This window comes from Balaenoptera acutorostrata, chromosome 7 (genome assembly GCF_949987535.1).
Source record: "Balaenoptera acutorostrata chromosome 7, mBalAcu1.1, whole genome shotgun sequence".
In the NCBI taxonomy this organism is placed as follows: Eukaryota; Metazoa; Chordata; class Mammalia; order Artiodactyla; family Balaenopteridae; genus Balaenoptera; species Balaenoptera acutorostrata.
In genome coordinates this window covers 28,700,983-28,845,161 of record NC_080070.1, presented here as the reverse complement: position 1 = coordinate 28,845,161, position 144,179 = coordinate 28,700,983, and the positions used below count along the sequence as shown (strand labels likewise).

General features: G+C 37.3%; 1 protein-coding gene across 2 annotated transcripts; it reads right to left on the bottom strand.

The window, feature by feature from the left end:
• Positions 1–66,167: 66,167 nt before the first annotated feature.
• SLC13A1 (solute carrier family 13 member 1) lies at positions 66,168–143,197 on the bottom strand. Of its 2 annotated transcripts, XM_007177227.2 has the most exons (15): positions 143,092–143,197; positions 123,279–123,407; positions 121,213–121,349; positions 118,848–119,035; positions 118,179–118,236; positions 118,052–118,100; positions 96,974–97,125; positions 86,236–86,355; positions 81,863–81,961; positions 81,320–81,421; positions 78,077–78,183; positions 75,576–75,685; positions 70,091–70,252; positions 68,449–68,586; positions 66,168–66,699 (listed from the first exon to the last, which is right to left on the bottom strand). In XM_007177227.2, exons 1-15 carry the CDS (start codon positions 143,188–143,190, stop codon positions 66,562–66,564), a joined length of 1,788 nt encoding a protein of 595 aa, XP_007177289.1. In that variant the 5' UTR covers positions 143,191–143,197; the 3' UTR covers positions 66,168–66,561. The 2 variants fall into 2 exon arrangements, with proteins under 2 accessions (XP_007177289.1, XP_057406525.1); XM_057550542.1 differs by lacking the exon at positions 143,092–143,197 and having other exon boundaries at positions 123,279–123,409.
• Between the last annotated feature and the right edge of the window lie 982 nt (positions 143,198–144,179).

Sequence of the window (144,179 nt, the reverse complement as noted above, 5' to 3'; positions counted from 1 at the left end):
GGGAGGGAATATAGGGATATATGTATACGTATAACTGATTCACTTTGTTATAAAGCAGAAACTAACACACCATTGTACAGCAATTATACTCCAATAAAGATGTTAAAAAAAAATACATACATTCCATACTTGTCTGGGAGGGTAAATCCTTAAATTCTGTAAGGCATTTTAGTAATATTCACCAAAGAGCTTCAGAATAGCTATATCCATTTGACCCCCTCAAAAGGATTGTATCATATGTGTATACAATATATATCATGTGTCACATGTGTATCGTGTGTATACGTGACATTGTATATGCACATGATATTTATCAGAAAGGAATTTAATTACATAAATGAAATAAACTTAATGCATCCTAGGGGAATTAAACATATTTTGATATATCCATAATAATATACCAACAGTATCTTTAGTAAAATCATTTTTGAAGGATTCTCAAAAATATTGAAAAGCCTTTAACTTATTTTCATAAGTGAAAAAAAGTTACACTCTATTATATACTGTATGACCCTAAAATTTCAAATTTACATATTATAATATTTACTTATAGGCATATATAAAGGAAGAATGGATATATAGCAAAAATTTTACTGTTCACATTTGAGTAATGGAGTCTGAGTAAAACTTTGTGGATGTGCATCTCTACATTTCCCAGTTTTCTAAGTTGAATCTGTATTATTGCCATGATACAAAGGAAAGTAAATATGTTCTTAGAAATTTCAGTGGTCTTGGCCCATTGGGGATAAAGAATTTTTAGAAGTAAATTTTAATTATGTAAGCATACCAATAACTTCTAAGATGATAAAGCAGGGATTGATGGATGAACTATAGCATTTTAATTGTGACCATCACAAATACCTGTCTCTGTTATTTCTCAGAAACACCTCAGACTTCTTACTTTTCTGATTACTTTTTTGCTATTATTATTATTAATTCCTTAAGCTTTCTATTTATTTAAAATTTAGAGGATTTATTTTTCCTGTGTACCTACTTAATTAAACTCCCTTTAAAATGTATTAATATTGTTATTGGTTATCTTGCTGTCAGGTTTGAGTTTATAGAATTACCATATTTCTAAAAACACATTGTTTAAAAATAAAACCATACAATTATACCACATAAAAGAAAATTTCTGTGGCAAAACCTTATGCAACCTTATTACATAAGGAGATGAATGCTCAATTAGCCAAAAAGCTTGAAGAGTAATCAAAGCAACCTATTCCTCAATTATAGCAGTTAATAAATGTTTGTGTATTTAATACTTCTTTGTTCCAAGATCTTAGAAATACAGTACAAATATATAATACTCTTCGTTACAATACCTTTGATAGCCTAATTTTAGCCGAAGACATTTCCTTTAGTCATTCCATAGGTCAGCAGCAGAAATTCAACAGTAGTCTTGCAAGTAATTTTCCCTGGAAGTAGAATGCATTCTTTTGGTGATTGTTTTGACATTCTAGTGACTTTTCAGTATTTCATATTTGCAGATCTAAGAAAGGAGAATCATTAGTCTCTTGATAATAATAGAATAGTGTCTCCTAGAGGCCATGTAGGAATCCTGTGCCGTGACCTTTGTGTTTGTAGACAAATCACTTAGTTTTCTGGGCTTCAGTTTTCTCATCCCTCAGTGGAGGGCAAGAGAAGGTGGTGGAGGCGTCACACGTGTAAGTTACTCCTCTAATGTCCTAGAGGGAAGAGAGCTGGGATTTCAACAAGATGCTCTTTCGACAATTAGGAAATGTCCAAAAAGAGATGCCGAGGCTAGAGAGGAACCAGGTAACTGTCTAATATGAGGATCTGGAGAAATTTATTTGAAGGAAATGACAACAGAAAAGAAACATTTAACGATATATGCAGAGCCATCATAGTCTACCCAGTGGGCTAGGGTAAGAGAGTCTGGAGAACATAACCAAATGCTGGCAGATTGCCCTATGTAGAGAGGGCAAATGCTATAGATGCTTTGAAGCTGAAGGGAAGAAAATATTGACTCTGTAGAAGATAGGACAGCTCAAACTAACCCTGGACCAGTCTGCCATAAACAAGATGGAATGCTCTCTGGCATTGGTATTTAAGAAGAATCCAGAGGATCTGATACGTTGTGGAAAAGATTTATGGATAGGGTGAGAGACTGTGCTGTTAGAGTTTTCTAATTTTTAGAGTTTATTTCTCAATGATCAGAACAATAGCATTTTATGAATGAAGAGATATAGACTTAGTTAAATATTATTTTATTTCATTTTTATTTTAAATGCATAGAAAGACAGTTTGGGGAGTGGAATCAGATGACTGTTTTAGTCAATGTTTGTTCTTCTTAAGTCATGACCTTGATGAAGTTATTTGAAGTTTCTAAGTTTCCTCATCTGTGGGATCTACTAGCTATCTACTTCCTAGGTCAAGTTAGAAAATATATATATATATATATATGAAAACTGCACGTGAAACCCCTTTGCATTGCTGAAACTACTGGACAATCATTGGCTTCCTGTTATTATTATTCTTTTTTTTTTTTTTTTTTATTAATTAATTTATTTATGGTTGTGTTGTGTCTTCGTTTCTGTGCGAGGGCTTTCTCTAGTTGTGGCAAGCGGGGGCCACTCTTCATCGCGGTGCGCGGGCCTCTCGGTATCGCGGCCTCTCTTGTTGCGGAGCACAGGCTCCAGACGCGCAGGCTCAGTAATTGTGGCTCACGGGCCCAGTTGCTCCGCGGCATGTGGGATCTTCCCAGTCCAGCGCTCGAACCCGTGTCCCCTGCATTGGCAGGCGGACTCTCAACCACTGCGCCACCAGGGAAGCCCCCTATTATTATTCTTAATATAACCTCTTTTATTGATCATGTTATAGGACCTTTTTCTACTCTCACAACCACTCTAAAAGGATTATTCAGCCCTATTTTATAATTTAAAAATGAGATTAGATGCAGGTTAAATTATTAGTTATATCTAAACCCAGAATAGGATGCAGACTTTCTTCCCAGCATAAAAATGAATATGCTCTTCTCAAGTAAAGGAGACATTTCTATGAGCTTTTTCATTTCAACTAACTGTGCTTGAAATTGGTGTTCAAGGTTACTGGTGTCTGATGTGTAATTTGATCCGCAAATGGGTGAAAGCTGAAAAATGACAGAAGTAATGGGGCTGAAACTAAGGGGTAATTCACAGGGGAAAAGGAGAGAGTATTTGTAAATTGTAGAAGATATGTGGGCTCCTGAGTAATCCTGACTGAGTTCAACCACTTGATGAGCGCTTATAGGGTGGGGGGTCACTTAATTTGTCATAGATTTTATCAGACTTTAAGCTGTCTCTCGAAAGGTCATATTTTCAATTTCCCCTATGGGTGAAGGAAAAATTGCCTTTCATCAACTTCAGACATTTTTCTCTTCACTTTTTGTGAAGGACTGAATGTTCGAGAATGAATGTAAAAGACATATTCTATATTTCCTGGCTGTCAGAAGTAGGAGATGAAAATAGAAGGCAGAAGGAACAGATAAACCCAAAAAAAGATGATACAAATTCTGCCAAAAGTACATACAAAAAAACCCATAAAAACCAAAACCCCAAAAAGGTTACCTGAGCTGCCAAGAATATTTACCACTTAAAAAATGCAGTCGTCATTATTAAGGAACTACAGAAAGCCATAGGGTGTGAAGCACCCAACTGACCATTGAGATGTGGTCAGCTCAGAGAAGTCTGAACATGATATCTCTGAGCTGAGAGAATACACACAAATACAAGGAATGGCTCCGTTTCCTAAACTACTGTAATTCTTGGTTGATAAATCTGCCTTTCACAAGAAATGAAAACCACTCTCACAATGGAGGTAAATGGAAAACAAAATTCTTAAAGGTTTTGTGTGGGATTATTTTCATAACATTGTCATAGCACTTACATTTTTCGCTAAGTATTAATTTAAAAGGTAAATAGGATGGTAATTGAAAAGGAAACTTATGAGTCACCGAAGGAAAAATGTTGAAGGCAGTAGGGTGATTGGTGGATATGATGTTTTTAAAGCAGAAGTGTCAAAAGTTGGTCTGTTTATATAATAATCATGACCATAATAAGTGATTTTTATTTAATGGGCAATTGCTTAGACAAAGAATATGAAAAGGTTTTGTGGAAGGATATGCAACATTCAGCAAATTTTGTCATTGTACTTAATAACATTTGGCAGTGGGAACACCAGAGTACAAACTAAGAAAATTGATTTATAAGGCATGTTTACCAGCAAACAAACATTGCAAGTGGACACAAGCAAAGAAAGTGTCACTGGGAAAAAGACTGCCCCTAAGTGAAGTCACCTTTATTTTTTTTCTTCTTTCTGGAATTAAAAGGCTCCCAAGCGACACTTCTTTATTCTATTTCTCTTAACTTTCTCTGACCTTCTATAAATGTTGGCAAGCTTCTGAAAAATTCCAGAGAAAATATCTGAGCTCTAATCTGATCAAGACAGTGGAGATTGTTCTAGTTTTATTTCTCATCTTGTGACCTTCTTATGTTGTCATGTGTTCAGGTCCTAATTTTTTTGAAGATCTGTCCCGTCTATACCAAGATGTTTAGATTAATTGTCAGCTGGAAAGGACCTCTAATCTCAGAGGTAGCAAAATAATTTGATAGAAAACAAATCCATTACAAGTTGATTCAGATGCAAATGAAGGCCCACAGGCGGGTAAAACTTAACTTTTTATACCAAGTTGTCTTTCTGTACATGCTAAGCCTGCCTCCTGTGGGGATACCTTCTTTCTCCAGTCTCTTGCCCTTCTTTTCCTCCAGAGTCTCCCCTGACTTCTCTAGACTTCTGTCACCCTTACAGGGTCCACCTTTATTCTAGAGGCAAGTTTCAACGTCTCTGGGGGTAAGGGTGACTGACAGTTCCCATGGCCGGACTGTGATGGGTTCTCATCATCCTCTCAAAGCAAGAGGCTTCTTTTTTCCAGTCTCTTCAGAATGGACCATCTACAATGTACACATTCAATTGTGTCTCATTTTATTAAACGAACAAAGTCTCTGCATTACCGAAGCCCCTCCCTGTCACAGTAAGAAGCATATAAGAATAAAGGCAAGAGAGGGAACAAACGATCGTCAGTTCTCCTGATGGCTCCTTACCCCAACTCATACTTGATTAGCGTCCATTTGAAGGGACTTTGCGATGCCGTCCTAGGGTTGGCCCTTGAATTGTTTAGGCGAATTGTAGACTCTTTTTTTCCAAGTTGATGTCAACTTGAAAATAAACTACTGTAATATCCTGTACCTTCTGAAAGATGGAGAGAGACACTGAGACTACCTGATATTAAAGATGTCCTGTCAATTCAGTTAAAAACCAGTCAGTCTTGTTCCTTTTTCCCATGGCAGAAATCCTAATCTTACAAAATTTGGCTTCTCGTTTTATTTTCACTGCTTACTAGCTCTGGTTTTTCTGTTGCTTCTTTAAAATAACTGAGAAAGCATTACTTCCCACCTATTTCACTGGGTGGTTGTGAGGATCACATGTGATAATGTATGAGAAAGTGCTTTGCAAAGTGCAAAAAAAACCCCCCAAAAACCCTTATGTCATTGTGGAGTAGCATGTTTTCAAAATAAGCATTCAGATGATTTTTTACTCTTTTTAATCTATGTAGGCTGAGTGCCAAGAACTACTAGTAATGCAGCCAGTATTTAATCTCCCCTTTTTCCTTTCTGACTGAACTTAGATTTATTTGGGATAGTAACGTGCACAGCTAAAAAATCACATTCCCAGGCTCCCTTGCATATAAAGTCAGCCACGTGTCACAGTTTTGTTTTGTTTTGTTTTAACATGTCACAGTTTTCATCACCCAGGTATGGGTAGAAGTTATTGGATAGGATCTGTGGGAAATCTTAAAAGAGTGACTAGACTCAGCTGACTTGTGCCCTTATCCTCTCCTCTTGCTCTTCTTCCTTCGTGGTTGGTGAATGTTTTGGTTAGAAATACAGTGGTCATTGTATGACATTAACTTATGATTTTAAGGCTGGAAACCATCAGAAGGCATAGTACAGTGGAAAAGCCCAGGGTGCCTGGGTCATTGCTTATACCCTGGAGCTGAGGCATCCAGCCCTGGAATATCCAACTCCAGATTGGTCATGCTACCTACGAAAAAAATCTCTATCTTGTTGAATCCATGTTTTCACATATTTGGTTATTCATGATCAACGCAGATTTTAACAGGAGCAGGATAATCATATCTATGGTTTCTATTACTTGGTTTTAAGTACACATATATCCAATAGTAATATTTGATATTTCTTTTGACCTTGCAAATATATCTTATATGTCCCACTGGCATTTGACATGCGAGGACTCTAACGTTCAACTCATCCGTCTCACAAAAGCCCTTTCTTATCTTTTATTGTTCAACTCAGTGAAAGGCCTCATTATTCTCTTAGTCAGTGAAGCCAAAATGTGGGTGCATTCTTTTGCCTCCTTGGAGATATTGATGGTACCTTCTTGTTAGCAATTCTCAACTCTGTACCTGGTCTTTAAATCTTCTTTATCTTTTATGCAGCTGCTAGTGAGCCTTCTAAACTGTATGTAATTTACTAGTTTAAAAGTCTAGATAAACAACAAGGTCCTACTGTATAGCACAGAGAACTATATTCAATATCTTACGATAAACCATAGTGGAAAAGAATATAAAAAAGAATGTATATATACGTATAAGTGAATCACTTTACTGTACAGCAGAAATTAACACAACGTTGTATATCAACTATACTTCAATAAAAAAATTTTGAAAAAATAAGTCTTAAATAGCTCTTTACTATCTAGAGAAGTATGCTTGTTTTTCCCTTTTCATCACACATAGAAAATGATGGTATCTTGGGGTAAATGGATGAGAGTACTTGTCCAGAGTGATTTTATTGCACCCTCAGACACTCCAGAACTGAGTTGTTCATGGAATGGGTACCTGTAGCAGAATCAGCCTATGAATTGGATGTTGTTTGGGAAACTCTGACTTAGAAGAAACAAAGTCAAGATCATACAAAGCTCTCCCAGTCTTTACTTCCCTTCCAACCTTATCTCAAGCTGCATTCCTTTTCTGCTCTTACCCTTCCTAATACATGGTTTTATATATATATATATACATATACACACACACACACACACACACACAGGATGTATTACACATATATCACAAATATCATAGATATATGATGTATTATATATGTGTATATATACATACTAATATATGTGTTTGTGTGTTTCTATATCTATCTCTATCTATATCTATCTCATCTCTATATCTCTTTCTCTCTGGCTATTCTGAATTTTCTTCATGGAATATGCCAGATGTTTTCATCCTCCTGGCCTCTATTTCTCACGTTATCCCCATCTCCAGTGGGCGTGTTGAGTATCAACTCATCCTTTCAAACTCAGTTCAAGTGTTGTCTCCTTTGTGAAGTCTTTCCTTCTCTCTCCTATGTAATTGATCTTTTCCTCTGTATATCCATTGATCCTTGTTAACACTTCTGTAACTCTTCACTGCCTTTTTCTTAACATATTGTTCTCCCTGTACAAGGCTATAGACAAATAGAAGTCAGAGGCCATGAAATATTCATTGTTGTACCCGGTATCTATTTACAACAGTGCCTGACTCATGACTAAATAGATATTTGTCAAATATTGCTTGTTGACTTAAAAAATACTTTGCAAAAATGTTCAGAAAAATTATTAGACCATATTTATAGATCCTACTGACAAAAAATTTCCCATTTTACCCTGCTTAAGATCTTAGCGCTAGTTAAAAATAAAAGCCAAAAAATTTGTCCTCAAAATTTGTCCCTTGACAATTATACTTTACGGACTGTGGCTAATTTTAAAGACAAATGCTACATTTAAAATGTCTTGAATAATTTTGGCTTTATCACTCTGGCTATAGATGTAACCTGAAAATGTAAGGCTTCAAACCACCCGGCTCTTGCATAAGAAAACAGATGTTCAGCTTGCTTGAAGATCTACATGTCCCTGGTATTTCTTGACCGTCATGAGCTTTTCTGTTGACACTCTGCAAAAATCATTTGGCAGTGCTTTAAAGTCTAAAGCGTATCCCAGGAATTATGATAACTCTAGAATCAGAGTAAAAGCAAGAAGAGTTTGATGATCCACAGAAACATCTGCACATTGAGTTAATTAATTTTTATAGAATAGATGGGAGCAAGTAACTCTCTTTTCCCCTCCCCCTCCATAGTTTTTAGAAAATAAATTTTCAACAAATTTACTACATCCTAAGTGCTAGTTCTCATTAAGACAAGGATGTTTACATCCCTAAAGAACAAGAGGGTTCATTATGTCAAGGTAGAGATACCTTCTATGGATTTGCTATTCTTATAAGTGATTTGCCGTTAACGACATTTATTGCTGGAGAGAAATTGACTGCATGTATCAAAATTTAAAATGCACCTCCATTTAATCCAGCAATTCCACTTCATGTGTGAAATGTATGTACAAGGATATTCATGAAAGCATTGCTTATACCAGCAAGAGTTGTAAAATAACTAAACGTCCTTCAGTGGGGGCTGATTAAGTGTATTATGGCATATTCACTTTACATGAACTGATATGGAAATATCATACAATCATAATAACTCTAAGTTATGATATTTAGTGAATAAACCAGGTACAAATGAGTGTGTATAGTATGCTGCTATTTATATCTAAAATCAGAGTAAGTGTGTATAGTTTTCAAAGGCATAACACAAGAAAGATACACAAGAAACTGGTAAAAGTATTAGCTCAGAGAAGGGGGACCTGGTAACTATGGAAGAGAAAAGAAATTGAGATTTATCCTTCACTGTTTATATATTTTACCTTTTGAATATCCTACCAAGTGCATCAATTACCTATCAAACAAACAAACAGACAGCAGGAATGTATTTCAAAGAAAACATGTTCTTATTTCAAAAAGAATAATGTATCATTCTTATATATAATATATCAAGGACAAGATCTCAACATAGAGATTTTTATGGCAAAAGATTAAGACCACAGAATTTATCTCTGAACAGTTAGTAATCAAGGGTCTATGCTCTTATATAGGCAGGTTGTGCCCGTATTTTTAAAAAACTTGAAATTTCCATAGTTTTATCAATTCTACAGACTTGGAATATAGCATATGGTCTTATATTTATTTATATATATATGGTTTTCTTCCCAAACTAGATATTATATTCAAGTCAGTGACTTTATTTTTATTTTTTAATGCATCAAAATACCTAACAGAGTTTCTTACATATGGCAGGAGGTCAAAAATGTATTTATTGATTGTGCAGTAAAGAGATGAGTAATGGGGCTTAGCATCTTTAGTAATCCTTACCTCTAGCTGTGTGAAATCAAAATGTAGTCATTTATTTCAGTGCCTGCAAATAAAAACTTAGCATGTGCCACCTTCTTTAGCAACTGAGCGATCTTAGAGAGTTATTAGCTATTAACCAGATTTATGGAGTGTACTCCTCAAATAGGCCTCTAGATATATTCATAAAACTATGAAATAAAGATGGAATTGTTGCTGTTAAGGTTTATAATGAAGTCATCTAGAGGGAATTCATAAAAGCAGGTATTGGATATAACCACACGTGGACACCCTACTGCTACTCACCTAGTTTAAGAAGAGGAATGAGCATAACTCCTCGTACTTTAGTGTGCTTATCTTTCCTAACATCCTGCCATTACTCTTCATCTTGTACAGTTTTTTTTTTTTTACTGATGCACTGAAAATTTTGAAAAGTTTCAATAAAGGCTTGTTGAAGAAATGAATATGTACCAGCTACTCTACCTGTGACTTAGAAGTTCAACAAGACCTTTTGGGCAGACCCTAAAGGAACTGATCTGGGTGAGCTGTCTTGCATGCAGCCTTCTGTTTATGATGTTAGAGGAAGAAGTGCTGGAAGGGCCCAGGCAGGAAGGAAAAGAAAAGGAGGAGAGGAGAAGGGATGTGCACGAGAGAAGAATGACCCATTTTCAGGAAGAACACATGAAATGGCCGAGCCATGGCGCTGTGAGAACATGACCCCACTGGTCCTTCCTAGAGAAGGCTTCAAGGGGAAGAAAGGTGGTGGAGCAGGAGTGATGTCTTACAGAATGAGAATTGTTTGAGGACACCTGTGATTCATGGAAATCCAAAAAGCAATTAATGGGAATCTACGTGGCTAAGTTTTAGTTGATGGGACAACAAGAATGAAATGAGCTATTACCATTACTTTGTCTCTATCGAAATCATAGGTCTGGCTTTTATAAAAATAATGTAGATAAGTCATACTCAAACTTACATGAGTGAATTTGGTAAAGAAATACCACCATGGGCATATATTCATAACATGTGAACTAACTTTTTTCTGAACTAAAAAATATTAACCTGTTATTTTGGTATGAGATCAGGATAAGCTTTCTGTTGTTTGATCACGTGTTAAAGCTCATGATGAATTAATATCATCTTTGTAACTAAACTTCATGGTGTTTTCCTACTGAGAATGTTTTTGTGTTCAAAGGAACAGATGTAGTGATAAGAGATCTTGAGTTCTTCTAGGTTCTTCTATTAAAAGATACTAACCCTACCCAACTCCCTAGCACACTAGGAAAGGGTGGAATTCAAAGGTTTGGGCTTCAGTTAAGACAGTGGAATTCTTGACTTAAAATCCAACAGTGACCATATTAGCATCACACATTTTTATAATTTTACAATAGTTGGTTGCTCAGTTCCTCAATAAAGACAAAAGCTTTAAAAAATACTATGCACACACATATATATTTAACATGTGTGTGTATTCCTTCATTTACAAATTGGGAGTATGTAACATTTATGATCTCTGCTGAGTTCTTGGGGAGAATCCTCTTTACAATGTGAAAGAGGTTGCTTTCAAAGCAATGCTGTATTTTTTGTATTTTTCTTATTTAACCTTCAGGCATTCAATGTTTGCTTGAATCATCAAAAAATTTATTTCAGATAGCAACTGACATTTCCTCATATTAAAAAAATAAATCCTTGAGTTGACAGACATCCAACAGTAGGAGGGAAGGCTTGAGCTGACAGTTGCTTCCTTGCACAGGCTTTTAATTACAGAGTCAGCATGCAAGCTTCAGAAGCCCCCAGGAGTTGGTAGCTAACACTGACTGGTGTTCCAATCCATTGCTAGAACAGTAACAGAGAGAAGTGTGGCAATTACTATGTCTCAGTGGGAACATGAAGAGTATATATCTGCTCTGGGATCAGGAGTCTTCATTTCATATAGAAAAAGAAAAAAAGACTATCATTTCATCTATTTAGCTTTATCAGAAAATGAGTTTCTCATAATTAAAATTTTTAAATAGTTGAGGCTTAGAACTTATTCACTGTAATGTTTAAGCTGTTTAGATATTTAAGTCACATCTTCTTAATGTACATTAGATATTTTCCTGTCTTCTTAAACACAGTATTCTAAACAAAATATAAACTTCTCTTATGCAACTCAAGGATAGATTTCAATTGTTTCAGTTTTACTGTGAACACAATGAGACACTATTTTTCTAGCTCTGGGTCTTATATCAGCTATTTTTTCTCAGCGTCAGCTTCTAGCACAACAGTCTGGTCATTCTTTCCAAAAGATTTTTTTCTGTAATCTAGGGACACAGATGATCAAGTTTGTTAAATCAAAAAAATTTATTTCCTCATCATTGTAAACCAGTGGGCTTTTATCTGAGGCTCAGAAGAGGACTTCTTTTCCTGTGGATTCAAGGATTTTATTATTGCCATTTTTTCTAATCAATTCCCCAAATATTTACAGAGCATCTGTTACGTGCCAGGCATTGGGTAGGTTGCCAGAAATGTGTTCTTTGGCTGAGCAAATGCCACCAAACTCAAATACTTTGGAAAACAGGGAGTATGGGTTCTTACATTTCTGCCCAGGCCTTCCACACCTCCAGGCATGATTAAGATCTCCTGATTCTTAAGATCTTCTATCTTCTTCTGCATCAGCAGAGGATCAGACGTGACCTCTCCAGACTTTCCATTTTAGAATCAGAAGCATAGCGTATTCTGTGGCTTGTCACCCTTTACAAGGCCTTAAACCCTACTGGGTAAAGTCCTAAGCTGACCGTATAAAGAGCTCTGGTCCAGATCTCCACATAAGGAAGCTTGTCTGTGAGTTTCACATCTAAAGTAAGATGGCTCATTCTGAGTTTCTCTGTTAAGTTTGCTGTCTCTATGTGCTCGGTCAAAAACAAAGGCCCTGCATGAATTCAGGTAGATCAAATTTAAGAAAATATGTAGGAATATATAGGATATAGGAATAGCAAACATATGAAAGGAAAGAAGGGATTTTTGCACCATTGGTTAGCCTTAAATCCTTTATGGAATAAAAAGATATAAACTAATGTACAAACAGACTCCTGGTCTTACAGTTTCTCCTGACTCTTTAATGTTCCCTTTTAGGGAAAATCAGTGGTCAATTCATCAATTCTTGGTTCTTTTTAGGAGGCCTACTCTTGTCCAATTAAATTAAAATCTTTAGGTTCCTCCACTATTAATACAAGAAGAAAAAAAAAAGAAAGAAAAAAACCTTCCCAGGTGACTCTAATTAATGTATGGCACTGAGTTTGATTGATTTAAAAGGCACAGTGAATAGACATTGCTTTTGCGAAGTCCCATACCAGACAGGCATCTGATATTTTAGTTAATCTAATTTCTGAGACAATGTCACTTAAGCAGAAAGTTGGAACAAATATGATTTAAAGTAATCTTTGGAAAATCTGTAATTCAAAGACAACATATTAGGGATGTACTTTTCCTCCAAATGGGCTAATCACAGACATAAGATGTGAAAAGAGTATGTCATATTTTGACATTTCAACAATGGCTATTAATCACAGCCTTATATTTTACTATTAAAATTGCCATTTAAATACCATTTGTTAATGATAATTTTTTGAAAGCCTATCCATATGTAATCTAACAGTGAAAATAGTTCATAGCCTATCTTGAATTATACATCAAATTAAAAAACCTTTTGCTAAAAATAATCTAGAATAGAGAAGATATTGTGCAAGACGCCAAAAATGTATGCTTTGGAAAGGAAAGTAGGTGAGCTAGTTTCTACGTATTTTGATTTATTTTTTCTTTACAAAGTTTTCATGTAATAAAAAGGATAATTTACCAAAAAAAAATCTCAGGAAATAAGAAAGTTACATTAGTTCCTTCTGACTAATATGGAAACTTTAAGTGAAAGCATTATAACTTCCTCTCCAGGGTGCCTAGAATTCCTTAGAGAATAAAATTTTAAAACCATTGGAATTGAGAGAAAGTCACTTTCAAAACCACTGGAATTGAGAGAAGGTCACTTTCTAGTTCTTTAGAGAAATGTATAATGTATCCTTAAATTAAAATATAAATCCTATTATGAAGCATCAGAATTATTTTCAGGATAGTTCATTTACTTTCTGATCAATTTTTGGAACTGTTCTAGGTAAAATTAAAGTGGTTTTATACATTAAAAAAAATAATCTAGAGTCTGAGTGCATTCCAGATTTTTTCATATGAACAATAGTGTCTTAGAATCCTTACAAGGAAGAGATGTGGTCGGGTTAACTTAGCAATGAGGTCTTACCTACAGACAAATTGGGAAGAGTGGTACCTCAGGATATCATCACAGGCAGCTGAGCAGTTATTCTGATGCCAGTGTGTCCAACTGACTATCATCTCTTGTATGGAAATAAGGCACAGAGCACTGGCTAAATAACCTCCAGGGAGCATGGAGCTGGGAGTCTCAGAACCTGCCTTCGTAACCACTGAGCTACACTGCCTCTCCGCCAAGTCTCAGGGAACCAGAATCAGATAACAGGAAAGCCTACAGGGAGCCTAGAAAGCCAAGTCTAGAACTGAACTTTGAAATCCACTCAGGAGCCAGGACCAACTGTAAAACTTTAGAATTTAGTTTTGTATCTTTGCACTTATCTTGTGCATTTACTTTATCCAATTTCCTGAAAGCATTAATTTTGCAACAAATATAAAAGAAGAGAATTACTTCCTGAAAGCACTAATTTTGCAAAAAAATAAAAAAGAAGAGCATTACTTTACAAATATGCTGTTACAAGGCCCAGTTGAATGAGGAGAAAATATTCCCAGTCAGGACCATCTGGGGTGGCGTCCAGATGAGGAGTGATTGGGTTTCTCCATATTGCCCGAAAGGTCAGTAAGAAGAGTCTTTACACTTGGCTCAAGATGGCCAAAATCTAAACTCTGCTTAACACATTCAAGCCGGGGAATTCCAAAGAGGCTGCTTTTGTCCCCTCCCTCCCTCCCTCCCTTTTTCCTTCCTTCCTTCCTTCCTTCCTTCCTTCCTTCCTTCCTTCCTTCCTTTCTTCCTTCCTTCCTTCCTTCCTTTCTTCCTTTCTTCCTTTCTTTCTTTCTTTCTTTCCCAAGTGGGAGAGAGTTTCTCCTCTGAAGGCAAGAACTTGTTGAAGGAGGATGGCCTACAGGTTGGCCGGGCCTCTGAGGAGGAGTCCTGAAAAGAAAGAAAGCAAATGGGAGAGGAAGATCAGGCCTTAAAAAGGATTATGTGGAAAGAGAATAGGATCAATTTTTTTTTTTACATGTCTCTTTTTTTTATTGAGATATAATTGACATAGCATTGTATGAGTTTAAGGTGTACAACATACTGATTTTTTTTAATCAGTCATCAATTTTATACACATCAGTGTATACATGTCAATCAGGATCAATTTTTGACCAGCTGTATCCAAGAGTAGAAATTTAAGGAGAAGGAGAAATATCTAGACAGACCTCTGTGGTGTGTATGTGTGTGTTTTTCTGATGCATCATCACGTTGCGTCCCCAAGGGACCAAGTTTTATTATGGTCATATTAAAATGTAAGATCTATTATTTGCTTTGCCTCCCTACAACTCTGATAGAATCGGTAGCCTTTAACATCACATTTTCCAGGCTGCTTGATTTGTGGTTTTAAAAGAATAGAAGGCAACCACCTTAGAATAAGTGGAAGATTATGAAAGCCAGTCTAGAATAGGAATTACGACCACTGTGACAATGCAATGTCTGGAATTTGATGTATTAGACAGAACTGAAGAGGAAATCAACCCTCTTGTCATCAACAGAACTTTGTCACACTTTCTAAACTTAAAAATCACAATGAAAAATATCCTGAATGGTTTATTCCCTTGAATAATCATCAAAACCTTTTTATAGACCTCATCTTTGGTCTTCTGATTTTCCTGGCTCCCTTTCTTTTCAAATACATACCTGAATCTCTTTTGAAATATAATGGCCTTATGAAGTTTGTTCTCTTTTCATTAAAAGGCTCATCTTCCACTGTGGATCCTAAAGCAATTCCTGAGGATGTATGTGGGGGAATCTTGGGTTGAACTGTACACTGATATGTCAAGAAATGAGTCTTGGCAGTCCCTGGTCTCTGGTTGATGATCTCATTTTTTCCTAAATAAACATAAAAGCCGTATTTCAAAGTTTCTGGTCTGTTTTTCCCACACACAGCTGAATTACGTTTAGGCAGTGTTATGTGAGATACCCAGAGTGAAGAGTATAAGAAACTCTACTTCAAACTTGTAGGCTGGAAACATGTTTATCTTTCCTCCCTCATACACACAATTTATTTAGGAATTTGAGTCTTTCCTGGAAATGGAACCGAGGTCTCTGACACTCATTATTACACTGGGACCTTGTCAGTAGCTGAGACCATCCTATGGAGACTCAGCTGTCAAGGTTTGGGTAACACGGCTATAAGTTGTTTGCCATGTTACCCAAACTCAGGAATTTCACAGGTATCACTGTATCAGGTCTGAGGCAAGAGGGCATTCTTTCATGCTTAGAAAATGTATTGAATTGTAACAGGGTCTGCAGACTTGGGGGCTAAGCAGAGACTTAGCTTAATAGGATAGTCTGCAGGAACAGGCATTAGTAAATAATTATGTCCACTTCGATTTTTGTAGCAGAATGCTCATCAATCACAGAGGATGAAGCAAGGAGTGTAGTTCCTGTGTTCACATGTTGAAATCATACCTGAGTGTCTACAGAAGGGTCAGAATGTGTCCAACCTATGTGTTTAGGCTTAGGAGAAATTTGACAGGGGTCCAGTCAACCAGGTGTTGTGAAGTGCAGTTTAGTGAAACTGAAAGATCTGCATTAAGCCAGCGCGGGTCTCAAAGATGGCCAGGAGTTCCTACCAAACTTAGATATTCCTCAAAACCTCCAAATTCTTGCTACAAGTGAAGTTACCAATGAAGTATAAACATAAAAGCAATGCCTCAGACTAAACAGAGCCATTACGACCAGAGCTTTGGTGTAAACTTGAGGGCAGAGAGGTGAGGCAGGCACAAGCTGGGCTGCTGAAGCCAGACCCCTAGCCAGCAAGTGCTGGGTGAGCAGAGAGGTAGACCTTCCCCTGGGTCACCACCCCCTCATTATTCAGCATCTGGGTCATACCAGGTACCCCTAAATTTGCTTTTCTAATAGCAAGATGTTTTCCAAATCAGATTGTTGATAACACTTCAGCAAGAGTTCCTTGGGACTTCTCAGACCTCTTTGTGATTGAGACATTCAGAAGTAAATCCAGAAACACCAAGACTCCAGAGAGGAAATATCTCTTCATCCCGTGCCCAATTTGTTCAAGCTGCAGTAAGAAAGGAAAACTGATGGCAGAGTGAAGTAATAAGGATAAAAAAAGGCAAATACCCTGTCATTCTCCCTCGGAAGAAGCTGGACCCATGGGGCAGTGGGAAGAGAGAATTCAATTCTGATGTTGCTGTGTTGGTTTTGGGATAGTTAACCAGTGTTCCAGTTTCAATGTAGGCTCATTTTCATGCTGGTTCTAAACACACAAGTACACACACACTCAAATATAGACTGTCTATACCTGTATTCATACCTATGTGTGTTGTGCATCTGCACTGTAATAAACATTTGTATACTTTGCTATATATAATAATATATTATATAATATATATCTAAACTGGATAATTTTCAAGGTAATAGAAGATAATTTATTCATTTTTTTCAACAAATGTTCACTGAGCACTCACAGTGATTCAGATACTGTGTTGGGTGCCAGGAATGTAAGTCAGACAAGGTCCTTCCTCACATGGAATCTATTTTTCAAGTTTGGGGAGGCACAAAATAAACAAATAACAATACAAATTAATTCCAAGTAATAATAATTGCTATGAAGAAATTAAAACAGAGCAATATAATTGGGAATGTCTGGAGTGAACTGAGCAGGTTAGGCAAGACCTTGCACAGCAAACTTTTATTGAAATCTGAATAGTAAGAGTCCAACCATACAAGTGTCTGGAGGAGACAGATGTGCAAAAAGTCTGAGGCAGCATTGAGCTTGGCGTTTTTCAGGAACTGAGGGAAGCCTCTGGAGAGGAAGAAATTAGTGAGAAAATTGAGTTGAGGTTAAAGAGGTAGGAAAAGTCAAGCCACTCACATTTTGCAGACAGTTATAAGGAGGAAGGATTCTATTTTCACAGCCATTAGAAGCTACTGCAGAGTTTGAAGCAGGGGAGTGATACATTCTTATTTATGTTTTAACAAGTAAGTCCTTCTAGGTGTTGCCCAGATAGGGTAGAAAGAGTGGAATCAGGGAGATAGCCTTCGGAGTTTCAGACCCACCAAATTAGAGGGGCTTGGGAAATATTTTGGGCATTCTATATATACACCAAACAAAGCATAAGAGCAAGCCTTTTCAAGTTCAAGGTGATCATCCTATAATTGAACTGTCTATTCACAGGAAGATAACAGAATCCAGAGTCTCTACAGTCTATCATCCTCAAAGACCAGTACATAATAAAAAAATTATTAAGCATGCAAAGAAAAACAGGAAGCCATGACTCATAGTCAAGGGAAAAAAGTCATTAATACCACCACCCACACCCCCAGCCAACAGCCCACATACTGGATTTATCAGACACATAAAGTAAGATTACCAAAAAAAAAAAAAAAATGGAAATTATGTTCAGATAACTAAAGAAAAATATTTTTTTCATAAGGGAACAAATAAGAAATCTCAGCAGAGAAATGGAATCTATAAAATATTGCAAATTCTAGAACTGAAAAGTGGTAGGGTAACTATCAATACAATGGAAAACTCACTGACTGGGCTTAACAGAAGATTTAGGGGAGGGGAAGAATGAGTTAGTGATCTTGAAGATATATCAATAAACATTTTCCAGTCAGAAGAATACAGAGAAAAAGATTGGAGAAAAATAAACTGTGCTTCAGAGATATGTGGGACAATAGCCAACAGTCTGAATGTTACTGAAGTCCCAGGATAAGAAAATGAGAATAGGTAGGAGAAAATATTTGAAGACAATGACCAAAAGTTCTCAAACTTGATGAAAACCTAAAAATGGATCAAGCCCAGTGATGTAAAGCAAGATACTCTTCCAGCTGCTGATTCAACAGTATTTATTGAGTGCTTATTCATTTACTATTTATTGAGCAGTTGCTGTGTTGGGCAAGAGGGAATATACATCTAAATATGACACACTGTCTGCCATAGATCTATAATACCCAGTTCCCTAACCACTAGTCACCTGTGACTACTGAGCACATACTTGAAATGTGATAGGAGGATAGTATAACGTGATGAAATGACAGTGTTTTCAATTAAATAATATATAGAAATTAATTTCATCTGTTTCTTTCTATTTCTTTAAACTGTCTTAACAGAAAATTAAAAATTACACATGTAGCTTGCACTATATTTGTATTAGAACTGATCCAGGCAATCATAACCTAGTTGGTAAAGTAGGGGTCATACATATAAATACAAAGTAGCTAAGTCTCAACTCAGATACATTGGGACTAGATACTTTTTGTTAGTATTTGTTATTTTATTAGTATCATTTTGATTAGTATAGTTTTGTTTCCTTTTGAACTTGTTAATTTGTGTTTCTGGAGAGGAAGCAGAAACATAGTAGGTACCAGAAAATATCTGTCATTAATCATTAACAACAGATTATTCTGAACTCACTATAAGACACTTGGGGTTTTAAGGTTATCAGTTTGGACAACTTCAGCTCTTTATCTCATGAGCCACATCAGTAAAAGGAGGTATGACTTGGTCTGCTTAGTATGTATTTCACATGGTTCTCTCAAATATAAAATGAGGAACATTAAAAATGTTTTAAAAACTCAAGTGTTATGTACAATAGAACTTAATATACAATTTGAAATAGACTTCATTTTTATGTTATACTCTTTGACATCCTTTTTTACTTTTATTTGGTAGACATTAAATTAAGGGAAAACATTTTACCTCTAGTCATTAAAAACTGTCCAATAAAACATTTGAGTTAGGTTTCATAGGTATTATTACACTACTAAATTAAAGAGGAACTATTAAAGAGAAAATATTGAAGTGATTGATTCATTCATTTGAGCATGTGCTGTATGCCAAATAGTACATTAGACACTGGGACACCACAGTGACACAATCTGTGTGAGTCTTCCCCTGAAGGAACTAATAGTCCTGGGTATGGTTATTTCCTTTGCAGAGTTAGGTTTTCTCCTCCTCAAATGCTGTGCTAAAATTTGGTCTTTGATCTTATAGATTTCAACTTTTAAAAAGTGAGTAGCATGAAGTTCTCTCTTTGGGAGCTTCCTCTTTTGCCCCCTCAAATATGACTCTCTCTCCCCAGATGCAGCTGTGGGTTTGCAAGTTAGAGCGCCCAAAGGGCAGTGGGGCTGGGGAAGCTAGCAGGTGGTGAGATGGCTCAGAGAAAGAGGGTTCCTAAAATCGATCAGAATTAGCGGGGGCTCAAAGGTTCATGCTGACAGTTTGCATAATGACTAAGATTTCCTCGTAGTTTGCCAAACTGTGAGATATTCAGGAAACCACCACTGCAGGTCTTGCTGTCCCTGGTAAGATAACAAGGTCATACTTTCACTAATATACCTTTGCTGGGGATACTTTGTTCAAACAGACTTTCTCTTTCCAGCTCCGCAGCATGCTTTGGCCCAAACAGTGTCTATTTCCAGCAATACACATATTTAAAGGACATTGCAAATCTGCTGCTGTAGTACCCAGAACTATCAAATGTGTTCCAACAGGTGCACAAAGGTAGGAAAAATCTGTAAGGAAAGTATCTAAATAGGATTAGAATTTGAGTTGCTCTAGGAATCAAAGTGTTATATATAAGACATTCCTGTAAATTTGGGTGGAAAAAATAAGCAAAGGCATCTTTCTCTTACATTCCTAAATTTCCCTCAAAAACACCAAGGGGATGTAAAATAGTATTAAAGCCAATAACTGTTAGAAACTAAGAAGAGATATCATCTGTGTGACAGAAACATCCAAGGAATTCTGCTGGGTATAAATGCTACATCTACGCGGTTATTCTGAGAAACAGTGGCACCAATGGAAAGAAATAAAGGAGACTCTGTAAGGAAACACCCACACTCCCTGAGGAGCAGACACTATATGGACCCTAATTAGCCAGTATTCAACACTGATATTTGAAAACAAAAGGCACTGAAGGCCCAAGTTTAATTATTCCAAGCAGGAAGTTTGGGTATTGGTAACATCAAGCAGAGAGTTAGTGTGGGCTAAGGGATCGCAAAATAACTGAAGAAAAAGCCTGTTGTATATCCATACAATGGAATATTATTCAGCAACAAAAGGGGATGAATTACTGATACATGACACAACATGGATGGAAAGCAAAAACGTTGTCTGAAGTGAAAGAAGCCAAAGGCAAGACACTACATATTGTATGATTCCATTTATGTGAATCTACATATTGTATGATTCCATTTATATGAAATGTCCAGAAAAGTCAAATCTACAGAGACAGAAAGCAGATGAATGGCTGCCTCGAGTGGCATTTGAGATGAAGATTGGCTAGAAACCTGCAAAAGTGATCTTTTTGGGGTGATGGAAATGTTTAAAAGCTGGATTGTGATTATGGTTGTACAGTTCTGTAAATTAACTAAAAATCATTTAGTCGTACAGTTAAAACAGGTGAACTTTATGATCTATGTAATATATCTCAATAAAGCTGTATTGGAACAGCTTTTAAAAATGGAATGCAAATGTCAAAAATTATCACTAATAATATGCATGGTTTAAAAATTCAAATAAGTATCAACTGGCTCTGAATTAGAGTTTAGGTGGATAACGGAGGGTAAGAGATGCTGACACATGTATAGATTTCCTCATTTTACACTGAATGATAGAATAATCCTGTTTTTATTGTTAGATTTTAAATAGGTAACAGCTGTTAACGTTTAAACATTGTTTTAATTATATAAGTATTTGAAATCAGTCTGTTTGTCAACATAATTATGCTTTACACATGAGGCTAATGTGCCCTGTGCCCACCGCTCCAATCCTTGTCCCCTTTGCTACTGTCACCACTTTGCTGCGTATCTTTCTAAGAACGTTTTTACATTTACGAATGTAACCATATAATATATAATTGGTTTGTTTTCTTTTTATGTTACTATAAAATGTGTGTATCGAGATAATGTTGGATTCATTAAATGAGTTGAAAAACCTTCCCTCCTTTTCAAGTCTGTGGAATGATTTATAAGATATGGAAAATAACCATTCCTGAAAAGCACAAAGTCACCCAAGATACTCTTCTTGCCTAAGGATTTAAAAATATCACCCATCTATTATTTTTTTTTCCTAATTCTTCCCTCTATTTATGTTCTCCCCTTCATCATCAATCAACCATGAATGCTGAGAGGGTAGACTAGAGCAGGAGGACAGAGTTTTGCCATATCATACTGCGGGAACTGCAAAGCTTGCACCTAAGGGAAGGGAATGGACTGGGGCTTCCCAGTCATGGCCTTGAAACTCCACGGGGCTTCTCTGTGGTACTGCTTTATCCTAGAGCACTGGCTCTAGGTGTGATGGGCAATAGGAGCTGTGCACCTGCTACTGATGACCCCTGTCTGGGCTAGTTTTCTCCAATAAGTGCTGTACTGGGTCTGGTACATATACTGCTGGGTCATAGTACTTGTTTTTTATTTAAATGCATAGTAAGGTTTATTTATGAATGTTTATTGCAGAAGTTTTTTAATAAAAAAATAAATATTATAAATGTCCAACAGTTGAATATGATTAAATGAGTTACTTATACATAGGATAAAATATGACAAAATGAATATAAATCATGTTTTTCTGAGGGAAAAAAGTGCATTTTACTAATTCTATAACTCATGTACCTTTTGATCCTTCTTTCCTTCCTTCCTTCTTTCTGACCAATTTTGTTATTAACATTCAGTAAGTTATTTTTCCCATGAAGTATGTGTCATGTTACTTTAAGGAATTGATAATAATATCTAATCTTATTAAAGTGACTCTATTTCATGATTTTGCACCGTATCTAAAACCTTCAGTGGTCTCTCTCACTTAAGATTTTGATCTCGTAGACTGAATAAGACTGCAAATGATTTGGTATTAACCAAAACAGCCCCAGACATCTGCTCTGCAGAGGTGAAGTTGAAGTATTTCCTTCTGAATAGATGGCCATTATCCTAATTATTCTGGAAATGTTAAGACTTGAGTTAAGAGTAAATGTGGGCAATCAGAGTTTTTAAAACGTTGCAGTCTGGGTTCACCTAACTCAATTGAGTAACCAAACATGTGCCAAAGGAATAGAATCTCCTCTCAAGAAAATACATGGGGTGTGGGGGAAATAGGGAGACATCAGTCAGTCAAAGGGTACAAACTTTCAGTTGTAAGATAAGTTCTGGTGATCTAAGGTGCAGCATGATGACTGCGGTTAACAATACTGTATTGTGTACTCAAAAGTTGAGAGAGGAAATCTTAAATGTTCTCAACACACACACACACACACACACACACACACACACACACACACAAAGGTAACTATTTGACGTGATGGAGATGTTAACTAATGTTATGTGGTAATCATTTCACAATATATACATATATCAAATCATCACCTTGGATACCTTAAAGTTACACAATGTTACATGTCAAGTGTATCTCAATAAAGCTGGGAAAAGAAAAAAGAAAACACATAGGAATTCTAAGAAACCACACCCCTTAGAAAAAAGCAGTTCTGTGAGTGCTTGGCTCTGAGCAATCCCTAGAGAAGTAGCAATTACAGCAGTATTCTAGCCTTGAGATTGGGTTGTTTTTGATGGCGGCTGATAGTAGCAGAAATATTACAGGGCACAATTTGTGCAGGTATGGGTGATTAATCCGAGCAGCGGCCTTGTGGGTGAGTGTTAGGAAATCAAGATCCGACCATTGGGGAGTGAGCTTCATTCTAACTTATACTTTGCTTGTATGATGATAAGTATGATTAGAAATACACAGAGAGATTTATATACAGAAAATTATTCTTTTATTTATTGGGACTGATGTTCCAATTGCAGGGATGAGAGTTGATTTCCATTCATAAGCAATTCATTTCAGTTTCCATTAACCAGCCTAGAGCCTGGTTCAAAATGCGGTTAATTTTATTTATGTGATGCTTTCTGGCTTCCAGGTGCCTAAAGAAACATAACTTAAATCATGTTTAAGAGCAAGATGTTAAATAAACTTCTCAACTTCAAAAAAAATGCCAGGGGTGTGAGTTGGGAATGAAAACAAAAGTCCTTAATTTTTATAAGAAAGTTGATTCTGTGGTGTATTCTGTGGGGAGAAACTAAGAGCTTCATCATTGCACATCATTAAAAAGAAGAACAGGGTCTAAGGATTTCTCCTCTATGTTTGAGCACATAGCAAGTGCCCAGAAACTAGCTACTATTTCTTCAGGTCACTTAAGCCATATGGTGACTTGACTTTTTGAAAATGAGTTTTGTGCTTTAATCGCAATAGTCAGGAAGGCTCTGGAAAACCATGCTGACATCATGTAGTTTTCAACAGTTACTTGGGTGGAGATCTGACTTACAGGAGAAACTTCCCTCAGTGAGGTCATTCTTTGGCCAAACCTTCTTTTTTTAAAATTAATTAATTTATTTTATTTTATTTTTTTAACATCTTTATTGGAGTATAATTGCTTTACAATGGTGTGTTAGTTTCTGCTGTATAACAAAGTGAATCAGCTATATGTATACATATATCCCCATATCTCCTCCCTCTTGCGTCTCCCTCCCATCCTCCCTATCCCACCCCTGGCCAAACCCTCTTGTATGGAGTTAAAAGAAGTCCATTTTCCACCAAATTTTGTTTTGTCAAAAATCATACTGTGGAGGCACTCTAGTTCAGCAGTACCTAAAATATCTTTAACATTCCCCTAAACTGGCCTGACTTTAGACAGGCTTCTTCCTAACTCCAGGCTCCTCACCTCCTTTTTGCTTTAGAAAACATGTAAATTCTTTCTCTGCTCCTTTGAGATACAAAACTTTTAGAAGCTTCTTGCCAGTTTTACAACCCAGGGATGCCTTTCTCCAGGACCTGGGAGTCATCCCTTTGAAATGCAGTCATCACGGAGATCAAGCCCCTATCTCTCATTTTCTGTTGGAGAGTGGGAGCCTGACTTCTAACATCTATGGGTGCCTGATGGTGGCATCATCACAGAGAAAAATATATATTTGCAAACTGAGGAATAACTCAATGGCTTCAGACATCACGTTAACCATCCTTCCCCTTGGTTAATTGGGGACCTTCCCCCGATGTCCTCCAGTACTCTTCCACAAGTTCACCCCATTGCTTAAAAACTCTCCTGCCTTTTGCTTCAGTAGTGATGAATTCAAACCCAGTTCTGGCCTTGCTCCCCTGTTTCAATAGCTCGGAATAAAATCGTCCTTACTTGTTTAACTTTGGTGGGATTTTTGCTTTGACACCCAAATGTGAATGTCTGTGGTGGGCATGAAAGCCTCTGATGTCCCTATAAGCTGCCTCACAGAACGAGTGTGGTTAACAGGTTTTTTGGTGGAGGATGGGGAACAGGCTGAGTTAAGGGAAAAATTTATTTGCATGTAGTGATTGGCTTCTACCACTTCTTCATCTATTCAGTGTTACTGAAAATAACAATAAAACCATGGATTACATTTGTGTAGCTATCTTATCACAAGTAGTTTGACAGTTTCTGGTATGAGTAATTTTGTTTTGTTTGTTTTGTTTTGTTTTAGTTTCTTTCAGGAATATTATTGTCTGGAGCCTAGAAGAGTGTTTGTACCCCCATATCCTATTGATTGTTGGAGAGAGATTGAAAGAGAGAGCGAGCAAGCTGTGTTGGTGCACCCTCATTCTTGCATGCTTAAAAGAGATCAGGCCAGACTCATGGGGAACCCTGAAAGCAAAAATCAGGGACCAGAGCAAAGAAAGTTGCAAACCAGGGGGCACTTCCTGCCCTTGTGTTAATGCTGACTTAAGGTAGTGACCCTAGGGAGTGTTATTTTTGGAAAACATCTTTGGACTTAGAGAAGATCGTCGTACACATTTGTAGGTATCTGGTAGCTGTCCATTATGAATTCAGCTCCTTGAAATTTTTAAAACTCTAAATTAAAGATTTTAAAAGTGTTAAATACATCAATAATTGAACTTTCTGTTTTGAGATTTTAAAGTATTGTTTATCTTACAAACCATCTCCTGTTGAACGTGCTTATACCAAAGAAAAAGCAGTTTGGTTGTGGCGATAGAGGCACTGGTGTTAGGAGAGGAGTGTAGAATAATACACAGAAAAAAAAAATGGTATAACTGTAATCCCCAGTCATTGCCTAATTAGGCCGTTCTACTCTCTTGGAAATGATGATAGCACGATTTAATAACTTTATCTGAATGTCAAAGATCCATTTCACAGATAACTAGGAAATTGCCTACATCTCTACTGTTCTAAGTAAAGCTCCTGAGTTAAAGCCAGTTTTTCTTGGTGATGAAATACTTTCAGACTTCTGGAAAGAACAGAGGGAGGCTATAAAGTGGGTTTGGGGGGGAATAAGATACCAGAGACTCCTGTTTATGACAAAAGCAAACTTTGATCCCCCTCCCCCCCCAAACTAAACTGTTTTCCCTAAATCAATAGCAAAGCAGAATCAGACGCACACTGATCTTTCGCAGAACTCGTAGATGTCAGAGCTGTAACTGTTTTGAAGGACTTCAGCTTAAACTCAGAGGCTTTCTCTGAGGATCTGGTTTGAAGCAGTTGCTTCCCCTTTTGGAGGTTCCTGTGATTTCAAGACCCTAAACTGTATCACAGATTAAACCTAATCCCTGTCACATCTTCAAGGTCAGAAGTCTTTCACACGTATTCACTGTCTTGGAGAAAGATCTCCAGGAGCCCCACAGGACTGGGAATTTTCAAGGTAACGTAGCTTCTCTGAGAGGTGAGCGTAGGAGGTTGAGGTTTACAGGCATCCTTCCTCTGGTCCCACTCAAACTTCTTTTGATTCATTATTTTTAAAAAGACCAACCTTGATCTTCCTAGTGCAGACACCCCAACTCCATTGCGACGTTCAAACATGTCGTGAACGTGCATCGCCAGGGATAGGTGTGGGTGGGGCCTGGGAGCCCCTGTTGCTCAGGTTGCTACAGAAGGGAATTCCCCAACTTCTGAGCAGATTCACTAAATGCTTATAGGATTCGTTAAGAATTCTTCTACATTGTTAACCCATCTGTTTTTAGACTCATATCCAACAAGTGTTAAAAATATTGTTTTCAAAACACTTTATTTACTGATAATACCTTATATCTCTACAGCACTTAATCACTTAGAAAATATTTTATACAAACATTATTTCAACCTTATTTCACAACCACCACCCACCCATGCATTTTTGTATTTTTTCAATCAATATATAATTTTGAGTAATTATTAAGGGCCAGATGAAACCATATAACTACATATTTATAAATGTATTTTGGGATTGAGGAAATTGAAGGTGAGGGAGATTAAATGACTAGTTCAGCATCACAAAAGAATAATTTTTAGATCCAAGGCTTGCACCCAGAGAGTAAGATGAATCCAGCACCCTTCTCATTACTCTTCAGTTTGGGAAGGTGGTTTATTCCGGCAGTGCAAATGACTAAGACCTTTTGTTGCTAGGTTAGGTTTCAGCTTTACAGTGTGTTTCCGCCCCCCCCCCCGCCCCCCGCCCCAAGAAGTAAATCTTCCTTCCATGTAGGTGGCAAGGCTAGCTCAGGAACTAGAGAAATATTGTGATATCTGTGTTTTATCATTTCTAGAAGGAGAGGAAGTAGAAGAAAGATAAGTCAGGTATGTAATGTCAATTTGTGTCACCTTGTGGTACATTTATGGGTCTAAAATATGTAACCACTACTTCTTTATTTGTCTGTGCCCTGGAAGATCAGCCTCAAATAAAACTTGTGATGTTATTTGCTAAGTACTTTCTTTTGAGAAGCTTACACTGTTCAAAAACTTATCTTCCTAATTTTTACACCATTGTGGTAAGAAAATAGTGACACAGGGAATTAAAATTACTTGGACAATGTCAGAAAAAGTGTGAAACAGAAGAGTTGTGTCTGTACTCAAAAACTGACTTAAATACATTTGAATTCAGTCAAAGCATCATCAAATAACAGTGGTAATATTAATATTAGAACTTGATTATATTATTTATTATATTAATTCTGTATTCAACTTATTGTTCTTTTAGAGAATCCAACCATGTTTCATTAGGATATAGTTGCAATCAACTTTCCTTGCAGTATTTATATAATGCCAGCAAGGAAGCACTGGCATATATATTAGTCAGGATAAACTAGGTTATGCTGTGGTAAAACATTAGCCATGAATTCTGGTGGTTTAATACAATAAAGGTTTATTCTGTATCAAGTTATATGTTCAAAGCTGGACAGAGGCAGGATCTGCTCCACTGAGTCACTCAAAAACTCTGATTAAGGGTGGCATTGACAGTTCAACATGAGGTTTCAGGGTTTGCTGCAGTAGAGGAAGGGGGAGACTGGAGAATTGCACAGGGAGGTTTTCACTCCCTCACCCTGGAAGTGACATAGTCCTTTCCATTCGCATTTCTTCGTCCAAGACTTAGTCACACTGGCCTGCCTAACTGCAAGAACTCCTAGGAAGTTTAGTTTCCCATGTGTCCAGGAAGGAAGGAGAGCTGAATATGTAGTATTTATCTTAGCATGTTTGTGATACTCACAGCACATATTTGGGATCTGAGAGTAGTGAAGATGAAAAAGTGTGTAAAATAATAGTCTGAATAAAAGAAAACACAACTGGCTACTCAACACTGTATAATTCTGCTTAGATCAAGGTATATGTTTATCAATCCATCTTTCTACATATTGTTGATACATCATATATCATTTCTTTACATGCTGTGTTATTCAGGGTTCTCCAGAGGAATGGAACCAATAGGATGTGTGAATGTAATTTAGAAAGAAATTTATTATAAAGAATTGGCTCATGTGATTATTGAGGTTGGCAAATCCGAAATCTGTGGGGTGGGCTGGCAGGCTAGAGACCCAGAGAAGAGTCGATTTTGTAGTTCTAATGCATAGATCATCTGCTGTAGAATTCCCTCTTGCTCAAAAGAGGTCAGTCTTTTGTTCTATTCAGGACATTACCTGATTGGACAAGGCCCACCCACATAACGGAAGGCAATCTTCTTTATTCAGAGTTCCAGTTTAAATGTTACTCTCATCCAAAAGCACCTTATAGACATATCCAGAAAAATATTTCTCCACTTATCTGGACACCATGGCCCAGCCAAGTTGACATATAAAATTAACCATGACACATTCTCAAGTATAACTCCACCCACCAGCTATGAGAGAAAGGATGATGGACTTGCCCTTATGACCAATAACCTCAGCATGAAATATTCTTTTATAGCCACATCCAGATATATGATTCCTTGAGAATCATCAAATGCTTTCATAATAATCCCTTCAGAATTACTGCAAAATGTTTTGCTTTCAAACATTAAGCTTAGAAATGAAGTCTAGTGAAGTCTAAAGCCTAATGGCATTGTTTTATCCTGATTAGTTTAGTGATTCCTTTACAGCATCAGTTTTTTTGGAGGATTCTAAATTACTAAACCACTGCAGTTTTTTTAATAAAAGTTTTCCTTAGAGTTTCATTAAAGCATGAACATATTTCTACCTGCCCAAATAAAATTTTAAAATGTGTATTAAAACTAGATTCCTTTCTGTTGCTAAGAATTAGGTACTTAGAATTCAATAGCATGTTAAAAAGAAGGAAGAGTATTTTTGCCTGAAAAAAAAGTCCAACTTTTATAAGCAGAAGAAAGGAAGAAACGATTAACTACCCCAAAATAGCTGAAACACAGAACTTCATGAACTATGTTTTTCACTACTTTTTCTTTTGTAATGTACACTGATAAAACACATAATCTATCTCTGAATTAAAAAAACAAGCATAATCAAGTTGTCACCTATTTCTAGAGCATTGGATCAGGATTAACAAGATAATATTGGGGGAGATTTGGATTGATATATATACACTAATACGTATAAAATAGATAACTAATAAGAACCTGCTGTATAAAAAAATAAAATAAAATTCAAAATTTGGATAGAGTCACCCTTTAAAAAAAACCAAGATAATGTTGGTAAATTGTTTTGAGATTCTCAGATAAAGGGCATTGAGTAAGAAAGTAGCTAGCTAAGTACTGATTATAATACATTCATACGCACAAACACATGCATACATTTGTGTGTGTGTGTGTCATAATGGGCACTACATGTCCCTGTGTTATGTGGAGCAAAGACTCACAGCCTGGGCACTACTGACATTTTGGGTCAAACCGACTGTTGTGGAGGGCTGTTCTGTGCACTGTGGAATGTCTACCGGCATCCCTGGCCTGTATCCAATAGACGCTAGCGACACCCCTCTAGTTGTGATAGCCAAAAGTGTCTCCAGACATTGCCAGATGTCCCCTGGAGGGCAGAATCGCCTCTGATCTAAAACCACTGACTTACAGGTTATGACAGAACTAAAGTGAGGGAGTTTGAATATGATAAAATTCATAAATTTGGCTAAAAGGAAGCTTTCACATTTAAAAGAGAATAAAACAGTTATTTTTTAAGGTGATAGCTTAAAGGAGACTTTTTTTTGAACTTTACAAGCTGACCCCCAAATTCATATTGGTGAACAAAAAGACAAGAATAAGATAATTTTGAACAAAATTGGTAGAGGAATCGCTCTTTTGACTAGTTGTTATTTTGATTAAGGCAGTGTGCTGTGGGAATAAGAACAAATAGACCAATGAAACATGATAGAAAGCCTAGAAACACACACAAGACACACCTAACTTTTGTGGGACCTAGGACAAGGGTGCAAATGGAGGTCCATATATCACATGTTTAAATATTTAATCAAGCTAGCAAACAATTAAAGAAAAAATGTTCTATATTTTTACCTTGACATGTAAACCTTCATAATGACCTGAAAGGCAAGTTTAAATTTATGGTTCTTGGATCCCTGGAGTTCTCTGAAAGAAGGTGATGGCGCAGGAAAAGCAGGCCTCAGACTCCAGCTCCTAAGCCTTTGCCCAGCCCTGTTCTCTTCCCATTCCCAAAGGTCTCATGCACTTATCTGTGTGGACAGCAAGGCCTTAGCCTGTACATCCAAGATCTTTCCACAAATCCTTCAAGACAGCTTCCACTTGGCCAGCCTCATGCTTGGTGGTATGGTCTGCCTTTGAGGGAAGCAGACTGTGCAGGCCCCATAAGCAGGCTCAGAATTGTTGGGCAGAAAATTCTGGGATCCAAAATATCTACCACTAGATAGGCTTAAACTTGGAACATGGGCTCTGGGTGAGCACATCCTTTGCCTGGCCACCTCCTCTCACCATAGAAAGGGATATGCCTGGATGGGAACCAGAAAAGACCCTTTGAAACATGGATCCTAAGTTAGAGGCAATTCTTGGAGTCCGTGGGTGGTATTGCACCAGTGTATATGGAAATATTTTTATATGACAGAGTTTCAAACCAGTGGGGAAAGACAGGAACATTCAATATTGGATTGAATTAATTGGTTATCCATATAGAAAAAAAAAATCTTTTCCTTACAGCAGCACAAGATAAATTCAAGCTACATTGAATACCAAGATACTAAAAGCAAAGCTATGATCTCAGGGAGAGTATCATGTTAGACCATAGGGGAAAGCCAGACAGGTAAAACACAAAAACTATCAGCACAGGCTCATAATTGATATCCTGTTGAGAAATTTGAAGGAATATTAAGTTATTCTGTAAACATTCACTGGAGTGCAGTTTAGAACCTCAATTCAAAGTCTAAATTTGTTTTAATGAACAATGTAATTGTGGTGACCACCCCACTGAGGCAGGATTAATTCTTTCCTCACCCCTTTCCCTCCCAAATCTGGTTCAGATGTCTGGCTGATAATCCACAGAAGCACCAATGGGGTATGAAAAGTTGTATTACTCACACAGTGAAGCTTTCTGGGGAGAGTAAGACAGGCACCCAAGTAGATAAAAAAGTCTGTGGAGCCCCAGTCTAATCATGAGAAAAACATTAGACAAATCTCAGTAGAGTTACATTCTACCAAATACCTGACCAATACTCCTCAAAACTGTCACGATCATTAAAACAAAGAAAATCTGAGAAACTGTTAACTAGAGGAGCCTAAGGAGAGATGACAACTTAATGTAATGTGGTCCTCCCTATGGGATCCTGGAACAGAAAAGGGACATTAAATAAAAACTAAGGAAATCTGACTAAAGAATGAACTTCAGTAAATAATGTATCAATATTCATTCATTAATTGTAACAAATGTATCATACTAATGAAGGTGTTAATAACAAGAAATTATGTGCAGACCATATGGGAACTCTATATACTATTTTTGCGTTTTCTGAAATCTAAAACTATTCTAAAAATAAAGCTTATTTAAACCTTTATTAAAGCTTTATTTTAAACAACTAGGACCAATGGATCAATGAAAGAGAATACAGTCCCCACACAGGGATTATTCTCATAACGGAATTTGGCATGTGAAAAAGGTAGCTTTACCAATCACTGGGGGAAATGTTAGACCTTTTAAGTAATATTCCTGGGGCAACAGGTTTACACATACTGAAATGTTAAAAATAGATTCCTAGTCTCAGTATTTACAATTTCATAATAAAATGTTGGGGGGAAATTCTAAATATTTATGTCGTCAGTTTTTCTCAAGTCTTGGAAGGAAGACCATCCATACCTAAGATAAATGATTCCAGAGAATAGAAAAAGTGGAAAAGATACTCAGCTCACATAATCAGGCTAATATAACCTTAGTAATAAGATTGGACAAATGCAAAAATAAGAAAAAAATTTATAAACTAATTTTATGTATGAGCATTGCTGCAAAACATACGAGAATAGCTTTATGACATTGTGGGCAGGGACATGTTTCTTAAGTAAGTTGCATAGAGTATATCCATAAGGGGCAAAAAAGGCAAAAAGCACAAATGCTAAAGGAAAAAACACATTTTACTATATTAAAATTAACAATTGATTCAAAGATAATACGTCATGAAAAGATTAAAAATAAAAACAATCTGCCAACCAGAAGAAGGATTTTTATCTAAAGAATTACTATAAATAAATACTAAAAAGAAATAGAAGAAAATTAGGGAAAATATATTTACAGACAATTAAAAGAATATGAAATTCCAAGGGCTAATAAATATATGAAAAGATGCTCAGCCTCACAACACATTAGGGAAATGTTAAAGTAATATCAAGATAAAATTTCTATGGGAATAGCAAGCACTGAAATGTCTAACAATATATGTTGACATTGGATGTGGACAAATGGAAACTTTCATACATTGCTGTCAGGAGTATAAATGACTGCAGCCACTACTGAAAGCAGCTAGGCGATATCTAGTAAAATTGGACGTGTCCGTACTCTAGAACTGAGCAATATCAATTACAATCATCGCCTCTAGAAAAACTCATCCATGTGCACAACAAGCCATGTACAAGGTTATTACTAGGAAAAAATATATTGTCCATCATTAGGAGAATTGATAATGTTGTCCTTTAAAATAAAACCTAATGCTTTAGAGAAATTAAAATGAATAAACTAGATCTACATATATTAATACAGGTACTAAGAAAAATATATTGTAAAAATATACCCAGAGAATAATAATTTTATAAAACTTCTTTTAAAATTTATGCTTTCATTTTATTTTTTTATACAGCAGGTTCTTATTAGTCATCAGTTTTATACACATCAATGTATACATGTCAATCCAATCACCCAATTAATCACACGACCACAACCCACCCCACCGCCGCTTTCCCCCCTTTGTGTCCATACGTTTGTTCTCTACATCTGTGTCTCAATTATTGCCCTGCAAACCGGTTCATCTGTACCATTTTTCTAGGTTCCACATATATGCGTTAATATACAATATTTGTTTTTATCTTTCTGACTTACTTCAGTCTGTATGACAGTCTCTAGATCCATCCACGTCTCAACAAATGACCCAATTTCATTCCTTTTTATGGCTGAGTAATATTCCATTGTATATATGTACCACATATATACAATGGAATATTCATTCATCTGTCGATGGGCATTTAGGTTGCTTCCGTGACCTGGCTATTGTAAATAGTGCTGCAATGAACATTGGGGTACATGTGCCTTTTTGAATTATGGTTTTCTCTGGGTATATGCCCAGTAGTGTGATTGTTGGGTCATATGGTAATTCTATTTTAAGTTTCTTAAGGAACCTCCATACTGTTCTCCATAGTGGCTGTATCAATTTACATTCCCACCAACAGTGCAAGAGGGTTCCCTTTTCTCCACACCCTCTCCAGCATTTGTTGTTTGTAGATTTTCTGATAATGCCCATTCTAACTGGTGTGAGATGATACCTCATTGTAGTTTTGATTTGCATTTCTCTAATAATTAGTGATGTTGAGCAGCTTTTCATGTGCTTCTTGGCCATCTGTATGTCTTCTTTGGAGAAATGTCTCTTTAGGTCTTCTGCCCATTTTTGGATTGGGTTGTTTGTTTTTTTAATATTGAGCTGCATGAGCTGTTTATATATTTTGGAGATTAATCCTTCGTCCGTTGATTCATTTGCAAATATTTTCTCCCATTCTGAAGGTTGTCTTTTCATCTTGTTTATGGTTTCCTTTGCTGTGCAAAAGCTTTGAAGTTTCATTAGGTCCCATTTGTTTATTTGTGTTTTTATTTCCATTACTCTAGGAGGTGGATCAAAAAAGATCTTGCTATGATTTATGTCAAAGAGTGTTCTTCCTATGTTTTCCTCTAAGAGTTTTATAGTGTCCGGTCTTACATTTAGTTCTCTAATCCATTTTGAGTTTACTTTTGTGTATGGTGTTAGGGAGTGTTCTAATTTCATTCTTTTACATGTAGCTGTCCAGTTTTCCCAGCGCCACTTATTGAAGAGACTGTCTTTTCTCCACTGTATATCCTTGCCTCCTTTGTCATAGATTAGTTGACCATAGGTGTTTGGGTTTATCTCTGGGCTTTCTATCTTGTTCCATTAATCTATATTTCTGTTTTTGTGCCAGTACCATATTTTCTTGATTACTGTAGCTTTGTAGTATAGTCTGAAGTCAGGGAGTCTGATTCCTCCAGCTCCGTTTTTTTCCCTCAAGACTGCTTTGGCTGTTCGGGGTCTTTTGTCTCTAAATACAAATTTTAAGATATTTTGTTCTAGTTCTGTAAAAAATGCCATTGGTAATTTGATAGGGATTGCATTGAATCTGTAGATTGCTTTGGGTAATACAGTCATTTTCACAATATTGATTCTTCCAATCCAAGAATATGGTATATCTCTCCATCTGTTGGTATCATCTTTAATTTCTTTCATCAGTGTCTTATAGTTTTCTGCATACAGATCTTTTGTCTCCCTAGGCAGGTTTATTCCTAGCTATTCTTTTTGTTGCAATGATAAATGGGAGTGTTTCCTTAATTTCTCTTTCAGATTTTTTATCATTAGTGTATAGGAATGCAAGAGATTTCTGTGCATTAATTTTGTATGCTGCAACTTTACCAAATTCATTGATTAGCTCTAGTACTTTTCGGGTGGCATTTTTAGGATTCTCTATGTATAGTATCATGTCATCTGCAGACAGTGACAGTTTTACTTCTTCTTTTCCAATTTGTATTCCTTTTATTTCTTTTTCTTCTCTGATTGCCATGGCTAGGACTTCCAAAACTATGTTGAATAATAGTGGTAAGAGTGGACATCCTTGTCTTGTTCCTGATCTTAGAGGAAGTGCTTTCAGTTTTTTTCCATTGAGAATGATGTTTGCTGTGCGTTTGTGGTATATGGCCTACATTATGTTGAGTTAGGTTCCTTCTATGCCCACTTTCTGGAGACTTTTTATCATAAATGGGTGTTGAATTTTGTCAAAAGCTTTTTCTGCATCTATTGAGATGATCATATGGTTTTTCTTCTTCAATTTGTTAATATGGTGTATCACATTGACTGATTTACGTATATTGAAGAATCCTTGCATCCCTGGGATAAATCCCACTTGATCATGGGGTATGATCCTTTTAATGAGTTGTTGGATTCTGTTTGCTAGTATTTTGTTGAGGATTTTTGTATGTATATTCATCAGTGATATTGGTGTATAATTTTCTTTTTTTGTAGTATCTTTGTCTGGTTTTGGTATCAGGGTGATGGTGGCCTCATAGAATGAGTTTGGGAGTGTTCCTCCCTCTACAGTTTTTTGGAAGAGTTTGAGAAGGATGGGTGTTAGCTCTTCTCTAAATGTTTGATGGAATTCACCTGTGAAGCCATCTGGTGCTGGACTTTTGTTTGTTGTAAGATAATTACTTGTGATTGGTCTGTTCATATTTTCTATTTCTTCCTGGTTCAGTCTTGGGAGGTTATACCTTTCTAAGAATTTGTCCATTTCTTCCAGGTTGTCCAATTTATTAGCATAGAGTTGCTTGTAGTAGTCTCTTAGGATGCTTCGTATTTCTGCGGTGTCTGTTGTAACTTCTCCTTTTTCATTTCTAATTTTATTGATTTGAGTCCTCTCCCTATTTTTCTTGATGAATCTGGCTAATGGTTTATCAATTTTGTTTATCTTCTCAAAGAACCAGCTTTTTGTTTTATTGATCTTTGCTATTGTTTTCTTTGTTTCTATTTCATTTATTTCTGATCTGATCTTTATGATTTCTTTCCTTCTGCTAACTTTGGGTTTTGTTTGTTCTTCTTTCTCTAGTTCCTTTAGGTGTAAGGTTAGATTGTTTATTTGAGATTTTTCTTGTTTCTTGAAGTAGGCTTGTATTGCTATAAACTTCCCTCTTAGAACTTCTTTTGCTGCATCCCATAGGTTTTGGACCATCATGTTTTCATTGTCATTTGTCTCTAGGTATTTTTTGATTTCCTCTTTGATTTCTTCAGTGATCTCTTGGTTATTTAGTAACGTATAGTATAGCCTCCATGTGTTTGTGTTTTTACATTTTTTTCCTTGTAATTGATTTCTAATTTCATAGTGCTGTGGTCAGAAAAGATGCTTGATATGATTTCAATTTTCTTAAATTTACTGAGGCTTGATTTGTGACCCAAGATGTGATCTATCCTGGAGAGTGTTCTGTGCGCACTTGAGAAGAAAGTGTAATCTGCTGTTTTTGGATGGAATGTCCTATAAATATCAATTAAATCTACCTGGTCTATTGTGTCATTTAAAGCTTCTGTTTCCTTATTTATTTTCATTTTGGATGATCTGTCCATTGGTGTAAGTGAGGTGTTAAAGTCCCCCACTATTACTGTGTTACTGTCAATTTCCTCTTTTATAGCTGTTAGCAGTTGCCTTATGTATTGAGGTTCTCCTATGTTGGGTGCATATATATTTATAATTGTTATATCTTCTTCTTGGATTGATCCCTTGATCATTATGTAGTGTCCTTCCTTGTCTCTTGTAACATTCTTTATTTTAAAGTCTACTTTATCTGATATGAGTATTGCTACTCCAGCTTTCTTTTGATTTCCATTTGCATAGAATATCTTTTTCCGCCCCCTCACTTTCAGTCTGTATGTGTCCCTAGGTCTGAAGTGGGTCTCTTGTAGACAGCATATATATGGGTCTTGTTTTTGTATCCATTCAGCAAGCCTGTGTCTTTTGGTTGGAACATTTAATCCATTCACGTTTAAGGTAATTATCGATATGTATGTTCCTATGACCATTTTCTTAATTGTTTTGGGTTTGTTTTTGTAGGTCCTTTTCTTCTCTTGTGTTTCCCACTTAGAGAAGTTCCTTTAGCATTTGTTGTAGAGCTGGTTTCGTGATGTTGAATTCTCTTAGCTTTTGCTTGTCTGTAAAGCTTTTGATTTCTCCATCAAATCTGAATGAGATCCTTGCCGGGTAGAGTAATCTTGGTTGTAAATTCTTCCCTTTCATCACTTTAAGTATATCATGCCACTCCCTTCTGGCTTGTAGAGTTTCTGCTGAGAAATCAGCTGTTAACCTTATGGGAGTTCCCTTGTATGTTATTTGTCATTTTTCCCTTGCTGCTTTCAATAATTTTTTTTTTAAACATCTTTATTGAAGTATAATTGCCTTACAATGGTGTGTTAGCTTCTGCTTTATAACAAAGTGAATCAGTTATACACATACAATATGTTCCCATATCTCTTCCCTCTTTCATCTCCCTCCCTCCCACCCTCCCCATCCCACCCCTCTAGGTGGTCACAAAGCACCGAGCTGATCTCCCTGTGCTATGTGGCTTCTTCCCACTAGCTATCTATTTTACATTTGGTAGTGTATATATGTCCATGACACTCTCTTACCCTGTCACATCTCACCCCACCCCCTCCCCATATCCTCAAGTCCATTCTCTAGTAGGTCTGTGTCTTTATTCCTGTCTTGCCATTAGGTTCTTCATGGCTTTTTTTTTTTTTCAATCATTTTTCTTTGTCTTTAATTTTTGCCAATTTGATTACTATGTGTCTCGGCATGTTTCTCCTTGGGTTTATCCTGCCTGGGACTCTCTGTACTTCCTGGACTTGGGTGGCTATTTCCTTTCCCATGTTAGGGAAGTTTTCGACTATAATCTCTTCAAATATTTTCTCTGGTCCTTTCTCTCTCTCTTCTCCTTCTGGGACCCCTATAATGCGAATGTTGTTGCGTTTAATGTTGTTCCAGAGGTCTCTTAGGCTGTCTTCATTTCTTTTCATTCTTTTTTCTTTATTCTGTTCCGCAGCAGTGAATTCCACCATTCTGTCTTCCAGATCACTTATCCGTTCTTCTGCCTCAGTTATTCTACTATTGATTCCTTCTAGTGTAGTTTTCATTTCAGTTATTGTATTGTTCATCTCTGTTTGTTTTTTTTTTAATTCTTCTAGGTCTTTGTTAAATATTTCTTGCATCTTCTTGATCTTTGCCTCCATTCTTCTTCCGAGGTCCTGGATCATCTTCACTGTCATTATTCTGAACTTTTTTTCTGGAAGGTTGTCTGTCTCCACTTCATTTAATTGTTTTTCTGGGGTTTTATCTTGTTACTTCATCTGGTACATAGCCTTTTCATCTTTTCTGTCTTTCTGTCAATGTGGTTTTTGTTCCACAGGCTGCAGGATTGTATTTCTTCTTGCTTCTGCTGTCTGCCCTCTGGTGGATGAGGCTATCTAAGAGGCTTGTGCAAGTTTCCTGATGGGAGGGACTGGTGGTGGGTAGAGTTGGCTGTTGCTCTGGTGGGCAGGGCTCAATAAAACTTTAATCCGCTTGACTGCTGATGGGTGGGGCTGGGTTCCCTCCCTGTTGGTTGTTTGGCCTGAAGCAACCCAACACTGGAGCCCACCTAGGCTCCCTGGTGGGGCCAATGGTGGACTCGGGGAGGGCCCACGCCAAGGAGCACCCCTCAGAACCCCTGCTGCCAGTGTCCTTGTCCTCACGGTGAGCCACAGCCAACCCCTGCCTCTGCAGGAGACCCTCCAACACTAACAGGTAGGTCTGGTTCAGTCTCCCATGGGGGTCACTGCTCCTTCCCCTGGGTCCTAATGCACACACTACTTTGTGTGTGCCCTCCAAGAATGGAGTCTCTGTTTCCCCCAGTTCTGTTGAAGTCCTGCAATCAAATCCCGCTAGCCTTCAATTCTGATTCTCTAGGAATTCCTCCTCCCATTGCCGGACCAGGTTCAGGAGCCTGACGTGGGGCTCAGAACCCTCACTCCATTGGGTGGACTTCTGTGGTGTAGGTGTTCTCCAGTCTGTGAGTCACCCTCCCAACAGTTATGGGATTTGATTTTACTGTGATTGTGCCCCTCCTACCGTGTCATTGTGGCCTCTCCTTTTTCTTTGCATTTGGGGTATCTTTTTTGGTGAGTTCCAGTGTCTTCCTATCGATGATTGTCCAGCAGCTAGTTTTGATTCTGGTGTTCTCGCAAGAGGGAGTCTAAAACTTTTAAAACACTCTAAACACAGTATTATAAATTGCTTTTACATATATACAAATGTAGAAAAACTATGAAATCATGCATAGATGGGATGATACATACCACATTGTGTGTTGTGATTACCTCTGGGGGCAGTAATGATTTGGGAGGGTTTAGTTGTTTATTTCTTTTGGGAAAATATATGGAACAAATACTTAAATTTATTAATTTAAAATTATTAATTAATTTTTTAAGTTATTAAGTTTTAAAATTTGCACAATGGGTCCATGGGATGGTGAATACACTGGTGATGTTAATATTATGTTCTTTAGCTTTCTTCTGTATGTTTGGAGTATTTCCTAATTAAAAATTAAAAATAGATAAAAAGGATTGATATACATGGAATATATTCCTAAGACTATGATGTTCATTCTCTAGATAAAACATTCAGAGTCAAGCCTGTCAGATATCAGACACCTGAAACACAACTGTGGCATTTCTCCCCCACTCTACCCTTACTGCATGTCAACTCACCTCCCCTACCCCTCTCCTTCACCCCAGCGCATAACAAAACCTGCTTTCATAAATGATGTTTTGTCCTTATTCTATGGGCTTTTATTATAGGACATTCTAAGAAACAGTTCAGGAGCTTAATTATTATATTAATATCATTAAGGATGGGATCTTCTGTATCACCAAGGTAGAAAGGCACATGACAATATGGAGAGTATCATAAATGTACTGTAATATATTTAGCTTAGACTGATTTTTCCCACATTTCTCTATGCTGTTTCTTCCTCTGTCTTCTTTTAAAAATTTTCTCTTTATTTTAATAGCTATAATCCAATTGAAATCCTTCTTGAGATGAAGTCCAGACAAAAGTTTAGGAATAAACAGATTAACAGAAATTATCAAGAGGGTTCAAAAAAGGATTTGAATCTCTAATCCTTCTCTTGAGTAAAAGCAATTATTCATATAGGCAAAAACTCATTTTATGAAAAATACTAAAATTGTAAGGACTCTTTATTTAAAAGTGCTTCCTAAAAACTAAATAAATCCTAATAGTTAAGTACTGTTATTATGACATTTTACAGGCAGGAAAATTTAAAGAGTTAAATAACTGGGCCAAAATAATGCAACTAGAAAATGGTAATATTCAAGCTCTGATATTTCTTACTCCAAAACCAGGCTCTTAACTGGTTTTTCTTTATTATATTACCTTACTGGAAAAAAAGATTTAAATTGAGGTGACATTGGTTTATAACATTATATCATTACATAAGTTTCATGTGTACAACACTGTATTTTGACTTCTGTATACACTACAGCATGCTCACCACCAAAAATTTAGTTTCCATCCATCACCATACAGTTGACTTCCTCTACTCATTTTGCCCATGCCTCTTCCCATCTGGTAATCACTACTCTATTCTCTGTGTTTTTTTGGTTTGGTTTTTGTTTTTCAATTCATTTTGTGTTGTTCGGTTTTTATATTCCAAATATGAGTAAGATCATACAGTATATTTGGTTTTCTCCATCTGACTTATTTCACTTCACATGATACCCTCAAGTTCCATCCATGTTGTCACAGATGGCAAGATTTCATTCTTTTTTAATGGCTGCGTAGAATTTCATCATACGTATGTACATATGTGTATACATTCATTTGTCAATGGGTATTTAGGTTGCTTCCATATTGTCCCTATTGTAAATAATGCTGCAATGAACATAGGGGTGCATATATCTTTTTGAAATAGTTTAACTCTTATTCTTTACTTTTCTAATCTTAAATTAGACAATGCTACTCTGACAATTAACCTAAATACAAAGGCATTTTAATAACATTTTGATAAGATTGTACAAAAATCTTCCAACTGTACTCTTTAAATAAGTCTCTCTTCACCTTACTTCCCCACCCCCAGGCTTCCACAACTCTACTCATACAATCAAAACATCAGCCTGGTATATCTTCCTTAAAATCAACTGATTAATGAATGAGCTTTTCATATCAGATCTTTATGAGCTCATATTTATCCAAAAAGTGAAAATGTGGACTAAATGGTCTTTTTCAGAACAGCATGGTTGATTTTAATATTTCTTCCTAAGAGGGATAGGAATATATATTACAGTGACGCATTTTCATGAAGAAATCCTAGAACCCCTCACAAGGTCTTGCTTTGGAATTAAGCTTTGTATTGATACAATGGGCTGAATCAGCCCACAGCTAATTCTAACCTCTGAATAAGGGGAAATAGCTGGTTTTCCAACTCTTCCGATAATTCTTGTACTTTTGTAGGAATTCAGAACAATACTTGAGAGACAGAGGGCACTATTAAATCATCATTTGTTATATTTTTTAAAGAGAATTTTTTAAAGGGATTAGAAAATGTCAACAAGAAATTTTTGGAAAATCTCCTAATTCACAAGCTGATATTTCTTCATGGAGAAGAGTTAGAAGATATACTGGAGATGACTGCCTTGATAATTCTGATATTGTTGCTTTGCCTCTGAGGGAGCACTTAATCAGACTCTAATAAAAGTGAACAATCTGAAAATTCCTTGAGAACATGCAATTATGGTGTGATGCATCTTTCAGTTCACTCACTGACATTCTGAGTGCTTTAAAAAGGTACTCCATCAGCCATTCAGATAGTAGAAATTAAAAGTAGATGGATTGTGAAGAATAAAAATTGGAAGAGAAAAATGAGGCTCAATATCTCTCCTGCATGTGCAGAGTATTGCTTCCATCTCTTCAGTTTACCAAAGCTCAGGTGTAGCTGGAAAGTTATATCTGTACCTCAAAGAGCCAATCTGTCTGGAACAGAGATCTTAAAAGGACCCAACTCAGTGAAAAGCAAAGATGGAAGGCTATAATTTCTAATTAGCAATTAATAAATAAGGTTGAATGTCCAGGAAAATTTCTGCAAACCTTCAAGCTTTCTACAGTCTTCTTTATGTTTTCTCCATTGATGCAGACAAAGTACAAGGGTACACAAAATATGCAGCCTGAGTTGAAGATATTTTAAAGACATTAGACATCCTATTGCCTCAGGAATAACTGGAAGTAACATTTTAAGTACTCTCAATAGGTATGAGTTTTTCCTGTCTTGACACTCAAAAATGTATATTTTTATTACTTTTTAAAAAGCATTCTCACCACACACAGACACACACACACACATGTGCGCACGTGCACAGGCAAAGTTAACTATGTGAGGTGATAAATGTGTTAATTATCTTGATCTTGGTAATCATTCCACGAAGTATATAAAAATCAAATCATCACATTGTACACTTTAAAAATGTATTTTTTAAGTTAAGCTTTTTTACTTTGACATAATTACAGATTCACATGCTTAATACAAAGAAGTCTCCTGTACTTTTTACCCAGTTTTCCCCATCTTGTAAAACTGTAGAACACATCACAACCAAGATATTGACATTGATACAGTCAAGATACAGAACAGTTCCATCCCCATGAAGATTGCTCTTGTTGCCCTGTTATAACCACACCAACTTCCATGCTGTCCTCACCTCCTCCTTAATCTCTGGCAACCACTAGTCTGTTTTCCATTTCTATAATTTTCTAGTTTCAAGAATGTTCTGTAAATGGAATCATACAGGTTGTAACCTTGTGAGATTGGATTTTTTTCACTCATCATAATTCTCTGGAGGTTCATTTTAGTTTGTAATGTATCAAAAGTTTGTTCTTTTTTAATACTGAGTAATATTCTATGGTATGAATATATCACAGTTTCCTTAATGATTCACACTTTGAAGGACATGTGGGTTGTTTCCAATTTTTGACTTTACTAATAAGCTGCTATAAACATTTGTATGTAGGTTTTTGTATGAATAACATTTTACATTTTCATTTCTTGGGATAAATGCCCAGGATTGCAGTTGGTGGGTCAGATGGTAGTTTCATGTCCAGTTTTTTTGTCAAGAAATTGCCAGTCTGTTTTCCAGACTAGTTTGTACGACTTATATTCCCACCAGCACTGTCTGAGTGATTGTTTCTTCACACCCTCACCAGCGTTTGGTGTTGTCATTATTCTTTATTTGGGCCATTCTGACAGTAGTGTAGTAATATCTCATTGTGGTTTTAATTTGTATTTACCTAATGGATAGTAATGTTGAGCATCTTTTCATGTATTTATTTAACATCTGTATATGCTCCTCTGTGAAGTATATCTTCATATCTTTTGCCCATTTTCTAATTGGATTGTTTATTTATTGTTTTAAGAGTTCTTTGTGTATTATCAATATTAGTCTCTGTGGTTCGCAAAAATGTTCTCTCATTCTGTTGTTTGTTTTTTCATTCACTTAATGGGGTCTTTTGCTGAGAAAAAGCTTAAAATTTTGATGTCCAGTTTATTAGTTTTTGCTTTTGTGGACTATGCTTTTCATGTCAAGTCTATTAACTCTTTGCCAAGGCTTAGATACTGAAGATTTTCTTCTATATTTTTTTCTAAAAGTTTTATAATATTATGTTTTACATTAAAGTATTTAAGTCCATGATCTATATTGAGTTAATTTTTGTATAAGGTATGAAACTTAAAGGTCAAAGTTTTGTTTTGTTTTGTTTTCTTGTTTTTATCTGTGGATGTCCACCTCTCTTGCATCATTCATTAAAAATCCAACTTTCCTCCATGAATTGCTTTTTTACCCTAGTCAAAGTTCAGTTAGGTATATTTATGTGGTACTACTTCTGGGTTCTCTATCCTGTGTCAATTATATGTGTCTATTCCTTTGCCAATACCGTACAGTCTTGATTACTGTATCTATATTATAAGTCTCAAAGTTGGGTACACTAGTCTGGCTCTGTCTTGTCACTGAAAAAAAAAAAATTAAAGCCTACTTTAAATGTCTTTGAATGCTCTTATTGTATCCACAGAACCACCTAAGTACTGATTCAATATCCATAATGTTTGGTGAATAGATTGAGAGGAGGTTGCACAAGATGCAATAGCACATTATAGCAACTAGTACTTCAGTGTTTAGTTATCATGTCTGCTTTCCATATAAGTTCTTCCAGGAGAAATACCAAGGATTACTAGTTTAAAATACTCTTTCTTGAATACTTGCTTTACATTTTGTAGAGTACTTGACTATTATCAGATTTTAAAAGGTAAGCTACTAGAAATGCTCAAAAGCGCTTTAGGAAATTGTATAGAGTTTTGTTTCTTTGCTTACATTATTTAGTCAAGTGAATATATGAAGATAAAGAAAACAGATGTGGGAGATGGAATGTAAATAGTGGCCAATGAGACTTCCTTCCCCATGGGAAGACTGAGGTTCTTTATGACCTCACAGTTCTGGCTTTCAAAAAAAATAGGGAAGTAAATATAAGTGACACTAGCCTTCAGAAGTATATTAACTATAAAGCTGGCCTTAACTCAAAGTATAAATTATCTAGCACATTAAATCTCACATATAGTCTCAACTACAGTTGCAATAATAGAGAATGTCAACTTCCAGTTCTGAGGATGGATTCTGGCCCTTTTCAAATTCTAAGGAGGACCCATGAGTAGGTTCTATATGGAGGAAGATCAGGGCATCCCAAAGCAACCTACCAGATTCCCTGAGGACAGGACTGTTCACACCCAGTAGACCCCCAACTCTGACTGGAAAACAGTCGGTAGACCCCCAATTCTGACCAGAAGTAATTACTTTCCCAGCTGAGATGGAGATTAAAAGTTTATGGAGAGGAAAGTCAAGGACTGTAGTAAAAATGACTTCCCAGATCCTGAGGAATAACCTGCCATTAGTTATTATTCATTTAACATTTGTTAGATGAACCACAAAAAGCCCTGTGACTGTGAAAATAAAATATTCCTGTCAGACTGTAGCTTCTATCAGAGACCTGCCTCCTCAGGTTGAACTGACTTTGAGGTTGAATTATTTTCTAAACAATTTTTCCAAGATTTAAACCTCTACATCCCCTAATTCTTTTTAGATAAAACAAGAAAGTATAAGTTATATCTGTCCCAACATACTTTCAAATATGGCCATGAAATCTTGAGTTCTGAATTAAAATAATAATTTAAAATTATATCTTTCATTCATCTGTCAATGGACATTTAGGTTGCTTGAATGTATTGATTGTTATAAATAGTGCTGCAATGAACATTGGGGTGTGTGTATCTTTTCAAATTATGGTTTTCTCTGAATGTATAAAGATGTGGTATATTTATACAATGGAATATTACTCAGCCATAAAAAAGAATGAAATAATGCCTTTTGCAGCAGCATGGATGGACCTAGAAACAATCATACTAAGTGAAGTAAGCCAGGCAGAGAAAGACAAATATCATATGATATTGCTTATATGTGGAATCTAAAAAAATGATACAAATGAACTTATATACAAAACAGAAATAGATTCACAGACATAGAAGACAAACTTATGGTTACCAGAGGAGAGAGGTGGAGGAGGGATAAATTTGGGATTTGAGTTTGGGATTACCATATACACACTACTATATATAATATAGATAAACAACAAGGACCTACTGTATTGTAAGCACCTCCTTGGCCTTAGAACTTAGTTTTACTTTAAACTCTAAGCCTTTACACAAGACAAAATAATAATAGTCATTAAACAAAGTCAGGGACCTTTAGTTACTCCTCAAGGGCTATAGATAATATTCTGAGCCATATCCTGTGAGATGTTTTGCAGATAATGAAGCTCCTACCAGGTGGAGGAAGATGACCAAATTGTAGCCATGATAGAAGCAACTCCATTTCATAGAATTCCTAGAACTGGCCTCAGAGAAATGGGAACAAACCCTGGAACTGAAGATTAACTGTACTTAAAACAACCAAGATGATGCTGATCAGACCACCACATTACTGATTTTGAGATTACCCTCAGAGCTGGCTGTGCTCCTCTGCCCCCTCCCTCTGCCAATACACCCCTGAAAAATCCCCTTGCCGCCTGAGTGTCAAATGGGAGTTGGTTCTTGGACATGAGACTACCTTATCCCCTGGTTGCTGGCTTCCACAACAATGCAACCTTTCCTTTCCTACCAATACTCGTCTCTCGAGTATTGGCTTTTGAGCGGTGAGCAACTGGACCTGGGTTTGGTAATAGTGTTGCACAGGGAACTATACTCAATATTTTGTAATAACCTATAAGGGAAAAGAATCTGAAAAAAATATATATGTATATATAACTGAATCACTTTGCTGTACACCTGAAACTAACACCTTGTAAATCAACCATACTTCAAATAAAATAAATATCAAACAATTTAGGATATGAATATTATGTAGCTATCATAGTGTTGACAAAACAGTTTCTTACACATTTTTTTGTATGTTCTGGACTCACTTCAACTTATAGAAATATTGTATTTTAAGCTAAAAATGAAGGTCTGACCACTGTCCTCAGCTTCACATTTGGATTATTCAAGTGAGTTTAGTCAGTTCTTCTTGACTCTCTCATAAGTGCTAAGTAAATCTCAAGGTCAACAAATTCAAAATTGCATTCAAAGAAGAACCTTTTCTACTTCCCAATACCACCAGAAAGGCTCCTTATCCACTCTTTACTCTCTTATATAAGATCTGCACTACACACCAGTGACTAAAATTGGAGACTTCAGAACCATCCAATTAACTCAGCTTGTCCTGATTCTAAGTTTACTAGGGGGAGAAAAGGATGATGATTAAATTTGACTCTTCTAGAGACCTCCACTCTTGGCAAGATGCAGCATTAGGAAAAGGATTTACTCTTCTGTCTGAAACAACTTTTTAAAAAGGAAAAATCTTATGAAATAACAGTTTTCAGACATTGGATATCAGGCAAAACAGGACAGTGGTCTCTGAAAGGGAGGAAATAGTTGAGGCTTATGATTGCTCCAACTCATAGCATGGGGAGAGTTTCCAGGCAGCAGCTCAAAAAAGGGGGAATCCAGGCAGAGTCTGGTGATAACCTAAGTTGAACAGATGGAGTTGGAAGTCTGGGGAAGACAGGTGGCTAGAGTTTGCAGGGCAGAGTACCAGAGAGGAGAGACATGCACAGACAGAAAGAGCTCCAGAAATTCTGTCCCCTGTTCTCCTGAATACTGATCAACACATATCTCTCAGAAAACTACCTCAGGGTAAGGAAATAATCACTCAAAATTATTAGATGAGATGATCACAAGGGCTCACACAGGGGTGAGAATAATTCATGTTCCAATCAGAGTGGAAAACCTCAATATTAATGGAACATCAAGTACAATACTTAGAAAAATATTGCAGCAGTGAGGCAAATGCAGTCCTAAATTAAAGGTTGTTTTAGTCTTACCCAATAAATCTTAAGAGCAAACTGTTTGCAAATAACTGTGCCCCAGAATAACACTCAATAATATTTATAGAAATAAAAATATAAATAGTATTAAACAAAGTAAAATCAGCAATACCTGGCCCTCAATTGAAAAAAATTACCGGGCAGAAAAAGAACAAAAATACGGCTCCTAAAAGAGAGGAAAATCAAGCAATAGGAATGGAGGCAGAAATGACAGAGATGATAAAATTAGTAGACAAGAACAGCAAAAGTTATGAAACCTATACTACATATGTTCAAGAAGGGAGAGGAAAAAATGAGTATGCTGAGCAGCAACAGGAAAAATATATAAGACCCAAATCAAATTTCTAGAGTTGAAAATTACAATGTTTGAGATGAAAAAATATGCTTGATAGAATTAACAGAATTAAGTTAATATAGATACTGCAAAAGAGGGAATTAGTGAACTTAAACATTTAGCAATAGAAACTATCCAAAATGAAATACAGACAAAGAAATGGGTAAAAATCCCCAGAGGTTCAGTGTACTCTGGGACAATTTCAAGTAACCAAATATGTGTGTAGTTGTGGTCCCTGAAGAAAAGGAGGTGAGAGAGAGTATTTTAAGGAATAATGGATGAAGGTTTTCCAAATTTGCTTAAAAAATCTACAAATACACGGAAACTTAATGAATGTCCAACACATAGACACATAAAGAAAATGACTTCAAGTTACCTCACAATTAAATTGCATAAAATCATGTAAGGAAAATCTTAAAAGCAGCCAGAGGGGAAAAGATACACATTACATACAGAAGAACAAAGTTAAGAATAAAAGCACATTTTTTGAACAAAAAGAATATAAGCCAGAAGTCTTGCAACATCTTTAAATTCCTGAGTAAAAAAACACTGTCAATCTAGAATTGTATTCCCAGTGGAAATATCTTTCAAAAATGAAGGCAAAATAGATATATTTTCAAACTTACAAAGCTAAAAGAATAAAAGTTATAACAGGTATTAATTGAAATAACAAGCCTATATGAAAGGAAAGAAGAATATGGGAAGATATAAGACACTTTTTGATCTTTTATATTTTTTAATCTTTTAAAAGATAATGTACTGTTTAAACAAAAAACAATAGCAATGCATTTTGAGGTTTATGACATGTAGAAATAAAACACATGACAGAAGAACACAAAGATGTGAAGGGAGCTATAGGTATGAACTCTTGTGAGTCTTATAATACACATGAAGTGATATAATATTACTTAAAGTAACTGTGATAAGTTAAAATGTATACTGTAAATTCTTAGACAACCACAAAAAATTATGGTAAATAAGTCAACAAACGAAATAAAATTAAATCACAAAAATGGTAAATTAATCCAGAAGAAGGTAGTACAAGAGGAAAACAAAAAAGAGAACAAATAAAACAAATAGAAAGATGGTAGAATTAAGTTCAATCATACCAAAATCACATTAAATATAAATGGCTTAAACACATAAATCAAAAGACAGAATCTGTCATATTTGACTAAAACCTAAGAAAACAAAATTCAATTATATTGGACTTCCCTGGTGGCGCAGTGGTTAAGAATCCACCTGCCAATGCAGGGGACACACGTTCGAGCCCTGGTCCGGGAAGATCCCACAGGCCGCGAAGCAACTGAGCCTGCACTCTAGAGCCCGCGAGCCACAACTACCGAGCCCACGTGCCACAACTGCTGAAGCCCGCGTGCCTAGAGCCCATGCTCTGCAACAAGAGAAGCCACTGCCATGAGAAGCCCTCATACTGTAACGAAGAGTAGCCCCTGCTCACTGCAACTAGAGAAAGCCTGCACACAGCAATGAAGATGCAATGCAGCCAAAAATAAATAAATAAATGAATAAAATTTTTAAAAAATCAATTATATTTTACCTACAAGAAACCCACTTTAAATATAATATAAAGACACAAGTAGTTTAAAAATAAAAGGATGGAAAAAGATACACCATGATAAAATTTTAAAAAGTTGTAATAGTTACATTAATATCAATGTATTTCAGAATGAAGAATATCAACACTGATGAAAAGAGCACTGTATTGTGATAAAGGCATATACTCACAATGAATATATAGCAACCTTAAATGTTTACAAACTAATCAAATACCAGAGCTTCAAAAAACATAAAGCAAAACCAGATAAAAATGCAAGGAGAATTGACAAATCCACAACTACAGGCAAAGATTTCAACATTCCTCTCTCAGTAGTTGATAGAACAAGTAGAAAGCCAATAAGGATATAGAATAATTGAAAATTCTATCAACCAACTTGATTGAGTGACACTCTAGAACACACCACGCAACAACAGCAGAATATATATTCGTTTCAAGGGCACGTGTAATATATACCAAGATATTCTTTCATAAACAAATCTCAATAAATTTAAAAGGAATCAAATTCTACAGACTCTCCCAGATAATTGAAGAGAAGAGACTGCTAACTCATTCTCTGAGGCCAGCATTACTCTAGTACCAAAACCTGACAACAAACAAACAAACAAAAGACCTATAGGAAAGCTAAAGACCAATGTCCCTCCTGATCACTGATGTGAAAATTTTAAATAAAATTTTAGTAAATAAAATTTAACAATATATAAAAAGTATAATATATCATGCTCAAAGTTAGTTTGATTCAATGTAATTTAGCAAGTTAACAGACTAAAAAAGAAAACCATAAGATCATCTTGAAAGACAGCAAAAACATTTAACAAATTCCAACATCTATTCCTGATAAAAACTATCAGCAAACTAGCAATAGAAGAGTTTCCTCAATCTGAAAATTCTACAGCTAACAAACACTGATATCTAATGGTAAGAAAAAAGAGGCTTTACTGCTAACAGAAGAAAAAAGATAAGGATATCTTAAGGCAGAATAAGAAATAAAAGTATCCAGATTGAAAAGCAAGAAATATAAGTGACTTTATTCACATAAGACATTATTGTTTATGTTAGAAAATCCTATGAAGTCCACAAAAAAGCAGCTAGAACTAATAAGTAAGCTTAGCAAGGGTACAGAATTTAAAAAATCAATGTATTACTAAATCCTAGCAACTATCAATCAGAAATTGAAGCTGAAAAATAGAGACTTCCCTGGCGGTCCAGTGGTTTAAGACTTTGCCTTCCAATGCAAGGGATGCGGGTTCGATCCCTGGTCGGGAGCTAAGAACCCGCATGCCTCGTGGCCAAAAAACCAAAAACATAACACAGAAGCAATATGGTAATAAATTCAATAAAGACTTTAAAAACGGTCCACATCAAAAAAATCTTAAAAAAAAAAAGAATCTGAAGCTAAAAAATAATACAATTTACAATAGCATCAAAAAATGAAATACAAAAAAAGAAATACAATAGCATCAAAAATATGAAATACTTAGGAATAAATCTGTTTAAAGATGAGCAGGACTGTATACTGAAAACTATATAGCATTGCTCAGAGAAAGTAAAGAATACTAAGTAGAGAGAGATACAGTGTTCATGGGTCAAGAGAATCAAGATTTTTAAGGTGTCAACTCTTCCCAAGTTGATTTATTGTTTATAACTAGAGTTTATTGAGTCCCTGTTGTAATCTCAAATTTTTTCACTTTTGGTATACACTTTAAATTGTCTACGGTGATAAAATCCATAAACTCCCTCAAGAAGTGTGAAGGAAGGAAGGATCCTGGAAGCTAGTCTGGAAATCCAACATCTAAAAAGTATAATATTGTTTGAAGAAGGGGAGTCTTCACACTAGACACGGATTTTGTGGCAGTCAGGTTTAGATGGATCAAACATGCTGTCTTTAGAACATCTCTTCTGCCCTAAGCTTTTCCACCAAAACTCTCTCCCACTCTCTTTCAGGATCACTTGGAGTTTGAAAACCATTGCATAAAATAGAAGGCATGTCATTTTCAAGCTTTATTTGAAAATGTATTCCAAGGCCATAGAAGATGAAGTAAATGGAGAAAGCTATCTGTCATTTCTTTATGTAGGAGCACTATAAGAGGCCACTATTCTTAGAGGCTCTAACAAACACAGTCTCTGACTCTTCTGAAGAGTCCAAGCATATCTGCGTCTCTTAAAAAAAGATATTGTGTCAAGAAAAAAAGTTGCACTAAATAAAAAAAGATAGAATTAAGCATTAGAATAAATAAGGAAAATAATGGAAATGTCAGCTATAACATGGATGCAAGAGCACACCACTTTTCTTTTTTTTTTTTTTTTTAAATTTATTTATTTATTTTTGGCTGTGTTGGGTCTTCATTTCTGTGCGAGGTGTGCGAGGGCTTTCTCTAGTTGTGGCAAGTGGGGGCCACTCTTCATCGCGGTGCGTGGGCCTCTCACCGTCGCGGCCTCTCCCGTTGTGGAGCACAGGCTCCAGACGCGCAGGCTCAGTAGTTGTGGCTCACGGGCTTAGTTGCTCTGCGGCATGTGGGATCTTCCCAGACCAGGGCTCGAACCCGTGTCCCCTGCATTGGCAGGCAGACTCTCAACCACTGCGCCACCAGGGAAGCCCACACCACTTTTCTTTGAATGGAGAGGCTATCTGACTTTTCTGGCATTTTGGTGATCTTCAGTACATACTTTTTACAGAATAATAACCACAAAGGCACAGAGTCTGATTCAGTGGCCCAGCCATAGACTTGCCACTGAGGAGAGGTCAAAGGGTAGGCTCAGCTCAGCAGGTGTGCAGAACTACAGTTGTCCAGATTCATCCACAACCCTGCAAACAATGCTCCAGGGAGCCCTGACAATCTGGGGTGGGAGGGGATTGAACTATCTAAAAATCCCTGAAGTGAAAACTAATAATGAGAATAGTTTAATTGAGTTAGAGGCTCATTTGATACCAACATACCACATTATTCCAATAAGGTATTGAACTTGTTTTTTAGTATTGTATACAGTGTCTAAATTGTCCTATATTTTCTTTGTGTGCTGAATTCTGTAAAGTGAAAATGCATTTTTAAAAATGCACACTTTGTTCACTGTTTTACCTTCAGTGTGCTCTCTCAACCAAAGAGTAATTGGGTAAAAGTTAAATGATTCTTTGGAAATGTCTGTTTAGGTGTTATTACTAAGGGAAACCTTTTACATTTAAACAAAATTAGCTTACCTAAGGTTTCAATGAGATTCTGGCTAAGAGTCTTCTGAAGAAGGAGTTTGACCAAGCCTGGTGACTGTGTGTGAGCAATTACTTCTGGTGATGTGCTAAGGAATGATAAGAAAATAACAGTAATAAGAATACAACCTAATATTGAGCTTTTATTATGGCCAGTCACTGCCCTAAGTGTTTTTTTTTTAAACAATCCAATTTATTTATTTATTATTTATTTATTTATTTATTTATTTATTTATTTATTTATTTTTGGCTGTGTTGGGTCTTCGTTTCTGTGCGAGGGCTTTCTCTAGTTGCGGCGAGCGGGGGCCACTCTTCATTGCGGTGCGCGGGCCTCTCACTATCGCGGCCTCTCCCGTTGCGGAGCACAGGCTCCAGACGCACAGGCTCAGTAATTGTGGCTCACGGGCCTAGTTGCTCCGCGGCATGTGGGATCTTCCCAGACCAGGGCTCGAACCCGTGTCCGCTGCATTGGCAGGCAGATTCTCAACCACTGCGCCACCAGGGAAGCCCGCCCTAAGTGTTTTATGTGTATTAATTCATTTAATTCTCATAACCCTATGAAGATATTCTTGTGTCATCAGTGGTCCATTTTCAGATGAGGAAACTGCAGCATATAGAGGTCAAATTACACATCTGAGGATGGTATGGTGAGTTGTGGAGCAAGCATTCAATCCTGGAAGTCAGCCTCCAGATTCTATGCTCATAAGCACTGCTCTAGACACAATGGTTTTGGTCTTCATTTGAGCTAGGCTGATTTGCTCTGTTCTGTGGCTATGGGTTACATCAGTTATTTTTGCCATGAATTTATTAATATACTGACTCTTCTAGGTGAAAGATGTGAGCTTCAGGCTCCGTCTCTCTTGCAGTTAACACGAAGCTCTGCAGTAGAGTTGGTTATTGGCAAGGAGTGTCTAATACAGGTGGGCCTGAGATATACTTTCCTCCCAGAGGATCCCAGAGAGGTGCAGAGGGCATCCAAATTTCCCTACACCCTTGAAGTGGTGGGTCAGTGGGGCTTGTGGCTCCGTTGAAGAGATGTTGATTTTAGGCATGACATGAGAGGTACATGAGCCAGGGAGCATGAATAGATCTTGGAATCAGAAGTAAAAGATAAAACCGATAGGAATCATACATTTCAGAGGATTGTACATCTCAGTGGAAGCCAACACGGACAATTGCTGATCACAAAGACCAGATGCATCTCACTCATCCAGTGCAAGTTTCATATGTAAGGTTCACAGAACTTAGATAAAAACCTCAAGAATAAAGGAACAAGAGAGGGGATCTAAAAAGCAAAAACCTAAGTTGACTAAGTTAAACTCTGAAATCAGAAAAAACACTGAAATGACTAAATTGACTTTGATTTAGTTAAAGTGTTCCGCTGTTGAGAAAAGTGGAAGCTTGAGAGCTAAATTAGAATACTTTTCTTTGAACTTATTTTATGCTTTTTCAGTATTAATTCTAGTTTTTCTTTTTTATTTATTTATTTATTTATTTTTTTAAACATCTTTATTGAAGTATAATTGCCTTACACTGGTGTGTTAGCTTCTGCTTTATAACAAAGTCAATAAGTTATACACATACAATATGTTCCCATACCTCTTCCCTCTTTCATCTCCCTCCCTCCCACCCTCCCCATCCCACCCCTCTAGGTGGTCACAAAGCACCGAGCTGATCTCCCTGTGCTATGTGGCTTCTTCCCACTAGCTATCTATTTTACATTTGGTAGTGTATATATGTCCATGACACTCTCTTACCCTGTCACATCTCACCCCACCCCCTCCCCATATCCTCAAGTCCATTCTCTAGTAGGTCTGTGTCTTTATTCCCGTCTTGCCACTAGGTTCTTCATGGCCTTTTTTTTTTTCCCTTAGATTCCATATATATGTGTTAGCATACTGTATTTGTTTTTCTCTTTCTGACTTACTTCACTCTGTATGACAGACTCTAACTCCATCCACCTCATTACAAATACCTCCATTTCATTTCTTTTTATGGCTGAGTAATATTCCATTGTATATATGTGCCACATCTTCTTTATCCATTCATCTGTCGATGGACATTTAGGTTGCTTCCATGTCCTGGCTATTGTAAATAGAGCTGCAATGAACATTTTGGTACATGACTCTTTTTGACCTATGGTTTTCTCAGGGTATATGCCCAGTAGTGGGATTGCTGGGTCGTATGGTAGTTCTATTTGTAGTTTTTTAAGGAACCTCCATACTGTTCTCCATAGTGGCTGTATCAATTTACATTCCCACCAACAGTGCAAGAGTGTTCCCTTTCCTCCACACCCTCTCCAGCATTTATTGTTTCTAGATTTTTTGATGATGGCCATTCTGATCGGTGTGAGATGATATCTCATTGTAGTTTTGATTTGCATTTCTCTAATGATTAATGATGTTGAGCATTCTTTCATGTGTCTGTTGGCAATCTGTATATCTTCTTTGGAGAAATGTATATTTAGATCTTCTGCCCATTTTTGGATTGGGTTGTTCGTTTTTCTGTTATTGAGCTGCATGAGCTGCTTGTAAATCTTGGAGATTAATCCTTTGTCAGTTGCTTCATTTGCAAATATTTTCTCCCATTCTGAGGGTTGTCTTTTGGTCTTGTTTATGGTTTCCTTTGCTGTGCAAAAGCTTTTCAGTTTCATTAGGTCCCATTTGTTTATTTGTGTTCTTATTTCCATTTCTCTGGGAGCTGGGTCAAAAAGAATCTTGCTGTGATGTATGTCATAGAGTGTTCTGCCTATGTTTTCCTCTAAGAGTTTGATAGTGTCTGGCCTTACACTTAGGTCTTTAATCCATTTTGAATTTATTTTTGTGCATGGTGTCAGGGAGTGTTCTAATTTCATACTTTTACATGTATCTGTCCAATTTTCCCAGCACCACTTATTGAAGAGGCTGTCTTTTCTCCACTGTATATGCTTGCCTCCTTTATCAAAGATAAGGTGACCATATGTGTGTGGGTTTATCTCTGGGTTTTCTATCCTGTTCCATTGATCTATATTTCTGTTTTTGTGCCAGTACCAAACTGTCTTGATTACTGTAGCTTTGTAATATAGTCTGAAGTCAGGGAGCCTGATTCCCCCAGCTCCATTTTTTGTTCTCAAGATTGCTTTGGCTATTCGGGGTCTTTTGTGTTTCCATACAAATTGTGACATTTTTTGTTCTAGTTCTGTGAAAAATGCCAGTGGTAGTTTGATGGGGATTGCATTGAATCTGTAGATTGCTTTGGGTAGTAGAGTCATTTTCACAATGTTGATTCTTCCAATCCAGGAACATGGTATATCTCTCCATCTATTTGTATCATCTTTAATTTCTTTCATCAGTGTCTTATAATTTTCTGCATACAGGTCTTTTGTCTCCTTAGGTAGGTTTATTCCTAGATATTTTATTCTTTTTGTTGCAATGGTAAACGGGAGTGTTTTCTTAATTTCACTTTCAGATTTTTCGTCATTAGTATATAGGAATGCCAGAGATTTCTGTGCATTAATTTTGTATCCTGCTACTTTACCAAATTCATTGATTAGCTCTAGTAGTTTTCTGGTAGCATCTTTAGGATTCTCTATGTATAGTATCATGTCATCTGGAAATAGTGACAGCTTTACTTCTTCTTTTCCGATTTGGATTCCTTTTATTTCTTTGTCTTCTCTGATTGCTGTGGCTAACACTTCCAAAACTGTTGAATAATAGTGGTGAGAGTGGGCAACCCTGTCTTGTTCCTGATCTTAGTGGAAATGCTTTCAGTTTTTCACCATTGAGGACGATGTTGGCTGTGGGTTTGTCATATATGGCCTTTATTATGTTGAGGTAAGTTCCCTCTATGCCTACTTTCTGCAGGGCTTTTATCATAAATGGGTGTTGAATTTTGTCGAAAGCTTTCTCTGCATCTATTGAGATGATCATATGGTTTTTCTCCTTCAATTTGTTAATATGGTGTATCACGTTGATTGATTTGCTTATATTGAAGAATCCTTGCATTCCTGAGATAAACCCCACTTGATCATGGTGTATGATCCTTTTAATGTGTTGTTGGATTCTGTTTGCTAGTATTTTGTTGAGGATTTTTGCATCTATGTTCATCAGTGATATTGGCCTGTAGTTTTCTTTCTTTGTGACATCTTTGTCTGGTTTTGGTATCAGGGTGATGGTGGCCTCGTAGAATGAGTTTGGGAGTGTTCCTCCCTCTGCAATATTTTGGAAGAGTTTGAGAAGGATAGGTGTTAGCTCTTCTCTAAATGTTTGATAGAATTCACCTGTGAAGCCATCTGGTCCTGGGCTTTTGTTTGTTGGAAGGTTTTTAATCACAGTTTCAATTTCAGTGCTTGTGATTGGTCTGTTCATGTTTTCTATTTCTTCCTGGTTCAGTCTCGGCAGTTTGTGCATTTATAAGAATCTGTCCATTTCTTCCAGGTTGTCCATTTTATTGGCATAGAGTTGCTTGTAGTAATCTCTCATGATCTTTTGTATTTCTGCAGTGTCAGTGGTTACTTCTCCTTTTTCACTTCTAATTCTATTGATTTGAATCTTCTCCCTTTTTCTCTTGATGAGTCTGGCTAATGGTTTATTAATTTTGTTTATCTTCTCAAAGAACCAGCTTTTAGTTTCACTGAGTTTTGCTATTGTTTCCTTCATTTCTTTTTCATTTATTTCTGACCTGATCTTTATAATTTCTTTCCTTCTGCTGGCTTTGGGGTTTTTTTGTTCTTCTTTCTCTAATTGCTTTAGGTGCAAGGTTAGGTTGTTTATTCGAGATGTTTCCTGTTTCTTGAGGTAGGCTTGTATTGCTATAAACTTCCCTCTTAGCACTGCTTTTGCTGCATCCCATAGGTTTTGGGTCGTCGTATCTCCATTGTCATTTTTTTCTAGGTATTTTTTGATTTCCCCTTTGATTTCTTCAGTGATCACTTCGTTATTAAGTAGTGTATTGTGTAGCCTCCATGTGTTTGTATTTTTTACAGATCTTTTCCTGTAATTGATATCTAGTCTCATAGCGTTGTGGTCGGAAAAGATACTTGATACGATTTCAATTTTCTTAAATTTACCAAGGCTTGATTTGTGACCCAAGATATGATCTATCCTGGAGAATGTTCCATGAGCACTTGAGAAAAATGTGTATTCTGTTGTTTTTGGGTGGAATGTCCTATAAATATCAATTAAGTCCATCTTGTTTAATGTGTCATTTAAAGCTTGTGTTTCCTTATTTATTTTCATTTTGGATGATCTGTCCATTGGTGAAAGTGGAGTGTTCAAGTCCCCTACTATGATTGTGTTGCTGTCGATTTCCCCTTTTATGGCTGTTAGTATTTGCCTTATGTATTGAGGTGCTCCTATGTTGGGTGCATAAATATTTACAATTGTTATACCTTCCTCTTGGATCGATCCCTTGATCATTATATAGTGTCCTTCTTTGTCTCTTGTAATAGTCTTTATTTTAAAGTCTATTTTGTCTGATATGAGAATTGCTACTCCAGCTTTCTTTTGATTTCCATTTGCATGGAATATCTTTTTCCATCCCCTCACTTTCAGTCTGTATGTGTCTCTAGGTCTGAAGTGGGTCTCTTGTAGACATCATATATATGGGTCTTGTTTTTGTATCCATTCAGCCAGCCTGTGTCTTTTGGTGGGAGCATTTAATCCATTTACATTCAAGGTAATTATCGATATGTATGTTCCTATTCCCATTTTCTTAAATGTTTTGGGTTTGTTATTGTAGGTGTTTTCCTTCTCTTGTGTTTCTTGCCTAGAGAAGTTCCTTTAGCATTTGTTGTAAAGCTGGTTTGGTGGTGCTGAACTCTCTCAGCTTTTGCTTGTCTGTAAAGGTTTTAATTTCTCCATCACATCTGAATGAGATCCTTGCTGGGTAGAGTAATCTTGGTTGTAGGTTTTTCTCCTTCATCACTTTAAGTATATCCTGCCACTCCCTCCTGGCATGCAGAGTTTCTGCTGAAAGATCAGCTGTTAACCTTATGGGGATTCCCTTGTGTGTTATTTGTTGTTTTTCCCTTGCTGCTTTTAATATGTTTTCCTTATATTTAATTTTTGACAGTTTGATTAATATGTGTCTTGGCTTGTTTCTCCTTGGGTTTATCCTGTATGGGACTCTCTGTGCTTCCAGGACTTGATTAACTATTTCCTTTCCTATATTAGGGAAGTTTTCAACTATAATCTCTTCAAATATTTTCTCAGTCCCTTTCTTTTTCTCTTCTTCTTCTGGGACCCCTATAATTCGAATGTTGGTGCATTTAATGTTGTCCCAGAGGTCTCTGAGACTGTCCTCAGTTCTTTTCATTCTTTTTTCTTTATCCTGCTCTGCAGTAGTTATTTCCACCATTTTATCTTCCAGGTCACTTATCCTTTCTTCTGCCTCAGGTATTCTGCTATTGATCCCATCTAGAGTATTTTTAATTTCATTTATTGTGTTTTTCATCATTGCTTGGTTCCTCTTTAGTTCTTCTACGTCCTTGTTAAATGTTTCTTGCATTTTGTCTATTCTATTTCCAAGATTTTGGATCATCCTTACTATCATTATTCTGAATTCTTTTTCAGGTAGACTACCTATTTCCTCTTCATTTGTTAAGTCCAGTGTGTTTTGAGCCTGCTCCTTCATCTGCTGTGTGTTTTTCTGTCATCTCATTTTGCTTATCTTACTGTGTTTGGGGTCTCCTTTTCACAGGCTGCAGGTTCGTAGTTCCCATTGTTTTTGGTATCTGTCCCCAGTGGCTAAGGTTGGTTCAGTGGGTTGTGTAGGCTTCCTGGTGGAGGGAACTAGTGCCTGAGTTCTGGTGGATGAGGCTGGATCTTGTCTTTCTGGTGGGCACGTCCACGTCTGGTGGTGTATTTTGGGGTGTCTGTGGCCTTATTATGATTTTAGGCAGCCTCTCTGCTAATGGATGGGGCTGTGTTCCTGTCTTGCTAGTTGTTTGGCATAGGGTGTCCAGCACTGTAGCTTGCTGGTCGTTGGGTGAAGCTGGGTCTTGATGTTGAGATGGAGATCTCTGGGAGATTTTTGCCTTTTGGTATTACGTGGAGCTGGGAGGTCTCTTGTGGACCAGTGTCCTGAAGTTGGCTCTCCCACCTCAGAGGCACGGCCCTGATGCCTGGCTGGAGCACCAAGAGCCTTTCATCCACACGGCTCAGAGTAAAAGGGAGAAAAAATAGAAAGAAAGAAAGAAAGAGGCTATAATATAGTGAAGTAAAATAAAGCTATTGTAAAGCAAAGCTATACAGACAAAATCTCACCCAGAAGCATATACATATACACTCACAAAAAAAGGAAAAGGGGAAAAATTAATATCTCCTGCTCCCAGAGTCCCCCTCCTGAATTTGGGCTGATTCGTTGTCTATTCAGGTGTTCAGCAGATGCAGGCACATCAAGTTGTTTGTGGAGCTTTAATCCGCTGCTCCTGAGGCTGCTGGGAGAGATTTCCCCTTCTCTTCCCTGTTCGCACAGCTCCTGGGGTTCAGCTTTGGATTTGGACCCGCCTCTGCGTGTAGGTCGCCTGAGGGCGTCTGTTCCCCGCCCAGACAGGACGGGGTTAAAGGAGCAGCTGCTTCGGGGGCTCTGGCTCACCCAGGCCGCGGGGAGGGAGCGGTACGGAGGAGGCGGGACGAGCCTGCGGCGGCCGAGGCCGGCGTGACGTTGCACCAGCCTGAGGCGCGCAGTGCGTTCTCCCGGGGAAGTTGTCCCCAGATCACGGGACCCTGGCAGTGGCGGGCTGCACAGGCTCCCGGGAGGGGCGGTGTGGAGAGTGACCTGTGCTCACACACAGGCTTTTTGGAGGCGGCAGCAGCAGCCCCAGTGTCTCACGCCCGTCTGTGGGGTCCGCGCTGATCGCCGTGGCTCGCGCCTGTGTCTGGAGTTCGTTTAGGCGGCACTCTGAATCCCCTCTCCTTGCGCGCAGCGAAACAAAGAGGCAAGAAAAAGTCTCTTGCCTCTTGGCAGCTGCAGACTTTTTCTCGGTCTCCCTCCCAGCCAGCTGTGGTGCGGTAACCCCTTCAGGCTGTGTTCACGCCGCCAGCCCCAGTCCTCTCCCTGCTATCCGACCGAAGCTGAGCCTCAGCTCCCAGCCCCGCCCGCCCCGGCGGGGGAGCAGACAAGCCTCTCGGGCTGGTGAGTGCTGCTCGGCGCCAAGCCTCTGTGCGGGAGTCCCTCCGCTTTGCCCTCCGCACCCCTGTGGCTGCGCTCTCCTCCGTGGCTCTGAAGCTTCCCCCCTCCGCCACCCGCAGTCTCCGCCCGCGAAGGGGCTCCTAGTGCGTGGAAACCTTTCCTCCTTCACAGCTCCCTCCCACTGGTGCAGGTCCCGTCCCTATTCTTTTGTCTCTGTTATTTCTTTTTTCTTTTGCCCTACCCAAGTACGGGGGGAGTTTCTTGCCTTTTTGGAGGTTGGACGTTTTCTGCCAGCGTTCAGTGGGTGTTCTGTAGGAGCAGTTCCACGTGCAGATGTATTTCTACTGTATCTTTTTTTTTTTCCTCTCTTTTTCTTTGTTCTTCCTCTAGTTTCACTTGCTGGCAGGATGCCGCACGCAGAGGCCGTGCACCTAGCTGGCACTTCAGACCAGAGTTCAATTCTAGTTTTTCTTAACCCATATGTTTACCAATTTGGTTACTCACCATTTCTTGTCATGTCACGGAACTTCTGTCTTGAATTGTTTTTCTCTTTTCCTTTGTTACATACGTTAGACGTACCTTTATGAGCTTCGGTTATTGGTAAACTCTCTTAGTTTTTATGGGTTTGAAAACTCCTTAGTTTTCTTTCATTTTTGAAACATAGACTTTCTAGATGTACAATTTTAGGTTGATAGCTCTTTGTTTTAGCACTTGGAGATTCTTCACTGTTTCCAATTGTTCTTGAGAAGGTAGCCTTAGTCTAATTATAGTTCCTTGTATGTAGTCTTTCTTCTCTCTCTCTCTTTATTACCTTTTCTTTCTTTTGAGTGTTCTACTATATCACTCTCATGTAGGTGAGGGCAAATTTCCCTTTTAAAAATCCTGCTTTGGATTCATTATGCTTCCTGAAAATCTTGATTGTTTTTTTTCACTAATACTGGAAAATTGTTACCCATTGTATCTTCAATGATTGTGTCTCCCTCATTCTTTTTACTATATACTCTTGGAATTCTGATTAAATATATGCCACATTTCTCATTCTAGCTTGCATTTTTCTTAACTTCCCCTTCAGAGTTCTGTCTATCTCTGTGTTGTATTCTAAATAATTTTTAAAATGTGTCTTCAAGTTCACACACTTTCTTTTCCAGTTTGTATAGTGCTATTTAACCTATTCATTAAGTTTTTAATTTAAATCATTATACTTTTTCTACTTAAAATTTCTATTTGACACCTTTTCATATCTTTTTTTTAAACATCTTTATTAGAGTATAATTGCTTTACAATGGTGTGTTAGTTTCTGCTTTATAACAAAGTGAATCAGCTATACATATACATATATCCCCATATCTCCTCCCTCTTGCATCTCCCTCCCACCCTCCCTATCCTTTTCATATCTTTCTAGTCACTTTTCAGTGTGTCTAGTTCCTCATTGTATTTGTTTTCTATTGTTGCCATAACAAACTACCACAATACTTATTATTATCTCAAAGCTCTGTAGATTAGCAGATTTGTCCAATACAAGTCTCAGTGGACTAAAATCAAGGTGTCTGCAGGGTTGCGTTGAGGACAGTCTGTTTCTAGGCTTATCATGTTGTTGGCTGAATTCAGTTCCATGCAGCTGTAGGACTGAGGCCTCTGTTTCCTTGCTGGGTTTCAACCAGGGTCATTCTCAGTTTCTAAAGGCTGCCTGCATTCTCTGGCTTGTGACCCTTTTCATCATCAAACCCAGCAACACTGGGGGGTCCAGTTCTCATGTTTCAAATCTCTCTGACTTCCCATTCTGTCTGATCTCACCCACCTGACTCTTCTGCCTTTCTCTTCTGCTTTTAAGAGCTCATATAATCACATTGGTTCCACCTGAATAATCCAGGATAATCTCCCTATTTTAAGGTCATCTGATTAATAATCTTAACTACATCTGCAAAATCCCTTCATAGTAGTATCTAGATTAGTGTTTGAATAATTAGGAGACAGAAATCTTAGGAGGACATTTTTAGAATTCTGCCTGCCATACTTATTATGTATTTCCAAGACCCTCTTTTATATTTTCTAACATTATGAGTCTTCACTTTATATTCTTTATTTAATAATTAGAGTATCTGTTGTCTTTGCACTTTGGATTCTATTTCTTCTGTTTATGTTGTCTCTTGCACAAAATGCTTTATGTCTTGGCAGAATTTATGGGTTTTGATTATAATCTTAGAAATTCTTTGAGCCCCAACTTGAAGAAAGTGTTCCTTTTTTTTGGCCAGGTAGTTGGGGATATTCTCAGCCTAGGACTGTTTTAAAATTACGTTTCAGATTGAGGTCCCTACACACATTGATATTGAGACTTTAGGCCCCTAACCTGCATGGTTATGAATTTTCAAAGGAGATTTTATCCCTCCACCAAGTGCATAGGCCAAAACATGAAAATTCCCTCGATGTTTCCCTCCACAAGGTGGGTTTTTTTTTTTTTCTCATTTTCACTGAGAGTATAGCCCTTGGAGATCCTAACTCTATGTAATTTTCCATTCAACCTCTAACTTGCTTGGGTCCTAGCTTGGTCTCCCATCCTTCGTACCCTGTGTACTTATTAAAAGAAAATTTCAGTATGTCTAGGGACTAGCAGTTTCTATCTTCAGTCCTTGCTTAAGTCTCTGGACATTTGCTGGTCCTTCTATATATTTCTCTTCTTAAGGACTTCTATTTTTTTTTTTTTTTTGCCTACATGGTAATGTATGTTATACAATATTTATTATTATTTGACCTTAAGAAGATCTCCCCCACCTCTAGCCTCCAATGTCTATACCACCATACTGTCATTAAGAAAAGCCCTTTTATTTCTTTTTTCAAACCCCACATCTTTTTGTTCCTAAACAAATGAAGGTCCTCATATTTGGAAAACCTTTTAATTTTTACTTTATTTATGTGCTGTTTTTACTATTTACTCCTGGACTAATCTGATCTTACTCTGCACTGGGGACATTCCCAGTGCATTCCCAAAACTTACCTAGTATATTGTTATTTTGACTAAAATACTTCGTTTGGGAATAACATGGCTGATGCTGCCCTGGGGTAACAATTTAAACTATTTTTATTTTTATATTACATTACAGTAATAAAACTGAACGTTTGTTTGGGTTTATTGTTTCATTGCTAGTACAGTCCTCTCCCTCCTGAAAATAAAAATATTTAATTGGGAAAAATCCACATACAAGTAAAGATAATAATCATTCAATAACTAAACCAAGAAAACTTTGGAACAAAAGTATCATCACAAAGATTCTTATCAAACATTTAGCCATGGCAAAGATATAATAAAATATCTAATAATAAACTTTGACATATAATAATATGTAGTACACACGTCCAGACACAATTAATGTGTCACGATACTGTTTTATCAAATTTTGCTAATAAATTTAGTTAGTAATACTGGCTAAAAGTGTACCTTCCCACCTCCCAGGCTGAAAAAGGAGAGAGCAAAGCCTTGGAGACCAGGTAGGGTGAAAACAGTGCACACATTTGCAAGGAAGGAAATCTGAATTCTAGAGGTGCTGACATGTACAGTGGCAGTTGTGGTGAGTGAAGGATACACATATGCTGCGGAGCCCTCTAAGCACTTGCAAGGAACAGACAGTAAATAGGCACTTAGTGAAATTGCTCCTATTATCTAGACAAGATCCAACCCTAAGCAAGATACTGGGATTTAAAGTGACAAAGCCTTCTAGTTAACTTCTAAGTAAGGCTCAATATAAGAACAAAAACACTGTCTACCCTAGAGTGGGAAGACAAAGATTTGTCTGATCATCTGTTTAGGCTGTCTTTTGGATACTTTCAAAGACAGCGTGCACCCCTCAAACTAAAAGAGCTTGAGAACTTTGATGTAAATGGGACAAATGTGAAATGGATGAGTTAAGTCATTTTTGATACATCAACTAAACATCAAGATGTAACAAGAGAACCATATGGCTCACTTAAACAAATTTTAACAAAGTATCATTTTTCCTGCACTCAGCTGGCAGCTGTTGGAAGTAATTCTGTTAAAATGATTCAAGCTGAAATGTTTATATTATTTTCTTGAGAGCAAAACTTACTCATTATAATTTGAAAAGTCATATCATTTTTTCATAATGAAAATATATTCATCATATAATTCAGCACTGATAAATTGAATGACTAGAAAAAAGCAGAAATGTAATAAATACTATGGATCATAAATAAATGTGTAACATATGATAGGGAAGGGAACAAGTGAATAGGGTGAACATAGATGACATACACAAAGCAGCAATATTATATTGTCAGGCTTAAATAGACACATTTTTTTTCATGAAAAAGTGGTTAATTTTGCATTGAGTAATTAATAAACAGACAAATAATAAACATGGGCTATCTATTATATATAATTTTTTAAAGAAATGTATAACTTTAAAAAACCCTCTTTACCATATTTAATTTTCAAGAATAACTTTATAAATAATGTCATTTGCACAAAAAAACCAAACCAGGTCTGATGAGCTCTATGAAAATTAAAGCTATTAAAGGGGTTTTTTAACCTTGTCTTCCATTTTATTTTTAGCATGAGAATTGCTCTGTTTTAACTTCTCCATATTTTCCTAACTGTACACATTTTTTTGTCTTTGTCAATTTTTTCCCTTTAGTCTAATTTTGGAATGCCAGTAGACCTTACAGTTTAACATCCTGAATGCTAGGAGACTATTTTCTTCCTACTTTTGTTTGAATGTTCAGTTCTTTTTTCTTTTTGGTTTGCACATAAATAATTTATTTTTTTCTTTTGCATATATATCAACAGTTTCAATTTTTTATTCTTTATTTTCCCTCTGGTATTCCATTTCAATGTTGATGCAATGGAGTTACATGACTTTTTTCTGTATCTGCATACACAGTGATAATTCATTTAAATTTTGGAATTTCTTGTTTTTATATATGACATTATGTAGTTCTGAAATAAAATAAACATTTAAGCAAAACTGTTATAAAAATCCACAAATGTGTTAATAATTTTATACTGTTTAGCTTTCTTTCCTAACTATACTGTGCTAATAGTGCAAGTCATAGCAAGCCTTATCCATAGCTCTACAAAGTGCATTTCTCAGTGCACCGAGATCATAAAAGTATGAATTATATTATCAATACTTTAACCATGGGGTCAAATAGAAATTAATCCTTATCTATTTTCTGTTGTTTAGTGGATTCAGCTATAATTTTGCAACTACTACTTTCAATTTTTATACTATATGGATATTTCAAGAGTAATCTGATTGGAATATTTTTTAAATGAGGGAATGTATATTTTTTTTAGATTAAACTTTTCTTTTGCACCACCAGATGACCACAGCTTTGATTTTTCAGAAAATTCCCTTGGACAACACTACACAAATGATTTATACAAGTAGCTAATTAACTTGTATATTTTATTTTCTGTTTCTACCTTCATGGAAAGTTTCTGAAATAACAAATTGACATTTGAAATGTTACACTGAACCCAGAGTGTTAAGATGAAGCAAATGACCTAATCTCTTGAAGGTCAAGTTATAAATTATTCTTATGATGAAGCAGGATGCATATGGTCCATGAGCAAAATCTCAACTGAGGGCTTCTTCATGAAGGCACATAGATGGTCTTGGTTGCATCTCAAAGCAGGTTTGGGGTGTTTTACAGCAGCTACGCCAGGACTAATTTAAGTGTCATCAGTTTTCTGGAGCCAAATTTTGTAGTGAGTTCTTAGTGGTTCCCAAAACCCACCACAGGATAGTCAGAGCATTCATGCTTGTCATGGTATGGTCTCATTACTAACTGCAGGAGCCCAGGAAGGGTAAGTGTGGAGGTCAAACATGGGTACAATCCAGGTAAACATGCCAAGCATCACCACAGCAACACCCACAATATTAACGCCAAGTCCAGCTTTAACCTTGAATGCGAAAGAGCATGAATGTCAGTCTCAAAAACAAACAAACAAACAAAAAAACCCAAAAACAACCTATGGGAGAATTGGAATACTGTTGAAGAAGGCATGTCAGATTTACATGCATCCTAAATGATTAGTATCAATGATTGGTTTCATAAGACAAGGGGTCCTTCCATTCATGTCAAAAAAGAATCTATTCCCAACTAAATGCCATTTAGGTGGAGAGTCTCAGAGAGGTTCCTCTTAGAATATACTGAAGTCATTCTGATTAGAGAAAAATCCCTTTAAAAATCTGCAATTTCATGTCAAATCAGGATTTGAGTTTTGTGGTTTTGTATTTCAGTGAAAATAAGATTCAGGTCACTATATGAAAACTGAATCCTTCATATTCACTCCATATTATTTCTAGTTTAGCCTTCAGTATTCTCTTATTGAGATTTAATACCTCTTCTATTCATCTTTCTTAGAGCTCCCATTTTTCTAGTTCTGACGTCATTATTCTGGTGGCATTAAACAATCTCAAATTGCTTTCTAGCTATTAAGACAGAGGTTGGCAAACTACTGCTCATAAACTGTTTTTGTAAAGAAAGTTTTGCAGGACCACAATTCTGCCCATTTGTTTACATGTTGTTGTTGGCTGCTTTCATGATTCAGTAGTTGTGACAGAGACCATATAGCCCACAGAGTCTCAAATATTTACTCTCTGGCTCTTTACAGAGAAAGCTTGCTTATCTCTGCACTCTCTGTATTAAAACATGGAGCCCCAAGGCAAAATAAACATTATAGAGGCCTCCTGTTCTGTCCATGCAAGCCTCTCATTTATTTTAGAATCCTGTTTTTTTTTAACATTCACATACCTAGCACACTGTTTATATTGTATATTATGCTCATTTTCTTTACCCAAAGGAGATTATACGACTTCTGCATGGAGGCATTTCCAGAATTTTTACATTACAGGGGTTTAGGGACAGCAATCTGTCTGGAAGAAAAGAACCTGGGGCTTAACTTGGAACTACATTTGCACAGCAAACTCACTGAATTGCCTTTAGTTATAGTCTTGCTTGGTTTGTTTCGGAAGCTGGTGATCAAGATTGAGAGAAGAGCAGGATATTCTCAAGCTAGTCCTTCTCTACCACTCCTTTTGTAATTGGCAAAATGTGCACGTTTTGTCACTTAAATTTTCTATTATTACTTGCTTGTGCTAATTTCATTTCATTTCACTTCATTTCATTTCGTTTTATTTCAGGTGCCACTATTAGAATCAGAACAAGAAAGATGACTTTTCATCAGTCAAGCACTGAGCCCAACATCTTATTCAGAGCAAATGTCGGTTCTGTAAATATTCATGATAGTAAACCACAGTGCTTGATTGCTGAATTTCATTAACCCTCTTTCCTCCTTTTGCCTAGGTCAAGTTGGGTCCTGATGTTGACATGTAAGCTTAAGCCATTGTGTTGAGCATATTCTTTGCTCTCTTCCTCTGCCAGCATGTTACTGATGCATTCAGTATCTCTGTATTTGTGACTGTAAATATTAATGGCATGTTTGCTTCTGGTTATCATGCTTAAAAACAATTCTATGGCCAGTATCACTCTTAAAAACAATTCTATGGCCAGTCATGCGCTCACCTTCAGAAGTAGTACTCAGGCTATGCATTTCCTAGCAGTTGACTAGTGTATAAAAGGATAGACAACCCAAGATATCACAAAATAATGTCTATTGGTCCTGATAGCATTCTTTCAGCTCACTTACCATGTCAGTAACTTTTAGATGGCCATATGAAAAAACAATAGCATTGGGTGGATTTGCTACTGGTAGGAGGAATGCAAATGAAGTACACAGAGTAGAAGGTAACAAAATATAAAGAGGGTTGACTTGAATGGCTTCAGCCTGTTGGAAAAGGTAAAAAGGAGTCTAAGTAAAATTTTGAGATAGGCATCAAAATGAGCAAAATTATTATAATAAACTTTCCCAGAAGCAGATTGAAATATAAAGACATAAAATTATATATACATAAATGCAGTTATAACTGGAAGAATATTTTTTAGAAAACGTATCTTCCTCTTATCATTGTTTATATGGTGATTGGCGTCCATTTAAGCATTATAGCTCAGTTCATTTAGAAAATAAAGTATCATTTATTCCAGAAACAAAATTAAAACAGCAGCTGCTTATTACTGATCTAGTGCTAAGTACTGTGCTAAGTGTATATATATATATATGTTATATATGTTATATATATAATATATATAAGATATATGTAAAATTTAACATATATATAATGTATAACATAATAACTTTGTATATTTATATATATAATTTAAATTTCACTACAACCTTAAAAGATCATAACTATAGCCCCAAATAGCAGATGAAGAAACTGAGGTCCATAAAGGTTAAAGTAACTGATCCAAACACATAGCTGGCAAGCAGTAGAGCTTACAGAGGTCTCAGGTCCCTCTGGCTCCAAAGCTTCTCATCATTCCATTAACTTTACTACCTCTGTGACATATATAATTTAAAATTTTCTTAGGGATCATCACAGAAGAGTTACTACTATTCTTAATTTATCACATGATTTTTTAACTGCTCCATGTTGAGAAATAAAAACCAGAAAAAACCTAAAATTGTATTTTACCAACATAACCTGCCTGCATTTCTTTTCTAATTTGAAGCAGCTCAAGAATGCCAACATCTGCCCCTTGAGCTGGTAGCAGAACAATTCCAGAAGGGCAATCCTTCTTCATCCAGAGTGCTTTCCTTTCACCAAACTCATCTGTCCCAATAAGAAAAACATTTTACTTGAAGCTGTTTCTTGTAATTGCCAGCTAGTGGTGGAGAGGAAGAGAGACAGTCTTTCCCTCTCTCTCCTTGCAAATCTGCTTCTTACTTATCTTTTTAAATTCTTCCCTGGGCTGTAGAGAACTGCATCTAAGACATTTAAGCTTGAAGCTTGAAGTGTAAACATAGCTTTTTATTCCCTTGCAAATTACTTATATGAAGCACTTCTCAAAAATTCAAGACATCTTCTGGAGGGAGAAGTATCAGTGTTAGAGATCTAAATACTAAAGTTGCCAGGAAGCACTGAATCCCAAAGTCTTCTAGAGCTGGAAAGGATCTGGGCTGACCCTCCCGTTTATCTGCAAATGAAAAATATGGACAGAAAGAAGGTAGAGGGTTCACTTAAGATCATGCTGCTTGAACATGGAAGAAAAGAGTTCTCCTGAGTTGAGGTCTCCTAAGAAAGCATGAATGCAAATAAGGACCACTCTGTAAGTTACGTACAGGGGGACCATTTAGGACCCAAATAATTCCACACTGCAATATGAGAACACACAAAGTAGAACGCTATTCTTTCAATGAATAGTGTAAATAGGATAAATGAGATACTCACCAATGGAGACAGTATTGGAAGAAGGAGGGTAATGGTAGCTGGATTGCTGGCTACCTCTGTTAAAGATGTGACGAGCAAAGAAGATATCAGAATTATTAGCCAGACTGGTAATGAACCTAGAGGAGATAATTTATTTCCTATCCATTTAGATAGTCCTGACTCCTAAAAGAACAAATTTGCGATATTTAGTATTCATTAATAAGTCATTTAATCAGACATTTAAATATATTAAAAAGCATTATTTGATCTAAGAACTCAGTTTCTAAAGTATAATTGTAATCTTTCATGTTTTTCTGTGGTTTGTTAGATCTAGGTGGGTTTGACATGGAAAAGTTCTCAATTATTCTCATTTTAATATACCAACATGCTTTAGGAAGTTTGAATTGTCTTCCTACATCTTTTCAATTAAATTTTAATTATATCTAATTAATATATGTGGGTATAACAAGCCATGTAGTACTAGAGGGCTTTAAGAAAAAAGCAGCCTTTCTGGTCTACCTCTGTCCACATTTGTGTTCCCCAGAGGCAACAACTTTCATCTATATTAGCTATTTATAACCATGTTTATGTGTTGATAGCTATTTTACAAAATTCTACTTTTTCATCTTTCTAAATTTTCAAATGTAGACATTATTTACTGATTTCCTAATACGTGCATGAGAATTCAGCTTTCTAACACCTTCCACCATACATATATTCCCTGTCCCCACCCCCCATTCCCTTACACTTATATATCAACATTTTTGGTTAAATCAATATTTAAAGTTTGCCATTATGATTATATGGATATCGTTCACAACTGAGCCACTTAGTGTACTGTGATTGCTTTCACTTTTTTGTTTTACTTTTTGTTTATTCGTTTTTCCAGGAAATAATTTCCCTATTCTTTTGTTTGCTTAGTTTTCTAAGTATCTATCACTAATTCTCCAGTACACTCTCCAGTAAAAATGGGAAACTCCTCACAAGTAGATAAAAATTTCAGTTAATTGTTCTTTTTCATTTTCCCTAATGGAGGTGTCAATTTTGTAGTATTCCCTTCTCCTGCTCCATTGGGACTAGTTGCTCTTTAGATCTACTTTACTGTTATAAAGAGACTTCTCTTCACTAGCATACTATGGATTCTCTTCACCTCTCTCTGATGTGGGAATCCTTTCTTCTTAACTTCTTTGTGTTGGTGGGCCACAGGACCACATCTTCTGTAGCTTCCTGTTAATTGGTGCATGGGAAGTAAATTTTTTTAGTCTCTTTATGTCTGAAAACCTCTTTCTTTTCTTTTCACATTGCTTTGATAGTTTAGCTTTTGTAGAATTCTAGACTTGAAAAAATTACCACTCCAGATAATTATTGCTCCACTTCCTGTGGCTTCCAGTTGGGTTCTTTAGAAGCCGGATAATGTTCAGATCTTGGATTCATTGTACATAATACAGAAAAATCAGCCACAGTCAAATTAATAGGTATATTATTCTATTTTTCTCCCACAAATGGAAGGGAAAATCCTCCATTTGTGAGATTTCAGTGAGCTGCTGCATGTGTGAATCTGTATGCTCATGACAAAGGATGGACATCAGAAATGCTCTAATTACAAGCAGAATACCCTCAGATCAGAAGTTGACAAAAACATTGCCAGATGTGATAGCCAGATATTATGTATATTATTTGCAGTTCTGACTTACATTTTTGTTTGTTTTGGGTTTTTATTTTATTTTTTATTATTTTATTTTTATTTATTTATTTTTTTGGCCACACCGCGAGGCATGTGGGATCTTAGTTCCCTGACCAGGGATGGATGCCCCCTGCAGTGGAAGCGCAGAGTCCCAACCACTGGACCACCAGGGAATTCCCTGGGTTTTGTTTTTTAGATGGAAAAAGGCTATTTACCATTTAAATCAAATTCATCTTTAAATATATTTTAAGAGTGGATTTTATCTACATCTGATTAGATACAGCTGGAAAAGATTACACCACATATTGTCCCTCGTCTCTGGAAGCCACTGGGATCATATCAAAATCCTACATGAGGTGGTTTGGTACTGGGTTCTCAGTAGCTCTCTCTGTCCAGAATCTCTAAGTCCTCGGTTCTGTGAAATTTCTTATGTTATTTTTGGGAAATGGCCTTCCATTTCTATTTTCTTTCTTCTTTTTTTCCCCTTCTCTTTCTGAAGCTATTATTGATCAGGTGTTGGACTGATACTCTAATTTTCTTATTGTTTTTTAATAATATTATTTTCTCTTCATCTTTCTGTTCTATTTTCTGGGATAAGTTCAAACTTCAATTTCTAACCCTGCTACTGAATTTAAAAATTCCTGTTATTCTATTTCTTATTTTCAGTGGCTCTTTCTTATTTTCTGTCTAGTCCATTAAAAAAAAAATTACATTCTGGTGGGGGCGTGGTCGTGGTGGGATGAATTGGGAGATTGGGATTGACATATATACACCAATATGCATAAAATAGATAACTAATAAGAACCCTCTGTATAAAAAAATTAAATTAAATTAAATTTAAAAAAAGTTTCCAATGCATCCCCTGTGGAAATAAAATAGCCTATGTTCACAGAATTTTTCCAAAAAAAAAAAATTACATTGTTTTACTTTCGTGACTTTAATGTTTCTGATATCTCTTTGAAGCATCAATGAAAAATTCTGAAAGTTTTCTTTTACTTTATACATTTTCCTGGTCCTTTTGGTATTCTTTTTCTTTTTGCTTATTTTGTGTTACTGGTTGTTGTATCAGAGGCTTTCCCAACTGTCTGGCGATCCTGGACTACCTATTTATGTTTAAAAGGGAGGCGATAAAATCACGATTGGAAGCTCTTTGTGTCTCAGTGAAGATTGTTGAGAGGAAGACGTTACTATAGGTGACTGAACTGTAAGCCAGTGTCTCAATGATTCGATTTTTTACAGAGTAAATCTAAATTTTCTACCAGGGAGGAGAGAGGGCAGTTGTCTCTCTGTTCAGGACTGGAGGGAGTGTCTGGAGGCTTACACCTCCCTACACACTTTTTAAACAATCTTCCATTTTTAGTGCTGGTTTTTCCTCTAGCTTTCAGTTAATCTGCTGCTTCCAATTCCTAAACTCTTCCAGAATCTTGTGGATGCATGTTAGTTTCTTTTTGGCTCTTTTTTTTTTTTTTTTTTTGCAGGCCGTAGATTGAATCTTTTTCTACTTCTTTACTGTACAAAGTCATTGACCCCTCATGTATCTTCTTTCCATCTTCTAAATTTTATCAGTATCTCTTGTTATGTTATTGTTCCTGTCATTTATTCTTTGTCTTTAGAGATTGATACTTTTTTGTTATGCTATTTCCATTTTAGTGGAGACCTGAGTCAAAGTGTTAAGTCCTCCATATTTAACTTAATAGAAAAATTTTGAGGAATGTATGAAGATGGGAGAGGAGGAGTTGTCCACTGATAAGATTTTGAAGGTGACTATCAGTTCGTGAGAGTTCAATCATGTTGAACCAAAATCAAGGGGCATTTAAGAGAGAGGAAATAGCAATGAGGTGGATGCTTTAGGAGCTGCAATCTCACAGTTCCCGACTAGAAGGGTTATCTAGTTCTAGGCATTTGCCAAACTAATTACAGTTTGGAACAAAATTTTTAAAAAGTAACTGTCTCCAAATCTTTGTAAAACCAGTTTCTAGTGGAATAATTGTCCACAGCTATATTTTTGAATCTCATGGCTTCGAGCTGACCACTCAGAAATAGGGTGATTTGGGGTATCCCACAGAAACCTGATTCTTTGTACTAGGATTTTCACAGCAGAGTCCCTCCATGGTTTCCCTCATTCTTCCAGTGAGAGAGCCTAGTGCATCAGACTAAGTCCACACCTTTTCATTTCCTTCGATTTTGCTATTCTAGGGTCTGGCCAATGCTTTTTTTTTTTTTTTAATTAATTAATTAATTAATTAATTTTTGGCTGCGTTGGGTCTTCGTTTCTGTGTGAGGGCTTTCTCTAGTTGCGGCAAGTGGTGGCCACTCTTCATCGCGGTGCGCGGGCCTCTCACTGTCGTGGCCTCTCTTGTTGCGGAGCACAGGCTCCAGACGCGCAGGCTCAGTAGTTGTGGCTCATGGGCCTAGTTGCTCCGCGGCATGTGGGATCTTCCCAGACCAGGGCACGAACCCGTGTCCCCTGCATTGGCAGGCAGATTCTCAACCACTGCGCCACCAGGGAAGCCCTGGCCAATGCTTTTAAAACCACTTTGAGTGACAGATATTCTGGGAAGGAGAGATGAACAAATTCACGTCAATGCTAGAATTGCTGATTCTGATTTCCTCACAATTCAAATTAGCAGACATAGGAATAGAAGTTATTTATTCTGAGAAACCTGATCTCATTACTACTGAGCTAGTAGAAAAGTGTATTTGTCTTCTATTTCTATCATTTATATTTGAACAGTCTATGAGGCAAGCCAAATCTAGACCTAAAATGACATTGTAAGGGGCACTCAGAACTGAGACAATTTCTAAGACTTTCACCTATTACTAAATTGCTGAAAACTCAGTATCCAAATATCATACAGAAGAATTGACAATGAAGTCAGAAGTAAAACCCAGTCTTCCCTTAGATTGTCAAGAATAGAACAGAACAGATAGTTATTTGTCTTGAAAAGTATAAAAATATAACTTTTCAGAAACTGAAGGGCTTGACATATCTCTCTCACCATCGTTTTTACTTTGATGACTGAATAAGGAAATGGAATGTCCATGAGTTTTGAGTGTTTCACAGAAGGCTACTAAGTCCCAAATAATTAGTTAAAGAGGAGAGGATTTCCATGGACTTTTTGGAGAAGATACTTTTCTTCTAGCAACCCTATAATGACCAGGGCAATTTCAAGGGACAAAGGCTTCCCCAGACTTCTACTTTATATCATCTGCATAGATGACAGGCCAAAGAAATAGCCAACTTTATTTCTCATAGTGATTTTGTTTCTTCCTACAATTAGACATAATACAATATTAAACATGGTTATGTGAAATTCTTTCTGGACTTCATTCAATAAGCATGTATTAAGTACCTTTAATGTATTTAATATGTAATAAGTAATGTAATAAAGTACTATTGTTTCTCATTCTTCTTTGGCAACATTAGGACCATGATATACTGCAGAGACATCTGAGAGCTACTTAAATTCATCATGAAATAAGGTGAAGGTATAAACAAAAAAAATATGTACATATGATTTTTATATAAGATATTTTTCTTACTAAGCTGGTCTTCTAATATTATTTCATGGATTAAGAATTCTAATTTTCTTTTTTTCTTTTGATATGCTGGGACATCATAAACAATGATGTTTTATGCTTATAAAAATTCTTGAATTCTGAACTTACCTCATCTGTGTGGTACAGTTACTGCATGGCTACTGAAATCTGCATCATTACAATGAAAGGATGAAGTCGAGCATACCAAAAGCTTGATTGTCTTTGCGTTCTTCTTTCGAACAGTCTAGTTAATTGCTAACTATCTTAGACACAGAGTATTACCTCACAGCCATCTGCCAAGGCAAACCCTCCACCAACAAGAATGGCTATATCCCAGGGCATGAATGACTGGAATTCTTTCCAAGTAATCAGTGGAGAGTAATCAGAAGCAACTGAAAAACAAAAGTCCTACAGTTACACATTGCTTAAAATATGGCAATATGACATTGCTTATTATCCTAAATAGCCATCTCACAAGAAGTGTTTAATATTCTTGTATTGTTCTTAGATAGGAAACTTGATCTGGACTTTGAGTAATTTCCATCTGGCCTAGGTATAACATTATATTATAAAAAAAATATCCATAACTTGTAAAAATCCTTTCTATTTTATTATAGAATAAATTTAGATAAATAACATTGTCATATATAATACTATTCATTCATTCATTTGTTCATTCATTCCACTAACATCTTTGCCTACTGTGAGTCACAAGTGCATTGGGCTGTACTGTCCTTTGCTATGTGAGATGTCTGTAACATGCCATTGGTTCAACAGCATCAGTGGAACATTATAATTATTATTCACTCATATCTATTAGAATATTTTATTGTTTTTTCAAATCATGAGGAGGGTCATGACAGATTCACCAGAATTTCTGTTTAAAATAATTCAAAGTTCAGATTTTAAAATTTATGTATTATTCATGAGACCCTTAAAATGCTCATAAAGCAATAATCATAAGGATTTCTCTTGATATTTGGGTCCTGATAGCTCCATTGATTTGCTTAGAAATAACATCATCCACGAACACATTATGCCCATTTAACATTTGTGTGTAACAGGCAAGCTTCTACATGGTGAGGTTTTTTTTTTTTTAATTTTATTTATTTATTTATTTATTTGTTTATTTATGGCTGTGTTTGGTCTTCGTTTCTGTGCGAGGGCTTTCTCTAGTTGTGGCAAGCGGGGGCCACTCTTCCTCGCGGTGCGCGGGCCTCTCACTATCGCGGCCTCTCTTGTTGCGGAGCACAGGCTCCAGACGCGCAGGCTCAGTAATTGTGGCTCACGGGCCTAGCCGCTCTGCGGCATGTGGGATCTTCCCAGACCAGGGCTCGAACCCGTGTCCCCTGCATTAGCAGGCAGATTCTCAACCCCTGCGCCACCAGGGAAGCCCCATGGTGAGGTTTTAAGGTTACTAATAAGTCCCCTTCCTGTCTCCTTATCCCAAACCTAAACCAAACCTACCCTCACTGTTGATGGAAATTTTGCTATTTCCTGCTCGAATTAAAGCCATATATCCTGTCAAAATGCAAACATCTCTGAATGTACCCCTCATCTAAAACTGAACATTTTATGTCTTATTTGGCATTTAAAAACCTAGTGTGAATGAGTTTATCAGGGAGAAGAGGAGCTGAAGAATGAGAAGGGAGAGGATGGTGGGTAGGGCAAGGCTCTTTCTGAGAAGGGCACCCAGATGTGGGAGCCAGAGGAGTTAAGCCAAGCATAGCACTTGCCACTGCAAGGCCTTAGGGCTTTGATTGCAATGGTCAGAGTCCTCAGAGTCTCACAGGATTCATTGCTCTATATTACAACACCTCCTTATAACACATTTGAGATATTCTAGTCTCAAGTGAAGAACAAAAGGCATGTATTTCTACACTATACTGTTTACATATATCATGTCCTGGAAATGTGACCCATTAGCCATTTATCTATTCTGACTCAAGGAGGCAGGTGGGCCAACCCAACTGCATGACTCCCAGTTCCATCCCAGCAGATAAATAAAAAATAAATAAATGAATAAATAAAGGATGAATGAAAAACCAACAAAAACCTACAACTCTGCTAGGCCATTTCCAAACAATTTTCAACCATTTTCCCATATTGACAACATATGAATCTGACTACCCAAAATATGCTGTGCTAATATAAAGCACAGGCATGGATGGATCCTGTGTTTAAGAAGTGTGTGTGTGTTGGGGACAGGATGGGTATACGCACATAAACACACACACTTTGTTGTCCATGTGTTATAAAGACAATGAATGCTCCCACTGAATGTGGTTTCTTTTCAACTGTGACACTAGGTTATGGCTAAGTGTGGGCTTGATTTGCATTTTCTCCAAGGCTACTTATGAGGCTGTAAATACTCTTTCCCTTGAAACTTCTCACCTTTTTAGATCCTCAGTATTTATTACCAAGGGCTCATGTTGAAGTATGCCTTCCAAGTTCTTTTTCCTACGTTTGCCAATAGTAAGATTAATTCCGATTATGACTGGGGAAGTGGGTACATGGCAGACCAAATAGTATCACCCATAGCAGAATCCTAAATAACCATGGTGCATAAGGAAATCTACTTCTAGCTTCTGCAAAGTAGGATAATCCTTCGTATAAGGAGAGGGGGTTGCATCTGTAGGGGTTGCAGTGTATAAACAGGAGATGTAAGCCAGGGGGCTGTGTCCATGTCCATTCCTTCTGTTCTACGTGTTAACTGAAACCAAGGGAATTTTGTATTTTTGCTCTTCTGTCAAATTCATTCAGAATTATAAATAATACTCAACCAGTTTCTCCTGTAGGTATAGTTTTGGTCAATCTCTTAGCTGGGATAAGAAAGAACAGGAGTCCTACAAGTAAGGCAACAGTTGAATCTGTAGCAAAACCGGGATACCTGAAAAAAGACACGTGTGTGCATTAAAAAATGCCATCAAGAATTTGTATGAACTAAGCACCAACTGATTACGCTGATAGCATACAAGTAGAAGTGGTGGTATTGCTAATTTATTCTGGATAATCTGCTCTAAAATCTATAATTCCTAACTAAATATGTAATTTAGTGGGACTGAAAATCTCAGATCACATTCCCATTGTTTTCATATATATCTCCTTATTTTTAAAACCATGTATACATATGTTGATATACTAGGCCAAGAGTTCACTTTTAGGTAAAGCTGACAGATCTGGTAAATAACTTCTTTGAATTATTTCTTTAATTTTATTGGTAAAGCATTGAGGTTGAAACAATAGGCCAAATCCTGTATAACTGATTTATAAAAGACTACTATTGAATTGTGGCACGGCATGGATATTTTGAGTGTCCTTTAAAACTCTTCTGTAAATTGTGAAAAGGAATTGATCTGTTTTTCTAAGATATAACATCTGCTTCTGTGTTTAAAAGCCCCGGCCATATCTTACAAATGAAATCACCCATTTAATGCTTTGCACCCTGTGAAACTCAATCAAGGATATTAATTATTAGAATGGCTTTGAGGTACTCATAAATGATCACTGAACAAATTAAGAGTTATTCAGGAACAGATGGGGTCTCAGAATCACCAGGCCATTCCAGCAAGTAAAACAGGTTCCCAGAAGCCCCAACAGTTAAGAAGTACCTGGAGACCAAATATGAATGAAACAGGCATAAATAATTAGAAATCAGTTTAAAAGTTAGCATATTAACTAGTGAGTCTTTGTAGTCTGAAAAGAAGTACGTACACCCTAAAAATCATTTTGCTACCTTGTAACTCAGCAATGCATACATAGTATAGAGGCTCTTTATTCCTGTAATTTATTTGAACAATTTACATAATCAAGGAAATGCATTATTTTATTCAGTCTGACAATTTTATAAAGCAGTCTGTTTTCCCCAAATACAGATTTTCTTTATTTCATCATGGAGTAAAAAGCTGCCTTCGTGTAATTTATTCAGCAAACTTAACCCATATTTATTATTTTATTGTTCCTTATTTCTCTTATTTCAGTTATAATTTTGGTTGAATTTTTGCCAAATTAGGTCAGGCATCATGTAATCTGATTTTGCTTTATATGAAAAGACATATTGAATTCCTTCCAGGTTCAAACAGATGGAATGAAAACATGAGGTGGTAGCTATAAATCTAGATTTATCATTCTAGCTTTGGAAACTCTAAATGCCTAAAACCTCTACATTACAAACATATTCTACAGAATATATACTTTAAATAAAATGAAGCCATAAATACAGAAATAACTGCTTTTTAAAAGACTTTTAAAACTACTATCATTTTATTTATTATTAGTTTATTTTATTTTGGCTTATTATGAACTAAGGTTGTCTCAGTATTACAAAATATTAAGCTTATGCAAATTTTATTTGTTTTGGCAATTTATACATCTAATTGCCAATTAGATGTATATCTTCAAATCCCTTCCTCTTTCAAAGCTTTGTTTCTTTTCTTATTGTTTTCTCTCAGAATTCTAGATAACATGAGCACCTCCCCAAAGCAAGTATGCCTTGTTTTCCTGCTACAAAAAAAAATCTCCTGAATTACATTTTCCTCCCATAAGGAGTAGAAATTAGAAGCTGATTATATTGAATTTCCTATTGGGATTTCTGCCTGGTTTTTATTACCCATTGTCTGATTTCATTTGGTTTTTACATACTGGTGTTTAGAGAAGACTCTCCCTCTCTAGAATGATAGGAGTGGGATTTTTAAAAGGAGGAAGAATTATTTTTTCTGTTGGTCTAGGTCCTATTCCAAAACTATATAGTTCGAATCAAACTATTAAACAATAGTTTGCTTTAAATAGCTTGCTTTGAATGATTGGATACTGCCTTTTGTTTGGACTTCTTGAGATGAAACGTTTTTGTCCTAATGGAAATAAAAAGTTTATAAAGCTGCAGCTGATCCTTTGAAACATGTACCACACTGCATTGCTGCACTTGTGTGCTCACTAGGAATTGGGACGCCGACTTGGCAGCTTTAAAAAAATGTTGGCAATGCCTACATAAGCAGAAGGCTCTGATGCAAGAATTTCTTCATTCCATGTGGGCAGAATAGATCTGACTCAAATGTTTTTGGTTTCTACCCCCACTACATGGATTTTTGCTGGGGGATGTGAGACAGGAAGTTCAAATCAGAGATCTACTGAATTTAGGATCCAGAGGACTTCAGTGAAAGACAGATTTGGGAATGTAAATCTCAAAACCAAAGTATTTATATTGACATGTAGGATGGTCCTTAATTTAGAAAATTATGCTACAATCTTCCCCCTCATTTCACATGACTCAGCAATGTCTGCTGGGATATTAGACACTGAGAGATAAAATTAACTCTGACCCAGCTTCTAACATTAGTTTGTAAACTCAGTCTTACTGCTTACTCAGGAATTCCTTATTTATAAAATAGGGGCAGGGATGGATTTATAGCGAACTAATACAAAAATGGACATCAATAGAGGAAAAGACAAAATATGAACCAAATAAATAACCCTCCATAGAAATAAAAAAATTAAGCCAGCAAAAATCACAGAATATGAATTCATATCAGGTTACTAAGAATCATTGAGTGGCACTGAGTTCACATAATAAACATTTATATTGCACTTCCTGTGGGGAGAAGCGCAGCACTATTCTAATTAGCGCCATTTTACAGATGGAGAAACTGAGAGGTAAGTGACTTGCCCAAAGTAAGTGGAAGAGCCAGGAATGGAACCCAAGCCATGTGGCTCCAAGGTCTATACTCCTGACATTTTAAAACATGGCTTTCCTGCAAATCATATTTCTAATTTTGTAAAGATGAAAATAGCCTTGTCTGAAGGAGACTTATCTTTAGTTACAGGGTAGTTTGGTTACCTTGTTTGCTGCCTTACCCTAGATTTCATTCCTTATCTTTTTTTTTTCTGAAAAGATAAGAATTAAAAAAATCTTTTTGATGGAAAGGAAGAAAAAAAAATCTTATACAGTTTTTCAGAGTTATAGGAACCACTTAGGAGAAAAGCAGAATATAAAACAGGAAGGGTTGACAAACATAACATGTAATGCTTACTCTGAAAAAAGCACAGACCAACCAGGCATAAACCCAGGATCTCGGCTGAACCATAGCAGGGCCATTACAATGAAGAGGACTAAGGTCACAATTTCTTGATACCTGTGGGAAAATTCCAATCCTTTCATTTATTTTTCTCAGTCAGGACATTTGTAGAAACTCCCTGAACTATTGTCAGAAGTAGTCTTAGCAGAACACTAAGCACTGTAAAAACCTGATGTATCAAGTATTTAAGGGAATCTGCAGTTAGAAAGGGGCTTTACTCCTCTGTGGGCCTTTCAGCTTCTTGTCCTAACACCTGGTAAGTTTTAGTTAGACAAGGTATGTATTTTATCATGTTGAGTTATATTCACAAAGGTTAGAACATTCAGGGCCCTTATCAAGTGTAATAAATACACTAAGACAATTATGCACATATTTGCCTTTAAACAAATACTTGCAGTATAAGCATCTCTCTGTGTGTTTGCTTGCTTGCGTGTGTGTGTGTGTGTGCGTGTGTGTGTGTGTGTGTGTGTGTGTGGTGTGTGTGTGTATGTAACTTACCTTATTGGTCCAAGTTTTTGGTATTCTTGTTTAATAACCTCAGCACAAGCTTTTTGTTTGGCTGTTGCGGTTTTGCCACACCGTGCCATCTCCTTAAAGCTGAAAAGAATAATTAAGCCTGTTAAGCAAAGAATTCTCCCTTTATAGAAGATACTTGTGTCAAAGCGTCAGAAAATACACATCTCCCTGCTAATAACAAAAAGCTCTGCTTTTTGCCTATACCCCTATCTCCTTTGAATTTCTTCTCCCCTTTTTTTCTGTTTTTTCCTGGTTTGCTTAATTTTCAATGCTTAACTTTCATTCCATATCTTCCATGACATCATCCACTGATCTCTTCCAAGTCCTTTTGCACCACTGGAATTTTGCTATTTACCACTCATCTCTAAGTTAATACTTCATTATATACCTGATTGTTATATATTTTAATATATTTCTTAAGTATCTTGATTGTTAATTTTCACACATGTATAAGTTTTATCTCACTAGTGAGGAAACAAATTATTAGAGGGCAGGGGCAGTATCATGGATTTTTCTTTTGGCCCAGTATCTCTAAACACTGACATACACGGTAAATAGTTGATTCATTAACTCAGTACCTCTGTCAAATTTATGAGATAGTTGGTTGTTAGATCCATCAGTTTTCACAAAATATGCTAAACTCCAGTTATACACTAGGGCACAGAAGTCACATACACTGAAGATGAACAGAGTTCAAACTAGGTCTATTCTCAGAACTAAAACCGATTCTATTAGATTTTTTTTTTTGAGTTTCTTTACTCCTTATGTCCTAATAGCATCAACCAGATAATTTTCCAATTTACTTCTAATAGTAACTGTCAGTCTCTATTTCTTTTAGCTGCTTAATTTAGTGACCTCTTTCTCCTGTGACTAATTTTCCTATCCTGAAGTCCAGGGTCTTCAACAGTTTTTTGTGAAGTGCTGCTCTAAACCTTGAACAGTTTTTTGTGAAGTGCTGCTCTAAACCTTGATTTAAAAAAAAAAAAAAATCCCTCCAGAGGAAGAAACAAATGGGAAAATGGCCAGATTCTTATAGATTATCTCTTGGAATGTATATGAATAGCTCAGTTAGATTATATGTTGGTATAGAAAGGACTTCCGGGTATATATCTAAAGACATTGACATCTAGATCTTGAAGAGATATCTGCATTCAAATATCCATTGCAGCATCATTCACAACAGCCAAAATATGGAAACAACTCAAATGTCCATGGATGGACAAACGGATAAAGAAAAAGTGGTGGTATATACATATAATGGAATATTATTTACTTATAAAAAGCAATAAAGCACTGATACATGCTACAATATGGATGGACCTGGAAGACATGATGCTGAATGAAATAAGTCAGACACAGAAAAACAAATACTGCATGATCTCACTTACATGTGGAATCTAAAACAGTTAAACACATAGAAGTAGAGAGTAAAATGGTGATTGCCAGGGGCTGGGGTAAGGGGAAAATGGGCAGGTGTTGGCCAAAGGGTACAAAGTTTCAGTTATGCAAAATAAGTAAGTTCTGGAGATCTCTGTACAAAATAAAGCCTATGAAGAACAATACTGTATTATATACTTAAAAATTTGCTAAGAGGGTAGATGTTATATGAAGGGCTTTTACTACAAAAGGAAAAATGAAAAACACCCAAAAAGCAAAGGAGGTGGGAGGAAACTTTTGGAAGTGATGGATAAGTTTATGGCATTGATATTGATGATGGTTTCATGGGTGTATGTTTATCTCCAAATACAGTAAGTTTTGTGTACATTTAATATCTACAGCTCTTTGTATGTCAATCATACCTCAATAAAGCAGTTTTTAAAAAAAAGAAATCAGGGACATTTTCTTCTGTAAAATTGCTGGGGTAAACATTGATATTTTGGGGAAGGCAGCTTATCACACAAAGACACATTTCATTTATTTATTTTTCTGTAACTCTGCTACTCAGATTTGTTTGGACTATTACTCCCTGTGAAGGATCAGAGTTTCCTCAATTCGTAAGTCATCCATCCTACATATTCATAATCACCCTCATGCACACACAACCCCCAGTGAACATGATTGGTTGTTGTGTTTAAGATCAGTGAGGTAATACTTAATTTTTATAGCCTCAATTCAATTATGACTAGTGCCAGTCTTGAAGTTTTTCCCTTTGTCACAATGTAAATCCTACCATTAAAAAAGAAACTGATCCATGGACCGCCTTGAGAACCATCTGTAGAATTAAAAAGTAGAGTTAAAGAAAAAGATGAGTCTCCTTAGAAACTGTTTTCTACCCAGTAGACTGCTACGTATTTTGTCACTTTGGTTGGGGATAATCAATAGTTAAGTCAAAAGCCTTACTGGCTTTGCTACAAATGAAGGTTAATGCCTTCACAAAGGAACTGATGAAGCATATGACAATGCATCAACCTCTCCTTTTAAATAAATTCCGTGGCACTGATAGATGAGCTTCACTTCCCGAGTAGGTTGGGGTCATTTATGATGGGTGAGTTAACTGTGTTAACAGCCAACACGCTAATCAGAATGTATGGTGGCCTGCCAGGGGAGGGGCTGATAGTTTCTGTTTGTCAATCTAAAACCTCTGGAGGTGAACAGCCTGGCAGACTGAAAAGGACACTGAAGAATTAGCTGGAGCATGGAACTGTGCCATGTCTAACCAACAGTGGACTGCCAGGGGACAGTTTCAACATGCTCCTGATCATGATTTATGGACTTGGCCTAATATATGCACTTCACAGGATGTTTTTCCTCATAGGGAAACACATTTCAGTACATCTGCCCTTTATCTTCTTGATTTCTCCTTTTTAAGTGGTGGGCGACTTCAGAATAATGACAAGGGTTGCATACATATTTTATAAAGTCATTATATGCAGCAAAAAAAGAACGAAACAGCTGTGGGTCTGAGACCGGATGCTTTCTCTCTTGGTTTGGGATTCCTGTCCCCTGCATTCTGCTTTGCTCCCTGTACGATTGAATAGACCCCCAAAGGCTTGGATTTCCAGGAAAGGGCATTTAGTATGCAGCTAGCCTCTCCCCACTAATGCCCACCTGCGGAAGGCGGTGACATTTCACACATTTGCTTCATCAGGAGGACGACCTCACACTGCTCCCACAATCTGGACAAATAGATTTTTCAAAAAATCATCAGTACCATCTCCCCACTACTAACAGAATTGTGGCAGTTCTGGAGAAAAACCAGGAAGAGGAACAGAGAGAGAAGAGTATCAGTCCTTACATGACTAAGTTTGGAAAATTTGGGCACAGGCATGGAATACGACCTGATTGCAGTATTTTGATGTTCAAAGGAAGTACAAAAAGCTGACTGCAGTCTCCCCTGCTTGGTGGATAACACGTTTTTTCATTCATAGGTCCTTGAAATTATTTAAATAAAACCCTATGAAAATGAAGTTGAATTTTTTTGGTTTTTTTTTATAAAAAAGAATACTCAAGGTTTGATATACAGCCCTTTCCCCTTTCTTTTTGGAGTATTGTTATATATGTTGAATCTGTGATGCAGCATTTTAGATTTTGCTGTGGAGCCCTGTATAATTTTAAATGCTGGCTGTCATTTAAGTCATGTAACTCATTGGTACTTATGAACCACCAACTTCAGTCCCAGCCAAAGAAACACTTGCAAATTCTCCTTGAATGCATGTATTTGACATTTTCCAGCTCTTGATTGATCAGTGTTTCCTACCTTGACTTCTCTGTATTCAACTAGGGCCCATCCGTGTTAGAATTACAGCATTGGAAGTGATCTTGCTGATCTTCCAGTTAAATTCTGTGGTGTTTAGTTGAAGATACTGAGACTGAGAATGGATCAGGACTTGCAAAGATCACTCATCTGGCTCGTGAGCAGCCACAACTTTGTCCCTGGTCTCCCGATTCCCAATCCAATATTCTTTCGTTTTTCAAGGGCAAATCAATGTTGGTACTAGGATGAAGCAGGAAGCCCTGCGTATTACAGTTTAAAGTAACTCGATAACCTGAGGAAATCCCCACATTAAACCAAGAGGAGGGACAAAACTTCTTAAAATAACACTTGAACAGGTTGGACTGGGTCCTCACCATAATGAGCTTCATATGCCCTTCTGGTCTATTAATGTCTTAATGGGTTGGGATCAAAGGAGACCAAGATGGATTTTCTGTCTACAAACTCTCTTTCACAGTCAACACTGGTTAGGTGATATTCTAGAGGGTCCTTAATGTATGTGTTCATACGTGTCAGTTTTGTGGACAAGAGAAATGCAGAAATGCAGCACCCGTGAAATAGGTGTAAAAGCCTTGGCTGATGGGCTGAGAACATGGAACCCAGACACCTTTATTTATCTGATTAACATGGAATATGTACTCACTTGAATCCTAAGAAAAGCCACTGAAGCCAGATCCATGACAAGAGGAGAATAATAATAGCAGCCGGGAAGGACATCAGAAACCATGATCCAAAGTTGATGCAGTGACAATCAGGGTAGCGCCTGTGTGAAAATATGGAAACGTGTTCACAGAAGGAGTACAAGTGGAATCCTTTCTGATGGTCAGTGGGAAGCAGCACTTCCCATCTTTCCTGTGCCACCAGCCAAGAAGGAAGATGTGGGAGATATTCACCATTAAATATAGAAGTTAGTTTTACTCCTCATCTCTTGCGTCTGTAACTGCATAGTTATTGCTGCTTCCCACAAAAACAAGAGTGGGCATGTTGTGACTTTTGCTCCCTTTATTCAATCTGTAAGGAAGTGTTTGTGAAGGAACCTACCACGGTACCTGCTACTCATGGAAATGCACAAGAAATGGGTATGCATGGGTGTGTGCGTTTTGTTGTTCGTACTCAAATCATCAGTATATGAGTGAGGAAAGACAAATAAGCAGACTTGGGAACAGATGAGAATTAACTTAACAAAACTGAACGTGTCCATTACCATTTCGTCTTGGGAGCTGACATCCCAGACTTGGAAGGGACTCAGACCCCACCCGCGTTGTCTCTCAAAGCTGTTTCCCTCTCTGTTTCTTCTGCCCCAGAGCAACTGCAACCATCTTACCAGACATATCCTAGCCCTTTCTTCCTAGAATTAAACAGTGCTTTGGGGCTCAGTCAAACAGAATAAATCAGATAAAAATAATTAAAAGACCTGTGGAAAACATCAATTTTTTCCTTTCTCTCTCCTACTTATTTTCAGCTTTTTAGCTCACATAATAAGAAGACAATAGCAACAAAAAAAGGTCAGGTACAAGCACGGTTTCTTTGGTAACCTCACATTCATTGTTTCAAAATGTAGTCTAAATTTCATATAGTTATCTATTTTATGATTGTGTGGGGAAAAAAAAGAAAATTTGAGAAACAGTTGTCTTTAAATTGTCTTCTTGAAGCAGTAACACAGAATCAGAAATTGGAAAAGTACAGAATATAATACAGAAGTAATAAAAACACTGTTAACATTTTTAAAAATTATTTTTGAAATCACAAAATATAGAGAACTTTATAGAAATGACAGATTTTCAATATTTTTTTTCTATTTAAATCGTACCTTGTATTTTGCCACTTAAGAAAGATCATGTAAATAAATGAGAAGATTCATGCTACATGCCTCAGCATAAGCCAAATTTATTTATTTTAGAGCACTCCTTCTATTTTAGAATGGTTCCTAAAAAATGCAAAGGCTGTTTTTAAAAAAACAAAATTAAGCTTTCAAAACTGCAGATTTCTAATGTTGTCTACAGTTTCTTTGAGCTGATCTCCCTGGGTCATAGAGTTATCATTGGCAACTTGAGTATGATTCTATCTACTTTGAAGAGATCCTAGGATTAGCTTATATATTTATGCTATTAGAAAGTGACAAATGATAAGTAAAAAATGCTACAGAATACAGAGAATTGATGAAAGGAAAAAAATGCTTTACCATGTCCATGAGGTTCTACTGAGAATTGCCTGCTTAAAAAAAAAAATGTTGTTTTCAGTTGGAAAATAAATTAAGTGGGAAAAGGCTTAAGCTTTTCTCCCATCAATTTATTAGACTTGGATTACAGGTCAGTGGCCTATGTTATTTTGTTCAGCCTGAAGACATTGAGAAATGCTGCTTGGATTAGGTTCAAAACAATGCCCCAAACCCAATTTCATTTTTCACCATCTGTAGCTCATACCTTGAAATCAGGCTGCATTGTTCTCCCCACCCACTGCAGAGAGTCCTGTGAGATTTGACTGAAGAGGGGCTTTTCAAAATTTTTGCCTGGAGGGATAGGTCATTTAGAAAAATGAAAGCTTAAAAAAGCTGAACTCTGGGGGTTGTTTTGTTTGTTTTGTCTTTGTTTTTTAACTCAGTAGTAAGAAAGTAAACACCACGCAGGTGTAAATATTTTGAATGAAAGTGGAATGAGTGGCATACTCGGGATTAGTTTCACTGTGATAGTTCTTTTCCCACTTCCTCATATCCTATAAGTGAAGGGACTGCAAGTATCTGCCTAAAGCAGATATAGATTTCTTCGATCATAAACTATATTAAGTACATTTAATTCTAATAGAATCCTTTTCTTTCACCCAACACTGTGTTTTGGGTGTCTACCATGTGCCGGATAGTCTCCTAGTTTTGGGGATGTAGTAGTGAATTAGATGGACATAGTCCAGGCTCTCAGAGTTTACATTAAATGAAGAACACAGGCAATAAACAAACAGGTAAGTATATAATGAATCAGAAAATAAAATAGAATAATATGATAAAAAGTTATTAGGTGGAGGGAGAAATTTTACATAGTGTGACCAACAAAAGAGATAGTTGAGATGAGATCTAAATGGCAAGAAGGAGCCAGTCATGTAAATAACTGGGAAATAGCATTCTAGACAGAGGAAGTAGCAAGTACAAAGGCCCTGGGGTAGCAATGAGTTTGGAAGACCAGTGTGGCTGTGGGTAGTGAGCTAAGTTTACAGTCACATGAAATAAAGTCCAAGAAGTAGCCAACAGGGGTCAGATCATATATAACCTTGTAGGCCATCAGAAGGAATTTGGATTTTAATACTAATGCTATTAGGAGTAATTGGAACATAGTAAGTAAGCTAGTGACATGATCTAATTTAAAATCTATGTAAATTTATGAATTTCATAAAACATGTTAGCTAGGTGGATTGTCAAGATTGACCGTAACAAGAGTGGAAGTCAAGTGTGGTAGGCAGAGTTCCAAGATGAACCCCAAGAATCCTGCCCCTGGTATATATGCTTAGTATATTCCTTTCTCCTTCTGTGTGGACAGAACTTGTAAATAGGGCGAGATGTTATTCCTGGGATTAGGTTCTTTTATGGCTAAAGTGAAAGGATTTTGCAGAGGTTCCCACAAATGGACTCTGAGTTAATCAAAAGGGAGATTATCCTGGGTGGGCCTGACTTACTCAAGGGAGCCCTTAAAAGAGAGATTTTCCTGCTGGCCTAAAGAAGTGAGCTTCCATGTTGCCGAAGGAAGGGGCCACACGGCAAGGATCTAGGGGTAGCCTCTACTTGATGAGAGTGACCTTAACGCCAATAGTCAGCTATAAAATGGGCACCTCAGTAATTCTAACACAACGAACTGAATTCTCTCAACAGCCTGAATGAAGACCCTGAGCTTCTGTGGAGATTGCAGGCCCAGCTGACACCTTGATTTCAGCTCAGCAAAGGACCTGGCTAAACTGTGCCTAGATGCCTGACCCACAGAAATTACAAGGTAATAAATTCATGCTGGTTTTTTTTTCTTATTTATTTATTTTTAAATTTTTATTTTTCGGCTTTTAAAAACATTTTAAAAACAGCGCAGTTAAGTAGATTTTAGCTTAATTTACATGAGTCGCGGTGAAGATGAACAGAAGGCAATAAATTTTACAAATGTTTGGCATAAAATGTACGAAACTGGGAAAAGGTGCTATTCATTGAAATGAAGTCTGAGGGAAGAACAGGTTGGCGGAAGGAATGATGTATTAGGAAACTGCTGTGGGCATGTTAATGTGAGGTGTCCCTTAGTTTCCCAAGTGGCCATGGTGGATAGGCAGTTAGACAAATGAGTCTGGAATTGAGAGGGCAGGTTAGAGATGTAAAATTGGTGGTTACCCACATCCAGGTGGATTTATAAACCATGGAAATGGGTGTGATAATTTCGGAAGTAAATGGAGGTGAGCGGAAGAGGAAATGCACCTGGGGCCCCCTATGTCTTAGAGGAATGAGCTAAGCGCATTTAATTCTAACAAAAATCCTGTGGGCAAAGCATTATATTTTCATTTTACACCGAAAACACTGAGTCTCAGAAGGTTAAGTGGATCGCTCAAGGTCACAGAATGCAGTCAAGCTGGATATTTACACCCAGGACGAATGTTGAAAACACAACCTCTCTTCATTAAAGCCTAGTGTCCTCAACACCAGCTCCCAGGTGAAAAGAGAAAATTCCATATATATTGCAAAACATGCATAAGCTAGAGTACAAACTTGATGTTTTAAGGACGTTTTAGAACAGCACATAGGAGTGATGGCACCATAGGAGAGACCTGCCTTGACCTCGAGCTTGTATGTGCGTCACTGTTGATGTTTAGGAAGGCGGTGTTGTCGATGCAGTTCTTATGCCCATGTACAAAATCGCAAATCATCCTAACGAAATACACAGGACTGGTCTCAAAGAATGGGTGCAGTTGTGGACGTTTACAGCCTTGAAACAGATTTTGGCCATTAAGAGTGTGATCAGCTGGTATCCACGTTGATTATAGTCCTTTTGATTAATGACTGTTCTGATGATTTCTGAGTCAAAGTCACTTTTCAGTTTTGTATTTATGTACTTACAGAGGTTTCTTTTGAAGTATTAATTACTCGTTACTCATGAGCCAGGCTTAGATTTCTAACAGCAATGGCAAAAGTAGAAGCGGCAGCAACAACAAATGGTTAGGGTTATTGACAATTTCCTCCCTGCCAGGCCCTCTGCTAAGGGCTACGGATGCACTATGCCATTTAATCCTCATAATAATGTTATAAGTTCTAGTCTTGCCTCCATTTTACAGATGCAGAAACTGATGTTTGCACAAGTTAAGCTAATACATGGCAAGACTGAAATCTGAACCAATGTCTAAGTCCAAACTCTGCAATATACAAATTTCTTCTCTAGTATTTGCTGGAGAAATTCTTTCTTAGAAACACACATTGCTCTTTTCTGCAGGGGGGAATCATGGTAGGTTTTGAAAGTGGCTATTGCTAAGTAACTGGTTTGCCTTCTTCCTCTGTGATTAATCAAGAAGGGAGGTTAGGGAAGTGGGCTTTGAATTTAGGGTGCCTATAAACACATTTCTTTTACCATTTCTAGGTTTGTGAAGCTATAATAGTTATTATTTAACATATAATTAGTAACAGTGACTGTGCTAATCATTGATAATTCAGCTTCCTTCCAAGCTGTTTTGTATACCCACATATTTCACTGCTGACACCTACAAGCTGAATAATATACTTTGATAATCAGCAAACTACAAAATTTTACTTGTGATATCTTCCATTCTTAATCTGATAGATTTGCCTTTTATGTTATTAATAGCTGTTGCATTTGTTAAGTGATATTGATGCATCAAAACTCCTCTGTTATGAAAGCAGTAATTGTCCCTAATAATATTTCCCTTAATAGCTTTATTTTAATATCAAAAGATTATTCAGTTACTTAGATGATTCCCAGGAACAGTCAGCACTTCATTTATGTCTTGGTACAGTTCATCGCAACCAGCGTTTATTGATCACCTACCTGTGCCCCTTGTGGGCTAAAAGATGAAGAAGACATTAATTCATGAAGCCTTTAGAAGTTTGCAATCAGGGGTGGTAGTTGTGCGTAAGACAACTTGTGTGGATAAGACAAATTTATAGAAATGTGAGTATAGTTTATGATAAGAGGAGATGGGAATGGAAGTTCTGGAGTAACTGAACAGACTTTCAAGTGATACAGCATCCACACAAGGAGAGAAAGAAATTGGCAGAATTGGCGGGTCTTTCAAGAACCAGAGTAGAAAGAAATGGGTTACTTACAGGGTGAGATTTATTAACAATAGTGTTAGGAAAGGAGGAGATTGGGTGATGACTAGAAGGGTCTATCAGTGGAGCAGAAGGGTCAGGTAGAGAGCATTGAGTAAGCAGGATTTCCCTAATGAGAAGAGGAAACAAAGACTATTTCCAGAATGCCCTATTCCAAGGATTAGTCATAACTAATGGTGAATTAATCACAAGGCAGTCAGAATTCAGGTGTCACAGGTACTAGATTCAAAGATTAAGAACACAAGAAATTTCATACCTTATGGCTGAGTTAGAGAATTGGCTTAGTCTTCTTAGTATTGTTCTGAAAATCACTTTCTAAGCTATACATCAGCTTATGACAGTAAGGGAGTGGTTCGGTCAAACTAGCCACATTCCCAGCTTTGCAGCTCTTTCAAATAATACTTGTTATGTGTGCAGGTTTATATTTTATAAAAAGAAAATGCAACGCATGAATGCAAATACCCATGCAGTCTTTACTTGTCACTGTCAGCAAACTTGCTTTTTAAAGACTTTTGCCAACATGGCCCCCTCACAGATGGTCAGAGAGGCAATGAGGCTGCATAGTGAAAAGGGCACTGGGACTCAGGCCAAGTGCCTCCACTGACTAGTGATCATGATTTAAACTCTTGGAGCCTCGGTTTCCTCATCTGTGAAATGAGGGCATGTATACACGTGATTTGAGAGATCTCTGTCTTCACTTGTCCCTTTTCATTATCACTCAGCAGGACACATACTTCTTTCCCAAGACTGACATTTCTACTCTTGTTTCTATTCCATTCCACTTCTACCTGACTCTTAGCCAATCAATATATTCTCTCTCCCTCTCTCGCTCGCTCTTTTTCCCCCAAACTTCACATAGCTCTGTTTTTACTGTCTCCTTCCCCTGAGTGTAAAACCAGACTGACACTACCCTTGTTCTAAAGGAACGCTCTACCTCTGGTTATACCATGCTTGTTCTTTTTTCCTTTTCTTTGTCAAACTTGAAACAATCATTTAAACTAGCTGCCTTGCCCTCCCACAATGCCCTCACTCCTTAACTCTCTTCAGTCCGAGTTCTGCCCCAAACCCCACTGTTCCACTGCACCTGCCCTCTTGGAGGACCCTGATGAGAACCAAAAGCCTCTTCTCAGCCATCACCCTACTTGACCCTTACACAACATTGCATGCTCCTGACTCATCCTCCCTTTGGAAAATGGTCTCCTCTGTCTTTCAAAATCCCATGTGCTCCTGGTTCTTCACCTACCTTGATTAACTTTTCTCATCTTCTTGTTAATATTTCCTATGAATCTATCCAGGTCTCAATTCTTTGAACTTTTTTCTCCCTATATGACCATTTCTATAGTCAAGATTTTAATATCTGTGTTTATATATATAGAGTTCCAAATTTATAACTAATTTGAACAATGTATTTGCAAATGCCTGCTGAAAATCTCCTTGTGGATAGATTCTGAGCAGGCCACTTCAATATACTCAAAATAAAATTTATTTATTTCTCTAATGAACCTGCCATGACTTCTCTAGAAGTTCATGACATCACTATCTATACAGCCATATTGTCAAAATTTCCCAGAGTTGCCTTAACCCCTCCTGACCCTTACATCCTCACACCTAGTTACTCACTACCTTCTGACTGTACAGTGCCCTAAGTCTAAATCCCCCCATCACTTCACGACTGATCTACTTCTGCCTCTCATCATTTGTCAATACATTGGTAATAAACTCCTAACTGGTCTCCCGTCCCCAGACTCTTAGAACGCCAGTGTGCACACTGCTATTCTCAACTGTGCAAAGACACGCACAGACTATTCCACTGCCTCCCTGAAAAACTGATTACACGATTTTTGTGCTTTGATTTTATGGATTATTTGCATTCATTTTCTCCATAAACATGGTGTTTACCTCTTTTAAGATTGGGCCAGGTTACACAGACAAATCTTCTCTACTGATCAAGGGGTGCTGCACAAAGCTAGAGTCCTCTTTAAGGATGCACATTCAGCTGTCTCTAGGAAGGTAATATTTTAGGGAGACAGACTTTGGGGTCTGACTGATCTTGGTTTGGTCTTCAAACTGCTAAGCTGAACATCAACTTTCTCAACTCTACTAATAATAGCCAACATTAATGGAGCACATGCTTTGTGTTAGGCACTGTTCTAAGTGCTATTTATTTTATGTAAAACTCAAAACAACTCTCTGAGAGAGAGAGAGATCTTATTATTATCTTCATTTTTTTTTCTGGCAAAATAACAGGCTTAAAGACATTAAGTAATTTGTCCAAGAGCTGGTATTTGAACACAGACATTTTAATCTCAGAGCCTATACCTTTAATTACCACTGTATACCACTTCCACAGCAAGGATATATAGGATTCGTGTGCACTATAATATATGTAATTCATCTGGCAAGGGCTCAATACATGTCACTTTACCTTCTTCCCTATATGTCAAAAAGCAAATGTTATTATGTTTTAAATTTTTTCATGGTTTCCATATATGTATGTTTTGTCTAGACAATGAGATAGAATCTTCTTTCTGGTAAGTTTTATTTTTTGCATTTCCCGAAAGAATTCAAAACCATGCCTTGCACATTGTCAGTCCTCAACAAATGTTTGTTGATTGACTGAGTGAATAAGTGAAGATCTGTTTTTTATTTGCACAGAATAAAATTTAGCTTTCTCAGAATTCATTGTTCTTATTTCCTTTGTGTAAAAAAGAGAACAAAAGACATCACATGTATAATATATAAATATATTTTATGTATAAGTAAATAGATAGATAGACAGATAGATAGATAAGGCTTTTAAATGTGTTATCCGGTCTCTTCCTCCCATAGTTTATTTGTAAGATAGCACCTTTTTCTAAATGTCAAAGGCAGGAAATCATTGACTCTCATGCTTATGTACCCTTTGGAACTTGGCAAGACCCAAAATGAATTTGTACAAAATGATCGTTGGTATTGCTCAAAAAGATGGCAAGCAGTGTCAAGAGAAAAGGTGAGATTATTGTAGTTGTTTTGGAAATAAAGGGCGATTTCTCTCTGGCTCCAAACATCTGAACATAGAAAATAAATCTTTTTTATTTTCTGCAGTTTTAAGTTTCTGAAACTTTTTCCAGTGAAACTGAAGGCATTTCATTCCATTGTTGCTTTGGGTTGCTGTTGTATTTTTTAGGGTCAATATTTAAGAAAACATTTATTAAATATCTAGTTTGTTTAATAGTATCAATTATATTTTGTTACATAAGGTTGTTTTCCCCCTTCTATTTTAATATTTTCTATCAAGAAGGGATTCTTTGAGTTTTTTCCAGTTTTCATATAACTCTTAATGTTAAAGAAAACTTGAAGAAAAAAAAATCACTAAATTTCAAAGTACATTTTAAGTATTTTCTAAATTTAAAGAACATTTTGGCCAAATTCCCATGATTAGGAGAATTAGAAGATTAGACAATTGGGGAAAATAGTTACTGAAACATTTTGCTCAAAGTGCTACAATGCTCTCAATCTGTCATTGCAAATGGATGAATGCATTCATAGAGTCAAAGGAACAGTTAAATAAAAGAAAATTTTGTCGATACATCGGGCAAGAACACAAAGACCAAGGGCAAACTCAATATGGTCATTTTGACAATACCAAGTAATTTCATGGGAATGGTGGAAACCAGCAGTTCTCTAACACCAACAAAGATAAAAAATAAAAAATTGGTCTAAATTTTAGAAAAAGAGATTTGCAGAGAGGACTGAAACGTGGAATCTCTTTCTTTGGGGGATTCGTGTGTGAAAGGACAGAAGTCTAGCTTTCAGAAAGGGATCAAGTACATTTCCTATCTTGAATTAGGAGATATATGGGATAAATCCTCTCTGCACTAGGAATTTCAGAAGTCTCCCACTTATAAACCAAATGTCTTTCTAACGTTCCTTTCTAAGTAGGCCGTTGGAGTACACATGATGGTTGTATACTAATAGAAGCAATAAGCGCACATGGAGGTCTGTGTTATAAATTCCCTAAACTGTTCTGTTAGTGTTCTTTTTTGTACATAAGTTCTCATTCTTTCCAGAACGGAGGGTGACCTTTTTGAATCTTGGATTTCTTGGAACATCTTGCAAATAATTTCAGAAAGTTCATAGAGTTTGTGAATCTGTTTCCTAGAGTGTGGTTTTCCTAAATTTTTCTGGGAAAAGGACCTAAATCCTGTTCCAGGGCATCCTCAACACTGCCCACCTTCCAGGCACTCTGACAATTATCTGTCCTATTAGTCCTTGAAAATATACCTTGGGTGCAGGATCAGATTGAGCTCTCACAAAAAAGCGTGGACTTTCAGACTATTGCTTCAATAGTTCTTACATGTTACCAAGTATTTTTACATAGTCTACTTCATTTAATTCTCCCAATAATCATATGAACTGTGACTATTTTAGGTATGAAAAAATTAAGTCTTGGAAGAGTTATTTACTTTTTATTGTTCAAATTCACAAAGTAAGTGACTGAAAATTGTGGAATTTTTAACTCAAGTGCTCTGACTGTATCCAAGGTTCCCCATTTTCTGCCCTGGAGTAACATCACAGCATTAACTTATATGCAGATTCATACATCTGTCCTTAGAATACTTTATTACTGCTATTTTTGGTAATTGCACAATCCTTCAAATCTTTTTCAATCTCAACACCAAATTTTCTGTAATGAGCAATTCTGTTTCCTGCTCATCATTTAAGTTCAAATGTCAGTTGCAAAACCCTACATAAATTATCCCATGTAAACAGTCCCCTTTCTTTTTAGGTAACTACCATTTGCAGTATTATTTATAATGAAAAGTGTCTTCTGTGTTTGGTGAGCATGGTCATCCAGGAGTTGTTTCTTTTAAGGTGACCTTGCAATCTGCAAACACCTGTTAATTCACTATGTCCTACATATTTAACTCTATGGGAACGAGTAGAAGGGCATGTTTCTAGACATATAGAAGTCCTGATAGGGAGCAAAGGAGAGTTAACTCAATATAGCATCTCTGTCTTTGGATTCTCTGAAACAGGTAAGAATAATTCTTATAATTTGTGTGCTGTCCATTTATTAAATCACCAGTCCAACAATTTTACTTACGTATTGAAATGCTCAGCGAAGATCAAGTTGGTGGAGGTACCAGTGATCGTTGTCAATCCACCAATGGTAGAAGAGTAAGCAATACACAAGCACATAAGTTTACACATCATGTGGTCCTTCTTTGTTCGATATTTGTTTCCTGTGCCTGAATTCTGTTCAACAATAAAATGTACTATGAGAACAGCTCTATTTGTGGTCATAACAAACAGTAATAGCATTTGTTATGGGCTGAATGTTTGTGTCCACCCCACCGCAAATTTCATATGTTGAAGCCCTAACCCCCAGTCGGATGGTATTTGGAGATGGAGACTCTGGGAGGTAATAGGGTTAGATGAGGTCATGATGGTCCGGGCCTTGCATGATGGGATTAGTGCTCTTGTAAGAGGAGGCACCAGAGAGCTTGATCTCTCTCTCTTTCTGCCATGTGAGATCACAGAGAGAAAGCAGCCATCTGCAACCTAAGGAGAGAGCTCTCATCAGACACTAATCCTGCTGGTACCTTGATCTTGGATTTTCAGGTTCTAGAACTGCGAGAAATAAAATTCCTGCTTTTTAAGTCACCCAGTCTATGGTATTTTGTTATGGCAGCCCAATAATGCAACATTTATCTTTCCATCAATAGAAATGTTAACAATAAAAATACATAACCACTGAAATACTTTACACAGTTTCATTCATTCATCCTTCTTTCTTATTCCTGAGCCAACTCTTACTTCCTTTCTTCCCTTCTCACCAAACACTCCCAAATCTTTCCAGGGTTTTCCCTCTGAACTGGTGGTACATGGTCAGTGAATTCCGAAACCTGTTTTTGGAGCGTTTCTTTATTTTGGCACTTTCACTGATCCTCCCCAGAGGATACCACTACTTCTGAAATGGAACTTTTCAACCCCTTATACTTCACTGTTGAGAGAGAGTCAGTGTCCTTGTTCCCCACCCTCTTCCAGAACATTAATCCTCTACTGACATGAAAATAAATCGATTTTTCTTTAAGGCTCATATAATTTGGCTCTTTCTCTGCCTATTCTTTTGAACAGGATGTTCTGATCTCCCAATCACCCACTGCCATCACTTAAGATGACATGCCCATCTGGCACACAACATTCCTCATCCTGCAAATCCTGTCAGCATCTGGATAACTATACCATCTTCATGAGTAACTCCTTAAATATCCCGGCTTTACACATTTTTAAAATCTCATTTCCAGAGACCTTCAACTCTGCTCTTCCTGTCACCCTCTCCTCTAGTTCCTGGACAATAGCACATCCTCAAATGGCTCCATGTGAAAAAAAAATCACTATTTCTAATGTTTCTGTTTAAGAATAGAACTCCCTAAGGTGCAATACAAAAGCAACTTCATTCCTTCTCTCACCTGTGACCCATTTAACACACTCTGTTGGTCTGATTCTTGCTATCCCTGGGGTGAAATCTGGGGTAGAATCTATAACATTTTTGGTCACTTCATTTAATAAAGAGTCTTTCAGTCATGTTTAGTTTAAAAAAAAAAAAGCAACCTCATTTCAGTAGCTGAAATAAAGAGTCCTCTATCTACTAGCAAAAGTCCAAACTTTAGTAAAGTTAAACTTTTGCTTGTCCCCTAGATCAGGCTTGCTGAAAAGCCCATAGTTGGAAGTAGGTTTGTGGGTTTGTATTGTTCTCTCTCTTCTAGCTCCAATTTCTCCCACCATTTGCTAGTTCTAGTTTCTAAATCCTCCATATTTGGAGTGGCAAGGGATGGACAGTATCGGGAGAGGAGCAGTAAGGATTAGGAGAGGATAAGATACGATGTTAGTACTCTTTATGTTTTATTTTTAAATATCTTTATTGGAGTATAATTGCTTTACAATGGCATGTTAGTTTCTGCTGTATAGCAAAGTGAATCAGCTATACGTACACATATGTCCCCATATCCTCTCCCTCTTGCGTCTCCTCCCACCCTCCCTATCCCACCCCTCTAGGGGGACACAAAGCACCGAGCTGATCTCCCTGTGCTATGCGGCTGCTTCCCACTAGCTATCTATTTTACATTTGGTACTGTATATATGTCCATTTGCATAGCAAAGGAAACCATAAACAAGACGAAAAGACAACGCTCAGAATGGGAGAAAATATTTGCAAACGAAGCAACTGACAAAGGATTAACCTCCAAAATATACAAGCAGCTCATGCAGCTCAATACCAAAAAAAATAAAACCCAATCCAAAAATGGGCGGAAGACCTAAATAGACATTTCTCCAAAGAAGATATACAGATTACTCTTTATGTTGGATGGATGTTCCAGATGGCCTCATCTGGTGGGCGGTATTATGGATTTATGCGTCATAGTGCTTTTAGAGATTCCTGTCACCCAAATGAGAACATCAGGTTGCTGCTCCTTCTGTGGAGTAAGGCACCTCTTCCACTTATGACACCCTGTGGTTTCTGCATGTCATGGTCACCCGATCTCTTGATGCAAAGGTCGCCTTGCCCTGTCAAGAAGCTGTCTTGGGGAAAGTTGCTTTTAAAATGACCCCAGGGCTTCCCTGGTGGCGCAGTGGTTGAGAATCTGCCTGCCAATGCAGGAGACACGGGTTCGAGCCCTGGTCTGGGAAGATCCCACATGCCGCGGAGCAACTAGGCCCGTGAGCCACAACTACTGAGCCTGCACGTCTGGAGCCTGTGCTCTGCAACAAGAGAGGCCGTGATAGTGAGAGGCCCGCGCACCGCGATGAAGAGTGGCCCCCGGTTGCCGCAACTAGAGAAAGCCCTCGCACAGAAACGAAGACCCAACACAGACAAAAATTAAAAAATAGATTAATAAAATGACCCCAAATACCACTCCTCTCATACATGTGGCTCATGGGAAACAGGCACCTCTGCTCCATTGGCAGTGAAAGTGCAGCTGACTCTCCATTAGATAAGGAGACTCAGCAGTGACTTACACTTTCAAATGTTTCAAGAGTATGTCAAATACTAGTCCACTGGTCTGTAGGAAACAGAGTCTCAAGTTTTCCAAGTGGTGATTTCTCAATATCTATTGCACTGTCTCGAGGTAAATGGAAGGCTCCCCTGCCAAACAATTGATCATACAAGTTGGAGTTTAGGAAGATATTCTAACTTTCTCCAAAGGTAGACTGTCTCTCAACCTTCTCATTTTCAACACTAAATTTAAGAGTCTAAAACTGTTTTTTGGTCACTTGCTTTGCAAATCCTGTGTAAGTAAAACACAGGAATACTTATGGTATGTGCTTGATATGATAGTTGTTCAGGGATAGAAAGAGCCTCGTTTTACCACCTCATTAACCAAGAATTCTGCAGTCACAGCTTCTTTTCCAACATCGCTGTTGAATTACTTCTGTCCCTGTTGTCCTTTGACTCTATTGACAAGTCTTGGTCGCTAAAGCATCTAGTTATTATTCCCAATAGTTTGGTCCTCTCCTTTCTACATTTCCTTTCTTATCCTGTTTAGATTCCTTGGTAAACCAATTCAGTAACTTTCTTTTTTAAGGCACTTTTTAAAACATCTTTATTGGGGTATAATTGCTTTACAATGGTGTGTTAGTTTCTGCTTTATAACAAGGTGAATCAGTTATACATATACATATATCCCCATAGCTCTTCCCTCTTGCGTCTCCCTCCCTCCCACCCTCCCTATCCCACCCCTCTGGGTGGTCAAAAGCATTTATTTTTAAAGCCACTTTATTGAGGTATGATTCACATGTAAAATGTTGTACGTATTTAATATATACAACTTGATGAGTTTGAGGATAATTATACACCCATGAAGCCATCACCACCATCAATAACTTTCTCAACAAAACCCTAAACTCTCTTGTCTCTTTTTTTTTTTTTTAATTCTTATTTATTTATTTATTTATGGCTGTGTTGGGTCTTCGTTTCTGTGCGAGGGCTTTCTCTAGCTGTGGCAAGAGGGGGCCACTCCTCATTGCAGTGCGCAGGCAGCTCACCATCGCGGCCTCTCTTGTTGCGGAGCACAGGCTCCAGACGCGCAGGCTCAGTAGTTGTGGCTCACGGGCCTAGTTGCTCCGCGGCATGTGGGATCTTCCCAGACCAGGGCACGAACCCGTGTCCCCTGCATTGGCAGGCAGATTCTTAACCACTGCGCCACCAGGGAAGCCCTCTTGTCTCTCTTTAGAATGATAGTTCTTTACCAAAATTTTAACTTTGGATGAACCCAACAATTTACTTTCTCTGTGTCATGTCTGCCCCTGAGCAGCCAAGTTCTGTTGGTGAAAATTACACAGAGTAGGGCTTCCCTGGTGGCGCAGTGGTTAAGAATCTGCCTGCCAATGCAGGGGACACGGGTTCGAGCCCTGGTCCGGGAAGATCCCACATGCTGCAGAGCAACTAAGCCCGTGCACCACAACTACTGAGCCTGTGCTCTAGAGCCTGTGAGCCACAACTACTTAAGCCTGTGGGCCACAACTACTGAGCCTGCGCTCTAGAGCCTGTGCTCTGCAACAAGAGAAACCACCGCATGAGAAACCCGCACACCACAACGAAGAGTGGACCCCGCTCGCCGAAACTAGAGAAAGCGTGCGTGCAGCAACGAAGACCCCACACAGCCAAAAATAAATAAATAAAATAAATACATTTATAAAAGAAAATTACACACAGTAGAGGAGAATAGGCTCCCAACATTCATAGTCACAACCTTCAACTGCTTTGTTACTGCTGCACCTCTACCCTGCTGTGTTTCTCTCACCAAATGATTCTACCTGTCTCCACAAGAAAACTTAAAACCTTCCCACTTCTCGTTACACCTCCCTCATAATGCTCCCTCCTCTCACTCTTCACGGGTAGCTCTGCCTCCTATTCCACACAGAAAATAGAAGCTGGTAGAAGTCCCACTGTCAAAGGTAGAAACATACTTGCATCTGCCCTTCCTTCCGTATTCTACATACAAAGAGAGTAAATCTCCTCCTACTTGTTTCTGAACCTCAATCTCTCAGGCCTTCTCAGAAACCTTATACAATAGACTTCACTAGAATTTTCCCACCAAAGTTTAATCATTTTCAAGTCATCTTTCCAAAAGAAGAACAGAAGGCCTTTTAACCCCCCTCTGAATGAAACTACTGCCCACAGCACATCCATTTTCACAGCCAAACTACTCAAAAGAGTTGTCTGCATTCACTGACTCCATTGCTTTAACCTCTCCAATCTGGCTTCTGTCTCTTCAATCCACCAATACATACTTGCTATGATTATTGATAACCTCCATGTTACCAAACCCAACAGATATTTTTCAGTGTCAGGTTTGTAGACCTCTCAGCAGCACCTAAGAGAGTTGATCACTCCTTCCTGCTGGAGAACTCTTCTTTGGGCTCTGTGATATCTCAGTCCTCTGGGTTTCTTCTACATTTCTGCCTGTTCCTCTGTCTCCCTTGCCAGTTCATTTTCCTTGATCCTTCCTTAAAACTGGAATTTCTTGAAACTCTGTCATAAGTACTTGTCTCTTCTCATAGTAATATTTCTTCTTAGGAAATCTCATATGTTTTCATTGTTTTAATGAAAGATAAAACCAGACCACCAAACTTGTTTTCAGCCAGACTTCTCCTTTTAGACCTATCAATCCAATTGTCTGTTCGACATAATTTGAATGTCTTAAAATAAAACTCCAATCCCCAAATGTTCAAAACCAAACTCATTATTTCCTTCCTCAAACCCTGTTCTTCTTCAGGATCATCTATATAAGATAATAGCAATACCATCACCACAATTACAAACGCTTAGAGTGTGCCTAGTATGCAAAAACACTGCTTCAAGTTAAAATCAAATAAATGATTTAATTCACATTTTTCTTACAACACAGTGAGGGTAGTACTGCTAGTATCCCACTTTACACATGAAGACATGAAGCACAGAGAGGTTAAATGGCTTCCCAAGGTTATAGAGCCTGGAAATGGTAGACTTGAATTTTGAGACCATGGAGGGCTCATACCCTCAGCCACTACACAATATTTCTCATCCTCCTTGAAATCATTCTTTTCCTCATCCCACCAAATCCTGTCAATTGTATCTTCTTAAATACATCTGGAGTCTGTTGGGTTTTTTCCATCTCCACTATCACGTTTGGTCTAAGTCATCATTATCTCTGATGTGAGTTACTGTAATCACCTCTTTATAGGTCTCCAATTCTTGCCTATTTCAGACCTGTCTTGCACACTGAGCCTTTTAAAAAAAAGAACTGGATGTATTTAAGAAATATGCAAACAGAAGAACTTCCCCATTTCATACATATAAGCATGCTGTGTGTGACACTGGCACTGAAAGATCCTTTTGAGAAATCATGATAGGAAAAAATGTCTGCTCACTAAAAGCCATCATGGATGTGGGAATGGCATTTAGCATGGCAGGGTCAGGACATTGGATTGTAATTTGCCTTTTACTTTCTAATTAACTTAAAGGTTAGCCCCTAAAGGTATCTACCCTTCACCCCAAATAAATTAATTTACAAATGTCTCCTTTTGCCTTATATTTCTTACATGGGAATGATTTGTATTTTCCACATGATAAAACTTTCCATTGAAAATTTGAAAAATAAAAGATATGTAAGTAAAAGAGTAAAATAAGTTTAAAAATTCTTATGAGTGATACAAAATGACAAACGAAATTTAGGGCTTAACTATTAGCTATTTTATTAAAGGAAAGACTTCAAACACAAATCAGAAAGTGATATATAATTTGGATATTATTAAATTGATAATAAGAAATGGAAACTTAAAGATGTAATGTGCATGTAATTTCTCATCATCACATTAAAACTTTCAAAAATACAAAGAAAAAATTGGATTTCATAAAAAATTGGACTTCATATATGTATATATGCAGTCATATATATAAAATAATGATAAAACTGCACTGGCAGATATAAAATTAAAAAAATAGAAAAGTATTGACATATTTGCATGCTTTAGGCCTTATGGACTTCTCGTACTTTTTTCCTATATAAAGACTTTAAAACTTACATGAATGCTACAGCACAAAAGGTGATGTTTCTGCAAATATCGTGGACAATTTAGAAAAGCATTACAAATTCAAGTTAAATTCAAGTCCTGCAGTAGATGGTAATGGCAATATATCATAAAACACATCAAGGGTTAAGTGGAGGTCTTTGGGAGGTGGCATGGGGTGCACCACTTGCGTTATCTAGCTAGTAAACATGAATCCCAAGCAGTCAGCTCTACTGTTATTTTTACTTAGGGCATGTGATTGCTGGACTGGACTAGTTTGAAGAGATGATACTGCAGTAAGGGGTAAAAGTTGAGGACCAGAGGGATAGTAGTAGAGGGCAATGGGCAGGAAAATACAGCTCTTAAGTCTGAGATGAGCCACTAATTAAGCCAACGATTGGTACAGAAACTATAAAAAGGAGTGGGGGGAGTCCTTAGCAAATTAATCTTCTGCTCAAGACAGTAGTTTCAACCTGAGACCAAGTGTTTGACCCTAATCTAAGAGGGTGTTGGAATAAGTCACTCAGGGTAGAAAGTAAGATTCAGACCCTAAGAGCACATGTTTGCAGATTATCAGACTAATCATTACTATGATTTTTCCATGAGTGGAGGAAGAATTGGGGGGGGGTGTATTTTCTCCTAGGAGTTCGGGAGAGAAAAAAAAAATCCAAAGTAAAGAAGGGAGAAGCAAAGTGTCTAGAGGGGTGAGGCTGGAGACAGTCAGGGATGAAGTGGCCAGAGAAAACCTCTTGTGCTGATGACCAAAGGACACTGCCGTGACTATACTGTGAATGGGAAAGTGCTTGTTTTATGTTTCATGATGAGAGATTTATGTGAAATTAAATGTATAGAATGATGTAATTTTTAAAAAAATAAAAAATATATCTACATACACATATGTGCCTAGAAATAAGACTGAAATGAAATATGTCAAGATATGAGAGTAACTGCTACCTTCTTGATACTTTTTGTATCTTCCACAATCATAAAAAAGTTTTTTAATATATAAAAGAATCATAGACTATTAGAACAGATAGGTATTTAGAGATAATCTGGTACAAAGACCTAAATTTTCAGAAGAGCAAAATCTCAGTGTGACATAATGGTCACAGCAGAATTGAAGCAGATTTCTGTGTATCTGAGTTCCCTCTCAATAATTTCCCTTGTGTCATCTTGCCTTCCAGAACACTTTTTATTTATGTGAGTTTTTTAACCTACATCTAAAACTTTACATTTAATTACATTTCATATTGCTTAGCGTGTTTTATTCAATCCCAATTATCATACATTCGTATTTCCCACAAATATATGACATTTAAGACCTTGTGAGTATGTCTCACAACTGCTTTCAAGTGACTGAAAACATTTTGTCCAGGACATGACCAAATTCAAAATCCTAAGATAAGCGGGTGGTGCTCAAGGGACATTTCTGAACAGAAATCCTGCAGGTCCAGATATAACTCACTATTGCCACCTGGTGGTAGTGATTGCAGAGTCCAGTGATTATCACCAACCCCGGGTGCTAATAATGCATACATGAATCACCACGAACTAAACCAGTGGTCTCCACTGCACTGTACAAAATAATTCATTTGGGTGAGTGTGGTATAAAAAACATTAGGGGTTCTATTTATATTTCGATATTTATGCAAGGCAAATTGCACAAAATATTAGTTCCTGCTAACCATTTTCTGCTTGCCAAAGACAGCCAGTTTAAAAATCTTCCAGCTCTTTCTGGACATTTATTTGCACTTACTTTAACAGTATTCATATGATACCATCTCTTGATTTCTCAGTTGAAGGCATTACAGTTAAAATTCCACTATGTTAGATGATGAGAATTTAGCTATCTTTCACAGCATCCTCCACTGAACACACTTATACTTTTCATGCCTCCATCGTTCTCCCATTATGGCTGTATCATAATTCTGCTTAGAGCAGAGTTCAGTGTTCAGAATGTTGTCTAGATATCTATTAACAGCTGAGCAATGGGATTTATATTACCTTTCCTGTTTTGTGTCCCCTGCTTACTTGCTTAGCTTTCTAAGTGGATACCACTAAATCAGCCCCAAATATTCCCTGGTTGTTTAAATCTTCCCTTCGAACAATCAGGTGACAGGACGCCTAATCTACATCAAATATTCTACCAATTCCATTGTCTTAGAGACATCTCTTCCAGGGCTTTACTGCTTGTCCTACATCTAGTCATTTTCTTCCTCTAAGACCTGCAAAGATCTATCTAGACTTAAGTCTAACCTCTCCCTTCATTGGTAGTTTGGGTATTGATTTCTAGATTGGAAACAATGTTACTCAGAATTTTGAAGCCATTTCCTCCTTACTGCCTGGGAGTTCCCAGTGTTGCTATAAAGAAGTCTTCTGCCATTCATTTTTTTATCTTAAGGAATCTGTTTTTCCCCCTTTCTGGAAACTTTTAGGGTCTCTCTTCATTCACCATGTTCTGAACTCTCATTGTCCTTCCCTATGTGCATCTGTTTCATCAATTTTGCTGGCACCCGGTGGGACTTTATGTCATAAAAATTATATTCTTTTATGGAAGTTTTCTTGAGTTTTGATGTAATCTCAGTCTTCTCTATTCTTTTTCTGAAACTCCTATTATTTTCTTATCTTGTTTCTTCCTTTTAACTAAAATTTCCACTTATCTTTTATATCTTTACATTATATTGATATTTTGTATTTTATATATTTTCTATTTTATTTATATATTTATTTTTTGCTTCTCATTCCTCTTTTATAGAATGTCATTCATATTTTATGAATGCAATTTCTTTGTTCACCTCTCTGAATATATTAATGATAGTTTCTTGTCTTGTGTTTTCAACTTCTTGCACAGTCTCTGTTTCCTGCAAGTTTCTGTTTCCCTTTTGTTTGTTTGGGTCTCTCTCTTTCATGCCTGAGGCTGTCTTCAGATATCCAGGAACTTTGGTGGTTTGCTCATATTTAAGGCAGTGAAAAGCTGGTTGGAAGTCCTGTACATGTACTTTGGGATTTGTTGTTGACTGTGGGCACATATATAGTATCATCTGACTGGAGCTTTTTTTGAGAAAACCCAGTGCTGTATATTTTCATCTTTTCTCTTGTGCTGATTGCATTCCCCAAAGCAAACCTCCTGGTCTCTTGCCTACTGTCACCTGGAGGGAATAGGCCTGGCTATTAGGGACAGTGGGGTGGAAGGTGGGGTTCTCACCATTCAACATATTAACTGTCACTCAGTGTCCCTGTTTTCATTGTGAAATCTGTTCCTGACCCTGAACTCCTTCCCGTCTGCTTTACCATGTCAAAAGACTACACTTCTGTTTGGTGGGGGAGGAGCAGCTGCATCCATGTACAGGTTGGGAAGAAATTTGTGGATTTAACTGTTTCATAAGCAATTTTTTTACTTACCCTCACTTTTCAACATTTGTAAAAACTCTGAGGGCTGCTGCTAGGTAAATTAGATATCTCTTCCCTCTTGTGTCTCCCTCCCTCCCACCCTCCCTATCCCACCCCTCTAGGTGGACAAAAAGCACTGAGCTGATTTCCCTGTGCTATGTGGCTGCTTCCCACCAGCTATTTTACATTTGGTAATATATATAAGTCCATGCCACTCTCTCACTTTGTCCCAGCTTACCCTTCCCCCAGCCCGATAAAGAAGATGTGGTACATATATACAATGGAATATTACTCAGCCATAAAAAGAAATGAAATTGAGTTATTTGTAGTGAGGTGGATGGACCTAGAGTCTGTCATACAGAGTGAAGTAAGTCAGAAAGAGAAAAACAAATACCATATGCTAACACATATATATGGAATCTAAAAAAAAAAAATGGTCATGAAGAAGCTAGGGGCAGAACAGGAATAAAGATGCAGACCTACTAGAGAATGGACATGAGATTGCTTATTTTTGTAATTTACTGTTGACTTAAGAATTCCACTTTCATGGGATAACTGAGGCATTTTCCTCCCATTCTTTAACTTTCCAGCTTCGAAAATGATTTTGCTGTCATCTCCTCTCTTGATAATTTTATAATTGTGACTTATGACTTAAAAGTCTATTCTTGTTTTAATGGAGATTTGGGATAGAGTGAAGGTAAATGGACCTATTCAATCTGCTATCTTGTTGGAAGATGCAATATTTCTCTTTTTACATTAAAAAAACCCCTAGAAATAAATGATTCTTGACTAATAATTATTGCACAGATTGACTTTAGTGCCTTCATGGCCCATACATTGGTGGATGATGGAGGTAAAGGGAGAGGAGAGGAAAATTCCGTGTGCACAGAGGGACTGACAATAGGGCCCTGCCCACTTTGTTCACTCTCAGCATATTGAGTTTATATGGGCTTGGTAAGTGGATAACAAATTATCCTTTCTAGTTTTAATTAAACTAGCCCTCCCATAATGTGCTTACAGCTGTAAATGATTACTACAGGAAATGACTTATGTAAAAAAAAAACAAAAAACCTAGAATGAAGATAATACAAGAAAATATAAGAGGATATCCTTCTCCTACTTGTGATATGAATTCTTCATGAAGATCTGGAGAAGATCTAATTAGCAATAACCTGAACAACTCAGAAGAGCTGGTAACAAATTTGAAGTTATCAATAAGACTCCTTGAAATAGGATTTTTATCCACTGTAGTTAATAAAGAATTATGATGCATATTGTGAATTGGGATATTCGTTTATATAGTAATAGTATAACAAATAGATATTCAAAATTTAGCACTCAAGACAGGACTTTTCATAAAAATTCTATGTTTCTAGCAATGTCAAAAATCAATTGAGGGCTTCCCTGGTGGCGCAGTGGTTGAGAGTCTGCCTGCTAATGCAGGGGACAGGGGTTCGAGCCCTGGTCTGGGAAGGTCCCACATGCCGCGGAGCGGCTGGGCCCGTGAGCCACGGCTGCTGAGCCTGCGCGTCTGGAGCCTGTGCCCCGCAACGGGAGGGGCCGCGATAGTGAGAGGCCCGCGCACCGCGATGAAGAGCGGTCCCCGCACCGCGATGAGGAGTGGCCCCCGCTTGCCGTAACCGGAGAAAGCCCTCGCACGAACCGAAGACCCAACACAGCCAAAAAATAAATAAATAAATAAATAAAGTAGCTATAAAAATCAATTGAATCCAGGATTTATTTTACAAAATGTTATATCCTAAATGTTAAGTATGTAGAAGCTTCCTTTGTAATTTCTTAGTGAAGAGCAAAAAATCAAAACATACATGCTATTAGAAAAAAATCCCGTTCTTTTTATAGTGGTAAAAATGACTGAATGATATGTAAATAAATATAGCAGCATAGGACGTCAGTATAAGTGTGTGTGTGTGTGTAGGGTGATATAAAAAATAAAGAACAAAAAGAAAATAAAAAAGAATGCAGGAAAGAGAGATGGAAAGAATAAATATTTAGAAAAAATAGAAATCTGGCACTAAAAATTATTCTAAATTTATAAAGTCACAGAAGGTTCAAGGGGATCAAACTTGTCAGGCAAAAATTTCTAACCTGGATAAAAATGCAAAAGCCAACAATATGCTTTTTATAAGAGGAACATCTAAAGTATAAGGACATAGAACTATTGAAAGTGAAAGGATAGAAGTAATGTCAGGTAAACACTAACCTAAAGAAAGCTGGTATTGGTATTACATTATCAGCAGACAAACTCGAAGACCCCAAAACATTACCATAGATTGAGAGGGACACTGCAAAATGGTAAAAGTGTTAATTAACCAGGAACATATAAATATTCTAAACATTATTATGTGATAGGGATAATAACATAATCTGAAAATATATAGAAACCAAAATTGACAGAACTATCAGGAGAAATAGATATAGCCACATCATGGAGGGAGATTTTAACAAAACAGTTGCATTAATTGCTGGGTTAAGCAGACAAAAAGTTGTTAGGTCACAGACAATTTGAAAATCACAACTGGCAAACTTGATCTAATAGACTTGGAAAATACTGCACCCAGTAAGTTGAAAATACGCAATCCTTTTTTAGCGCAAGGAAATATTTATCACAATTGGCCACATGCTAGTCCACAAATCTGCCTCAACAAGTTTAGAGGAACTGATGTCATACAGACCAGTTTCTGACCACAGTAAATTTATGTTAGAAATAAAAAAACAAAAAGTAGCTACAGAAGACTTATTTATTTCAAAATTTAAAACACATGTCTAAGCAGCTCATGGATCAAAGACTCTAGCATAATGGAAATCAGAAAACACAAAGAACTAAAAAATATGGAATGCAGCTAAAGTGGAAGAAATGGAAGAAAATTTGTCTCCTCAAATTCTTACTTTGGAAGAGAAGAAAAGCTCAAAAAAAGTAATGGAAATGTATACTTTTAAAAGTAAATGAACAGAAACTAAATGCAAGGATAAAATAGACAGAACGAAGTAATAAAGAGAAGAAACTAATAAAGTAGAACATGAAATAGGATCAAAAGAGCCAAAAGCTGGTTCTTTGACAAGACTTATAAGACATAAAATCGACATACTTTTGGAAGAATTATTCCAAAAATGTTTAAAAGCCTAAGTAAAAATATTAGGAATTAAAAGATACATAACTAAAAATACTGTATAAATTAAATAGGTCATAAGTGAATATTATAAACAACATGCTACTAAATTTGAAATGGAATGCATAAATTCCTAGAAAAATATAACTAAAACTCAAGGAGAAATAGAAAATATGAATAATTCTGAATCCAGGAAAGTAATAGAGTAATTGCTAAGTATATGCCTTCTGCTTTCTCCCTTCTGTTTCCTGCTAGCTGGAACAGAGAATGGATAGAGGGAGATGAGGCAGCCATCTTGAACCATGAGGTAGCCATCAAGTGCTGATGATGGCAGAGCAAGGATAGAAGGAGTCAAGGTCATCATGATTGTGGAGCTACCATACCAGCCTATTTCTGTCTTATTAAAACTATTGCTATTTTTGGTCTTTGTTGAGATGAAGAAGTAACTAATATAAGTGGTAATACTGAAAAGAAAATAAGAAAATGATTAACATGAAATTCTGGGCTGTGGCTACGTTGATAAGGGGATGGATGTGATGGTGTGAAGAAAGGAGATGGAATCAGAGAAGAGCTCATGGAGAATTCTAGAAGTTGTTATGTTCTATTTCTTAAGCTGGGGTGTTGGTAAATACCATTTTATTCATCTTATTATTCTTTTAAATTTTTGTTACATTCTTTAAATATGTATATATTAAAATATTTCATAATCAAGATATATGAAAAACAATTTGGGGACAAAATAAATGTATTCCTTTGTTAGGAAATATCATTGGAATATGAAAAGAAAAATATTGTTGAAGATTTTAGGAAACAAAATACAGTATTAGAATAAATGTTATGGTATGGGAGGTTTATTGTACAGTTAGAGGAAAGTACAGATGCTTCCAACATGGCTAAGCTCATGTTATTTGCTAGATAATATTTTAACAATATAAAATGTGAAGAACCACATTTTTGTGATTCAAAAATGAAAGATATATAGAAGAAAAGGTATCAATAGTCAATCACTTCTTTAATAACAAAATGTTTTGTGGAAACCTAGCTAAGTAAACCAATGGAGCCCAGCTAGGGCTTTGACTACAATAAATATTAAAATCTCGAGTGAGGTCGTGTTTACAGGTTGCTGCTATGATTCCTCTCTTTTTTTAATGAATATTAAAATAAATTATTTACTCAGAAGTGGATTTACCCCACCAACTGTTGCCACCCGCTTCTCTCTTCTTTCGGAAGATACATCTGGCAGAATTTCACGTGGATTGGGTTTGACCTGTTTGCTGATACCCAGGCATTTACCTTCACTTTAGTGAAGCCTCTTTGTGGGGCATATTGGATCCCCAGTATATGTCAGAAATATCATCCTTTGTTCTGATTTAATACCATTGATAATGAGGCTTCCAAATTCTCAGTTGAACGGAATGAGTTCTCATAAATTGGATTAGTGAGTAGAATAGTTACAATTTCTTTTGAAAGTTCAACTTCATCTTGTATTCCCAGAGGCACAGAAAACTGCCAAGTTAAAAAAAGACCAAGTAAAGGGTACAAACTTTCAGCTATAAGATGAGTAAGGACTTAAGAGCCATCACAAAACATGGTGACTAGAGTTGACAACACTGCACTTGACAACTGAAATTTGCCAAGAGAGTAGAACTCAAATGTTCTCACCAAAAAATAAAAAAGAAAAGAAAAGAAAAGAAAAAAAGATAAATATGTGAGGTGATCAATGTGCCAATCAACCAGATGGGGGAAAACATTTCACCATGAATACTTCATCAAATCACCACGATGTACACTTTAAATATCCCATGATCTTTTTCAACTTTATTGAGGTATAACTAACAAATAAATTGTAAGATATTTAAAGTGTACATCATAGTGATCTGATCCACATATACATTATGAAAAGATTAACCCCATCCAGCCCATCAACACATCCATCACCTCACCTTTCTTTTTCTTTCTTCCTTTCTTTCTTTTTCTTTTTCTTTCTTTCTTTCTTTCTTTCTTTCTTTCTTTCTTTCTTTCTTTCTTTCTTTCTTTCTTTCTTTCTCTTTCTTCTTTCTTTCTTTCTTTCTTTCTTTCCTTCTTTCTTTCTTTCTTTCCTTTTTTTTTCTTCTTTTTTTCTTTTTTTTGGTGAGGCATTCAAGTATCAGTCCCCTAGCCAATCTCAACCATACAACAGTATTATCAACTCTAGTCCCCATGTTTTACATTAGATCCTCTGACTTTATTTATCTTATAGCCAAATGCTTATACTCTATTACCAACCTCTCCCTATTTACCTACCCACCACCCTGCCCCATCCCCTGGCAACCATTTTTCTACTCTTTGTTTCTATGAGTTTTACTTTAAAAAAAAAAAGAAAGATTTCCATATATAAATGAAGCCATGCAGTATCTGTCCTTCTCTGTCTGGCTTATTTTACTTAGCATAGTGCACTCAAGTTTCATCCATGTCATTGCAAATGGCAGAATTTCCTTTTTTGCCATGGCTAAATAATATTACATGGTATATACATACCACATCTTCTTGATCCATTCATTCACTTAGGTTTTTTTCCACATCTTGGCTACTGCAATGAACATGGGAGTGCAGATTTCCTTTGAATATATACCCTGTAGTGGGATTGCTGGATCCTATGGTGGTTCCATTTTTAATATTTTGAGGAACCTTCATACTGCTTTCCATAGTGGTTGCACCAGTTTACATTCCCACCAACAATGAACAGGGGGCTCCCTTTTCTCGACACCTTCAACAACACTTGTTATCTCTTGTCTTTTTGATGCTGCTGTGATTCCTAAAGGGTGTGTAATAGGCTCTCTCTCTCTCTCAATCATTCTCCCTCTCTTTCTGCTCACCTCTCTATAAACCTCAGGGTTTGGCAGGATGAGTAAAGGAGACCCGTGAGTTGTCTCAAGTGAGGTCTGAGAGGCATTAACAATTGGCTTTGCTGCCGAATTTCACGTGGTCTAAGAGAAGGCAAGAGTAATCAAGAAGAACTTTTGTTTGTAGCACCTACTTGATCTAATCTAAAATTCCTTTTCCACATTTGATCTAGGGACCAGATATTCTAGAACTGATATCTCCTTACTCGGCAGAACTAATGCCCCTAGTCCCTGACATTATGACCCATGCTAATTACTGTTATACGGTTCTTAGAATTTTTGGAGAATATTAAAGAGTGCCCTCTTACAGAATTTGATTTTGAATAATAAGAATTTCACCCCCAAACTAAACAACACGTAATTAAAAGCAAAATTCAATTTATTCAAGGAAATTTTCCTTTGAACTTTTCCCTTTGGGGAACAAGAAATTATATAAGATGAATGGAAAACAATTATTTTAGGCCTTTCATTAAAAGTGTACTGATTTTTCATTGCCTTTCATTCAAAGATGTCTGGAGGTTTAGAAATTGAGCTAGTGTAAAAAATCTGGGGTATCTCTTTGATTAATACTAGTGCTTGAAAGAAGGAAAAAATATAGCAACTTGATTCTTCTCTTGGTATGTAAAAATATATTTTTGGAAACCTGGAACTCATTTCTTATGGAAATAATATGAGTGATGATTGGTCTCCCAATTGCTCCACTGGAACCTGACAAATCTATTCCCTCATGTATGGCAGTGTCATTTTGGGGTCTTCCTTTCTTCTTGTTCCTTTTCTTCTCTAAACATATTTCAGCTACTTTTGGAGTAATATAGAATTTATGGGCTAAGTACCTACCCACCATTTTTATTCTGGGCATGAGTAGGGGGTTCTGCTAATGGGTGGGCCATTGCCTATAGTGAAAAGGGAACTTGGTGAGTCATGGAAGATATCTCTTTTTTAAGTATGCAGCTTAGGAATATGACTCTTAGATAGGAGTGCTCCTTAATCAGTTCCTGGAATCTGAGGAACCGCTGAATATCCATCAGCTTCAAAACCAGCATATAATCATCACCATCAGCTGCTGCAGCAGCAGCAATGGGAAAATTATCATCAAATTATCATCGTTATCATCTTTACCAAAACTTTGCAGTTCTATTAACAATAATTTTAGGACTGATAAAGTATATAAAGAACTCATACAACTCACTAGCAAAAACATCCAACCAACCAACCAAACAAAAATCCCCAGACAAGCCAATTGAAAAATGGGCAGAGGAACTGAATAGACATTTTCACAAAGAAGACATCCAAATGGTCAACAGGTACATGAAAAGGTGCTCAACACCACTAATCATCAGGGAAATGCAGGTCAAAAGAATAATGAGTTATCATCTCACACCTGTTAGAATGGCTCTTATTATAATAGCATTATGGGCTTCCCTGGTGGCGCAGTGGTTGAGAGTCTGCCTGCTAGTGCAGGGGACGCGGGTTCGAGCCCTGGTCTGGGAAGATCCCACATGCCACGGAGCAGCTGGGCCCGTGAGCCACAATTGCTGAGCCTGCGCGTCTGGAGCCTGTGCCCCGCGACGGGAGGGGCCGCGATAGAGAAAGGCCCGCGCACCGCGATGAAGAGCGGTCCCCGCACCGCGATGAAGAGTGGCCCCCGCTTGCCGCAACTGGAGAAAGCCCTCGCACGAACCGAAGACCCAACACAGCCAAAAATAGATAGATAGATAAATAAATAAATAAATAAATAAATAAATAAATAAATAAATAAATATAATAGCATTATGCTAAGTGAAATAAGTCAGACAGAGAAAGACAAATACTGCATGGTATCATTTATATGTGGAATCCATAAAAGCCAAACTCATAAAACAGAGAGTAGGGTGGTGGTTACCCGGGGCTGGGGGTGGGGGAAATGGGGAGATGATGGTCGAAGGGTGCAAGCTGCTAGTTTTAGGATGGATAAGTTCTGGGGATCTAATGTACAGCATGAGTATTATAATTAATACTATATACATAGCTAGAAGTTGCTAAGAGAGTAGATCTTAAATGTTAACACTGCAATAAAGGAATGGTAATTATGTAATGTGATGGAGGTGTTAAATAAAGCTATGGTGGAGATCATTTTGCAATATGTAAGTATATCAAATCAACACGTTGGTGATTCAGATGTGTAAAAACATGGCAAAATGGTGCAAATTACTAAAAAATCTATGCCTTTCATTTTTTTTCTCTTCTTTGAAATTTATTTTAAATCATCCCCTCTCAAAAGGAGTAATATTTGGATCTTTTTTGACTTGTAGTTCACATTCAAAGCCAAACCACACAGGATTTATTTTAATTCAATAAAATGTCCCACCAACTTCCTGAAAAAAGCAGAAGACTAAAACATTATGAATATAAATATTCCTTCCATTTTATAGCTAGATTAAGTAGATATAGATTCTTCCACATGATCAGTTAATCTTAAATTATCTAGTTTAAATCTAGCAAAGAACAGGTGCAATTTATTATAATTATAACACAAACTATACAATATGTTTATATCTGAGAAGAGATTTGTAACTGGTAAAAATCAAAACATATCTTAAATGTACAGTATGTAAAAAATACTTTCATGTGATCTCTTATAAATAGCACTATTACAGAGCAAAAAGTGATCCCTTAATTTTTCTTTTACACCAAGCTAAATTTTTATATATAAAGTTCTAGAAAGACCATAGAATCATTGTTCAAAGGTCTTGCTCTTCTCTCCCAAACTCAGATCTTAATCTTTACTGCCTAAAATATACCCAAATTACCTTCTCCCCGTTGAAAACTTATTTCCCCTCAGTGTTTCCCATCTCAGTCCGTGGCATCACCATCTGCCTTTACCTAGCTTACTGTAGCAGGGGCATCTTCTATACTTTTCTCTCTCTCATCCACAAAGTCAGATTAATCAAAAAATTCAGTTAGGTCCATACCCTCTGCCTTTCACATTGTTGCCACAGTAAGCTTCTCAAAGGGCAGAATTTAACATGCTGCCTCCTGGCTTCAAAGCTCTCTATTTCCCTTAAGATGAACTAAACTCCTTTGCATGGCATGAACAGCAATTTTTAACCTGGCCCAACCTATCCAAACATTTCACTTTCCACAGCTCATTCCTGGCACCTGCACGGGAGATGTTTCCCCAAAAAAGCCCTGCTCTCGACATTTCGGGGTCTTTGAATTCATCATATTCTCTGATTATGTTACCTCTTCCTTTTTCTCTCCTTCGTTAATTAGTCAAGATAAATATCTATTGAATACCTACTCTCTGTCAAACAATGGAATGTGCTAGGGGATTATATGCTGGACCAAGTGGACACAGTCCCTGCGCTCATGGAGTTTGCACTTCCCTGATTGCACACGACATCTTGCTCCAGACTCAAATTCCTTTACCTCACATTCCCTCTGGCAATATTCCTAGATTGAGCTAGTTGCTCCGGCTTCTGGGAGATCTGGCCTCTGTGTGCACCTTTGCTGTGGTATTTATGTCACGCATTTTTTTAAAGTCCATCTTCCCCATTAGACTCTGAGCTGCTTATGGTTAAGGAGCAGGTCTTTTCATCAACAGACCTTCCTACAATGCCTAGGACAGTGTTGGATGTCAAATCCATTGGAAGCCAAAATTTAGGCATCACGCCAGAAAACTGGGTTTGTAAAGATGACCACAAGAAAGTTACTGAGTGCAAGTATATCCAGCAGTTTTTTTGTTTTTTGTTTTTTTTATCCAGCAGTTTTTAAAGCTTATTTCTAATGCATTCTTCTGTGATGCAGCTGGCATACTGTTGATTTTATATGTTTTAAAAGAATTACTTCTCTCCCTAAAGATGATAATGTTTTCATAAATATGTATTCAATTCTCATCTTAAAAACCCTTAATATACCCTGTAGCTAGTGGTTTAAAACTTATCTTTGTATAAGTTTTCTCTTTACATAAAAATCGCTCTTCCCTTGAAGATTTCTGTAAATAACAAGAAAGTTTTCTTTTTCCTATTGAGTTGCATGCTAATGCATTATAGCCTGAGGAAGGAACATATGCCCCACTCTCATTTTTCTAACGCCATGGTTACCGTCGGACTATTTCTATGCAGGATTATTTTTCAATGGTCTCGAGATATATTGCTCCCAATACAACCTAGTATAGTATTTTAAAATTGATTTATTCTGGGGAAATGAATTCTACGGGATAGTTTACAAAAGTCTCTTTCCTTCCTTGAATAGGCAGAATAGCTACAACCCCTCCATCTGTGTTTGACAGTAGTGGCTCATGAATTCTGCATTGAATTTAGTGGTAAGGAAGACACTAAAGATAACTGAATCGTAACTACATGAATAGGAGTTGCTCTAAGTTCATAACCTGGAAGAAATAGGATGAGCCTAATAAAAAGGCAGCAAGATTTTAATAAGAAAATGAAACAACAATCTGAGACTAGCATTATATTTCTTTAAACTACAAACACTAACTGCCATCACCATGAACCTGGTAAAAGGAGAAAATGAGGCTGATTTTCAGAGCCTAAAATGTTTCCTATCAGGATGTTGATTTCAGTCCATCCATGAAGCTTATCAAACCATTACAACATGCTTTGATGTAAGCAAGTAAAGTAGTTTATAGACAAGGAAGCAAGTAACAGGTTTTAAAATGCGTACATATCTAACTGCAGATCTAATATAATTTTACATATAATTATTCAGAGAGAATCAAATTTAATGTACCTTTTCTATCTCCATCTTGCTTGAAATTTTCCCTGCATCATTACTGTATCTGAAAAACAAATTGACCCAGTTTATAATTTTATTAAAATGTAATTCAGAAAATCCTAATCAAAATAATATTCTTTACCCTGGAACTGGTTTTGTTTTCTCTTTCCTCTCACTTGTTTCATGTCCATTAACATTTTCTGCAAAACATTAAATAGAAAAAAAAAAAATTTAAATGAAGGGTTATCAGTGTGTGTATGTGTGTGTATGAAGATGGAAGCATTATTAGAAACTGAAAATAAACAAATTCACCTTGTACTGACGTAACAGTCATCATAGTAAAGTATTTTACAAACACCAATATCCTCCCAACATTTTTTTTCACTGCATCAGAGCAGTTTATCAGACCAGAAATAACCAAGGTAAAATGTGATGCTGTTTCCAAATAGAATATGAGAATTAAAGGTTCCCAATATTATGCAGGAAAAGTCATTTCAGTATAAAAGAGTAACCTGGAGGTCTACTGATAAAGGCATGAAAGACAGAGTTCTAACAGACTGGCTGGAGGATAGAAACGTCATACTTATTCTTTCCCTTTTGGCAGAGAATGTAAATTCAACCATTAATTGAAAGTAAAATATTTGGGTAAATGTAATTCCCTTGTATAAATACTGGAACATAGAGAAAGAAGAAGGTTAAATTCCCATCATGCATGTATGGACAATTAGTTCAAAATATAACCCAGAATTCTTGAGTTTATTCTATTGCCCAAATGACTAGACCCCACTGTGGCCAAATCAACATGTGATACCATCTGTTTCCAGTCCATAGTTGGTTGATCCACTGATATAAGTCATCTGAGTAGCCTCAACCTCTGCTTCAGCACTGATGATCTGCTGGGCCACAGCCTCCACGATGGGCATCACCATGGCAGCAGTAGAGGTGTTGCTAAGCCACATAGATAAGAAGGCGGTACTGCTCATGAACCCCAAGGTCAGCCTGAAATGAGAGGGCCTTTATTATGAACTGTACTCTCTAGCTTCACTAGCTCTGTATCACTTAACTGTAAAGGATGTTGTTTATGAGTTGTGAATTAATTTTTTCAAAACATAGACGGTTAAGATTCCTCCCAGATGAGGGACTCTGAGGACAGCTATAGCCAGGTAGAAATCAAAATGGCACATGTAAGGGCAGAGTTCTTATGAGGTTTGTCTCCCTGAAAACCATAAGGATCTTCTCTCCGAAACCAGAAAAGTGATAAAACTTATACTCAAACTGCAAGCTGGTAGATGGTGTAACAGCTAATAATATTACACCAATATCTGAATGCCCTTTACAGATGACACATCTTCAAATACTAGTAAGATAAGGTGCGGTCAGCATTTGCATTTAAGATCCCTTATCCTTTCTTTTATGTTTGGGTCGTATCTCTGATTATTAGTATATGTGCCAAGGAGGCACAAGGGCAAGGAGGGAGGTTAATATTTATAAATCTGCTTTTTACTTGTTAACTACTCTGGTTCAATATATGGTGGGTGGAAGAAATGGGTAAAGTCACTAGCTAAAATGAGGTTTCAGAATTTTCTGTAGATTCAATTATTCATGCTCTCCTGAATCTGACATCCCTGCCTGTTGTCAAGACTGGATGTATTACATTGTCTCCTCTTACAAATAGAGTAATTCTTCTCCCTTAAAAAATAACATACCTAAGATTATAGGATTTTAAACCATGTCTATAAGCTTTCAAAATCACAATTGGGAAAAAAACACGATCTCTTTTGAGTAGGAGGTCCAAGAAAATCATTCAGAAGCACATCTTTCCATATAGAGCCATTTATGAAATTCTCTGACTCTCTTTTGAAATAGATCTATAAGAAAAATTCCACACTATAAATTCCAACTACAGATAAGGTGGATATTTTCTATGTGTAAAACAAAACAAAAGAAAACTTTTAAGAAAACTGTTTAAACAAGAAATGATTCTTAATAAAAAAAAAACAATTTTAACTTAAGGCACTGGCAAAACAAGAAATCTTTCAATACACAAAGGGTGGGAACTGATAAAACTTCTGCGTGGTAAAAATGCCTTAAATTGAAAAACCGCTTAGTGGTATAATGGACAGGACCCTTGCCTCACTGTGCAGTGCATGACCTCACCCCCTGGGGCCAGTGAGTAGGTGGCCAAGGAAAAGAGACACATTTCTACAGCACTTTAAGAGGCATGGAACACCATTTCATTGTAAGAGTGAAATACCCTTAATACATACATGTCGTAAAATTTTTAAGTAACAGATATTTTTTAAAATGTGTCTGATCTGAGTTATTGAATTTTTTTTCTATTTAACAAAACAGTTTGCTCCATAAATGATAAACACAGATGTGGTTACCCCCTGGAACGAATTATGCAACATAATTCAATACAATTTTCCTATTTTTAAAGAAAGATGAGAAGGGAAGAACCACCTAAGGCTTTAAAGCATAATGCCATTAGGTAAATGATTATGACACTGGAATTTTTTTTTTTTTTTAGCTCCCATCTATGTTCTTAACAAGAGCTAGAATTAAAACCAAAACAGCCAATCAATTTAATGGAAAAAAGCATTTATTTTACTGGGGAAAATCAGTCTAACGAGTGATTTCACATTCTATAAATGAACCTTCTTAATTGCTTCACTTTGGAACAGTTCATTTAAAAAGAGAAATGTTCACCTTGGAATTTTTCTGCACATATTTGTATTTTGTCAGCAATGTCTTTGGTTCTTAATATCCTCCCTGATGATCAAGGATACTCTTGAACAAGTCTTGAATGTGTAATCAGCCAAATAAACAAGATAGCACTGAAATCTACTCTGAAGTCTGTCAATCTTGTCTGTTGAGGTTCAAGGCTTCTCTCAGCTTTGACTCCTACGGTGCATAAAAGGTGAACGAGTTGTGTGCACTTATTCCAATCTCCCTGTAATTAGACCTGCAGTGAAAGGAAAGTTTTCTTTCTTTTCCTCCTCCAACTCAAGTACCTTTTATATCACTTTCATATTTGCAGAGAAAAAAAAAGTCATGAATTACACTGCCATACAAATGATGGCCTGGATATGCATTACTTACTTATCTGTTTATTTGCTCCACACAAAAATGGTCTGTTTGGAATGTAAACCTGGAACGGTAAACACAGCACTTACCATGCTGGGTTCACACCCACCATCGTCACCATTCTCAGAGCAATCCTTTTGTGCAGATTCCATTTTTCTGTTGATGTTGCTAAACAGATGACTCCAATTAGCAGTAGGTGAAAATCTTTGAAATAAGCAGATGCCACCTGAAATTACAGTTAAACCCATTATTTACGTTGGTGGGGGGAAAACAACATTGCACCAGAAAGACATTGTTTCACTGCTCTTAACTTTGACCTTCAACTACATAATCTTTCTATTTTGTTGAAAGAAATGTAGATGTGTTTGAATACAAATTTAAGTAAGTTCCACATCCTTACCCAGAAACAGTAGTGCTATGAAAAAAGTATATAGAAAAAAAAAGGGTACCCATATCCTGAGTTTTTAAAGAGCTGAGCAACATCAGGCAAGTGCCTTCTGTGCCTTAATTTCTCCATCTGTAAACTGGGGTGAATTAGTTTGTGCTCCTATGGCAGAATGGCCATGACTATGATCTGGGAAAGTCTCAAGTCAAGCTTTGGCTTGCCAATATCTTTATCACCACCATTATGCCAAAACTGCAGTCACTCTTTTGTATTTTGAATGGAGACTAGGAGAGTATACAGATACTTGGGCAACCACTTGGAGCAGGATTTACCGAAGAATGCTCTGAAAGGTACATAATATTTTTCTTTAAAAAAAAAGTTTCGGGCTTCCCTGGTGGCTCAGTGGTTGAGAATTTGCCTGCCAATGCAGGGGACACAGGTTCGAGCCCTGGTCTGGGAGGATCCCACATGCCGCGGAGCAACTGGGCCCGTGAGCCACAATTACTGAGCCTGCGCGTCTGGAGCCTGTGCTCCGCAGCAAGAGAGGCTGCGACGGTGAGAGGCCCGCGCACCGCGATGAAGGGTGGCCCCCGCTTGCCACAACTAGAGAAAGCCCTCGCACAGAAATGAAGACCCAACACAGCCAAAAATAAATACATAAATAAAATTAAAAAAAAATTTTTCTGTGGTCAAATAAGTTTAAAAAGAGTTTTCTAAGATTCTAGAATTTTCTTGTAGGCCTTCTCAAAACCTTTAAACACTAGTGTATACTATCACTCTCAAAGTGTGGGATACCCTATACATATTTTTCAAACTTATCTAATCATAGAAACCTTATTTAAAAATACCTCATGGTACTGATATTCAAGAGACCTGACTTTACGAAATGCTTGGCTTAAATTGAACCACAAGGCTGTGGTAAAATCTTCTCCCACAGAAAGGGGAAGAAAACTGTATCATGGGTATTATGGGTTAGTTAATAAACAGAAGTCTCCACCCACTCTGCAGGACAGATTAGCCTCATGAAAGCAGTACTGGGCCCAGGCAGAAGATAGAAATCCAAAGGTGATAAATTGCATGGCCTGGCATCTTGAACATGACATCTTGCCTGAGAATGTTTCAGCTGTGGTTTCAGGCAGTTGTATGCTGGGTGGCTGAAAGCTGCATGGAGACAGATATTCTGGTTTCAATGCATTTCATGCTTTTAATGGGAAACTGAATCCACTTTCTTCAGATGGGTACCCTTAGATTGTATAAAGGTAAGAAACACCTCTCAGCATGAATAAACTCTCAGCAAGAACAAAATGGAAATACATGTGAAAGTTAATTGGGCCTTATCTTCTGAAATGGCAGGTGTCTAGAAAAGAAAACAGGGAAGCTTTTTCTTCATTAGAAACAAGAATTGCTTTTCCAACACTGTGTGAGACCGAATTCTGTTGACTAGAAAAAGCTGATGCAGGACGTGAAAGAATTGGCCCTTTTCTTGGGAGGTAGGCACCGGGCGTGGATGTCAGCCTGGGAAGATTGGACACACATTTCTCCTACTGACACACGTGACTCAAGAAGCCACCGTCTGTGTTTTGTTTTTGTCCACCTGAAGGTGGACACACATGCACAATTCTAGAGGCAAGAAACAGCTGGAAGTTTGGAGGACTTATGTGGAAGGTTTATCAACAGGATTATTGCTCCTTTTAAATACAGCTTTCTCATTGGAAGTAGCAGCACAAAGTAGGGAATCTAATTATGTCAAACATTCACAGGAGAACTTACCTTCTTGGAAGGTATGATCCCAAACATAGGGAACATTAAGCCAGGCAGCAAAGCTGTTACCGACAGAGGCAAAGCTTCTGTCAGCCAAAAAATGGCAACGACAAAGAGGATGTAGGCACATTCTGCTTCCTGGACAGAACAAAGGCAAAATGCCAGGTGAAATAACAAGGCTGGGAAATTATCGTTCAAATCACAATCACATTTGCTGAATAGAGTCGAGTCACAGAGAAAGTTAAGAAGAAACTCTGAAGGTCCCTGCCCCTTTGAGCTGGGCAGCAAATGGTTATTTCTGAGGGGTTCCAAGAGTCAAAATTTAATACACACGAAAAACCAATGACATAAAAACATCCTTATTTGTTATGTTTCCTTCACATTTTCTTCAAAACAGACAACAGCACGTAGTCAATTTTCTGTGCTCATGTCAGCGTGTATAGTTGTTTGCCGTCACCTTCATTTGGCCTGTAAAATGTACTCCCTGCCTTTTCACTGCATTTCTTGGTTGGGTGGGAACCAGGCACACTGACCTTCCTCTCCCTCTACTAAAAAGGGAAATCAACCTAGAAGAAAATTATTGGTGTACTTTTTTACAGGGAAAGAAGGACAGTGCCCTGTTACATGCATGGGTAAGACTGAATTTGCTCCTAAGTGACACAGACCTGGAGGTGAAGAGCCTCTGCTTTTCTTTTTAGAAAGATAGCTGAGCTCCTGGGAAGACACAGGGGGACTCAACAGGATGGAGACTCTTAATAGAATCTTCTGCTTTGCTAGGTATAAAACTGTGGGTTTCTATTTTAGGGCATTGTTAAGGAATGGTTGGAATTTGTCATTATGTTTGGCTTATATAAATAATTTTCATATGAAATCACCCAGGATGTACTAAGTGATCAGTAAAGGTTAGCATCTCTTATAGGCTTTGTTTTGCTCTCACACTGCTTAATCTCTGCAAATCCTGAGCTGCGTTTGAAAAATTTACAAATTTACAAAAACTGCTGTCTGAGTTTAATGAGGTCTTTTATTTAAGGCTTTCCCAGGAGAATAACATTTCTAGCTCTGCTGCCCTCTGATTCACCTACCTCAGGGTGAGTCCTCTGGGCCTGGTATTTACTCATCCAGCAACCCTGTACTTTCAGTGGGTTTCTAAGAAATTCTTAATAAGCCATGATTGTGTAATGTCTTTGTTGTGCTTTTTCAAGGAGAAAGACTAAAGGTGTTTTGATGTTGACAATATACACAAAGTCTGCCTCTATAATCTTGACAAACAATAAAAAAACAGTGAAACAAAGCTGAGCTTCGACTAAATCTTCCTGATTTGCTCTGGAGAGAATCTGTGAATATGAGCTTAATTTAAAATGCCAGTGTGGGGCTTTCCTGGTGACGCAGTGGTTAAGAATCCACCTGCTAATGTAGGGGACACGGGTTCGAACCGTGGTCCAGGAAGATCCCACATGCCGCGGAGCAACTAAGCCCATGTGCCACAACTACTGAGCCTGCACTCTAGAGCACATGAGCCACAACTGCTGAGCCTGCATGCTACAACTACTGAAGCCCGTGTGCCTAGAGCCCGTGCTCTGCAACAAAGAGTAGCCCCCACTCCTGGCAACTAGAGAGAGCCCGTGTGCAGCAATGAAGACCCAACACAGCCAAAAATATTAATTAATTAATTAATTAAAAAATAAAATAAAATGCCAGTGTAGAGAATGACCAGGCCTGCTTTTTCTCTTAGTTAGAACACGTGGATAACCCCAAAGCTCTTCATTATGACCCTATGTTTTCTATCATACTTTCAAGAAACTAGATTTCAAAGATAAAATGGACCTTTTTATTATCTTGCTTTTTAATCACAACCAACCAGTTTCTTGGTCCTATCCATCCCCCTGTCATTTTACCTCTAAAACCTGACCTTCTGCCTCCATTCTACTTCCTCCACTGCAGGCAAGGCTGTTCCAGAATGAGGTGATCTTCCAAAAATCTGCTTCGTTTTTGTCATTCCCTTTCATGAGGCTGGATTAAGGGACTAGCTACCCTGACAAGTGCCTGGAGCACCAACCTCTAAGGGACTGCAAAAACATCAGAAAAATAAACAGAGTATGGTACCAGTGAATTCTGTTCACCACACACAACCCCTGCCATAGTGCTGAAATTTCATTTCCACATGGGTCTACTTCAGCTAGGAACTCATCGTCTGCTCAGATGGGGCAACTTTGGGGACAGAATAAAAAGCAAAATTTCAAGTATTAAATTATTTGCTTGTGTAGACGACTTTCATGTTTTAACTGGCCCAGCCCTGATTTAAAATGATCAAGTCAGTGATTTTTCAGTTGTTTATTGAAAAGAATCCAAAATCCTCATCTTGCATTCAAGGCCACCTTCATTCTAACTATAAGACTCACTCCAGGGCTTCCCTGGTGGCGCAATGGTTAGGAATCCACCTACCAATGCAGGAGACACGGCTTCGAGCCCTGGTCCGGGAAGATCCCACATGCCGCAGAGCAACTAAGCCCGTGTGCCACAACTACTGAGCCTGCGATCTAGAGCCCGCGTGCCACAACTACTGAAGCCCGCGTGCCTAGAGCCCGTGCTCCGCAACAAGAGAAGCCACCGCAATGAGAAGCCTGCGCACCGCAACGAAGAGTAGCCCCTGCTCGCCGCAACTAGAGAAAGCCTGCGCGCAGCAACAAAGACCCAATATAGCCAAAAAAACCAAAAACCAAAAACCAAAAAAAACTCACCCCAGTACTTCCTGAAATATTTCTAAAGCGTCTTGTCCATATTCCTTCTTCATATTTGGGTTCTGATCCCTGCTCCTCATCATGCACCCTTCTGAACTCTAATCCATAATGTTCAATCAGGCAGTCATACCAGTGAATCCCCAGATACTCTTAAGTGACAGCTTCTACCTGCGTGTGACCATACCGTGGCCTCTTGGACCCTTTGACCTAGTTTAACTATGTAGATGAAGCAGTTGCGAACTGATGGCCAAATCTAGCAAAAAATACAGTTTACTTGACTTACAATGGTATGTGTGTGTGTGCATTTAATTTGAGTCAAGATTTACAAACCAGCAGATTTCATATTAGATTTAAAATCCAGATTTCTGGCTTCTCTTGAAAAATGAAGGAATTTGGTAACATTGGAATCATATTCTTCCAGGTCAGTAATTCTCCAGACTTGAGGACTCCGAAATTCGCCTTTAGAGACTGACTTGTGCTTTTCAGTTCTGCACGGTACCTCTGCACCATCTCACGCACTCTCTTACCTGCTTGGCCTTAGACAGCATTTGAGTAAAATCTCTGGTAATAAAAATGCTGCCTACCTGCCTACCTGCTCTTCCTTGCATATCACCAAGTGAGAATCAACACTTGGATGGCTCATTTGGATTTCTCTGCCTACCAGCTGTGTGGTCCATGGACCAGCAGCATCAACATGATCTGGGAGCTTGTGAGAAATGCAAGCATCCCAAGCTCTTCCCCAGGCGTTCTGAATCAGGATCACCATTTTAAGGTTCCCCAGGTGATTCTTACGTAAGTTACAGTTTGAGAAGCCCTGGGTTACTACCTCGTTTGAGGAGGTAACCTTTCAGACCTTCCCTTTTATCATTATCCCTGGGTCCAACTTGCAAACCAGAAACGTGCTTCCAGTAAGTGTCTTTTTGCTCAAGCTGAATCCCTAGACTCATAATCTATTGTGAAAACTTGGCCATTCTTCAATGTGAGGTTCACATTTACATCTTGTCTATGGAGCTTCCCACAAACACTTACATACATTTCATATTTCTGCATATGTGTCCCAGGAGATTACAGTTGCATCTGGCTAAGGCACTATATCTGTTGTCCCTGATAGCTACATTCCCACAGTGTGTTGGAAATGCCACTTTTTCCCATATCTTAAGGAAGCTCAAAGTCTAGAAAAGGAGGAAAACAGATGTGTCCCCCTCCGAATGGGTAGGATGGTCATCTGTCCCAGTTTTCATGGGATAGTGCTGGTTTACACCTGTTGGGCAGGTATCCCTTTTGATTAGAAATCACTTTCATTCTCAAAAGTGTCCCTCTTTGGCTGACAAATTATGCAGTCATCCTATTGATGGATCTATCCTAGGACTACCTCCTTCCTCCAATTCCTGTTTTCCATTATGTGATCTTTCTTGGTCAGGCTTGGAGTCCTGGACAGGAAAGTGTTCTTTCCCATTGGCACTTTAGGCCTTCAACAACACAAGGTTAATCCAGGCACAAAGTCAAGTATTTTAAGAATCTTATATTAAATATATATAGGATTATTTTTTTTAAATCAAAGATCTGTGGACGTTTTTGTTAAGAAAAGAAAGAAACAAAAGATAGAGAAAAACATTTCATTTGTTATTTACATTATGTTCAACAAAACTAAAATGAGGGTGAATGATTTTTGGTGAACAGGTTCTTCTGATGAAGAAGAAAACTCAGAAGTTATCTCAGTGCTCACAACTCAAAAGTCATTCTGAATATTTGAACCATTCTGAATGTTTGTAGAACCATCTCTGAGATAGAGGAAAAAATTGCTTCATTATATCACTGGGAATTCTTAGAGTGACCCATTATCTCTAGCTCTACCATCTTCGTCTCTTTAATTTTTTTCTCTTCCCTCTCTTTCTCCACCTTCTTATCAAGCCCTCTACTCCTAAAACAGAAGGACACCACTGTAACCACCATTATACACCACAGTCACCACAACTACCACCACCAGCAAACACTGATACGACAGTAAAAGAAGGCCAATTGTCAAGTAAGTTAGACTGTGGGTGAATCATTTCCCCTCTCAGTCCCTCTCAAGTCTAGTGAAAATCGTGAGTACATCTGATGTCTTTATTAAAATTAACCTTGCAACCATAACAAGTAAAAACTTGAATCAAATTCTGTTCCACAGATAGCAAAACATTTTAGTATTATAAATTCTTGAACTGAGTGAGAGCAACACAAGTAACGTCTACTTTCATTTTGTTTATTGTGAAGGAAAATACAGGAAGGAAAAAAGATTCAAAATTATGAGTAAGACTGATCTTACAGAAATATTTTTTAAGTCATGATTCCTTCTCAAAATACTATATGAAATAAAGGCGGAAAAGTCCAGAGGACTTCCTCAAAAATAAAAACAGCGATTTTCTGTTAAAAAAACCTATATACCCCCTACCACTTCCAAAAGTTACACCGAGAAGTTCAGCAAACAAACCACATCCACCAGGCAGAGGCAGCTGTGCAGAATACAGATGTTGTAAATTCCATTCGATAGTGTGAGGCGTAATGTCACTTGACTGTGTTTTCCTGCCCTGTGTGTGTATGCTGTGCCTTTCTGGCTCATTTAGGGCCATCTCCACCTTTCCTATTAAAAGCAGATTCTCTCAGACTACCAGAGAGATTACGTGCAGATGATTACCAACCAATATGGGCAATAAATTCCTGTTCCTGATTGACACATACACATTACTATATATAAAATAGATAACTAATAAGGACTTCCTACTGTAGAGCACAGGGAACTCTGATCAGTACTCTCTAATGACCTATATGGGAAAAGAATCTAAAAAAGAGTGGATATATGTGTATGTATAACTGATTCACTTTGCTATACAGCAGAAACTAACACAACATTGTAATCAATTATACTCTAATAAAAATTTAAAAAAATAAATTCCTGATCCCTGATATTTTTGAAAAAATGAAGCATAAGAAGCCTCCTAGCAGTATATGTTTTAAAAGCATTTTTTAAATTATGAAATATTAAGAACATATGGAAAATTATATAATAAACACATTTGTACACATATTTTAAAATGCTGATATTTTGCCACATTTGCTTGAATTTTTAAAAAATAAATAAAACATTCAAGATTTATATACACCACTCCACTTCCTTCTCCTCTGAAATCCTGAAAGTCAACCACTATCTAGGATGTGTATCCTTTCTATCCATGCTTTTGTGATTTTACTACATGTAGCCATTAATGCATTAATAAACATCATGTGGTTTTGAGATTAAATAAGATTTCCTTTATATGTGATTTTTCAGCTTGCTTTTTCACTCAATGTTTTATCTATTTCAAATGCATTCATGTTGATACATGAAGGCCTACTGTTAATTTGTTTTAAATGGATATAGCATTTCTTTTTACAAATACATTAGAATTCATTTGTCCGTTTTTCTACTGATGGCTGTTTATGGGCTACGAACATCTTTGTACTTAGTTCCAAAGTGAATATAGGAAAGAGATTTTCTAAGCTAGTGTATAAAAGTAGTTATCGAAATTTCTGAGTGGAAAGTATGCAAGATGGTTGTATCAGTTTATACAGTATTAGCACCAACAATGTGAGAAAGTTCCGTTTCACCAACCATTGGCATATTGGACTAATTTATTTATTTGACCATCTGATAGTATGGAAAGTTCTTCTTAATTTGCATTTGCTTGAATACCACTGAAGTGTTTTTTTCATGGTTATTGAACATAATTGTTTCTCTCCTGCAAATTACCTTATAGTCTCTTTCCATCTTTCTGTTCAGTTGTTTGTTTCTTTTTATCATGAATTTGTGGAGTTATTTTTAGATTCTTAATAATATTTCTTTATAAGTATATATTTGCAAATATTTTTCTTACTCTCTGACTCATCTATGAAATTTGCTTTATTCTATTTCTGGCTGATAAGAGGATTTTAATTTTAATGCGGTTATTTTAAAATCCTTTCTGTTATATTCTGTGTTTTTACTACCTTGTATGAGAAATTCTTTCTATATTCTATTATATTCCCATATTTTTTTCTAAAACTTAAAAAGGCTGTTTTCAAGTGTAGGGCCTAAATTTATTTGTAGAAGAATCTGATGCCTTTTTTCTAAATGTATAACCAAAATGCCCTGGCTTTTTTTATTAGATGGTCCATCTTTGGTCCATCTAATTCGTGTTGCTATATTATTTCCTGTGCCAAATCGCTACAAACGCAGGTACATGTGTTAATGGACTCTTTGTTTTGTCCCTCAATCACCTACTCCTCCCACCGCCTTTCAAACATCAACTCTTGCAGAATTACTAAACTCTTTTAACTACTATAGCTTTTCAATAAGTTTTACAATCTGTACCTCAAGTCCCTTATCTTACATTTTTCTCAAACTTGCCTTTATAGTTTTAGGCTTTTACTTTTTGAATTTTAGATTTTTATTGAAATTACACAGAATTTATAAAACAAGAAATGGCCTTAAAATATTCCCATCTATGAACACTTTCATTCATTTAGGTATTCATTAAATTCCTTCTATAACATTTTGAAGTTTTCTCCATAAGGGTCATGTAAATCTGTACTAGACATCTTCATTATTGTTGAAAAAAATGAGAAATTAATCTAATTATCATCCTTTTGTATAATTTTTTTTCTCTTTACTGTTTGGTAGCTTTAAAATTTTCTCCTTATCTTTGATGGTTTGAAGTTTCATTTATGATGTGTCTAAATATGGACTAATATTTAATTAAATTATTTTGTGCATAGAAATGCATATTCTGTCTGAGGATTCATATCTTTTTTAATTCTGAAAAATTTAACCATTATTACTTTGAATATAATCTCTCTTCTAGTCCCTCTTTTTTCAGGAATACCTTTTACATGTATGTTGGAAATTCTGAATTCATCCTTCAAATTATTCTTTCATGTAAAGCATATTTATTTATTTATTATTCTGTCTGATTTTTAGGTGAATTCCTAGTATTCTTTCTTATCAGTTCACTGATTATGTCCTCAAGTGTACTCAGTTTAAAGTTCACAGTTTATTATATCTTGAGTTTTTAAAATTTGATTTTTTTTTAATTTCAGAGACTTTATTTTCATTTCCAAGATTTCTAACTAGTCTTTTTTTTTTAATATTGACCTGCTCTTGCTTTATATTTCTTTAAAAAAAATGAGGATTAATAGATACACAAAAAACTGCACATATATATTGTATACAGTTTGCTGAGTTTTGGACATATGCATATACCTGTGTAACTATCACCACGATTAAGGTAACAAACATATCCATCATGTCCAAAAGTTTCCTCAGGCCCCATTCTGGGTTTTGTTTGTTTTTGTTTTGTGTGTGTGTGTGTGTGTGTGAAAAACACTTAACTTGAGATCTACCCTCTTAAAAATTTTAAGTGCACAATACAATATTGTTAACTATGGTTACTGTGTTGTGCAGCAGATTTCTAGGACTTACTCATCTTGCATAACTGAAACTTTTACCTGTTGAACAACTCCCTATTTCTCCCTCCACCCAACTTTTGGCAACCACCATTCTACTCTCTACTTTTATGAGTGTGACTATTTTAGATACTTCATAAAAGTGGAATCATGCAGTATTTTTCCTTCTATCACTGGCTTATTTCTCAGCATAATGTCCTCCGTGTTGTCGCAGATGACATGATTTCATCCATGTTGTCTCAGATGACATGATTTCCTTCTTTTTCTTTAAGGCCGAATAATATTCTGTTGTCTATAGATACCACATTTTTCTTTATCAATTCATTCATTGATGGACATTTAGGTTGTTTCCATATTTTGGCTATTGTGAATAATGCTGCAATGAACATGGGAGTACAAATACTTCTTCAAGATCCTGATTTCAATTCTTCTGGCTATATACCTATAAGTGAGACTGCTGCATCATACTTATGGTAGTTCCATTTTTAAATTTTTGAGAAACCTCCATACTGTTTTCCATAGTGATTGCATCATTTCATTATTCCCACCAACAGTATACCATGGTACCAATTTCTCCACATCATCACCAACACTTATCTTTTTTAAAAAAAATAAAAGCCATCCTAATAGGTGTGAGGTGATAATTCACTGTGGCTTTGATTTGCATTTCCCTGATGAGTAGTGATAGTGAGTACCTTTTCATATGTCTGTTGGTCATTTGTATATCATCTTTGGAGAAATGTCCATTCAAGTCCTTTGCCTATTGTGTATTTTTGGTACCCTGGTCAAAGATCAGTTGACTACATATACATGGGTTTATTTCTGATTTCTCTATTCTGTTTCATTGGTCTATATGTCTGTCTTTATGCCAGTATGATACTGTTTAATTACAGTAGTTTTGTAATGTATTTTGAAGTCAGGAAGTGTGATGCCTCAAGCTTCATTCTCTTTGCTCAGATACCTTTGGTTATTCAAGGTCTTTGTGGTTCCATATGAATTTTAAGATTGTTTTATCTATTTCTGTAAAAAATGTCATAGGAATTTTGATGGGGATAGCACTGAATTTGTAGATTGCTTTGGGTAGATGGACATTTTAGCAATATTCAGTCTTCCAATCCATGAACATGAGATGTCTTTCTATTTATGTGTGTTTCCTTTAATTTCTTTCATCAATGTTTTACAGTTTTATAGTTTTCAGAAGGTGAAACTCCTGCTTAAGTTTATTCCTAAGTATTTTTTTCTTTTAGATGCTATTGTAAATGGGATTATTTTAAAAATTTTCTTTTCTCATAGTTGTTAGTGTGTAGAAAACAACTGATTTCTTACATTGATTTTGTATCCTTCAACTTTACTGAATTTGTTTATTACAACAGTTTTTTGTAGAGTATTTACAGTTTTCTACACATAAGATCATTTTACTTCTCCCTTTCCAATTTAATGCCTTTTATTTCTTTTTCTTGCCTAATTGCTCTGGTTAGGACTTCTAATACTGTATTAAATAGAAGTGGTGAGAGTGGGCATCCTTGTCTTATTTCTAATCCTAGAGGAAAAGCCTTCAGTTTTTCACCATTGAGTATGATGTTAAGTACTCAGGGCTTGTCATATACATCCTTTATTATGTTGAGGTTCATTCCTTCTATACTTAATTTGTTGAGAGTTTTTCATCATAAAAGTATGTTGAATTTTGTCAGTGATTTGTCTGCATCTATTGAGATGATTATGTGATTTAAAAAACTCCTTCATTCTGTTAATGTGATACATCACATTAACTGTTTTGTGTATATTGAATCATCCTTGTATCCCAGGGATAAATCCCATTTGGTCATGTTGTATGATCCTTTTAATGTGCTAATGAGTTTGGTTGGCTAGTATTTTGTTGAGGAGCCTGTGATTTCCTTTCATTGTATTGTCTCTTTGCCTGACTTTGGTATGAGGATAATGTTGGCCTCATAAAATCAGTTTGGAAGTGTTCGCTCCTCTTCAATTTTCTGGAACAGTTTTAAAAGGATTGGCATTAATTCTTTTAAAATATATTTGGTAGAATTTACCAGTGAAGCCCTGGTCCTGGCCTGCCTTTGTTAGGAAGTTTTTGATTACTGATTCAAGCACCTCACACTCATTATTGGTCTGTTCAGGTTTTCTGTTTCTTTATGATTCAGTCTTCATAGGTTGTATGTTTCTAGGAACTTATCCACTTTTAGGTTATTTAATATGTTGGTGTGTAATTGCATATTGTAATACAATATTGTAATATTGTATATTTCTATATTAAAAATAATTTGTCATCTATTGTGGATTTTCCCCCTTTCCTCATCTATTGATTTCCCTGTTATTTTCATTTTATGTGGAGTGTTTTCATCTCTGTGTTGATTTCATTGTCAGACTTTCTTGGTTGTCTTATTGCCTTTTGAAATTGTATTTCCAGATTTACCCTGTATGGTAGGTGTTTTGTTTTTGTGTTTTTTCTTTCTGTACTCATTATTCACCATCTAGAAGTTTTACAGTTGCCTCCAGCCAGTCCCTAGCTCATAGTCCAGAATGTGCCTTATCTTGTCAGCCTGAGGTCCTGTCCTCCCAGGACAATGCAAATCCTGCCATCTAGCTGGATCAGGAAGCTTGGATCAGCCCTGCCTGGGAGGCTGGGCAGAATCTGCTTCCTCTGAATGCCACCACAGACAGTGGTCAGTCTAGCTTTTTTTTGGGCCTGTCATAGTTGCCAAGAAAACCACTCTCCAGCCCTTAGTTTGTGGCACTAAAATTAACTCTGACCCTAGAATGATGTGGGAGCACTTTAGACCACAGGTTCTCACATTTGCTCTGCTTGTGTGCTTTTCTGACCCATTCTGGTCTACAGAGATGTTTATTAGCTTTGTGTTTATGGTGGAGAAAGGGATGAGGGAGGTCTTAATTGTACAAACTTCATCTAGACTGCTAATCACGGGCTTTAAAGATAGGAAATCTTATTTAAAAGGTGAAGATATTTGCCAAATAAATAGGCAAATCTGTTTTTCTGACTTATGACTAAGTAAGAGGAGGGGAAAATAACATTTGTGAATGCCTGCGACATGCCATGCCAGATATAATACTTGTTTTATGTAGTCCTTACCAAAATTCTGTAAAGTAGGTATGGTAATTCCATGTTGAACTTAGGATCAATAATCATATTGCTAGTATGTAGTAGAGTTCAATCCAAGTATATCCATGAGAGCACATCTTGTTTCATTTACTGCCTTATTCCCAGCACTTAAACCAATGCCTGGCATATAGTAAGTGCCCAGTAATATTTATTAAATGAATGAAGCTTTTTTCCCTCGGTGTCTTTTCTACAGCTGTTTTTATTCATATATCTTGAGCCCTATATAAAACAATCACTCTACTAGGCATAAATTCTTTAGCCTAGGAATCTCTTTTCTTTGCCTTGTTCTCTTTTCTGTTTTCTCTTCTACTTGCCTGGCACTGGATGTTTTGACACTCATCCCGGTGGATGAATTGTCTCTCTAGTTCTCCTGAGGGTCTCACCTCTCTTGCTAATAAGCTGGAATTGGAACTAAAACTTTTACTTGCATAGGTCACTTCCCAGTAGCTGCCACTCTCCCACTTCCCCATTTCACAATATTAGTCATATGTTGTCTTAACCGCCCCAAGTAAGTGCAGCCAGGAACTTGCTACCGAGGCAATAAAGGCAAATGACCCTATGACTAGGCAATGTGGATAATGACTCCCCGCCACTGAAGTTCTGAGTGACAAATTATCTTGGGAAATGTGGCTGATTATATTTACAAATCACCTTGGTTCTCTTTGAAATTATAGTTCCGGATGGAATTGAAATATAAATTAGGCTTTAAAATATAGTTTTTTTCACCTCTTCTCCCCCTTTTTAATGACACACTGACTGATATTATGGAATAATTTCACTGATGAATTAGTACATATGTGGGTACGATCTCTCAGCACAGCTTGAGAAAAGCAGGACCAATCACAGGCCTCACTCACTGCAATTGATTTTAGAAAAAGAACACAAAGCAATTAAGACAGGAGAAAAGTAATGCATTCTAAATCTGTGTGCTACAAGAAAAACACTATTATTATTTGACAGAACCCGTAAAGGGCTTTGTATGGTTCGTGACACACCTACCCCTACTGCTGCAGGAAATTCTCAAGACTCAATCCATATTAACTGCAAAGCTTAAAGTGACTCCATCTTGGAAGATGGAGAGTAAGAAGCTCAACTACAAAGTCAAGGAAAAATAATTAGCATTTCTAGTTAGTTTTCAGCCCGAAATGGGTAGCAAGGAAAGGCAATTGGTGGCTCCACTATGTCAGTTACAAGGGAATTTTTAACTCCTTTTCATCTAACTTCTGAAAACAATTAGCAATGGAGACATGCTGTATTCGCACCCCATGCACACAGTGGAACTGGACATAGCCATAGAGATCATCTTGTTCTCCAATCTGACAAGGCACCAGGGTGTGATAAAAATTCAGGCCATGGATTAACTGCTTCCGAATCATGATGAGTCTTTTAAATGTGCAGCATCCTGGACTTCACATCCATTAAGTACCTCAGGTGAATCTGGGGCAGCCAATCCACAGATAACATTGAAAACTCTTTTAAGAGTCTTGTTCATTTTACAGATGAGGACATGGGCCAGAGAGTAGCATGACAGAATCACTTGGGGAGTTTTTCAGAATATGCTAGATAAATTGGGACAGCCTAGGTTATGCTGTGGCAAACCCCCCTAAATCTCAGCAGCTTAAAACAACCAAAGTTTTATCTTGCTCACATTATTTGGTCATCAGGGGTCGTGGTTGCTCTGTAATCCAGGCAGTGGGAAACCTCATCTCAACATGTGTTTTGTAATTACAAATGCAGGAACAATGGTGCCCGAGGTTTTCAAAATCTGATATAAATGCTGTTAAGGAAGCAATAGCATCGATGGGCTTGGGAGCCAGACAGCTTGTCTTTAAATCCTCCCACTCCCCTGAGGGGCTGTGTGACCTTGGGCAAATTGCTTAACCTCTTTGAGTGTCTGTTTGCTCATCTGTAAAATGGGGATAATATTGACTATTCTAATGGTTGTTAGGAGGCTGACAGTAGACGTTCACATATACTATTGTTACCAACCAAGGTATAAATATGTATCATGAAAGGAAAAGAAGAGCTTCATGGAAGAGACACACTCCTGTTACACCTACATTCTTGTTCTGTCCCTTAGTCGCTCTCTACACTCTATTTGAAGTTCTTTCCTTTCATCGTTTCCTTTCTCCTGTATCCTATCCCTCCTACAAGATCTAGCTTAGGTACCATATCCTTCTGCCGCAAGAGGTCCTTAAATCCATCCGTTCAGCACAGTTATCAACTATCTAACTGTGTGACAGGCACTGTGCTTGGGCCGGAGGAAACAAGTTAAACAACATGTTCTGTGTTCTTGAGGTATCTGCAGTTTAGAGGGGGAGGCAAAGATAAAGGCAAAATGGAATACAGACTACGATGGAGGCCGATGTGTCCATGACTGTGCAATGAGAGCATGGAGGAGGATTCTGTTTGTATCACAGCCCAAGCTGCCTTTCCCGAGAAGGACAGGGCGAGAGGAGTGGGCGTTCCTGCATGTTCCATGCAGCACGTGCAGAGAAAGAGAGGGAAGAACAATCATGGGTCTCCTAGGGCGGCAGATAGTGAAATATTGCTCCCATGGGAAATGTGAATGCAGTGCGGGAGATAGGTATTGGGGGCTTTGGGGAGGGCTGTTAGGAGGAATAAATGGCAAAATCCCAAAGATCCATCAGTATATACATGTTTGGTTTAGATATTTTCCCCCTGTCTGCAAAAGGGAGCCATGGAAGATGTCTGACCAGTGGTACAATAGGACAAGGTTGACATTTTAAAAATAGTCCTCTGGCAGGAGACTCTGGGGGGAAAAGTGTGAAAATGGTCTATGAAAGAGAGAGGAAAAGACAGGCTTGAGGAGAGCAGTGCCAGCAGGAATGGACATGAAGACACAAATGGGAAGCGGGTGGATTCAGGAGGTAAAGCAACATAGACTGAGGGATGAGGGCTTAGGAATATCTGAGGGATCTGACATGACACACAGATTTCAGACCTGGAAATGGGGTAGCAGATTCTCCGAGACAGGGAAAATAGAAGGAGTAGCAGGTTGTGGGCAAGTGGGATGTGTGTGCTTGGGGGGATGGAGGGGCTGAAGAATGATGAATCCCTAGAGGTATGTTCACCTTTTAATTACACGTCTATAACACAAATCATTTGTTTCCATCATTTGGCATGGATTTATATACAACCTTATTTTGTGATGAATGTTGGCCGTGGTATATATTGACTTTTCAGCAATTGTGCAAGCTACTTGAAAGCAGAAACATTAAACTGCGTAATATGCCACTGTTCACTGAGCACAGTACTTTGGGCCTAGCAAGTTCTCATCAAATATTCATGAAATAAATATATATCACATTTGGATTTTCTGGTTTTGTTCATCTCCTACCACATTAATTAGCATGATTCCATGCTTTCGTTTTCTTGCCCTCCATCATTCTGATGCTCTTTTGTATCTAAAATGTTCACTTTCTTGGAGTTTATAGCATTTCCCCCCTTTATCTTAAATCTCTACAGCAGTTTAGACCAACATTAAAAACAATATCAGGGCTTCCCTGGTGGCGCAGTGGTTGAGAATCTGCCTGCTAATGCAGGGGACACGGGTTCGAGCCCTGGTCTGGGAAGATCCCACATGCCGCGGAGCGGCTGGGCCCGTGAGCCACAGCTGCTGAGCCTGTGCGTCTGGAGCCTGTGCCCCGCGGCGGGAGGGGCCGCGGTGGTGAGAGGCCCGCGCACTGCGATGAAGAGCGGTCCCCGCACCACGATGAAGAGTGGCCCCCACTTGCCGCAACTAGAGAAAGCCCTCGCATGAACCGAAGACCCAGCACAGCCAAAAATATATAAAAAAAAAAAAAAAAAAAAAATTAAAAAAAAAAAAAAACAAAAAAAACAATATCAACTGTTTCATTACTTGATTTGCCCCTTTAAAAGTTCCTTATGTTTTCTCAGAATTCTGCCCTCCCTCTTCTCTCACTTGTGGTCTTTTTAAATTTTCTCCCACTCATTTTCCTTTCCTTTGTCAGACTTCTCAACCTACCACTTTCCCCCTTCCATCAGAGCCTTTATCCCTTTAAGGTTTACATTTCTTTACAAGAGCTCTCTTTCTGCCATCTGTTTAGTTTTTCTAGATGGAGCACCGTAAGACTCTCATTATGTATCATTTCTTTTACTTATTATAATTTCTATTATAACTTTGAAATTTACGATGCATCAGATGCATAGATTGGGAAGGAAACAGAAGCAGCCCACGACAGGTGGCCCTCCCAGCTGTGTTTCCTCCATCCTTAACCTGGGGCCGGTCCGGCGCCCTAAGGCTCTCTGCTCGGCTGACTCTTCCCCTCTCCTCTCTTCAAGTTTCTCCTGGTGTAAAATATTTTCCAGAGAAATCCTGAAGTATCTGACAGAAACCTGAAATCTGGTCTCGGATTTACAACCAGTCAGCTAGGGAATGCTGCTCAGTATCCGTGTGGCTGTTTTCCTGTCTTCTTAACTGAAAAAAAAAAAAAAAAAAGGGGTCCATAATGAATGGGTAAATTAGATGGAGTGACACACCTGGAAGGATGCTCTCTACAAACAGAAAATATTATTCTTCAGTTTTCTCCTCTTAAAACTCCTCAAACAAACCTGGCCTTCTTTTTATCATTTTGTTCCATCAAAAGAAATACAAAGAAAAGCCAAGAAACTAGAAAAATAAGTAAAGAAATAGTACGGAGTTCTGAGAAGTAAAATTAACAAGCTGCTACAGATAGTCATAAAAGAACAAAGTTGCACTGTGGATATCACTGGGACTACGGCATGTAGCCTAGGCCAATTTTAACAGGTTTTTATCTGGGAATATTTAAGATATTCCCTCTCCAAAAAGAAAAATGCAGTGCAATTATTAATTTTACTCAAATATTTACATAAATATCAATTACACTACAGGCTTGTTTTACTGACCACTAACTACTAATTGGGAAAGGGCTAGGACTACCCTTATACTTATGTGATGATTAAAAAGACAGTATTTTTGATGTTTCAGTGTAAAGCAATAAGGAAATACAATTCCTTTAGTAAAGTGACATTTACACCAATGTGTTAGGAGTATACTTATTACCCTCGGAAGCTATAAAGACACAGATATTCAGTTGTGGTTGAGATCACTGGCTCTAAAGTCAGACAGATGTTGATTGGAAACATCTGTAGAGCCACATTTTGGTAAGCTATTTGCATGTTTCTATCTCCATTTCTAATCTGCAAAATTTGCCCAATTACAATACCTAATGCATAAGGATTCAATTTGAGCTTCTGTTTGACTTATGCTCATAGGCTTCTGGGGTGATATCAGTACATATTTTCTTTTGCTATAAAATATTATTTCCATGAAAACACTGAAATACACAGTTCCAAGGTCTCTTCCAACTAGAAGATTTTAAGATGCCCACTAAATGCCATGACTCATGGTAAACATTTGGGCACACGTGTGAAGGGAAGGGGCACCATATCTTGACAAGCTGATAATACAAGCTTGTATAGCTGGGACTCTGGGACATTCAGCAAATGACACACAAGACCGCTGCTCCAGTTCTCATAGGTCCGCCCCCAGTGGTTAGAATCACTGCAATTTTCTACCTTAAAGACATCGAGTTGCATGAGGTCAATTGAGGAAATGGCAAAGATGCACCTCTTCTCTGGTCTGACCTGTCTAAAGCATTATTGTAAAGAGTTATATGCCTGAGTTGTTGATAAATGATTATCAAGCCACACTTTATGTGACTCCTCAAAATAGAGGGTAAATCTTCAAAAGTACAAAATATAGAAAAGAGTAAAACAAAACCACTGTTAAATCATGAATTCTGAGTTCTGACAGAACCTGAGTTCAAATCCAGTTTCAATAGCATCTATGTGGCCTTTGTTGGGTCACATGTCTGCAAAGCGAAGCCCTTCCCCTCCCTTTTGAACATTACATTGCAAAGTCACTTAGGGGCTCTCATCTTTGATGCTACATTTTTGAATTAAGGTAAAATTAAGGTAAGGGTTAAGGCTGGTCTATAGAAACAACTCAGTAATCAGAAGGAAAATGAAAAAAAATCAGCCAATAACTTATTGTTTGTTGGTTCTACATCATGTAGATTCACTGTGTTTTTATAAAGCAAAATTGACTTTGTTTTGCTTGACTATTATTGTGGGTTTGGAAGCAAGCATAGGGTTCTCCAGTTTGGTAACATGAAAGTTACAATAAATTGATTTGCATTCATGTCAAAGTAAGCCTCTACCTAACTTTTAAACACTCCAAAGGCCCACATCCTCTGAAACAAAGTTTTGCTCTCCTTGTAAGCAAAAGTTAAAATAATATTCTTTGGGTTTGATTAGCGGTTGATTGAATGGTTAAGTATCCATTTAGAGTAAACAAAAAATGAAATCATGTTACTGTACTAGAAAAAAATCCTCCCATTAACATTAATTGAGTTTTAACAAATGAGTTGATTAGAGGGAAAGGAAAGAGGAACACAGTTTGTCAAATGCAACTTGTTGCCAGGTTTCCCCACAGACCTAATGTACACTTTCTGGTTAATGACTCATGCATGGAGAATGTTGCTTTTTATTAATTTAATTGTTCTTCCTTTTCAAAGAGTTTATATTCACTTCCTCTGAAAATTGTGGAAGATACTCAAAGTGTCATATGCGTATATGTCAAAGGAGCAGCACAGATGATACACAGTCATGGCCAGAGTTTGTCTTGACTAGTTTAACTTATTTTCTCTGCCATAAGTAAGGACTTACGCTGAGACTAACCCAGAAAAATTAAAGTAGAGCAGGGGTCCAGGTATGAATCAGGATGTACTCATGGTAGGAGTCAGCCAGGTCTGGGGCACAGGTAGGACCAGGGGAATTGGAAGAAGAAGGCCGTCCTGCACACTAGATGGAGTGACGAGTCTTCAAAGCAGGTGGCGGTGGGCATTCAGATGAAATCCCTATGTCTGTGATTCACATTGGTCCTCTAGTGGCTGCCAGAGACTCATAGAAGAGTCCTCAGAACTAGCTGGGGTGGGAGGGGCAGGGCGAACAGGGGAGGATTAGTCACAAAGAATTTGCAAAACAAAACCAACCAAACCAAAGACCACGGAGTGTGCCTGCTGTTTTCACTAGACATTCTCTAAAACTTTGGGGGTTCAGAACAATATTTGATGAGAAGTGGGAGAGAGTTCTTCCCTCCCTCTTCGGGGCACTGTGAGACCTCCGTTGCCCCTCCTGCTCCTGAAGGAGACACCCCGCAGCTGTGGGCGGCAGAGGCCAGATCCCTTGCCGGCTTTGCAGGTAGAGGAGGCCTTGACAGAGTCAAAAAAGACTTTTCAGTAGCTGACACGACTTTCCTTCAGACAGTGGCAGACTTCTGAGGGAGGCTGGAGTATTATAATTACTGCAATTCTATTTTTACCCAGACTAGTATAACCTTGGTTAATGCTTGTGAGAGAAGAACATCAGAAAGGTTCTCTTCTACTCAGAGAAAAGGCATCATGGGGTGGCGGGAATTGCACAGCTGTGGGATCAGCAGATTTGGGGAGATTCTCACTAGCCCACTTACTGTGTGCCAGCCACAGCTCCAAATAAGTGCTTGATGAGTGCTTATTTATTTAATCCTCACAACAAGCCCGTTACTCTCTCAGTCTTACATATGAGACCGTGGAAGCACAGAGAGGTCAATTAATTTGTCCAGGTCACACAGCTTCTAAGTGGAAACCTGGGACCTAAAGCAGAGAGCCTGACTCTGGTGACTGTCCTCTTACCACCAAGAGACACTCGTTGTGCCTGGCGTAGAGAAGGTGCTCACTAAATGTTTGCTGATACAATCATTTCCCCAAGGTATTAAAAATGCATTGCGTTTATTATTCTGGACTTAATAGACTGACCACACTTAAAAGGAAACAGAAAAATCCCTACAAGTACACCAAAATGATATAAAATCTCAAATGATCAGAACATGTACAATTATTTATTAGACTTTTCTGATTAACCAAGGAAAATTACTTCATGCTTTCAATGAAGCATAAGGAAACTAAATTTCCAGAAGGTTCCGTGGCCCACACCAAGCCACGGAGCTGTCAAGTAAATTAGTTTGCGCTAGACCCTCCCTAGGACTCCCAAGTTTTCTTCTAGCTCTTTCCCCCAGTGTCACATTGCTGCCTAGTCTCAGGGGAAGGGATTGTGTTAACCCAGGATGCTCTCTGGAGATTGATAACTAGAATGACAGCATCTCAAGGGCTGTGATTCTTTTGTTCTTCCTCTCATATGGTTGCCAGGCAGAGAACAATTCTGACTGAATATACTATTTAATTATTGGAGTTAATCATACCGAGAATCAACAACATTAATCATTAAAAAGGAGAAGAAATGGACAAAACACAATGTATAACCATCCTGATTTCAAGCCCAAGGTGTCACCACCCATTCAGCTCTGAGCCAGAAAATTACATAGCAACAATAAAGGACAATTAGATAAATCAGAAAACCTACCAGCCCATTCTCCGGGTTCACTTACCTTGGTGCGGAGGATGAGTGGCAGGGGCAATAAAATCAACAGAGTGAACACTACAAGGAGAAACCGGCGATAAACTAAAATATAACTGAAGAATTTCATTGTCCTGAACAGGTGCCTTCAATAGTGTTCTCCTCAAAAAAAAGGCAGACGTTAAATAGCCAACCTGGATTAATATTTCTCTAGCCCATCATCTTCATTTACTGCCCCAGACTCACCAACACGAGTTAAAATTAAATCTCAATTTTTATTGTTTTACTGTCACAATTCACATGGAGAGATAAGCCCAAGAGTGTTTGCGAGAAATCAAAGACCATTTTCTGTTATGTTTTTGAAGGGCAAAACTGTCCTTATGTAGTCTGTGCACATTAACTGGAATATGAACTGGCCAAGTCTAGGAGAAGGCAAACCATGAGGCTGGCTGAGCCTGCCCACAATGAGGCCCCTCCCCACCTTCTGATGTTCCCTGAATTTGAGGCGCCACACTTGCGCGGTGCCTTGAGCAGGTCTTTACTGGGTGCCTCCAGTACCCTTTCCAGTGAAGCTCATTTTCAGTTTGTGAATCGAAATAGCAACCCCAGTAGTAGGAATTCCAGTGTGAAAAGGCAAGTTTTTGCTACAGATGGGCTTTTCTGGGACTTCTCAGATAAGGTATTGAGGCAGCTAAATGCACTGCCTTTGTGGAGTTTGGCTCAGAGGAGACCTCCTGACCGCTCTCATTTAGGACTTCTCTGTTCTCATTCAAAAGATAAATACCACTGCTTCTGAGAGTGAATAGTATTTTTCTCCACAGTAGCACACTCAATTGCACAATAATTTCTTCACTGTTCAAAAGCAAAGTTCCGTGTTTCTTGAACCCTATGGCCTCTTTGGATAGGAAACCAAAAGTTACCATAAAGTCTTCCATAAGCCCTCACCTGTAAGACTTTTTCAGAACTGAGTTGATACTATTGTGCTGATACTGACTATACTGACTAGGTAATTATCAGGGAATTTGTACAGAGATGAGTCATTACGGCCATTCAAGAGGAGTGTGTGTACGTGTGCGCGCGCGTGCGTGTGTGTGTGTGTGTGTGTAAACGGGAACTGTT

Excerpts from the sequence above, each read along its gene's own strand:
- SLC13A1 (XM_007177227.2), bottom strand. The coding sequence starts at position 143,190 with ATGAAATTCTTCAGTTATATTTTAGTTTATCGCCGGTTTCTCCTTGTA. Across the intron at positions 123,408-143,091 it reads CACTCATCCTCCGCACCAAG|GAAGCAGAATGTGCCTACAT; the intron begins GTAAGTGAACCC and ends TGTTCTGTCCAG. Across the intron at positions 119,036-121,212 it reads GTGGGTGTGAACCCAGCATG|GCTGACCTTGGGGTTCATGA; the intron begins GTAAGTGCTGTG and ends CTCTCATTTCAG.